This window comes from Hyla sarda, chromosome 7 (genome assembly GCF_029499605.1).
Source record: "Hyla sarda isolate aHylSar1 chromosome 7, aHylSar1.hap1, whole genome shotgun sequence".
NCBI classification, from domain to species: domain Eukaryota; kingdom Metazoa; phylum Chordata; class Amphibia; order Anura; family Hylidae; genus Hyla; species Hyla sarda.
Window position 1 is genome coordinate 42878976 of NC_079195.1, and position 144179 is coordinate 43023154.

The window sequence follows — 144179 nt, forward strand, 5'->3', positions numbered from 1 at the left end:
CCTTTGTGAAAAAGCCACCACAATACAATGGTATATGAAATGGACAGCCAAGACTGTGTCCGAGCTGACAGAGACCGAGAGCCTTGGCTATGGAGAAGCCTTACTTATGAGACTGATGACTGGGCCGTAGAAAGAGAGTAGAGTGTGATTCCTGACAGTAACAGTGGTTGTGATCAATGACTACATTAGTGCAGCCAGAGCGACCACTAGGCCAGAAGACCTGTTTGAATTCAGCTGCAAGAATGTGACTGTTAGAGGGGTATTCCAAGTTAAAACACATTGCCTATCCACAAAATAGGGTAATTTGTTTATTATTATTAAAAAGTGGGATACGTACTCCAGCCAGTGGCATATATGCTCTAAAGTTGTACGTTTTTTTCTTATTGAAAATATTCAAAAGGAACATATAACAAAAATATAAACATTGCAGTTGCACATCCAATGGTACAGTCATGAATGCAATATAAACAATCAACACATCAAATCAATCACAGTAAAAAAAGCAACAAAAAAAATAAAATAAATGTACGCATGGAGCCATACAAGCTAATATACCGGCTGAGGGCATAGAAAAGGAATGGTTCCTCACGTCGTGAACCTCACAGTATAAAAATACAAATGTGAACCAATAGCCTAAACTAAGTACAGAACCAAAAAAAGAAGAGACATCAAAATAAATACAGACTTTTCATGCCAATTATGCCATTAAAATTAATCACTATGTTTAATATGTTTCATAGCATAATAGCATGATGTTGGCCATTTTGTGTACAATCTAAGTGGGCCACAATTCTGAAGTTTCATCTCTAAAAGTGCCAGTCTGGGAGAAGAATGCTTCTTAGATATTTATGGCTGTTTAGATAAGAGGTCTTGTGAATGTTATTCTGACTAACAGTAAATTACCCATTTGACTGGACCCATAGACATTCACACATCTGTGTTGGAGAATCATTCATTGTATTATTATCTTTCCCATAAATTTGATAGTGTTGAGAATGTCTGTCTAGTAGGCTCCAAGACGTCTATGAGAATCCAGGTTTTGATTACTTATAGATGTAAAAAATAATCCCTGTTTGTTAATTATGGCTCCATACGTCAAGTGTGGAATTTAAGACCAGTTATTGACACTTAACCCTTAATGGTAATGATGCTAATTGCTAATGCAATAGCACCCCCTACCATATGTATTCTAACTAATTAAAAAGTCTGGTAAACCGGATGTTAGAGACTGTAGACTCTGGACTGTAGGCTGAAAGGACAGACACAGACAAAGAGGTCTTCCACTGAAAGAGGTCCACAAGATGGAAGCCATGAAAGCCATGTGAGATCCCAGAAGGCGGACTGATCACACGGTACCAGAGAAATGGCTATCCATGATGATGATGAAATGGACCGTTCAGTGTTCCTAAGAGCCGAAGCGAGGTTCTTACATAGATTGGTAAGAGACACAAAAATGGTATTCCAATTAATTATGACTAATTGGGATAATGGGGATGGAATTATACCATTTAGATTGGCAAATAATTAATTATTTTATTTAATTAATTTATCTCCATATTGAGATTATAGTTTTAGGATATTGTGAGACTTCATTCTACCTGCAGAAGAATCAGGACTCATAATCTATCAAAGCATTAAATAATTGCTTATACAAATTGATAGAATTCCTACTCTCCAAGCTAAGTGTTCTAAGTATATGTCCCACACAGGAAACTTGTTTCAAGTTCTTCCTCCTAAAATATAGTCTAGCAAGATCATATATCATTGCTATTTAATTGTCTTAATAATCTTGCCAAAATCATGTATAGAAAATAGTCCAGAATGGGGTGGAAGTACATCATAGTTCTTCCATATTTATTTCCTTAGAGGGATTTCCGCATTCATGGAGTCATGTGAATTGTATTGATTTGCTTTGTCTACAATTCACCAGGTCATAATTTTTATATTTTTAGTAATTGTAATAATTTTTCATAATTAATAATTTTTATGACCATAATTCATAATTGAGTTATTACCGCATGCCAACCTAAGAGATAACACAAAAACACAAAGGACAGAGAAACACAAAGGACCAACAAAAAACAGGGAAGCAAAGGAGGGGTGAAGAAAAAGACAGAGGGGAGGGAGGGAATAGACCCAAAGAAAGTCAAGGGGCCACTGGGTTCCCAGAGGCCAACAGAGCTCGGTACTCAGGTGTCGATTGAAAAGACAGCCAATCGAACCACGTTTTGGTATAGCGATCATTATCTGCAGGGATCAAAGCAATCAATTCCTCCATACACTGGAAGTAGTTGACTTCCGCGAGCCATTCTCTAAAGTTGCACATTTTTGCGCAGAAGTGGCAATATTGGAGACACGGCCACTTCCATCTTGATAACCCAGGCTTAGACTTACCCACAGTAGAGCATATGAATCTCCCAGCAGGCACCTGGGCTAGAGTGGCTCCCTCTTGTCTAGTTTTTAGAGAGATATAAGGAAACTGTCTCTTTATAGTAATGTTTTGTAGCATTGGTCACCATCAAAGACCGCTTGGAGAAATGGAGCAATATTTGGGCTTTCTACCACACTACACTATTAGCCACAGCCAGCACATGAGGCTTTGAGCTGCAGTAGTAACCTAGACTTGCCAATTTAAACAGTGGCAAGTCCAGGTGCAGCCTGTAATGATCAGTGAATCATGACTTTATGGCCATTATTATCACTTATGATTCACTGATCATTGAGGGCTGCACCTGGACTTGCAATTGGCACGTCTAGATGACACCTACAGGTCACAATGGCATGAACTTTAATGGCTGCTAGCTCAGTGTCAGGTACACTTGTTTGGGAGTGACAGACAGTTGAGCTAGTTTTTGAAGGGGTTATCCACCATAAGGTGGTTTTAGTACGTGCCTGGCAGCCAGTAATGGACATGCTTAGGAAGGATTTGCGCTTGTCTTGGGGCTAAATGGCTATGTTGGGAGATTACCATAACACTGTGGCTAGCTTTTTGTGAACTGGCATTTTCTTCCCTCCCACATATTAGCCACCCCACCCACTGAAATACAAATGAGCTGCATCCATTCAAAAGACCTCTGGTTTTCAATCAGGGTACCTACAGCTGTTGCATTAGTTGCATATTGATCTCTCTCCCACAAAGCGATCGCTCCACCCATTGAAGCAGACAGGCTCGCTGTCATCAGCTGACTAGTGAGTCAGGTCTCGGCCACATTGCAAACTGGGAAAAATCTGAGAAAACCGTCATTTTGTATGCTGTTAAAAATAAATAATGGGGTGAAAATCACATAAGAATTATGAGAAAACCGTCACACACAGGTACAGACACTATATTATGAACTACACTAACTTTACAACCCCTGTAGCATAGTCAATAAAAAAAAAATTCCTGGAATACCCCTTTAATTTTGGAGGGGAATGGTATTTAAAGGGGGTACTCCACCCTTAGACATCTTATCCTCTATGCAAGGGATAGGGGATAAGATTACTGATCGCGGGGGTCCCATCACTGGGGACCCCTGTAATCTCGGCTGTGGAACCCCAGACATCCGGCGCACGAGCTAACTTCGTGCCGTGTCGGATGACTGGCAATAAGGGGCGGAGGCTCGTGACATCATGGCCAGGCCCTGCTCATGATGTCACAGCCATGTCCCCTCAATGCAAATCTATGGGAGGGTGTGTGGCTTCGTTCCGTGCGGGATGACGGGCAATGCGGGGCGGAGGCTCTTGATGTCACAGCCACACCCCCTCAATGCAATTCTATGGGAGGGGGTGTGACTTTGTTCCATGCCGGATGACTGGCGATGCGGGGCGGAGGCTCGTGAAGTCACAGCCATGCCCCCTCAATGAAAGTCTATGGGAGGGGGCGTGGTGGTCATCACGTCCCCTCCCATAGACTTGCATTGAGGGGGCGTGGCCGTGACATCACGAGCCTCTGGCACTGCACCCGATGCTCTAAACAAATGCCGGGTGCAGCAGGGAGATTGCGGGGTTCCCCAGCGGCGGGACCCCCGCAATCAGACATCTTATCCCCTTGAATAAGGGATAAGATGTCTAGGGGCGGAGTACCCCTTCAATATCTAAATTAATATTGCTGATTTCTAAATTGTTTAACAACAGAAATCAATAAAAACTTATAAAACAAAAAAAAAGAAAATGTCCCCAGAATTGAGATTACAAACTAGTTTAGATGCAGGTGAAAGTGTGCAGCCTGTAAACTAGCTACGTATGATGAGATAAGCGCGATTACCTCCCCTAATAATTAACAGATCAATGACTTGTCTCCTAGAATATTTGTACATTGAACCCCAAAGTCCGGCCTCCTGTTCATGTATCTACACAGTGAATACTTACCTGACAAAGAATGACAGTGCAGATTTATTGATATAAGTGCTAACTCATCTTACGTATTTTGGGCTAGTAATGTTGCAATCTATATTGAAACTGGTAGAAATAAGGGTCTAGGCTAGACATGAAATATTATGAGAATGAAATTAGTGCCCATATTCCAAATAAATGTCCCTTTGTTACAAATAGTGGGGATCATCCTGATTGTTTGGGGCAGTTTCCATACAGCTTCTTCACAGCTGACCGATTGTGTGGATCTCTTATCATGACTGATGAGTGCCATTGTTTCCAATTGGTCAGCTTTTCTCTAAAGATCCCTGGCTTTTGCAGTATAGTGCGGATTATAGCATATGGTCTGTGTGTTTTTTTTCCACAGTCCCTTGTGTTTTTATAGCCTTGTTCTGTTAATTTTTTTCCCCTAGTTTTTTCCATTTGGTTCTTGGCTTATTGTTGTCATTGTATCTGTATTTTGAAGTTTATTTGTACCCAGATTACTTTGAGATTAGTTCCCTTGATGTAATTTTTTCTCAGCATTGCTTTGGCCTCTGGATCCTTGTGCTTGCTTCTTGTTCTGTTAGGGTTCATTTGCATATCCGGGTTATCATGGGAATATTTGCAAGGGGAGTGAGGCTCATTGGTATCTGGTGTTAAGTCTTCAGGGCTAGATTTAGTTTTTTTTGTAGTTTGCTCCTATTTATCCTTATTAACTTCAATTCCTGACTGCCATCTTCATCATTGGTTTGTGTAATCATCCATTTTATTGTCATTTAGGCCCTCTCATCTGTTACTGAGCTACTATTCTTGATATGTGTTATCCTCTTGCATTGATATGTACTTTTGCAAATTTTCTCTTTTTACTGTCTGCTTTTCATACAGTTCAACACTACTGTAAGTCTTGGGGGTCTTTGAGTACTGAGAGCCACAGTTGGGGGCCTGGGAAAGGCAACTGCAATAGGTAAAATACAGTTCTGCTGTCTTGTGACAAGCCAACATTGTTGCACCGTACTGATTTTTAGTATTTATGGGGTCCTTCATAGGATAGATTATAAATATATGATCACTCAGAGGGCTTCAACTATAAGACACCACCAATCACTGAAATGAGGGCCCTAAGTCTCCCGATTCTTCTCACTACATGACTGAGGTGCTCACTGCCATACTATTCATAGTCTATAGGGCTGATGGAAGCCTTGTAGTCATTGTGTTGGCCCCTGCAGTGGAGACCCCAGAAGGCATACATTCATTATGGAACAGTCTACCTCAGGAACTGGTCACAGCAGGAAAAAATAACAGCTTTAAAACAGGATTAGATACATTCCTGGAACAAAATAACATTAATACTTATGAAGAAATATAAAATCCCATCCCTTCCCCAATATCGCGCCACACCCCTACCCTTCAATTCCCTGTTTGAACTTGATGGACGTATGTCTTTTTTCAACCATACTAACTATGTAACTATTACCTATCCTATAGAAAGTGTCCTCAATAAAAAAACATGAACATATTATCTAATTTATAGCTATTTGATCAGAATGTGTGATGTTCAATGGAAACAACCCATGTCTATATGTCCTATCAGGGTAAATGGGCTTTGTAGAAGGGCAGCTGTCATTCGGCACCTCCCTCTATGAGCCTAAATAGATAGCCACTATATAAAAGTGATTTCTGTCCTGGAGGACTCAAGCTTTCCAGACTTAAAGGGGTACTCCGGTGGAAAAAAGTTTTTTCAAATCAACTGGTGCCAAAAAGTTAAACAGATTTTGTAAATTACTTCTGTTTCAGAATCTTAATCATTCCAGTACTTATCAGCTGCTGTATGCTCCAGAAAAAGTTGTAAAGTTCTTTTCTGTCTGACCACAGTGCTCTCTGCTGACAACTCTGTCCATGTCAGGAACTGTCCAGAGTAGGAGCAAATGCCCATACAAAACCTCTACTGCTCTGCACAGTTCCTGACATGGACAGAGGTGTCAGCAGAGAGCACTGTGGTCAGACTGAAAAGAACTACACAGCTTCCTATGTAGTATACAGCAGCTAATAAGTACTAGAAGGATTAATATTTTTACATAGAAGTAATTTACAAATCTGTTTAACTTTCTGTCACCAGTTGATTTGATATATTTTTTTTGCACCCCAAATTACTACCTGTGCCAAATAGCATAAAAACAGTTTTCAACATTTTAGAGTATTGTCCTGTGATCTATTGTTACGCCTAGTGCTCCGGGTCCCCGCTCCTCCCCGGAGCGCTCACGGCGTCTTTCTCCCTGCAGCGCCCCGGTCAGTCCCGCTGACCGGGAGCGCTGCACTGTCATGGCCGTTGGGGATGCGATTCGCACAGCGGGACACGCCCGCTCGCGAATCGCATCCCAGGTCACTTACCCGTCCCGGTCCCCTGCTGTCATGTGCTGGCGCGCGCGGCTCCGCTCTCTAGGGCGCGCGCGCGCCAGCTCTCTGAGACTTAAAGGGCCAGTGCACCAATGATTGGTGCCTGGCCCAATTAGCTTAATTGGCTTCCATCTGCTCCCTGCCTTTATCTGACCTCCTCCCATGCACTCCCTGGCCGGATCTTGTTGCCTTGTGCCAGTGAAAGCGTTTAGTGTGTCCAAAGCCTGTGTACCTGAACTTCTGCTACCCATCCTGACTACGAACCTTGCCGCCTGCCCCCGACCTTCTGCTACGTCTGACCTTGCCTCTGCCTAGTCCTTCTGTCCCACGCCTTCTCAGCAGTCAGCGAGGTAGAGCCGTTGCTAGTGGATACGACCTGGTTGCTACTGCCGCAGCAAGACCATCCCGCTTTGCGGCGGGCTCTGGTGAAAACCAGTAGCCTCTTAGAACCGGTCCACTAGCACGGTCCACGCCAATCCCTCGCTGACACAGAGGATCCACTACCTGGAAGCCGAATCGTGACAGTAGATCCGGCCATGGATCCCGCTGAGGTGCCGCTGCCAAGTCTCGCTGATCTTCCCACGGTGGTCGCTCAGCAATCGCAGCAGATTGCCCAACAAGGACAGCAGCTGTCGCAGGTGACCGCCATGTTACAGCAACTTCTGCCTCTGCTACAGCAGCAACCATCTCCTCCGCCAGCTCCTGCACCTCCTCCGCAGCGAGTGGCCGCTCCTAACCTCCGCTTGTCCCTGCCGGACAAATTTGATGGGGACTCTAAACTCTGCCGTGGATTTTTGTCTGTGTTCCCTGCATATGGAGATGTTGTCGGACTTGTTTCCTTCAGAACGGTCTAAGGTGGCGTTCGTAGTAAGCCTTCTTTCAGGAAAGGCCTTGTCTTGGGCCACACCGCTCTGGGACCGCAATGATCCTGCCACAGCCACAGTCCAGGCCTTCTTCGCTGAACTCCGGAGTGTCTTCGAGGAGCCAGCCCGAGCTTCTTCTGCCGAGACTGCCCTGTTGAACCTGGTCCAGGGTAATTCTTCCGTTGGCGAGTACGCCATACAATTCCGTACTTTTGCTTCTGAACTATCCTGGAATAATGAGGCTCTCTGCGCGACCTTTAAAAAAGGCCTATCCAGTCGCATCAAGGATGTGCTGGCCGCACGAGAGATTCCTGCCAACCTCCAAGAACTCATCCATTTGGCTACCCGCATTGACATGCGTTTTTCTGAGCGACACCAAGAGCTCCGCCAGGAAAAAGACTTAGATCTCTGGGCACCTCTCCCACAGCATCCTTTGCAGTCTTCGCCTGGGCCTCCCGCCGAGGAGGCCATGCAAGTGGATCGGTCTCGCCTGACCCAGGAAGAGAGGAATCGCCGTAGAGAAGAAAATCTCTGTCTTTACTGTGCCAGTACCGAGCATTTCTTGGTGGATTGCCCTATCCGTCCTCCACGCCTGGGAAACGCACGCACGCACCCAGCTCACGTGGGTGTGGCGTCTCTTGGTTCCAAGTCTGCTCCTCCACGTCTCACGGTACCCGTGCGGATTTCTTCTTCAGCCAACTCCTCCCTCTCAGCCGTGGCCTGCTTGGAATCCGGTGCCTCTGGAAATTTTATTTTGGAGTTGTTTGTTAATAAATTCAGCATCCCGGTGACCCGTCTCGTCAAGCCGCTCTACATTTCCGCGGTCAACGGAGCCAGATTGGACTGCACCGTGCGTTACCGCACAGAGCCCCTCCTCATGTCTATTGGACCCCACCTTGAGAGGATTGAGTTCTTCATTCTCCCCAACTGTACCTCTGAGGTCCTCCTCGGTCTGCCTTGGCTCCGGCTTCATTCCCCCACCATTGATTGGACCACCGGGGAGATCAGGAACTGGGACTCTGCCTGCCACAGGAAGTGCCTCTCCCCCCCTCCCAGTCCCGTCAGGCAAGCCTCTGTGCCTCCCCATGGCCCCCGTCCTGGTGTCACACTGCCCCGTGCCAGGCCTAGCCCTCTGCCCTCCCTCCCCATCCCCACTCCTGCTGTACTGCCTTCCGTTGAGGAAACCCTCCATTCTTTCCCGTTGTCCTCATCCCAGGGGAGGCAGTTACCGGACAAACAGAAGGGGAGACCTAAGGGGGGGGGTACTGTTACGCCTAGCGCTCCGGGTCCCCGCTCCTCCCCGGAGCGCTCACGGCGTCTTTCTCCCTGCAGCGCCCCGGTCAGTCCCGCTGACCGGGAGCGCTGCACTGTCATGGCCGTTGGGGATGCGATTCGCACAGCGGGACGCGCCCGCTCGCGAATCGCATCCCAGGTCACTTACCCGTCCCGGTCCCCTGCTGTCATGTGCTGGCGCGCGCGGCTCCGCTCTCTAGGGCGCGCGCGCGCCAGCTCTCTGAGACTTAAAGGGCCAGTGCACCAATGATTGGTGCCTGGCCCAATTAGCTTAATTGGCTTCCATCTGCTCCCTGCCTTTATCTGACCTCCTCCCATGCACTCCCTGGCCGGATCTTGTTGCCTTGTGCCAGTGAAAGCGTTTAGTGTGTCCAAAGCCTGTGTACCTGAACTTCTGCTACCCATCCTGACTACGAACCTTGCCGCCTGCCCCCGACCTTCTGCTACGTCTGACCTTGCCTCTGCCTAGTCCTTCTGTCCCACGCCTTCTCAGCAGTCAGCGAGGTAGAGCCGTTGCTAGTGGATACGACCTGGTTGCTACTGCCGCAGCAAGACCATCCCGCTTTGCGGCGGGCTCTGGTGAAAACCAGTAGCCTCTTAGAACCGGTCCACTAGCACGGTCCACGCCAATCCCTCGCTGACACAGAGGATCCACTACCTGGAAGCCGAATCGTGACATCTATCATACAAGTTAAGTAGCACCTTGATAATCCTAACTTGTAGGCTTGGATTGGCCCACCAGAGGACCAGAAGATCCACCATCATACCTAATTTAAATGATATTTAACCCACAACTGCCCATAAGGTCATAGGGCAAGCCTATTTGAGTATTTTCTCTCGTGGCCTAGTATACTTTAGTGTCACATTGTTTTGTACAATAGGTTCGTCATCTTGGAGTTTATACTTCATTAAAATTGCGTACTTGAGCAAGAGAAAGACCGAGAGGCATCTATGGGCCTAATGAGAAATTAAGTAAATTACTTAAAATTACACTCAACTGCACGGAATACAAAGAGCACAAAACCGTAGACAACAAGATGCCTCTTGGTGTGTATGATTTTGTATGGATAGTCAATGTATGCAGTTTCCGATACAGTGGCATATGGTTTTCATATACAAAGCCCTATACAGGAACCGTAGGACAAAATCATGATGTGAATGCACCCGAACAAACAGGAGCATTTAAAACATAAGAAGAATAATTGTGATCAGGTGAGTAGAAAAACAAAAGATTAAAACTACCTTTTTAATCTTTTGTTTTTCTACTTACCTGTTTTAAATATCATAAGTTAAATTTTATTCTACGATAGACATATGATACTTGAGGATTTTTTGGAACTCTTCTGGGGGTTCTTTGTTTTAATTGTAGTGGCCTCCTCATGTGTCTTAGGGCAAAAATGGATTGTGTTGTCTTTAGGGACATTAGAGCACAAAAAGTAAATGCCTTATAAGACTCTTCAGGACAAACTTTGCAGTTATGAAAATGGTTAACATTTAACCCAACTATAGTCCAATAGGTCTACTGAGTGAACTGAGATGTCCCTTCAGTTATATAGAGATTGCAGTGGATGGGATGGGACTTTTACCTGCGTAATCACATAACAGTTCTCTGGCATAAGCCATGAGGAATATATAGAGATCAGACAGTCCTGAGGCTCAGTATTGTGCCAGGAATACACTAGAAGACAGAAGGGGCTGCTATCCCTAGAAGGAACAATGTCTAAGGCTTTGGATGACTACTGTGGCTCTGTTTTCTGGGTAAGTTTGTACAGTATTTGTTACATTTGTTGGGTATAGATATGCAGCTTTCCCAATGCCCAAGGTGTGAATGCCTAAGAAACTAAGCTGTCCGAAACATCTCTGTGTGTATATTAAGCATTACTCCATTGAACCTTAAATACTCAAAGCACTGACTTATTTTCTTAATTAAAAAAAGAAGGAAAGAAAGTACCTAATTGCATATTACTATGTCTATGATTAAGAACCTGGAGAGGCTGGAAACGCGTCAGCGTTAAGGCGGCATTATTTCATCGTGTGATTAGTCAACTGACTTTTTCTTAATCAATAAATCAATAAATGTGAATTTTTATTATAGTGCTGGTTCACTTTTCCATGGACTATTTATCCTCGCACTATCTGCTAATATAGTTGTTTTGTGGGTGAGTGGTGTGAGGCTGATGAAAAGAAACGTGTTAGATTATGCAGTTAATCCTGTAACACATCTCTTGTTACGTTATCATTATTGGAGATGCTAGTGCCAGTTACATAACTCCAGTAGTTGTTATGGCTTTTTTTTATACAAACAAATTACAATAACTCTATAGATTTTAACCAATAAAAACACCACACACAGTTAGGAGCCAACAGAAAGCCTAGAAAACACAATAACCCCAGATTGCGGTCATAAATCCTAAGGAATATAGTACCGTTTTCTTAGAAATTTCAATTTGGAATAAAAAAATTGACAGCTCAGTCTAAGGGGTTGAAAATGGTGGGGCACCAGTAAAGTGTCTCATAGCACTTTCAGGGGGTAAATAAAGTCATATGGCTATAGACTTTAAATAGATTTTTGCCAAACAACTGTTTAGCTGATCTGTATTTGGCCCAACTGTCCCATTAGTATGGCCACGTTATTTCTGTTAAAATGGTTACACCATTTATTGTCAACAAGAGATTGGATGGCACTGAGCACTGTCATCTATGTATGTGGCCATCTTTCCACCTGCCACGACCATTGTATTATAAATTAATATCAACCAGGAGTTCTTGGTTTTCATGGTCTTTAATGATTTACTCCAAAAATTTGCAAAGTTTTGCAGGTCAGATTAAGCGTGTTGCCTAATAGTTGCAACAAGGAAGGTTAAAAGTGTTTTCTGCAAATTTGCTATTTTTTGGATAGGACATTGCTATCAGATTGGTGGCGATCCAAATTCCAGTGCCCCACCAATCAGCTGGTTGAAGCAGTCCTGGTTACTGTTCTCATAGGCTAAGTTCACACGGCCAATGTGATGCGTTCGGCTTTTTAGTTGCACAGCATGAACCAAAACTGACACCACTGGGTCCCAAAGGATCCCATTGACTTGAATGGTGTTTGTCGGGGATCCGGTATTTTACCAGAGTTGAGCAGAGAAAAAAAATAGGTCATACACTTTTTTTTCTTCGCTTAACTCCAGTCATTCCGAAGGGGCTTCATTTAACGGGCACAATGACAGTGTGAAGAAGCCCTTACCGTTTTATTGTTTACCAGTCATAGCCCTGTACATTTTGAAGGCTGTGTCTGGTATTACAGCTCAGTCAAGTGAAAGGGGTCTGAGCTGCAGTACCAGGTGGAGCCACTACAAGATGTATGGAGCTGTGCCTGGTAAACAAAGAAGAGAAAGTTGTGGTTGCCACAGCACCGTTGCCTTTTACATTAGCTGATTCGTAGAGATGCTGGGAGTTGGAGTTCCACCTATCTGATATTAAAGGGGTTTTCCAGCCAAAAATAAACCCCAAAAGTATTCACAATCCAGTGCCGTCAGCAGCTCTATGCAGCTGGAAGAGCCTGTTCTGGAGATTTCGGGGGTCTCAATGGTCCTAAGGATAGGGGATGGGGATAAGTGTCTGATCGCAGGGAGGTCTGATGGCTGGGATAGGGGATAAGTTGTTTTTTTGCTGGACTACCCCTTTAAGATGTTTAAATAGATGTAATTTACAAATCTGTATAACTTTCTGGCACCAGTTGATCTGAAAATATTTTGTTTTCCTCCGGAGTACCCCTTTAAACAAAAGGTCATTTTCTGATGATTACACAAGTGTCAGTATAAAAATCTCTTTTTATACTGCGCAAAAGTAGACATGTACAGTATGTTTATATATATATGTACATTAAAGATCGTAAATCACTTCTACCTCACACAGCCTGGAACCCTGACTATTTTTTTCTCCATAGAATTCTTCTCTGCTGGAAAGACCGGATCCAGATTTGCCGATATGTTTTGAACAGACAGTTCTGGTTTGGATCCCTCTGCTTTTCTTTTGGATTTGTGCTCCTTGGCAGCTATTAAACCTGTGTGAATCAGAGAAACAGAAATCCCCAATTACTAAGTTATATATCGCCAAGCAGGTGAGTGACCCAAACATTAAAAATCCCTAACAAACAATGGAGCAGATTTATTATTAAAAGTGCACCAGAATTTGGGCACTGTGCACTACATTTAGATGGTCTAAAGATGGTCTGAAAGGCATGCCAAATCAAACAGCATGATGGGAAAAGATCCTCCCGTGTAGATCTGGGCTGATTTCTCACCGTTCTCATGATCATTGAAATTCCACGAGGTGAGATCTTACATGAAGCCCCCGACCGACGGAGATTGATGGTTAATTTGTATTTCTTCCATTTGGGAATAATTACACCAACTCTTGTAAACTTCTCACCAAGCTGCTCGGAGATGGTCTCGTAGCCCATTCGAGCCTTGTGTAGGTCTACAATCTTGTCCCTGACATCCTTGGAAGGCTCTTTGGTCTTGGTCATGGTGGAGAGTTTGGAATCTGATTGATCGCTTCTGTGGACAGGTGACTTTAATACAGGTAACAAGATGAGATTAGGAGTGTTCCCTTTAAGAGAGTGCTCCTAATATCAGCTATTTTTCTGTATGAAAGACACATGGAAGCCATAAATCTTGCTGATCAAATACTTTAATTTCATTAAATACATTTAATGAAAATTAATTCATAACTTGTTTTAAATGCATTTTGCAGTTTTTTTTTGTTATTCTGTCTCTCACTGTTCAAATAAACCGACCATTAAAATGATTTCTTTGTCAGTGGGCAAATGTACAAAACTATTTTTATCCCTCCTAAAATCGGATGTTTTTGAGCTGTATTCTTTTGTGTCCTGTGTTACTGAGTACAGCAGGTCAATGCCAGGGTCACTTTCTTTGAAATACATGGTTATTGATCAAACCAGAGAACATACCATATGACACTGCAGATCTTTGTAACATGTGTCTAGATGTTCTGTTAATTGAAAAAAAGTCAATGGTATTATCAGATGAGTTGTGTAAGGTATTGTAGCTCTTATTTGGGTTAAGTTTAATAGTTTATAGTCTGGTGGAGACACCAGGCACCTATGTAGGAAAATGTATCCCCTATCCAAAGTGACCCCCACGATCTCCTGTATCTCCTCCATTCATCTCTATGGGAGAGCTGGAGATACACATTACAGCGCTCATGTATATCTCCTATAGAGATGAATAGAGGTCGACTCCTGCTCCATGCGTGAGGAGAGCTGGAGCGCTGTACAGGATATTGTTGGGGGTCCCAGCAGTTGGACGTGCCCCGCAATCAAACACTTTGGATAGGAGATATATTACAGTGGGAGAAGTCTGACAGTGGATTAGCAGTCCCTGGAAATATTAGCCCCTTACCCCTGGGTGATTGGTCTCTAACCACTGAGTGTATTTTATGTCCTCCCAATTGCAAAGAGTTGGCCTTTGGAGGGTGTAACATCTTCTTATTGGGGGTGTTTTTATGAGCCATGACCGATTGAGAGCCTTTTATTCCATTGGTGTCTTCACTTGCGCCATGCCTTTCAAGCTGACTTGAGCCCAGAGGGGTCGATGACTATCCTGAATTTGGTGGTGGCCTGGATAGCTAAAACATCCACATCCGCCGGATCAGTTTCTGGTTTGTACTTTTCTCTTTTGGACGCTGCTCTGCGTAACTACCCCGACAATAGCAATGAAAATAGGAGAGGTATATTGGCCCTATTGAAGGGGGATGGTTCTCCTTGTTGGAGAACCCGTTTTTGCCTCTGTTGTTTATTCAAAAATTGTTCAATAGAAATATTTAATAAATAATATTTATATTTGATTTAAAAATGTATTGTATCTTATTCCCAGTCAAGTAAATACATAGTGTAAAACTTTCTTGGAATATGTTTCCTCTTTTTCAGTTCCTGACTCTATTACTTTTATGTGCATCAATTGCGGAAATAGGCGTCACAGTAGCAGAACATGTGGAAGGACAATCAAGCACCAACAAAATGCTTCCTACTGTCCTCTACGTGAATCCGTCACTCTATGCTGTGACATGGGTAAGAACTGTATGGATATTTTCTTTTCAATTTAAAAAAAATTACATATATATAAGGGATCGACCGATATAGATTTTTTAGGGCCGACACCGATAATCTGTGAACTTTGAGACCCATAGCAGATAACTTATACTGATATTCCGGTATAAGTCATAGGCTATTTCTCTCTAACCAACCCCCCCCCCCCCCCCAGCCCCGCAGAAACTGCTGCAGATCAATGATTTAACGCGGGCACTTTAAATCAATGAACTGCAGAGGCCTTTGCGGGGCCAGAGACCGCCGCCGCCACCCGCTTCTTTCCCCCTGCCTGTCCTGGGGTCCTCCTGAGTCCAACCACCACCGCCGCCCCCACCCCATCCTCTGGCCAGAGACCGCCGCCGCCCGCTTCTCTCCCCTTGCCGGTCCTGAGTCCAACCACCGCCGCGGCCCCATTGCCTCCCCCATCCCCGGTTTTATAATTACCTGTTCCAGGGATCCGCGCTACTTCTGGCTCCGGAAGCGTCCTGAGCTGTCACTGTGCGCACTGACGGTAACGTCGCATTGAGGACGTCACTCATCATTGCGCAGCACACAGCAACAGCGCAGGACGCCGCAGGAGCCAGAAGTAGCGCGGACCCTGGGAACAAGTAATTATAAAACCACGGATGGGGGAGGCAATGGGGCAGCAGCGGCGGTGATCTCTGGCCGGGGGGCGGGGCATTATCGGCATATGGGCAAGGTAATTGCTCATACCAATAATGTCCAAAATCGTGAATATCGGCCGATAATATCGGCCAAACCAATAATCGGTCGATCCCTAATATATATATATATATATATATATATAGAAAAAATATATATACAAAATAGAAAAAATCTGCAGCACTCCAAGATACGGTGCAAAGAAGGTGGTAGATTTATTAGCCTAAGGTCATAGCAACGTTTCGGCTGCCCACTTGCAGCCTTTCTCAAGCTTGATATATATATATATATTCGCCTCCTCCATGCTTTTCGCTGCAGCACTGCTTGTTCAGATTAGCCGTTGTGTTGTACGTGCAAACCCCAGGGTAATACAGACAATGAATTGGATTCTAATAAAAATATTTTACTGTTCACTTAGATCTTGGTGTTAATAATCCACCATAGCCGAAGGTACTGTGTCCGGAAAGACACCGGAGCGCTCTTCATCTTCTGGACTCTCTTAGTTGTTTGTGGAATTTTTCCATTTCAGTCTCTTGTCCGGTATGCACTGAACGTAAGTAGTCATACTAAGTCATCTCGGTCTTCAGTGACACATTTCCCATTTCCATATATATTGGTCTTTTTCCGCAACAAATTTGTGTGGTTGACTGAAAGTATTTGGCTATGACCACCATGACGTGTGCGTATTCTATACAAATATGTCTCTTTCTTTCATTTGCAGGAAGATATTCAGGACCTTCCTCGCTTCTGTTTGTTTTTCATCTCCTTTGGTCTTCAGGTTGTTATTCTGATCCTTTCTGCCATCTCAGAAAAGACCGAACTCACAAAGAAGGTAAGAAATGTGACTGGTGTGACATGGGGAGGACTGGTGTTGGGGGACTGGTGCTGCAGAATCAGGTGCAGTTAGACATATGAGACAACTGACCAGGGACTATCATCCAGCGTCCTCCGGCCTGTCCTACATATGACCTGAAAAGTTTTAACATGATGCTGAATTAGAAGGATTTTTAATAGGTATATAGATTGACTTTATACTTTAAACAATACAAGACCATGTCTTCCCGTATACATACAGTGATAACGCTATTCATGACTGTGGCCCCCATGACTACAGAATGTCATGTGACCTTAGGGTAGTCGTTAGGGGAGTTTATGGAACAGGACAGTGGTGCAGAATATATTATTGTAAATAAACACATTAGGGAATATTTGTACAGATATTTTAACTATAAACAAAGGTATGGGTGTATATCAGCACTTGGGTGCGACGTAGTGCATCGGAGTTTCCACAGCTTCTCAGTATCACACAGTACAGTAAGAATTGCGCTCGTACAACGGGACTTCAGAAATTAACACTTTTACTTCAACCGTATGTCTTCATACAAAATACTTTAAATACGGGAACAGTGTATAAGAACACAACATATTCACCCGATGATTCGATCTACGGCATAGGATCAACTTCTTCTGCTCCCTCTGGAGCTCCGTGCTGGAGTGTCCATATTAGCCGTGCACCTTGCCAAAGGATAGGGGATAAGATGCTTGATCGTGGGGGTCCCGCCGCTGGGAACCCCCGTGATCTTGCACACAGCACCCCGTTAGAATCAGTCCCCGGAGCGTCTTCGCTCCGGGTCCGATTACCGGCGATCATGGGGACGGAGCATTGTGACATCACGGTTCCGCCCCGTGTGATGTCATGCTCCGCCCCCGTGTGACGTCACGCTCCGCACCCTCAATGCAAGCCTATGGGAGGGGGCGTGACAGCCGTCACGCCCCCTCCCATAGGCTTGCATTGAGGGGGCGGAGAGTGATGTCACAGGGGGGTGGAGCCGTGACGTCGCAATGCTCCGTCCCCATGATTGTCAGTAATCAGACCCGGAGCGAAGACGCTCCGGGGACTGATTTTAACGGGGTGCTGCGTGCAAGATCACGGGGGTCCCCAGCAGGGGGACCCCCACGATCAGGCATCTTATCCCCTATACTTTGGATAGGGGATAAGATGTCTTAGCGCCGGAGTACCCCTTTAACTCTGTAGACAGCGATTAGAAGCTCACTCACAGGTGAGCGTGATTGGCGACTTTTCAGGATCTCTCCCTTTCTCAAGCCTAACGTGCGTAACCTACCACCACTACTTATGGACCGTAGTCTCGCGAGAATTCCCATATATGAATTAAAATCACATATAAAATAATCAATGGTAGATGGTTTTTCCATTTACTAATACATCAGAACAGCATAAGATGGTTCATAAAAACACGTTGAAATTACAGTTTTCATTAATACCTTTCGGGGACATAGCATTTAATTTCATGATCCAATAGACCTCCCGTCTTAATTGTTTCTTTTTTATTTCTTCACCCCTTGTCCCATCTATCTCCTCCAACACCATCCATTTGAGATCACATACTTGGTGGGGATTTGGTACAAAATGTCTTGCTACACTCGTCTCCCAATGTTTAGTGTTCTCAACTTCTTTCTCCTGTACTTTCTTCCTAGCCATATGTTGTGTTCTTATACACTGTTCCCGTATGTAAAGTTTTTTGTATAAAGACATACGGTTTAAGTAAAAGTGTTCATTTCTGAACGCAAGTCCTGTTGTACGAGCGCAATTCTTACTGTACTCATATTTTAAAACAGCCTAAAGGGGTACTCCAACGTCAGGTAAAAAAAATGCTGCAGAAGCATGTTGCATTGCTTTCCTGTCTGCCCCAGTACTAAACTTACCGGGTATGTAATCCTCTCACTACTTCCTGGTTAAGTAGTTGCTCAGTACTACAATTCCCAGAATGCATTGCTTTTCATTACAGTCCTCCCACCCTGCCTACTACCCTCCCACAGCCCTCATGCCAGTTCCATACAAAGAGCCACTGCAGAACATTGCATAACACAGCAGAACCTGCTGTATTTATTCCTTGTCTGCTCCTTTGACATTATTCCGCACAAGGGAGTATGCACACCTTATACTTCTCTTGGTGTCCTAAAAATATATGTATATGTATATGACAGTGAGATGGTGATGTAGGCTTAAAGGCCTGGTCAACCTTTGGTGCTTGCACGAGATCCAGCCACACCTCCTGTAGTATATGATGCTTTGTTTTGAGAGAGGGGGAGAAGCCTGGAGAATGAAAGGACAAAACAACTTCCTGTCAGGGGTATTTACACAAACAAAAGCATGAAGCCAGTACAATTTGTGATAACACTATATTAGTAATGTATATATGTTGGGATGATAGTTTTATTTAAATAACATTTTCTGATACCTGAATACCCCTTTAAAGGGAACCAATCATCAGATTTTACCCTATATAATGCTTGGCAAAGCGTTATATAGGGAAAAATGTTTATCCTTACCATCCCCAGGGGATGCTCCTGCCCCCAAGGAAGGTGAGGATATGAGCTTATAAACTAGTCCCTGCCGGCCCCGTAATTAGTCCCCTGGACGGGGAGCTCCTCTCACCTAGTCCTTTACTTCGGCCGACAGTGACGCCCCTCGGCTTGATTGACAGGCTGCGTCATCGCTCTGCTCACTGAACAAACGGAGCAGAGCGATGACGCAGCACATCAATCAAGCCAAGCGGGTGTCGCTGCCAGCCAAAGTAAAGGACTAGTTAAGGGGAGCTCTCCGGGCAGGGGACTACTTACGAGGCCGGCGGGGACTAGTTTATAACTTCATATCTTCACCATCCCTGGGGACAGGAGCGGATAAAGATTTTACCCTATATAACGCTTTGCCAAGCATTATATAGGGTAAAATCTGATGATTGGTTCCCTTTAACACCTTAGAATCACAGGGGATACATGACATGTATACCAGCACATATTGAGCCAGAAATCCAGAGCATTTAGCGTAGCAAATCTCCTGTAAATTAACATTTTTATCGAATTTTTGGTCTACAATTTGTATTATTATTATTTTTTTTACTAACTTCCAGTATGTGTTTGTATTCATTTTAGAATCCCGAATTAACAGCTTCTTTTCTAAGCAGAATCACCTTCACCTGGTATGACAGGTATGTTTCCTGCATTTATGACCTGTTTGGGTAGAAAGGTCAAAAATACGTGGCAGTGCCTACAAGAATACTTTATTGATCTGATTTTAAAAGCACCAGTAGAAAAAGGAATGCCCCACAAAAAAAAAAAAAAAATATTAACAGCCCAATTTACAAAACAATTCCTATATACAGTATTGCTACCATTCAGTAGCCAGAAAATTGTCCTAAAAAATGTTTACACACAAAAAGGCTCCCAACTGTACAACTACCCAGATACACATTGGTAGTTTGTAGGGATGTGCACAGACATTTTGGAAGGTAGGCACTCATGAAAAATTAAAAGGGCACTTCACTATATGTAGTACTCCTGTACTGTGACATCACTGTGCTTATTATCCCTGTACTGTGACATCACTGTGTATATTATCCCTGTACTGTGACATCACTGTGTATTATTCCTGTACTGTGACATCACTGTGCTCATTATCCCTGTACTGTGACATCACTGTGTATTATCCCTGTACTGTGACATCACTGTGTATATTATCCCTGTACTGTGACATCACTGTGTATTATCCCTGTACTGTGACATCACTGTGTGTATTATCCCTGTACTGTGACATCACGGTATAATTATCCCTGTACTGTGACATCACTGTGTGTATTATCCCTGTACTGGGACATCACTGTGTGTATTGTCCCTGTACTGTGACATCACTGTGTGTATTATCCCTGTACTGTGACATCACTGTGTTTATTATCCCTGTACTGTGACATCACTGTTCTCATTATCTCTGTACTGTGACATCACTGTGTATATTATCCCTGTACTGTGACATCACTGTGTATATTATCCCTGTACTGTGACATCACTGTGTATTATCCCTGCACTGTGACATCATTGTGTATATTATCCCTGTACTGTGACATCACTGTGTATTATCCCTGTACTGTGACATCACTGTGTATTATCCCTGTACTGTGACATCACTGTGTATATTTGTGTACTGTGACATCACTGTGCTCATTATCCCTGTACTGTGACATCACTGTGTATTATCCCTGTACTGTGACATCACTGTGTGTATTATCCCTGTACTGTGACATCACTGTGTATTATCCCTGTACTGTGACATCACTGTGTATATTATCCCTGCACTGTGACATCACTGTGTGTATTATCCCTGTACTGTGACATAATTGTGTATATTATCCCTGTACTGTGACATCACTGTGTATATTATCCCTGTACTGTGACATCATTGTGTATATTATCCCTGTACTGTGACATCACTGTGTATTATCAATGTACTGTGACATCACTGTGCTCATTATCTCTGTACTGTGACATCACTGTGTATATTATCCCTGTACTGTGACATCACAGTGTGTATTATCCCTGTACTGTGACATCATTGTGTATATTATCCCTGTACTGTGACATCATTGTGTATATTATCCCTGTACTGTGACATCACTGTGTATTATCAATGTACTGTGACATCACTGTGCTCATTATCCCTGTACTGTGACATCACTGTGTATATTATCCCTGCACTGTGACATCACTGTGTGTATTATCCCTGTACTGTGACATCATTGTGTATATTATCCCTGTACTGTGACATCATTGTGTATATTATCCCTGTACTGTGACATCACTGTGTATTATCCCTGTACTGTGACATCACTGTGTATATTTGTGTACTGTGACATCACTGTGTGTATTTTCCCTGTACTGTGACATCACTGTGTATTATCCCTGTACTGTGACATCACTGTGTGTATTATCCCTGTACTGTGACATCACTGTGTGTATTATCCCTGTACTGTGACATCATTGTGTATATTATCCCTGTACTGTGACATCACTGTGTATATTATCCCTGTACTGTCACATCATTGTGTATATTATCCCTGTACTGGGACATCACTGTGTATTATCCCAGTACTGTGACATCACTGTGTATATTTGTGTACTGTGACATCACTGTGGGTATTATCCCTGTACTGTGACATCATTGTGTGTATTATCTCTGTACTGTGACATCACTTTGTATATTATCCTTATACTGTGACATCACTGTGGGTATTATCCCTGTACTGTGACATCACTGTATATATTGTCCCTGCACTGTGACATCACTGTGTATATTATCCCTGTACTGTGACATCATTGATTGCATTTTTGTCTCAATTTTGTCTCTAATTACTGCCTGTCAACAGGGCATCAAAGGGCAGGTGTAGAGAAAGGGCAGGGGCTCGAGCCCCCTTTTATGTCTGTGTGTGCTGTCTCTGGTTGTTTGAGAGGGAAAAGATATAGCTGTCTAAATAATGTACTACTGGACCCAGCAAAATAACCAGATCAGCTTTCTTTATAGGGGAAAAATACTTTTTTCTCTCAAGGCTACATAACATGACAATCATAATGTAGTCAATGTGGTTGCCCCGGAATCTCAAATTTGCCCCAGATTCTCTAATTTGATGGAATTTTAGATGCAGGTAACATGTCATAGTTTTAACCTACTTGCGTGTTTTGCAGTTTTTTAAAAATATTTTTACAGTCAAAACTGTAACTATATCAAAGTCGTTCAACAACAAAATCATTTGGATATTTTTGTGTGGCCCTAGCCTTACTGTCTTCTATTTGGTAATTCTTCTTGTTAACCCCTTTAGGACCAAGCCCATTTTGGCCTTAAGGACCAGAGCGTTTTTTGCACATCTGACCACTGTCACTTTAAACATTAATAACTCTGGAATGCTTTTAGTTATCATTCTGATTCCGAGATTGTTTTTTCGTGACATATTCTACTTTAACATGGTAGTAAATTTTTGTGGTAACTTGCATCCTTTCCTTGTGAAAAATCCTAAAATTTGATGAAAAATTTGAAAATTTTGCATTTTTCTAACTTTGAAGCTCTCTGCTTGTAAGGAAAATGTATATTACAAATAAAAAAAAATTTTTATTCACATATACAATATGTCTACTTTATGTTTGCATCATAAAAGTGACGAGTTTTTACTTTTGGAAGACACCAGAGGGCTTCAAAGTTCAGCAGCAATTTTCCAATTTTTCACAAAATTTTCAAACTCACTATTTTTCAGGGACCAGTTCAGGTTTGAAGTGGATTTGAAGGGTCTTCTTATTAGAAATACCCCACAAAAGACCCCATTATAAAAACTGCACCCCCCAAAGTATTCAAAATGACATTCAGTCATCATTTTAACCCTTTAGGTGTTTCACAGGAATAGAAGCAAAGTGAAGGAGAAAATTCACAATCTTCATTTTTTACACTCGCATGTTCTTGTAGACCCAATTTTTAAATTTTTACAAGGGGTAAAAGGAGAAAATGTATACTTATATTTGTAGCCCAATTTCTCTCGAGTAAGCACATACCTCATATGTCTATGTAAAGTGTTCGGCGGGCGCAGTAGAGGGCTCAGAAGGGAAAGAGCGACAAGGGGATTTTGGAGAGTACGTTTTTCTGAAATGGTTTTTGGGGGCATGTTGCATTTAGGAAGCCCTTATGGTGCCAGAACAGCAAAAAACCCTCACATGGCATACCATTTTGGAAACTAGACCCCTTGAGGTACGTAACAAGGAATAAAGTGAGCCTTAATACCCCACAGGTGTTTCACGACTTTTGCATATGTAAAAAAAAATATTTTTTTTTCACTAAAATGTGTGTTTCCCCCCAAATTTCACATTTTTCCAAGGGTTAATAGCAGGAAATACCCCCCAATATTTGTAACCCCTTCTCTTCTGAGTATGGAGGTACCCCATAAGTTGACCTGAAGTGCACTATGGGTGAACTACAATGCTCAGAAGAGAAGGAGTCATATTTGGCTTTTTGAGAGCAAATTTTGCTCGGGGGGCATGTCGCATTTAGGAAGCCCCTATGGTGCCAGAACAGCAAAAAATACCCACATGGCATACCATTTTGGAAACTAGACCCCTTGAGGAATGTAATAAGGAATAAAGTGAGCCTTATTACCCCACAGGTGTTTCATGACTTTTTCATATGTAAAAAAAAATAATAATAATTTCCACTAAAATGTGTGTTTCCCCCCTAATTTCACCTTTTTGCAAGGGTTAATAGCAGAAAATACTCCCCAAAATTTGTAACCCCATCTCTTCTGAGTATGTAGGTACCCCATAAGTTGACCTGAAGTGCACTATGGGCGAACTACAATGCTCAGAAGAGAAGGAGTCATATTTGGCTTTTTGAGAGCAAATTTTGCTCGGGGAGCATGTCGCATTTAGGAAGCCCCTAAGGTGCCAGAACAGCAAAAAAAAAAACACATGGCATACCATTTTGGAAACTAGACCCCTTGAGGAACGTAACAAGGGGTACGGTGAGCATTTACCCCCCACTGGTGTCTGACAGATCTTTGGAACAGTGGGCTGTACAAGTTTTCATTTTATGGACCACTGTTCCAAAGATCCGTCAGACACCTGTGGGGTGTAAATTCTCACTGCACCCCTCATTACATTCCGTGAGAGGTGTCGTTTCCGAAATGGGGTCACATGTGGGGTTTTGTTTTTTTTGCGTTTGTCAAAACCGCTGTAACAATCAGCCACCCCTGTGCAAATCACCTCAAATGTACATGGTGCACTCTCCCTTCTGGGCCGTGTTGTGCGCCCCCAGAGCACTTTGCGCTCACATATGGGGTATCTCTGTAGTCGGGAGAAATTGCGTTACAAATTTTGGGGGGCTTTTTTCCCTTTTACCTCTTGTGAAAATTTAAAGTATAGGGCAACATCAGCATGTTAGTGTAAAAAATAAAAAATGTTTACACTAACATTCTGGTGTAGACCCCAACATTTCCTTTTCATGAAGGGTTAAAGAAGAAAAAGCCCCCCACACCATGTAACGCAATTTCTCCCGAGTACAGCGATACCCCATATGTCGCCCTAAACTGTTGCCCTGAAATACGACAGGGCTCCAAAGTGAGAGCGCCATGTGCATTTGAGGCCTAAATTAGGGATTTGCATAGGGGTGGACATAGGGGTATTCTACGCCAGTGATTCCCAAACAGGGTGCCTCCAGCTGTTGCAAAACTCCCAGCATGCCTGGACAGTCAACGGCTGTCCGACAATACTGGGAGTTGTTGTTTTTCAACAGCTGGAGGCTCTGCTTTGGAAACAGTGGCGTACCGGACGTTCTTATTGGGGGAGGGGGGCTGTGTAGGGGTATGTGTATATGTAGTGTTTTTAACTTTTTATTTTATTTTGTGTTAGTGTAGTGTAGTGTTTTTAGGGTACAGTCACATGGGCGGGGGATTACAGCGAGTTTCCCAGCGCAAAATTTGCTGCATCTCAAGATGCGAGAAACCCACTGTAAAAGCCTCGCCCATGTGAATGTACCCTGTACATTCACGGGGGTGGCGGGGCGGGGGGGGCTTGCATCAGCTGTTGCAAAACCACAACTCCCAGCATGCATGGTCTGTTAGTGCATGCTGGGAGTCATAGTTTTGCAACAGCTGGAGGCACACAGGTTAGGAAACACTGAGTTAGAAACAGACAATGTTTCCCAACCAGTGTGTCTCCAGTTGTTGCAAAACTACAACTCCCAGCATGCCCAGACAGCTGAAGGGCATGCTGGGAGTTGTAGTACGGCAACATCTGAAGGGCCAGATGTTGCTGAACTAAAACTCCCAGCATGCCTGGACAGTCAGTGCATACTGGGAGTTGTAGTTTTGCAACAGCTGGAAGAGCACAGATTGGAGACCATTATACAATGGTCTCCAAACTGGGGCCCTCCAGATGTTGCAAAACTACAACTCCCAGCATGCATGGTCTTTAGTGCATGCTGGGAGTTATAGTTTTGCAACAGCTGGAGGCACACAGGTTAGGAAACACTGAGTTAGAAACAATGTTTCCCAACCAGTGTGTCTCCAGCTGTTGCAAAACTACAACTCCCAGCATGCCCAGACAGCTGAAGGGCATGCTGGGAGTTGTAGTTCGGCAACATCTGAAGGGCCAGATGTTGCTTAACTAAAACTCCCAGCATGCCTGGACAGTCAGTGCATGCTGGGAGTTGTAGTTTTGCAACAGCTGGAAGAGCACAGATTGGAGACCATTATACAATGGTCTCCAAACTGAGGCCCTCCAGATGTTGCAAAACTACAACTCCCAGCATGCCCAGACAGCCAAAGGCTGTCTAGGCATGCTGGGAGTTGTAGTTTTCAGACTCCTAGAAGCAGCAGTGAAGATCTTCACTGCTGCTTCTGAGGACCATATACTCACCCGTCGCTGCTCGTCCACGTGGCCGGTCCCGCGCTGCTCCTCGGTCCCGCCGCTGGATCAGGTAAGTCCGCCGGTCCCCTCCTGTTCCCCCCCGTGTGCCGCAGGTCCCCGCGAGCCCCCGCAGCCTTCGTCCCCCGTTCTGCCCGACTTCCAGGGGCGGGCAGTGCGGGGGATCTGAACTTTCACCCCAGATCACTGTGATTGGTCCACAGGGACCAATCACAGTGATCGCTGACCAGGACCATCAATTGATGGTCCTGGGGGTGAAGCAGAAGTTGTCCCCTGCTGGAAACAGCGGGACTTCTGCCAGTTAACCCGTGCGATGCTGCGCATCGCCGGGTTAACTGCATGTCATTTATAAACGCCGGGATGCGCGAACGCACTGCACAACCCGGCGTTTATATATGACATTCTGCGGGAAGGGGTTAAAGGGGTTATCCGGGAAAAAACTTTTTTTTTTATATATCAAGTGGCTCCAGAAAGTTAAACAGATTTGTAAATTACTTCTATTAAAAAATCTTAATCCTTTCAGTACTTATGAGCTGCTGAAGTTGAGTTGTCCTTTTCTGTCTAAGTGCTCTCTGATGACACGTGTCTTGGGAAATGCCCAGTTTAGAAGCAAATCCCCATAGCAAACCTCTTCTACTCTGTGCAGTTCCCGAGACAAGCAGAGATGTCAGCAGAGAGCACTGTTGCCAGACAGAAAACAACAACTCAACTTCAGCAGCTGATAATTATTGAAAGGATTAAGATTTTTTAATAGAAGTAATTTACAAATCTGTTTAACTTTCTGGAGCCAGTTGATATATATATATATAAAAAAAAAAAGTATTTTCCTGGAATACCCCTTTAACCCCTAAACCAGTGTTTCTCTACCAGGGTTCCTCCAGCTGTTGAAAAACTACAACTCCCAGCATGCACGGACAGCCTTCGGCTGTCCGTGCACGCTGGTAGTTGTAGTTTTTCAACAGCTGGAGGCACCTTGGTTAAAAATGCTTTTCTAAACAGTAGAATAAGGCGTAGATCGATGATAGTAACACATGACTGCAGGATCAGACTACACGCAGGCTTTGCTTGCAGTGCCCTGGAGACACATAAGGGGCAATTTATTACTGAATTTGTTTTGCATGTAATTTTTCAAGTCACTTTTGTTGTGTTTTTTTTTTGGGTTAAAGTGCCCATAGTTAATCATATAGCTTCATGATGTGTGATAGATAATAAGCAAGTCCGCCAAAACGAACAAAACTACCATTTCTCACATTGTAAAGAAGACTTCTAAAGCACCACTGAGGGTTGCTGTTTATTTCCACGCTTTGCGGTGTAAACTGACCACTGCATCCAAAAATGTCTACCAAGACCTGTTTGAAAAAAGCACTTAAAGGGGTACTCCCGTGGAAAACGTTTTTTTTTTTTAAATCAACTGGTGCCAGAAAGTTAAACAGATTTGTAAATCACTTCTATTAAAAAATCTTAATCCTTCCAGTACTTTTTAGGGGCTGTATACTAAAGAGAAATCCAAAAAAGAAATGCATTTCCTCTGATTTCCTGACCACAGTGCTCTCTGCTGTCATCTCTATTCATCTTAGGAACTGTGCAGAGCAGCATATGTTTACTCTGGGGATTTTCTTCTGCTCTGGACAGTTCCTAAAATGGACAGCAGAGGTCAGCAGAGAGCACTGTGGTCATGACATTAGAGGAAATGCATTTCTTTTTTGGATTTCTCTTTAGTTTACAGCCCCTAAAAAGTACTGGAAGGATTAAGATTTTTTAATAGAAGTGATTTACAAATCTGTTTAACTTTCTGGCACCAGTTGATTAAAAAAAAAAAAAAAAAAGTTTTCCACGGGAGTAACCCTTTAACTTGTAGAACAAAACAATAAAAACAAACATGCAAAAGAAGCATTGCGCAAAAAAAAAATAAAAAGGAACACGCAACATAGTCAAAAAGAAATTATAATTTCGCCCCCATAGATCTGCATAAGAGCTGTATACAATTATTATTACTATTATTATTATTATTATTATTATTGCTTCCGCTCTTCAATATCCTGTTTTATCTGGCAGGATGGTCTTTAACGGATACCGAAGGCCTTTAGTCATGGAGGATCTCTGGGAATTGAATGATACCGATAAGACCAAACACATCTATGAGACTTTCGACAAATCAATGAAGGCCGAAGTGGCTGAAGCGAGGAAAAAGCTGGAGAAACGCAGAAATAAGAGGAAACAGAAGGACAGCGCCATTGAAATGAATGGGCTGAGCAAAGCGCAGAGTCATGACATATTGGTCTTGGTAAATACGTCCTTTACTTATGTGGCGGTTATACACCTTTAATAGAGATTTAATACCCATTGGGATCTATGTACTTAAAGGGGTACTCCGGTGGAAAACTTTTTTTTTTTTTTCAAATCAACTGGTGCCAGGAAGTTAAACAGATTTGTAAATGACTTCTATTAAAAAATCTTTACCCTTCCAGTACTTTTTAGCATTCTTTTCTTTTTGAATTTCTTTTTTTTCTTGTTCACAGTGCTCTCTGCTGACACCTCTGTCCGTGTCAGGAACTGTCCAGAGCAGCATAGGTTTTCAGTGGGGGTTTTCTCCTGCTCTGGACAGTTCCTGATAAGGGCATCAGGTGTCATCAGAGAGCACTGTGGACAAGACAAAAAAGAAATTCAAAAAGAAAAGAATTTCCTCTGTAGCAAACAGCTGCTAAAAAGTACTGGAAGGGTAAAGATTTTTAATAGAAGTACTTTACAAATCTGTTTAACTCTCTGACACCAGTTGATTGAAAAAATGTTTTCCACCGGAGTACCCCTTTAAAGCATACCTGTCATATCGTAGAAAAGAATAATGCTTCTATATGTTCCTCCCTAGGTCATGCAGATGCTTTACATGTCTGTTTTATGTGCCTTGCTTCTGTATTTGGCTCACAAATCCCTCTGTTCTGCTGCTCACTCATTCTGACATCCACTGGTCAGGAAGGGGCGTGCCCGAGGCAAGCACTGACTCTGCCCTCACTTACTATGCATTCACTTCCTCCCTGAGTCTGCTGTGCTGGGTCTCTTCATCCAATCACTACAGCCCACTCTGTAACCCCCTTCCTGTTCCAGTCTATGCTTCAGCTGGACAGAATTATGTTCTGGATGGTATGAGGACCCCTAGTGCTTTTTCTTATAAGCCATGAATTCTATAAAAAGGAGATAACATTTTATGAAATATATTAGAAAGGTTAATGTTTTGCCAAGATGTACAACATATAAAGAGTTTTTGATTCTGATAGCGCCAATTTAACCCATCCAATATAGTCAAAACTATGTAAACAGCACATCCCCCACCCCTGCAGCTATTATACCTACTCTAACAATATGTTCTCATGGCAGAATGTTCCTGCGGCATTCCACCAGAATATTATACACAGACATTCCGCAGCAGCAGATGTTTCTTCCATGGAAATTCTGATTCCAGCCACAGCAAATAAAATAGATATGTATATTCTTTTCACGTATTTTGCTCGGAAATGCATTGCCGCCTTTGAGACGGCACATTTGCGAGCAGTCCTAGCGCCCACCAGATTATTCAAATGTTTCCATATTTACAGTCCGCTCATTTTAGGTGTGTGACCATGGCCTAAAAGTACCTTAGGATTAGAGAAACATGATCGCTCCCTTCCAGAACAGTGCCACACCTGTCCACTGGTTGTGTCTGGTATTGCAGCTTGGCTCTATTGAAGTGAATGGGGGCTTAGCAATCATCCCAGAGAAAACCCCTGGACAGGTGTTGCACTGTTTTGGGATATAGTAACCTTGTTTTTTTTTTTTTGTTTTGTTTTTTAGAGAACCTCTTTAATTTTCATCTTCCTTAACATCATTATCTAAATTCTTTTCTTTGTTCCTCTATAGGAAGAAAAGAAGAAAAAAAAGAAAGAGTCTATATCTGGAACATCTAAAGATTACCCCAAGTCCTGGCTGTTTAAGACCCTGATAAGGACGTTCTCCAATATTCTCCTAAAATCGGCTTTCTTCAAGCTTGTCCATGACCTCCTTGTGTTTGTCAGCCCCCAGATCTTGAAGTAAGTTTTGCTTTCACTTTCACTTATTTTAGGGAAAATGTCTCCCTTTTTTTTTTTTATACCAGGAATAGCACCAATCTTGTCCATTGACTGTGTCTGGTACTGCAGTTCAGCCCAAGTCAATTGAATGGGCTTCTTCAGTGTTTCCGAACCAGGGTGCCTCCAGCTGTTGCAAAACTACAACTCCCCGCATGCCCGGACAACCGTTGGTGTGCTGAGAGTTGTAGTTTTGCAACAGCTGGAGGCCTCCCGGTTGGAAAACACTGGGCTACTTTGTAATACTCTATAATATCAATGGACAAGAGTTAAAGGGAAACTGACAGCGAGTTCACGCACACTAAAACTAATACACAGGGCTATAGTGCGGGTGAACCAGATTACAATGTGGTATCACTTACCCGGTTCCGGGGTCTGGTTCTGGAGATACCATTGTACTAGCCCCCATTGCTGATCTGGAAATGGCTCTGCACAATGGAGACAGGACCAGACATACGCAGCATCCCTGCCTCCATCCCCTCTTATCCCATGGGCAAGAGAGTCTCATGAATATTCATGAGGTGGGCGGGCATATGGGAGCACAGGGTAGAGAAGCAGGGATGCTGGGTATGCCTGCTCCCGCCTCCCTTGTGCAAAGACAGTCATTTCCAGATTAGCAATTGTGGCTAGTACAGTGGGTATCTCCGGCAACAGACCGTGGAATCAAGTAATGATACCTCTGTGGTGTCTCGGTACCGTATTGCATACCGTACCTTGTATGGTAGTCCCTAAAGTCAGAGTAACTACGCTCAGGTAGGGTCCCCCAGGTGGGACAGCCCCTAGTCGCCTCTTCTCTATTCTAACTCTGTAATGTTTATATATGTATATATTTAATAATAATGTATAATTAATAATAATGTATAGTATACTTACCTTGTCTAGCGTTGCAGGACCTTCAGTCATGTGGCCATGTTGAATCCTCTATGGTATGTTAGAGGACCTTTGAAGGTCCTTGGGTCACATGTTTACCCATAATCCTCTGTGAAGGTGATTGACATCAGTTTTGGACCAATTAGCTCTAGTCCAGCCCCTTCCCATATAAGGGAGCTGTAGCAAATTATCGCTCTCTTGGGTTGCTGCTCTCGTGGATGCCGGACTTGCAGGACGGATCTGCGCAACTTTCAAAGACAAGCTAGGCCAGAAGCCTGCCTGCCTGCATTGCAGAGGAGCCCTCACGTCACGAATAGCGTCACGAATAGCAAGGGTTAACCAGACACCCTTTAGTCACCGCACATCTACACCCCATATACCCTACTCCCCCAGGCTCATTGTAATGGGGTTCACCTGCACTATAACCCCATGTATAGGGTTTAGTGTGGGTGAACCTGCTATCAGTTTCTTTTTTTATTTCCTTTCTGTCTGACCACAGTGCTCTCTGCTGACACCTCTGTCCATGTCAGGAACTGTCCGAGCAGGAGAGGTTTGCTATGGGGAATTGCTCCTACTTTGGACAGTTCCTAAAATGGACAGAGGTGTCGGCAGAGAGCACTGTGGTCAGACATAAAGGAAATTCAAAAAGAAAAGAACTTCCTGTGGAGCATACAGCAGCTGATAAGTACTAGAAGGTTTAAGATTTTTAAATAGAAGTGATTTACAAATCTGTTTAACTGTCTGGCACCAGTTCATTTAAAAACAAAATGTTTTCCAGCGGAGTACCCCTTTAAGCATTTCCTGGAAAATAAGCAGATCCACTTTTTTAAACCCATTTTACAATTCCAGAATCCTTCATATTAATATCAAAATGGCTTATGATGTCACGGGCTAGTTCTAACAACAATAATATTGTATTGTTACTTTAGCAGCTCTGTTATAAAAAAAAGAAATACATCCCACAAGGCACATAAAGAACACTAGTTTTAAATGGCACGTGACAGAGGGGCCTTGTTGTAGATTTTGCATTGAGACCTGGTATGCTACTGACAGGGTTTCCCTGGGACTACAACATTGAGAGTCTATCCTTAGGTTGGTCCAGTGAGCACTACACTCCTTCTTTTGTTTACCAGGCACAGCTCCATACATTTAGTACTGGTAGTGCCTGGTACTGTAGCTCAGACCCATTCACAAGTGTACCTATCCAAATATAAAAAAAAAAAAAATGCTCCAGGCTTACTCTTTAACCCCTTCCCGACCCATGACATACAGGTACGTCATGAACATTACTGCCGCTACTCGCGGCATCCCGCAGCGCCCGGAAAGATGGTGGCTATCACTGATAGCCAGCCATCTTACCTTGCGACCACGGGGGGGTTTCATCCCCCCCCCAGCGATCGCTGCTATCAGCTGGTCAAATCTGACTAGCTGATAGCAGCGTTTCGCTATGAGAATACTTAGCAGCGCGGTGTGTGAGTTCCGATCACGGGGATCGGGACACACACCGCTCTGCTAAGTGTCCCTGACCCGTCCCCCGGCGTCACTTACCCGTCCGAGCGGTGTCCCGAGCGTTCCCGGCGGTCCCGGCGTCCTCCATGCGGTCCGGCTGCGCTGCGTCCCGGAGGTGAGTTTCCGGCAGCAGTGCGGCATCTTCATTGGCAGCAGTGAGATCGCCGTAAAGCGATCTCACTGCTGCCTCTGGGAGTTTCAAAACTGCAACTCCCAGCATGCCCAGACAGCCTTTGGCTTTCTGGGCATGCTGGGAGTTGTAGTTTTGCAACATCTGGAGGTCCACAGTTTGGAGACCACTGTATAATGGTCTCCAATCTGTGCTCTTCCAGATGTTGCAAAACTACTACTCTAAGCATGCTCAGTCTGTCCAGGCATGCTGGGAGTTGTAGTTCTCTAACATCTGGAAGAGCACAGATTGGAGACCATTATACAGTGGTCTCCAAACTGTGGACCTCCAGATGTTGCAAAACTACAACTCCCAGCATGCCCAGACTGCCCAAGCATGCTGGAAGTTGTAGTTCGGCAACATATGATCCTTCAGATATTGCCGAACTACAACTTCCAGCATGCCTGGGCAGTCTGGGCATGCTGGGAGTTGTAGTTTTGCAACAACTGGAGGCACACTAGTTGGGAAACATTGTCCGTTTCCTACCTCAGTGCCTCCAGCTGTTGCAATTGTTGCAAAACTATATCTCCCAGCATGCACTGACAGACCATGCATGCTGGGAGTTGTAGTTTTGCAACAGCTGGAGGCACACTGGTTTGGAAACACTAAGTTTGGTTGCAAAACACTTGAAAGTTTATTACTTAACTTAGTGTTTCCAAACCAGTGTTCCTCCAGCTGTTGCAAAACTACAACTCCCAGCATGCACGGACAGCCAAAGGGCATGCTCGGAGTTTGCAACAGCTGGATGTTTGCCCCCTCCCCCCAATGTGAATGTACAGGGTACACTCACATGGGCGGAGGTTTACAGTGAGTGCTGCAAATTTTGCACTGCAGCTCAAACTTCCAGCGGCAAACTTGCTGTGAACCTCTGCCCATGTGACTGTACCCTAAAAACACTACACTACACTAACCTAAAATAAAAAGTAAAAAACACTACATATACACATACCCCTACACAGCCCCCCTCCCCCCAAAAAATGAAAAACGTCTGGTACGCTACTGTTTCCAAAACGGAGCCTCCAGCTGTTGCAAAATAATAACTCCCAGTATTGCCGGACAGCCATTGACTGTCCAGGCATGCTGGGAGTTTTTCAACAGCTGGAGGCACCCTGTTTGGGAATCATTGGCATAGAATACCCCTATGTCCACCCCTATGCAAATCTCTAATTTAGGCCTCAAATGCGCATGGCGCTCTCTCACTTTGGAGCCCTGTCGTATTTCAGGGCAACAGTTTAGGGTCACATATGGGGTATCGCCGTACTCGGGAGAAATTGCCTTACAAATTTTGGGGGGCTTTTTCTTCTTTAACCCCTTATGAAAAGGTGAAGTTGGGGTCTACACCAGCATGTTAGTATAAAAAAATAAATTTTTTACACTGACATGCTGGTGTTGCCCTATGCTTTTCATTTTCACAAGAGGTAAAAGGGAAAAAATTTGTAACGCAATTTCTCCCGACTACGGAGATACCCCATATGTGGGCGCAAAGTGCTCTGGGGGCGCACAACAAGGCCCAGAAGGGAGAGTGCGCCATGTACATTTGAAGCGATTTGCACAGGGGTGGCTGATTGTTACAGCAGTTCTGACAAACGCAAAACAATAAATATCCATATGTGACCCCATTTTGGAAACTACACCCCTAACGGAATTTAATAAGGGGTGCAGTGAGCATTTACACCCCACTGGTGTATGACAGATTTTTGGAACAGTGGTCTGTGAAAATGAAAAATAAAATTTTTGATTTGCACAGTCCACTGTTTCAAATATCTGTCAAACGCCAGTGGGGTGTAAATGCTCACTGCACCCCTTATTAAATTCCATGAGGGGTATAGTTTCCAAAATGGGGTCACATGTGGGGGGGGGTCCACTGTTCTGGCACCATAGGGGCTTCCTAAATGGGACATGCCCCCCAAAAACCCTTTCAGAAAAACTCACTCTCCAAAATCCCCTTGTCGCTCCTTCCCTTCTGAGCCCTCTACTGCGCCCGCCGAACACTTTACATACGCATATGAGGTATTTCCTTACTCGAGAGAAATTGGGTTACAAATTTTAGGGTGATTTCTCTCCTTTTACCCCTTGTAAAAATTAAAAAATTGGGTCTACAAGAAAATGCGAGTGTAAAAAATGAAGATTTAGAATTTTCTCCTTCACTTTGCTGCTATTCCTGTGAAACACCTAAAGGGTTAAAACACTTACTGAATGTCATTTTGAATACTTTGGGGGGTGCAGTTTTTATAATGGGGTCATTTATGGGGTATTTCTAATATGAAGACCCTTAAAATCCACTTCCAACCTGAACTGGGCCCTGAAAAATTACGATTTTGAAAATCTTGAGAAAAATTGGAAAATTGCTGCGGAACTTTGAAGCCCTCTGGTGTCTTTCAAAAGTAAAAACTTGTCAATTTTTTAATGCAAACACAAAGTAGACATATTGTATATGTGAATCAATATGTAATTTATTTGGAATATCCATTTTCCTTTCAAGCAGAGACTTTCAAAGTTAGAAAAATGCTAAATTTTCAAAATTTTCATGAAATTTTTTGATTTTTTACCAAGAAAGGATGCAAATATCAGTGAAATTTTACCAATAACATAAAGTAGAATATGTCACGAAAAAATAATCTCGGAATCAGAATGATAAGTAAAAGCATTCCAGAGTTATTAATGTTTAAAGTGACAGTGGTCAGATTTTCAAAAAATGCCCAGGTCCTGAAGGTGAAAATGGGATGGGTCATGAAGGGGTTAACTGGTGCTGATCCTGCTCAAATCTTTGTTTTAATTTGTTCGGACTATATGCAGTTCACTAAGGAGGAGGGGGTGTTCCCATGCTTGCTTTAACAGCTCACGTGAGAACTTCTTCCCTCACTCCTCAGAGTTGAAAACGGACTTCTCTTTGCATTGAGACTCTGTGACAAGCCCCCAGCTCACAGGCTATTTAACATACCGGGAGCTTGTACAGAGTGCTGCTTTTCCCAAACCCACTTCCTGTATTGTGTCTCTGCAGAGAGACACACAGGAAATAGCTACAGGGACTAGACAGCATTCTGGACAGTGGAGGCACCCCTAGTGGTTTAAAGGAGTACTCCGGTATGTAAAACTTGTGTCCCAGACTGCCGGCAGTAACGAAATAAAGGGATACCTACCTGCTGCCGCTCCCCTGGTGCCTCCGGTAACTCGTTTCGGCCTCCACCTCGATCCTCTTCCTGGTTGCCGACGGTCCGTGAGTCATACTACACTCAGCCAATCACCGGTCGCAGCGAAATCCCGCCTCGGCTAGTGACTGGCTGAGTGCAGTATGACTCACCGACCACCGGCAACCAGGAAGAGGATCGAGGTGGAGGCCGAATTGGGTTACCGGAGGCACTGGGGGAGCGGCGGTAGGTATGTATCCCTTTACTTTTTTTACCGCCGGCATTTTTTCACCGAAAAAAAATCCACATTTTAACCAATTTATACAACTAACATACATCTGATGTTATTATCTACATTATATAAAATGATTTGGCATATTACAGAGCCCATTTAAACAGGACTGAGCTGCTAATATCAGAGCATTGCCCTGATAAGGGTTTGTGATAAACAATGAGGGGGACATGTACTTGATTGAGCACTATGGCCCCTTCAATCAGCTGGAGCCAGATCCCCACCAATCAGATAGTGATGCAGTGTTTCCTAACCAGGGTGCCTCCAGATGTTGCAAAACTACAACTCCCAGCATGCCTGGACAGCCAAAGGCTGTCCAGTCATACTGGGAGTTGTAGTTTTGCAACATCTGGAGGCACCCTGGTTGGGAAACACTGGCCTATGCGTAGGATCCATTTTTTAGCCCCAGAGAACTTCCATGTCTATGTACAGTGACCCCTCGACCTGCGATGGCCCCGACATACGATCATTTCAGCATGCGATGGTCTCTCAGAGGCCATCGCATGTTGAAGGCAGCATCAACATACGATGCTTTTTCATGTCGGGGCCATCGCATAAACGGCTATCCGGCAGCGCAGACTGCTTCCGCTGCCGCCGGATAGCTGTTTACGGTGCCCCGTGAGCTCCGGTTATGTCTCTTACCTGTCCTCGGGGCTCCAGCGCGTCCTCTTCGGAATCCCCTGCATCGTCGGCGCTCTCCATCGTCGTCATCACGTTGCTGCGCACGCCATCCCGTCATCCAATAGGAGCGGCCTGCGTAACAACGTGATGGCGGTGACGGAGCGCGCGGATGCCGGGGAAGAAGAGGCCTTGCCGGAGCGTTGGGGACACCTCAGGGACGCGGCGACAGCTATGGACGGCGACATCCAGGGCAGCGGTGACGAGCGGTGACAGTCCGGAGCGGCGGGGACAGGTGAGTACAACTTCCTCTAACAGTGGTCTTCAACCTGCGGACCTCCAGATGTTGCAAAACTACAACTCCCAGCATGCCGGACAGCCGTTGGCTGTCCGGGCATGCTGGGTGTTGCAGTTTTGCAACATCTGGAGGTCCGCAGGTTGTAGACCACTGTCCTATACTTTACATTGCACGGAACCCTCAACATGCGATGGTTTCAACAAACGATGGACCGTTTGGAACGGATTACCATTGTATGTTGAGGGACCACTGTATATGTTTGGAGAAGGACAAAAAACACAGGGGGCGCTCCCTGATGAGGGGTATCTGCTGGTGTGTGCCCTTCACCACACCAAAGGGAGATACCCACCTTGTATAACCGTTAGTTGGTTGGTGCAATGGTTGGCACGAGATGGGTCAATAACGATGGTTGGCTGCTGCGCTCCTACCGGTATCGGACCCCAATATTGGGGACCGATAATAATTGAGTCCTCATGTCTATGTATATATCGTTCTTGTTGCTGTTTTACAGAGCGATGGTCTCGTTTACATCCAACCCTGCCGAGTATCAATGGAAGGGCTTTTTTTACGCCATCTTGCTGCTCGTTACAGCTTTAATCCAGTCGCTCTGCCTGCAGCAGTATTTCCAGGGCTGCTTCGTTTTGGGAATGAGAGTCCGCACAGTACTGACTGCTGCGGTGTACAAAAAAGTGAGTATACATGGTGAATAGTTTACAATGTCTACCTGAGTCGTAAACCATAATGTTTTCTCATGAAAAATTAAAAAGGCTGAAAAAATTAACAAAAGATGTTCTATACATGTTTCCTATAAGGTAATACTGAGGTTGAGTTGCGCTCATGGTAATCCTATGTACAACCAAATGTCTGGCCCTCGCCTTTATCTTCATATATACACATGAAAACCGAAATCTGATTGGTTTATTTCTGTATTTCTGTACTTATTTTTGAGTCACAATATAACATTTGTCAAATAGAAAGTTTATCTAGATTAAATAGATTTTGGATTCTGCTATGTGGTGCCGGGGTGTTGTAATGGTGTAGCAGGGTCTAGTGGTATTAACCCTGTGGGGTAGGGTGTTATTAACCCCTGATTAGTCGTGACGCCAGGATGTGGTTGTTTCGGTATAAGGCCCTGCCGACAACCAACCCAGAAACGGCAGGTAAATAAAGGAATGTCCACAGCAGATATTGTGAATGTGGTGTCCCGGTACCGTATTGCATACCGTACCTAGTGTTGGGGTCCCTAAAGTCAGAGTAACTACGCTCAGGTAGGGTCCCCCAGGTGGGACAGCCCCTAGTCGCCTTTTCTCTACTCTAATTCTATAGTGTTAATATATGTATATATTTTGTAATAATGTATATTTAATATAATGTATAGTACTTAGCGTCGCAGGTCCTTCGGTCATGTGACCATGTTAATATCCTCTATGGTATGTTGGAGGACCTTTGGAGGTCCTTGGGTCACGTGTTGTGGGGATTGACGCAAGTATTGGACCAATTAGCACTAGTCCAGCCCCTGCCCATATAAGGGAGCTGTAGCCAATTATCGCTCTCTTGGGTTGCTGCTTTCGTGGATTCCGGACTAGCAGGATGGATCTGCGCAACTTGCAAAGACACGCTAGGCCTCAGCGGAACTTAAACTGTGAGTTCTAAATTACCCCCGCTAAAACTAGCGTGACTAGTGGACCGCAACTAAATCCCCTAAATCCAGTGAAACAGTGCATATTATCTTCAAGACTCTAAACTGCTAAAGTCCCAACCTTTGTCAATCTCCAAAGAAAGCTTGCATGTATAGCAACTGTTCTGATTATGAAGCTTGCATAAAATCTTCAGTAAAAGTTACAACTGTTTCAGAAAACTCTCCGGTTGTGGACGTTCCATTATTATCTACCTCCCTATCGCTCTTGGGAAGGGTGGCGGTAGGACAAGCATAACTGAGGAGCCCTCACCCTGGCGTCATGAATAGCAAGGGTTAACAAGCACCCTTTAGTCACCGCACAGCTACACTCCCTACACCCTACTCCCCCAGGCTATCACATGAAAATAACTGGAACTTTTACTTGGAATTCTTATTAAACAGTCTTTACAAATATGCAGTTTCTCTAGAGGCAACCGGGATGCAGGATACCTCACAGGCTTGCGGGGACTTGTAGTATAGAGATGATTTATGCAGGCCACTGTTCTACTAATACTATTCTTGAGTTGAATAGTAGTTACTAGAATTGTAGATAGAGCTTGATAACTCACATTAGATAGTACAGGTATTGTGCCTTCTTATGAATCCAGGAACCAAGAGAGAGAGAGAGTTTAGAGACTACAGACCCTTATATACTAAGGAGGCTGGACTAAAGCCCATTGGTTGCAAAGCCTGTGGTTCCTGTGCCCATGGCACTCTGGGTAGTGTCACATGACAGTGGTTCACATGACTAACCTCTATACATTTGTACAACTTTATGTATAATGAACACTATGTACACATTTACAATGCATTAACAGAAGGTGAGCAAGGGGTGAGCTCTGCAGGAGAGCCTTATGGACTGCAGGGAATCTTCCGGAGGGGACCATGTCCTGTACTGGGACACCACAAACCCCCTTAACAAAAGTTGTCCCCGACGTATGTCCCCTTAAGGAGAGGTACGGAATGGCCATCGGGCTGGATGCAGTCCTGAAGCATTAATCCAAATATCCTGGTTCAGGCTGAAGATGGCAGCTCGTTTTGGTTACCATTGTAGTGCCCATAGTGGTTATCATTCGGCTTTTCACATAACCCTATACTTGTGTTTTTTTTTACTTTTGTTTCCGCTTTTATACTTCCCTACCTGTATGTGTAGGACTTGGCTTCATATTTATGTTACTGATCTAGAATCAAGATAAATCAAAGGGGTATTCCAGGAAGAAACTGGCTTCAGAAAGTTAAACAGATTTGTAAATTACTTCTATTAAAAAATCTTAATCCTTCCAATAATTATCAGCTCCTGAAGTTGAGTTGTTGTTTTCTGTCTGGCAACAGTGCTCTCTGCTGACATCTCTGCTTGTCTTGGGAACTGCACAGAGTAGAAAAGGTTTGCTATGGGGATTTGCTTCTACTCTGGACAGTTCCCGAGACAGGTGTCATCAGAGAGCACTTAGACAGAAAAGAACAACTCAACTTCAGCAGCTCATAAGTACTGAAAGGATTAAGATTTTTTAATAGAAGTCATTTACAAATCTGTTTAACTTTCTGGAGCCAGTTGATATATATATATATATATATATATATACTTTTTTTGGATAACCCCTTTAACCCCTTAACGACCACAGATGTAAATGTATGTCCACGTTTAGCGGGACTTCCCGCAACAGGACGTACATTTATGTCCTGTGTATGACCGCGAACATCGGAACGGTGCTCGCGTCATACACGGCAGGTTCGGGTGCTGGGGACCTGCCCGTAATGGCCGACATCCGCGATCGCGCGGATGTCCGCCATTAACCCCTCAGATGCCGTGATCAATACAGATCACAGCATCTGTGGCAGTGCGGTTCTTTGAATGGACGATCGGATCGCCCGCAGCGCTGCCACGGCAATCTGATCATCCAGCATGGCAGCCGGAGGTCCCCTCACCTGGCTCCGGTCGTCTCCCGGGGTCTTCTGCTCTGGTCTGAGATTGAGCAGACCAGAGCAGAAGATAACCGATAATACTGAGCAGTGCTGTGTCCTATACATAGCACTGCACAGTATTAGCAATCAAAGGATTGCTATAGATAGTCCCCTATGGGGACATAAAAAGTGTAAAATAAAAGTTCAAAAATGTAAATCCCCTCCCCCAATAAAAATGAAAATTGTCAGTTTTTCCCATTTTACCCCCAAAAAGCGTAATTTTTTTAAATAAACATATTTGGTATTGCCGCGTATGTAAATATCCGTACTAGCAAAATATAATGTTAATTATACCGTACGGTGAATGGCGTAAACGTAAAAAATTTAAAAAGCCCAAAAATGCTGCTTTTTTGTAACACTTTATAAAAAAAATTATAAAAAATGATCAAAAAGTTTTATATATGCAAATGGTGTATCAATAAAAAGTGCAGATGACGGTGCAAAAAATTAGCCCTCATACCGCCCTATATATGGAAAAATGAAAAAGTTATAGGTGGTCAAAATTGGGCGATTTTAGATTACTGATTTTGTACAAAAAGTTTTAGATTTTTTTTAAGCGGTACAAAAATATAAAAGTATCTAGCCATGGGTATCATTTTAATCGTATTGACCCACAGAATAAAGAACACATGTCATTTTTACTGTAAAGTGTACAGCGTGAAAACGAACCCCTCCAAAATTAGCAAAATTGTGATTTTCATTTAAATTTCCTCCCTAAAATTTTTTTGGGGGGGTTCGCCGTACATTTCATGGTAAAATGAGAGGTTTAATTACAAAGTAAAATTGGTCATGCAAAAAACAAGCCCTTATATGGGTCTGTAGATGGAAATATAAAAGAGTTATGGATTTTAGAAGGTGAGGAGGAAAAAACAAAAATGCAAAAATAAAATTGGCCTGGTCCTTAAGGTGAAAATGGGCTTGGTCCTTAAGGGGATATCTAGGACATATCTATGGACTCTCTTGTTGATCACTGTATTGTTATGGTTTTCTATATTCCTTTAGGCACTGACTGTCTCCAATGCCATCCGTAAGGAGTCAACAGTGGGAGAAACTGTAAACCTGATGTCAGCGGATGCACAGAAATTCATGGATCTAACAAATTTCATTCATCTCATCTGGTCATCACCGCTGCAGATCGCTATTTCTGTGGTATTCCTTTGGACAGAGCTGGGACCATCCGTCCTGGCAGGACTTGGAGTGATGATCCTCTTGATACCAATCAATGCCGTCCTGGCTACTAAATCAAAGTCATTCCAGGTGAGACTCTCAGCTTCTGCCAATCTACATTGATGCAAAAGTCTATTGGACATGAACCAATTGCACAAAATTGGTGCCATGTAAAATGGTATGATCCACTGTCTGCTAATGTTTCACTACCTGTGGCATACATGCCCAATCTACCAGAATGTCTACAAAACACCCAAAAAAGGTGGAACTTCTCTGGAAGTGTAGGCTTTTCTACCAATTGTGGCAGCTAGCACTTTAAAATTGGTGCTGTGGCCTTCGCAAGATTCGGAGGCACCGTAGCTGTCCATGTTATGGGGTATTGCGGTTGCTATTGTTAGATAGGGACACTTTGGCTGGTACTTGTATTAAGGCATTAGTTAAAGGGGTACTCCGCTGCAGGAGCCGGCGCTGGGAGCTAGTGATGTCATAACCCCGCCCCCTCATGACATCACGCCCGCCCCCTCAATTCAGGTCTATGGGAGGGGGCGTGACGGCTGTCACGCCCCCTCCCATAGACTTGAATTGAGGGGGTGGGCGTGATGTCAGGAGGGGTCGGGGCTAAGATGTCACGAGATCCCGGCTCCGGCATTCAGAACAGTTTGTTTCAAACGCTGAGCAGCGGAGTACCCCTTTAAGAACTTCTCACAACCTACATATAAGGAGATCACTTCTCACAAGTAAGTTGTCCTTGCCTTGAGAAGGAGACCAGTAGTTGGTTCTTAGGCTTCTTCTACGGCACTTGCACGTGAAACCCAAATATACTCTTGTGTTTTTGCAGATGAAAAACATGAAAAACAAGGATAAAAGGCTGAAAATTATGAATGAAATTCTGAACGGCATAAAGGTAAGGATTGGGCTATATATTTTGCTGCTTTATGTCAGTATTTGCCCTCCTCCATCATATTTACTTTACACCACGGAGGACATTTATTAAAACCTATCTAGGGGAAAAGTTGCTGAGTTGCCCATAGCAACCAATCAGACCGCTTCTTTCATTTTTGAAAAGGCCTGTGAAAAATGAAAGAAGCGATCTGATTGGTTGCTATGGGCAACTCAGCAACTTTTCGTCTGGACAGGTTTTGATAAATCTCCCCCACGTGTCTTGTTCTAGATCTTGAAGTTGTACGCGTGGGAACCTTCATTTGAGAAACAGGTGCAGGAAATCCGTGAGAAGGAGCTGAAGGACATGCTACACTTTGCCTATCTGTTCTCGGTGTCCCTGTTCATATTCACTTGTGCCCCATTCCTGGTAAGAATCAGACGCTCTTTGCCCAATTGTAATGTTGGAGACACTTTGATTCAGAACAATAATTATTTTCCTTATGCAGAGGCACAACAAGCTGAAAGGGGTACTCCGGTGAAAAACTATTTGTTTTTTAAATCAACTGGTGCCAGAAAGTTAGAGATTTGAAAATGACTTCTATTAAAAAATCTTAATCCTTCCAGTACTTATCAGCTGCTGTATACTACAGAGGACGTTCTTTTCTTTTTAAATTTATTTTCTGTCTGAGCACAGTGCTCTCTGCTGACACCTCTGTCCATGTCAGGAACTGTCCAGAGCAGTAGAGGTTTGCTATGGGGATTTGCTCCTACTTTTGACAGTTCCTGAGACAGACAGAGGTGTCAGCAGAGAGCACTGTGGTCAGACAGAAAAGAAATTTAAAAAGAAAAACAACGTATTGTGGAGCATACAGCAGCTGATAAGGATTAAGATTTTTAAAGTAGTTTACAAATCTGTTTAACTTTCTGGCACCTGTTGATTTAAAAAAAATTGTTTTTCACCTGAGTACCCCTTTCAGGGTATGTGTATATTGGCAAAATCTCTGGTTTTGGCTGTGTTATGCAATTTCGCCCATTAATTTCAATGGGCGAAATTGCATAACACAGCCAACTCATCCTCGTTAGCCGCAAAAAGACTGGAGGTGACCGGGCTTAAAGTTGTACTCCGGCGCTTAGACATCTTATCCCCTATCACGGGGCCGAAGCATTGTGACGTCGCGGCCCCGCCCTAGTGTGATGTCACTCTCTGCCCCCTCAATGCAAGCCTATGGGAGGGGGCGTGACAGCTGTCACGCCCCTCCCATAGGCTTGCATTGAGGGGGCGGAGCGTGACATCACACTAGGGTGGGTCGTGACATCACAATGCTCCGGCCCCGTGATCGACAGTAATCAGACCCGGAGCGAACACGCTCCGGGGACTGATTTTAACGGGGTGTGGTGTGCAAGATCAGGGGGATCCCCAGCAGAGGGACCACCACGATCAGGCATCTTATCCCCTATTCTTTGGATAGGGGATAAAATGTCTAAGATGTACCCTTTTGGGTGAAGTGCCATCTGGAGGTCTTCCTAGCTTCTCTTTGCTTGACTTAGCTGCAACTAATTTTAAGTACACTGATTTGTTTTGGGTCGAAAACACACTGTACATTTTCCGCAACTGATCTGCAGCATGTGAACAAACCCTCAAGCAGAATGTTTTTAGAACCAGCACCAACCACTATAAATGTATTTGTTATTCTTGCAGGTATCGGTTGCAAGCTTTGCTGTCTATGTGGTGGTTGATCCAAAGAATATTCTGAATGCAGAGAACACCTTCACATCCATCTCTCTGTTTAATGTCCTCCGATTCCCCCTCTCCATGCTTCCTATGCTTATTTCCAACATGGTGCAAGTATGTAATAAAACCTCTTATATTAATCTACCGTCTTATGTGCAGAATATACAGTATATAAGGATAGGGCTGGATCCTGTGTATCACTTGGCTCTGCCAAGGGCCTTGGGCTCTTGGGCACTGCTCGAGTGGTAAGTACGCTCTGGATTAGGTTCTTTTTTTAGCCTTAGGCTGCATTCACACCACAATCTGACCTTCCGATGCACAGATACGATTTTGGAAGCTCAAATTACCTGAAATCGTATCTGTGCACGGATAGGTATGGACAGATACGGAGCCATTAACTATTATGGGGCTGTGGACCTGATGGTAGTCAGCTAGTGACTACCATCTGGTCATTTTCTCAGGGGAATCCGATTTTTGACTTGGACTTAAATCGTGGATACGATTTAAGGCGATTTGAGCTTCCCAAATCGTATCTGTGCATCGGAAGGTCAGATAGTGGTGTGAATTCAGCCTTACTGACTAGGTAACTACATAGACCCTGGACTTGTATGATTGTCTTATTATTCTTTCTAATGTCCAGGCTAAAGTATCTGCTGCCCGGTTGGAGAAATACTTGGGAGGAGATGACTTGGATAACTCTGCTATACGCAATGATCCTTCCATTGGTAAGAATTAAGCATCAGTGCCTTACCATATTCATACCTTAGGTCTATTATTATTACTATTATTTAGTTATTTAATTTATTTATTTATATAAAGCTCTTGGTTCTAGGGCACTTTACATTTGTTAAGGGTTAAAGTGCATAATACAAATGCAGGTACAGTGCATATGACACACACAGTAAATGACAGACTGATATAGAGGGAGTAAGGGCCCTAAGGGCTCCCTGAGGGATTACAATGTACAAGGGGAGGGGTGGGAAATAGTAGGCGATGGAGCAAGATTGGAGAAAAATGATGAATTCCGTCTTCTTCATGTTGAGTTTAAGTAAACAGGAGGAGAAGAAGGAAGATATAGCTGATAGACAATCTGGGATTTTGGATACAAGAGAGGTGACATCTGGACCAGAGAGGTAGATTTAAGTGTCATCAGGGTAGAGGTGGTACTTGAAGCCATGGGACTCTATATTCTGTCTCAGGTGGAGGGTGTAGATAGAGAAGAGTAGGAGCCAAAGCCTTGGGGGACTCCAACAGTGAGAGGGGGAGGTAAGGAGGTGCTGTGTGAGTGGTAGACACTGAATGTGCAGTTGCTGAGGTATGAGGAGTGCTAAATTTGTGAACCCCCCAGGAATGAAAGAGTTTGTAGCAAGAGGGACTGGTTGAATATGATAAAGGCAGAGTAGAGGTCAAGGAGAAGGAGCGCAGAATATTAGTGTGAGGCCTTGATGGTCATAAGATCTTTGGCCACTTTGGTTAGGGGGGTTTGGGTAGAGTGGTGGGGACAGAAACCAGATTACAGGTGGTCTAAGAGTGAGTTGGTTAAAAGGTGGGACAGTTCAAGGTAGACATGTTGTTCATGAAGTGTTGAGGAAAAGGGGAGAAGCAAGATAGAGGAATAGCTGGGCAAAGGGGTTGGGCCGAGGGATGTTTTTTTGAGAATGGGTGTGATGGCTGCATGTTTAAATGATGAAGGAATAGTACCGGTTTAGTGATAGATTGAAAAGATGGATTAGGGCTTGGATGAATACTGCAGTAAGGTTGGGGATGAGGTAGGATAGGATTGGGTCAAGTGCACAGGTGATTAGGTTAAAGGCAAAAATTGGTTTTGATAGCTCGTCTTCAGTAACTGTGGAGAAATGAGATATGGGAGAAGAGAATTGCATGGGTGAGAAGATGGGTTGTGGGGACTCCAAGTTGAAGCTTTCTCTCATGGTGTTGATTTTGTTTTTGAAGTAAGCAGCAGTCGTCTGCAGAGATGAGAGATGTTTAATTCCTTTAATCCAACATCAGATATTCCAGTATTTATTTTTCAGCAGAGCCAAACACAAACATCATAGACCTCCCCCCATAGCCAAATTTAGCATGGGCCTCAACCCCATTGAGAAATGTGGGGCATATAACAGATATGTGCCCAGAACCTCTGATGAAGCTCATTTGAGCGAAACATGTCAGGGGGGGCTGTGTCTGTCTATATCTTAAAGTTTTTTATTGAACTCTGCCAATACATCATGGCCTGAGGACTGCAGCCTTAGGCTATATTCACGAATACTTGGAGATAATATTTGATGTGCATTTATCAACTAGGATAGAGGAGCATACATCGCTCTATATGGATTAGCACCAGATCTATCCCAGCTACTGCAGGCTAGTGTGTCATTATTGGTGTGTCAATATAATAATCACGTCACTTTTACTGATTTGAATAAAAATTAAAGGGGTACTCCGGCCCTAAGACATCTTATCCCCTATCCAAAGGATAGGGAATAAGATGTCTGACCGCAGGGGGTCCCGCTGCTGGGGACCCCCGCAATCTTGCATTCAGTACCCACCTCAGGGAGCTACACTCCGTGCTGCCAGCTCAGAATCTGCCATGTGACGACCACGAGGCCGGAGTATTGTGATATCACGACTCCGCCCCCTTGTGACGTCACGCCCCGCCCCCGCTATGCAAGTCTATGGGATGGGGCGTGACGGCCGTCACGCCCCCTCCCATAGACTTGCATAGCGGGGGCGGGCTGTGACGTCACACGGGGCGGAATGGTGACGTCCCGATACTCCGGCCCCGTGGTCGTAACACAATAGATTCTGAGCTGGCAGCACGGAGTGCAGCTTCCCGAGGTGGGTGCTGAATGCAAGATTGCCCCGCAAACAGATTGTGGGACCCCCGCAAACAGACATCTTATCCTCTATCCATAATTTGGCTGTAAAATTCCGTGACTCGCGTTTTGCCCCTCTCACCACAATTCTCATAGTAGATGCACCAGTATGGTCTAATAGTAATAAATAATAATAAATCATTATCAATCTCAGATTCTGCTATCCAGTTTTCTGATGCCACGTTTACTTGGGAGGAGGGCACATCTCCAGCTGTGAAAAAGTAAGTCAGGATTGTATGTTGCCATCATGTGTCCTGTAACAAAAGCAAAACAATGGGGGAGATTTATTAAAACCTATCTAGAGGAAAATTTGCTGAGTTGCCCATAGCAACCAATCAGATCGCTTCTTTCATTTTTGAAAAGGCCTCTGAAAAATGAAAGAAGCGATCTGATTGGTTGCTATGGGCAACTCAGTAACTTTTCCTCTGGACAGGTTTTGATAAATCTCCCCCAATGAGTTGTATATTATTCTGCCTACAAATCGAATAAAAAAAATAAAAAAAGCCTAGCACAACAACATGGGGTTCGGAAACAAAAACCCAGTAGAAATTAGCTGGATATCTGATATGTAGACCAGCAAGGTCATCTTCACCAGTATAGACCAGTATAGACAGTGGAAATCTGGTTTCAATCATCCACTGTATCCATAGGATTGTGTAGCCAAGATGGCAAAGAGGTGTAGCTTTGGGCTTTCTGTTAGACAGGTCCCCTATCATCATTATTGTGTATTTTTAGAGTGCCCTTCATTCTAGGCCGCTGCACATGTAAACAGGGTTCCAATACATAACATAAAAGCAAGCACTATAGACATGAACAAAGTATATGACAGGATATACCGGAGAAAGAGGACCATGAGGGCTTACAATCTACAAAGTGATTGGTGGGAGACAGGTTGTTGTAGGTTGTAGCCTATTCTGAACTAATGGGTCTTCAAGTTACAGTGGTCCCTCAGCATACGATGGTAATCCGTTCCAAATGAACCATCGTTTGTTGAAACCATCGTATGTTGAGGGATCCGGGCAATGTAAAGTATAGGACAGTGGTCTACAACCTGCGGACCTCCAGATGTGGCAAAACTACAACACCCAGCATGCCCGGACAGCCAACGGCTGTCCGGGCATGCTGGGAGTTGTAGTTTTGCAACATCTGGAGCTCCGCAGGTTAAAGACCACTGGTATTGGAGGTTATACTCACCTGTCCCCGCCGCTCCGGACCGTCACTGCTCATCACCGCTGTCCTGGATGTCGGCCTCCATCGCTTTTGCCGTGTCCCCGACGCTCCGGCAAGGCCTCTGCTTCCCCGGCATTCTCGCTCTCCGTCGCCACCATCACGTCGCTACGCACGCCGCTCCTATTGGATGACGGGATGGCGTGCGCAGCGACGTGATGATGACGACGGAGAGCGCTGACGATGCAGGGGATCCCGAGGAGGACGCGCCGGAGCCCCGAGGACAGGTAAGTGATCGTCAGCGGACCACATAGGGCACCGTAAACGGCTATCCGGTGGCAGCTGAAGCAGTCTGCGCTGCCGGATAGCCGTTTATGCAATGGCCCCGACATACAAAGGCACCGTATGTTGATGCTGCCTCTGAGAGGCCATCGTATCTTGAAATGATCGTATGTCGGGGCCATCGTAGGTCGGGGGGGTCACTGTACTTTTGAAGGTTGTGATAGTGGGTGAAAGACAAATTTGTTTGGGTAATGAGGTACAGAATATGGGGGATGTACAGGAGACATTTTGGAAATGGTTATGTGAGGAATGGAGAAGGGGAGAGCACACGAGGAGATTTTGTAAGGTTCGCTGATTAAATGAAGGATGGTATCACGAGATCAGGTCAGAGATGTATGGAGGGGACAGGTTGTACATTTGTATGTCATATGTCTGAGGGGGAGGTTGCAGTAGCCCAGGTGGGAGAGGATGAGGGCATGTACCAGTAGTTTTGTTGAGTCAATGTTGAGAAATGTTTGATGTGGAGCTGGCAGGAGGTGGTAAGGACCAAGATGTGCAATTTGAAAGAGCAGAATCAAAGGTTATCCCGATAAACTGTAGACATCTTCTGGGTGCCTCAGTGTAATAGAAGTAGATGTTCTTCTACACATTTATTGTAAATTATGCTTAGTAAGGGTACATTGCTTATTATCGGTCATATGTCCATACCTATACCTACCTCATAGGTCCATATGTCCTATCTTCCTCTTTAGTGTCAACCTGGAAATCAAGGAAGGTCATCTGGTTGCCGTGGTTGGGGGAGTTGGGTCTGGAAAATCTTCACTTATTTCTGCAATGCTTGGGGAAATGGACCATGTCAACGGACACATTAATATAAAGGTATTACACAACACTGTAGACTGTATCTGTATTATAGCTTCTATTGTTTATACTGTAAATACAGCACGTGGAAGAATATATGTAATTGGAAATGGGACTTCTTATTAGTAATATAAACATTCATTTTTAGGGTTCTTTGGCCTATGTTCCCCAACAAGCCTGGATCCAGAACGCCACGCTGAGAGATAACATCTTGTTTGGGGCCCCTCTAGATGAGGAGAGATATCAGCGGGTTCTAGAAGCCTGCGCCTTGCTTCCTGACTTACAGATGCTGCCTGGAGGAGATATGTCAGAAATTGGAGAAAAGGTGATCCTAGAACTCAGTAACGAAACCATGATTCAGCGAGGTGTTTCAATTGCAACCAAAATCCTATAAACATAGGAAGTGCATGCATAGGAAGTACTCTGGTGGAAAACTTTTTTTTTTTTTTTTTTTTTTTTTTTTTTTTAAATCAACTGGTGCCAGAAAGTTAAACAGATTTGTAAATTACTTCTATTAAAAAAATCTTAATCCTTCAGGTACTTATTAGCTGCTGAATACTACAGAGGAAATTCTTTTCTTTTTGGAACACAGAGCTCTCTGCTGACATCATGAGCACAGTGCTGACATCTCTGTCCATTTTAAGACCTGTCCAGAGTAGGAGAAAATCCCCATAGCAAACAGTTCCTAAAATGGACAGAGATGTCAGCAGAGAGCACTGTGTTCCAAAAATAAAAGAATTTCCTGTGTAGTATGCAGCAGCTAATAAGTACTGGAAGGATTAAGATTTTTTAATAGAAGTAATTTACAAATCTGTTTAACTTTCTGGCACCTGTTGATTTAAAAAAAAAAAAGTTTTCTAATGGAGTACCCCTTTAATCACATATGGCACACATGTCCAATGTAGCAAGATGCTATATATCATGTGTTGCTGCATTATTATTTGTGCACTGTATGGCTCTATGATTTAAAAACAATATTACATTACATTTATGTATTTAGTATATGTTACTATTATGTAGGCCCTATATATAGCAGTATTACTTAAAGTGGTACTATGGTGGAAAACTATTTTTTTTTTTTTCAAATCAACTGGTGCCAGACATATTTGTACATTTCTTCTATTAAAAAATCCTAATCCTTCCAGTACTTATCAGCTGCTGTATACAACAGAGGAAGTTACATAGTTACATAGTTAGTACGGTGGAAAAAAGACATATGTCCATCAAGTTCAACCAGGGAATTGAAGGGTAGGGGTGTGGCGCGATATTGGGGAAGGGATGGGATTTTATATTTCTTCATAAGCATTAATGTTATTTTGTTCCAGGAATGTATCTAATCCTGTTTTAAAGCTGTTAATTTTTCCTGCTGTGACCAGTTCCTGAGGTAGACTGTTCCATAAGTTCACAGTTCTCATGGTAAAGAAGGCGTGTCGCCCCTTGAGACTAAACTAAACTAAAGTTGAGTTGTTCTTTTCTGCCTGACCACAGTTGCTCTCTGCTGACATCTCTGTCCATTTCAGGAACTGTCCAGAGGAGAGGTTTGCTATGGGGATTTGCTCCTACTCTGGACAGTTCCTGACACGAATAATCAAAAAATAGCTAAAAATCTGACCTCGAGGTGCAGACAAACATTGAAATAAAGTAGATTGATAATTGACCTATATATGGTATGAAAAGAATAAAGGTGTAGCTGGTTTCTCTGTAAATTCACGTTTTATTTAAAGTAAATATATACACTGGTCCCTCAACATACGATGGTAATCTGTTCCAAATGGACCATCGTTTGTTGAAACAATCGTATGTTGAGGGATCCGTGCAATGTAATGTATAGGACAGTGGTCTACAACCTCCAGATGTAGCAAAACAACAACACCTAGCATGCCCGGACAGCTCTCACGTCGCCGCCATCACGTAGCTATGCACGCCGCTCCTATTGGATGACAGGAGGGCGTGGGCAGCAACGTGATGACGACAACGGAGAGCTTCGACAATGCAGAGGATCCCGAAGAGGACGCGCCGGAGCCCCGAGGACAGGTAAGTGATCGCCAGCGGACCACACGGGGCACCGTAAACGGCTATCCGGCGGCAGCTGAAGCAGTCTGCGCTGCCGGATAGCCGTTTATGCGATGGCCCCGACATACAAAAGCATCGTATGTTGAAATGATCGTATGTCGGGGCCATCGTAGGTCGGGGGGGGGGGGGGGGTCACTGTATATAAAAAGCTGGAATCTGAGCAGGGCCCTTGCTACAGGTTCATTATGCATACAATATCACAATAAAATATAGATATAAAATTGGTCACTATTATAGTGTCAAAATGTACAACATATGTTGATAGATCAGTATGAGATGCCACCTTATTGGACTAAGGTCTAAAATAGCCTCAAATTCTAGATTGCATAGGGATTAGTACGGACAGTATATCTGCTAAAACTGCATGGGGAATGTCTCAAATAATATCAAGTTCAAGTAGTAACAGTCTCTGTTAATAATGCGGTATATAAGCTGCATAGCAAAAAAATGAGTCCAGTAGATGAAAGTATCGCTGGGACAAACTGTTATGTCCGTGATGTAAATTCCCACAGGTTGGCACGGGTGTCTCCCGGCCTATGGAAGTATATTACCTGTGGTCCCAGGAGGTCAGCAGAGATCGTTGCTGTAAATGGTTGAGATCGGAGATCTTAACTAGCATAGGATGCGCTGACTGTAAGTGCAGCATGATAGTGCCGGCTCTCACGGCTGCTCGCTGGGACGGATCGGCATCTGGCTCGGGGTGACGGAGGTCTGGCAGCAGAGGTAGCGCTGGCACTGATGATCCAAGGCGTCCTCGTGCGGCAGTTTGATCTTTAAGCGCTCAAACACACCTGGCGGTGGTCCTGGTTAGCGAGGACTGCAGCGCTTGCGAGGAATGAACATAGAAGTATGCAGAGAAGTAAGGTGCAATACTGATCGGGTGATGGGTGAAAATCGCTAGACCCCTTTATCAATGGCTTCTTCTTTTTATACCATATATAGGTCAATTATCAATCTATTTTATTTCTTTGCTTGTCTGCACCTTGAGGTTTGATTTTTCGCTATTTTTTGATTACTTATGTTTATGGCACTATTGGGTATAGTGTAACCCAGTATCTCAAGACAGGCACTAACCACTTTTTTAGTGTGTAGCCACTCAATCTCTTTATTTTAGTTCCTGTCACGGACAGAGGTGTCAGGTGTAGGGTAGATGTTGTTACCCTAGGGGCAGATGGTATTAACCCCTTGTATTCGTGATGCCAGGGCGAGGTTTATCCTTAACCACCTGAAGGTATACCGCTGGATCCTGGGCTAGGCACGGGGGCAATACGGATACCGACGCCAAGTTATGGACAATGGTAGCTTTACTGAGGGTTGACAGTTGTTACAGTCTATGCAGTACAGCCAGGGCCATAGGAGATGACCAGTGACACAGAGACCTCGCAGTCTTGCTGCGACTTGTAGTTAGACGGGAGAATTTAGTGCAGGCCACGCTGGGTAGACAGATGACTTGACTTGACTGACTTGTGACTGACAGGACGGTGACTTTATCTTACTAGCACTTGACTTGTGGCTGCAGGACTTGACTTTCAGGCCTCCACTACTCTAGGAACGTCACTAGGAACGACTTTACTGGACCTCAGCAGAAAGCAAAGCTCAATGAGAGCAGAGCTAGCTCCACCCAGGGCTTATATGGGGGAGACTAGCAGGGAGCCCATAGGTCAACTTTGGGGTCAGCTGGTCACTGGTACCTCCTGGGTAACAATCACATGGTACATTTTATTAAAGGCATAACACATCTTTTAATATACAACATATATACAAATGGGGAAACAACTACAGGGGGCCCTGGGACACTGAGGGACACTGCCTGACAGGGCAGGAAAGGTACTGGGCAACACCATCCTGTACTGGGCCACCACACCTGTATGCCCTGGCTGTCTGGCACTTGGCTCAACAGGACGTACATGTATGTCCTAAGACCCGTCCAGAGTATAAAGTGAGCGCAGTAGCTGATATCAACCAGGGTCCCACTGGTAATGGTATGGCATCTTAAGTATTGGGGGGGCATACAGACACTCATCGGACCGCCCACGGCACAATCGCCTATGTATAGCACTGGACATTATTAGCAATCAAAAGATTGCAATAAATAGCCCCCTGTGGGGACTTAAAAAAAGTTAAAAAAAAGTTTTAATAAAAGGGAATAAGCTCCTCCCCCATTAAAAGATAAATCCCCCTCTTTTCCCATTTTGCAATGTACAAAATCTACATATTTGGTATCGCCACATATGGAAATGTCGGAACTATTAAAATATTATGTTAATGATCCCCCATGTAAACATAAAAAAAATACCAAAGTCTGAAATTGCTGATTTTTGGTCAAATCACATCCCAGAAAAAAAAAGGAATAAAAAGTGACCAAAAAGTCAGATACACCCCCGTCTAAGAAGAGAAAAAAAAAAAAAAGAAAGAAAATTATAGGGGGTCAGAATAGGCAATTATAAACATTCTTCTTTGGGTAAAAAAGTTAGATTTTTTATAATATAAGTGCAATAATAGAAAAGCGTGTAACCTTGGGTATTATTTTAATCGCATTGACCCACAACATAAAGGTTACATGTCCGTTTTATCATCAAGTACACTAGGTAAAAACGAAATCCTCCAAAATTAGCAAAATTGCCCCTTTTTTTTCTTCAATTTCTCACCTTAAATAATAATTTTTGCATACGCTGTACATTTTATGGTGAAATGAAAGAAGTCGTTATAAAGTTAAAAAAAAAATATAAATAGTGAGATTTATAAGATGAGATAATATGATAAAGAGTAGAACTAACACATGCAGGAAAATCTCAGAATATACTTACTAGATCTGTGTTACTCAACCAGGGTGCCTCCAGCTGTTGCAAAACTAACACTCCCAGCATGCCCGGACAGCCGTTGGCTGTCCGGGCATGCTGGGAGTTGTAGTTTTGCAACAGCTGGAGGGACTCTAGTTGGAAAACACTGTCGTAGAGTTTTGTTCAGAACTGTGTTTGGGTAGAGCATGTCTTGAGATTCAATGGTTAAGAAATCCCCAATAAAATCATAAAGGGGGCTCCCTACTCCAGAGCCATATATAGGGAACATGGAACATATCAAATCGAAATACAGAGCTAATTTCTTTTAAAATCTGCTCCCTGTCTGTCTCCAGGTTGTGTGTGGTATCACAACTTGGCTCCATTCACTTTAATGGAACTGAGCTGCAGAACCACACCCAACCTGGAGACAGACAGGGAGCGGTTCTTGAAAGAAATTACCACTGTTTTTCGATTCTTGGATAACCCCTTTAATGTTTTGCTTAATATTTTTCTATTGTTATTTCCTTTTTTTTTCATTTTATATAATAAAGGGAATAAACTTGAGTGGAGGCCAGAAGCAGCGTGTGAGTCTGGCCCGAGCAGTATATCACAATACAGACATCTACATCCTCGATGACCCTCTCTCTGCCGTTGACGCTCATGTGGGGAAACACATATTTGAGAAGGTGGTTGGCCCCAATGGTTTACTAAAAGACAAGGTAAAATGCAGATTATTAAGCTTTTTCTTTGATATAAACTGATATTCAAATGGAAATATTAGCTGGCATAATAAGAGTTGCCTACTTGGGATGAGTGAAGTGACAAGATGGCCGCCAACAATGTGTAAAATTATCTATGTATAATAATTGTACCTCATCTCTTCACAGACCCGAGTCCTGGTCACTCATGGTGTAAGCTTTCTAAAGCACACCGACGAGATAGTGGTATTAGTGAATGGCAGCGTTACTGAAACTGGCTCCTATAAAACATTGTTGGCAAACAATGGAGCTTTCGCAGAGTTCCTCAGGACGTACGCTAAGCAAGACCATGCCAAGGACTCAGAACCGACAGGTAGAGCCAATCTAGATTACACTGATCAGCTATAGTATGACAGCCACCTTACTAATATTGGGTAGGGTCTTCCTCATGCCACCAAAATAGTTTTGACCACTGAGACACAGACTCCCTAAGACCTCTGAAGGTGTCCTGGGGTATCTCCACCAGGACATTTGCAGCAGATTCAATCTAGATTATACTGATCAGCCATAGTACGATAATTACCTGACTAATATTGTATAGGTCCTACCTCATGCCACCAAAATAGTTTTGACCAGAAATGCATGGGAACGGAGTTCCAGCACTTTTTCCACACCAGAAACACTGTTCCCTTTAGCAGGAGTCCTGCAGGACCAGCCCTTGAGTGGAAATCTTGGGTGAGTTCTCACACTTTTTTCCTAGGATATGGACTCCACAAGACCTCTGAAGGTGTCCTGTGGTATCTTTAAAGGGGTACTCCGGTGAAAACCTTTTTTCTTTTAAATCAACTGGTGGCAGAAAGTTAAACATATTTGTAAATTACTTCTATTAAAAAATCTTAATCCTTCCTGTACTTATTAGCTGCTGAATACTACAGAGGAAATTCTTTTCTTTTTTGGAATGCTCTCTGATGACATCACGACCACAGTTCTCTCTGCTGACGTTATTATAATAATAATAACGCTTTATTTATTGTTGTCCTTATTGGGATTTGAACCCAAGTCCCCAGGACTGCAAGGCAGCAGTGCTATCGACTGAGCCACCATGCTGCCCTTAGCATACATCTGCTATGCACGGTTCCTAAAATGGACAGAGATGTCAGCAGAGAGCACTGTGTTCGTGATGTCATCAGTGTTCCAAAAAGAAAGGAATTTCCTCTGTAGCATTCAGCAGCTAATAAATACTGGAAGGATTAAGGTTTTTTAATAGAAGTAATTTACAAATATGTTTAACTTTCTGCCACCAGTTGATTTAAAAGAAAAAAGGTTTTCACCGGAGTACCCCTTTAAGACCTGCAAGTTGTGAGGTGCGGCCTCCATGGATCGAACTTGTTTCTCTAGCACAACCGAGATCTAGGGATTTGGAGGTCACGTGTCCACCTCAAACTCTTAATCATGTTCCTCATTTCTGAACAATATTTTATGGTGTGGCCAAAGCAGTATCGCAGTGAAAGAGGCCACTGCCATTAGGGAATCCCACTGCCAATAGGGGGGTACCTTGGTCTGTACAATGGTTCGGTAGGTGGTACGTGTCACTGTAACACCCACATGATGCCAGGACCCAAAGCATACCAGCAGCAAACTGCCTACACCAAAATGTCTTCAACCAGGCCACCTTCTCCTGATACTTGCTTAGCATACATTGCTATGGTATTCCTCTAGTTCTTCCATTGTCTCTTTTGTAGTGCTACTTGATGAAGATGAAGAAGATGATCCCATAGAACAAGCTGCAGAAGTAGCAGAAGACATTGTGACAACGACACTTAAGAGAGAAAACAGTCTACACAAGAGAAGGCTTGGCAGGTGAGTGTTGTTGATGAAGGACACAGACTGGAGTACCACACCCAAGGTTCTTGTAATATACATTTGTGGTGGCTAACGGGATGGCGGTGTGTGGTGTATTGTAAGGGTGTTGTGACTGAGAATAGAGTTTGTAATGCCAGGGTAGGGTTAATCTTCACACTGCAAGAATAAGCAGCTTCCTGGGCCAAGTGCTGGGGCAATAACATGCACAGTTAACAAAACTACTGTTGGTGAAAGTTTTTGCAGTCAGATGTTACAGCCCATGCAATATAATAGAAAACTTTTGTAGTGCCATAATTGTGGTAAAGTTGCAGAAACAGTCACTTTATATCACTGGGCACTCTGGGACTTGTAGTTATAGTCCAGCTGTTACAACTCAACTTGGCTTAACTTGACTTTAGACAGACTTGTAGGACTTCACGGAGCATCCACAGAACTGCTTACCGCTAGGGGTGGACTTGGACTTTCAGACTGAGGTGGCCTGAGGAACTTCACTCTAACTATCCCTGATTTGCATTATGGGGCCCTTTGGGCTCTCAGGCACATCTCCCCACAACTTCGACTTTGACTGCCTTGACCTGGACAGCCGGATGCTTGTGTTTTGCTGTAGTTGCTCGACACTTGACTTCTCAGACTCCACTGACTTGGACTCTGCACTGACTTCTCCTCTCTCCATACTATACAGACTCTCCTCCTCCTTGCCCAGGACCAGACTTCCTCTCCTCCTTCTCACACACTCGACTGACTCCTCCCTGTCTAGACAGACCAAGTAGCTTAGGGTCTATGACTTTAATTGGCCACAGTAATCACATGACCCCTTTGCAACCTTTCCCTTATAGGCACAATTCACTCTATACAACATAAACAGAATACATGTTAATAAAATAAAAAAAAAATTAAAAACAAATTAAATAACACGTTTCCTAGAGCTGTGGGTCGAAACAGACACATGAGGCAACATCTAACTGATAGGGTAGGCGGAATAGAAGGTTCTGTACTGGGTCACCACACAGTACACAGTATGGTGTTGTTTCTGGACAACATGTTATCTATGCTTTATGAATTTTTACATATCTGCCCTTCTTTCAGTATGAATGGCACTTTAAGGAGGTCTCTGAAGGAAGTAGTAAAGGACAAAGGAGAAAACGAGAAGATAATTGCAAAAGGACAACAGCTTATTGAAAAAGAAACCGTGGAGACAGGAAAGGTACATAAAACCTATATTCTGTAATAACCTCAGGTAGACATGAGAGGCAGCGTCCATTACTACATGTCAGATCCCTAAAACAACAGATAAATGGCATCTGTATACAAGGCCATGCCTGTAATCTTAGTCAGTCTTCCAGGTTTGACATTTATTTAATAATATAACTTCATAGGCACTCATCTCCAACTTTGTAAAGTAACCTTGGTTGAATAAACTTGGCTATCCACTGATTCTGAATGCTGTCACATAACCCATTCCTTGCTGTTCCAGTCTCTCTGCTGACCACGTGCTCTGCCCAGGCTTGTTCTATTCCCCAGTGTAACAAAGAAAATAAATTAGATCTAAAATTTAATGGGCTGTTATTTGCAAGTGATCTACTTTTTCCTCTGCAATAGTTTTTACTTTTGCAAATAGTTTCGCAAAATAAAATGTTTAGTCTAAGGCTGGGCTAAAAATGAAAAATAAAAATATAAATTTTACTTACCTGCCCTGATCTTCCACTTGATCTATCTCTATGGTGCCGTCTGAGCAGCACAGCACTTCCTGCTTGCATTTAAGGCAATTTACCAGGGAGATTGGGAGAGCTCAGTATACATAGAAGGAATTACACCTCTACATTCACGGGAGGATATACATAAAGACTCAAATGATGTCCTACATGAAGCAAATGATGGATCAGGCAGAAGAATGCTGAGGACTTTCTATGAGGAATTTCTGTCTATGGGTATGTTCACACTACAGAATTTCCACCATAGAGCAAGAATTGTGAAATTACTGCAAAATTGCGGTGGAATTTCTGTGTTCTTAGAACACAGAAATCAGCCAAAATTTGAGCCCCATTGATTTCATTGAGATTCCGCCACAGAAGTCCTAAAAATTTGACAGGTCTTATGCCGAAAGTAGAATTTCCGTAGCGGAATGCCCACCGCTGAACTTCTGCTGTCTGAATGAGACTGCGGAATCCCATAAAAATCAAAAGACAGTAAATTACGGCGTAATTTCCCATTGAATTCTTCCGCAGAAGTCCCACGGAAATTCCGCCATGAGAACATACCTAAAGAATTCCCCAATTTAAAAAAAAAACCCTTGTTTGTCCATCAAAAGAGTTGGGAAGGCAAAATTTGGGGTTCCAAAGACTGGAGCAGCTGGTTTATCTGTGGGTTGGAAAGGGAACCTACAGCGGAGTATATTCCGTAAATAAACCAAATTGGAGAGTGCAGGACATAAAATTGTAGGTGTGATTTTTGGGAAGAGACCATGAAAGGAGATCTACGGGAAATGTTGGCCAAGCAGCAGTCTCTATACCGACCCCTGGAGGAACTTATGCTTTTAGGAGAACCTCTGTTAGTTGTGCCAATCTGACCGCCTGGTAATATTTCTTTATGTAAGGCACCCAAGCAATAATTTTGATTACTTTCACCCATTGTATCTTCTTTTGCAGGTGAAATTCTCTCTGTATATGAAGTACCTTCGTGCGATCGGATGGTCTTACTCCACCTGGATATTGGTTACCTACATTTTACAAAACGCTGCTTTTGTTGGACAGAATATTTGGCTAAGTGAATGGACGTCGGATGCCGTGACTTATTTTAATCAGACCTATCCGACCTCTCAGAGAGACATGCGGGTCGGAGTATTTGGAGCCCTGGGGGTGGCACAAGGTAACTTTGTATAATAAACCCCCAATCATTTAAAGGGTTTGTCTGGTCTAGGTCCCTGCTCAGAACTTCCCCCATAAGTCAGAGTGTAAAGGTCCTATACTGGCATCCTCAAGTGTATTATATAAACAACCATTCACCTTTATGGCCACTGCAGAGAGAATGTCTAGCTGTGAAAACATGTTGTGTCCTGGAGGTAGTAATGAGTTGTATTTTTTCAGGTATTTTTGTGTTTCTTGGGGCTTTTCTGGTTGCGGCCGGTACAGTGCGTGCATCACGGCTACTCCATTCACAACTCCTTCAAAATACTCTGCACGTTCCTATGCAGTTCTTTGACACTACTCCGACTGGCCGTATTGTCAACAGGTTTGCCAAGGTCAGTTCCAAATATATTTATTAAAACAGTTTTTACTTAATTACTAAGTTGACAGATGTCTGGTATCGGAGACTTGGAATTGTCCGTACTTTAGACTGATTAGCATTTTAATATATACCGGTAATACCTTTGGTAAACATCTGTGTAAAGATCCAGTCACATCTAAGAAGACAGGCAGAGTTTCCTAACAATTCAGAAACCCACTGATTCCTCACAAAAAAAGTAACCGAACACCGGCCACAGCGGTGAGAGCGCAGAATCCTAGCCACTAGACCACCAGGGAAAAGTAATTGAACACTGGCTGTGGCGGTGAGAGCGCCGAATCCTAGCCACTAGACCACTAGGGAAAAGTAAATAGGGGGGCGTAGCATCACCTTTTAAACAGGCAGCCATATAAGCCAGTAGCAATATAAGTGAATGTCCACAGCTAATAGCATATTACTATAGAACTACTTAGTACTCTATAGGACTCTCACAGTGACCTTACTGAGCAACGGCTGTGTTTTTAAACAGCACACACACATTTCTTTGTCCTTATATCAGATTATTTTAATGAATGAAATAAAGCTTTGGGAATTTTAATACAATTAGGGTGATTTCTATTTTTAGGTCCAAACCCTTTTGGGGGGGGGGGGGGGGGTACCCCTAAAAGTTATTGTTTGGATTAATGCCCTGGAATCCTCACAGGGTCTAAGTGTTCAGACCTTGACTAATTGCAAGAATAAGCCAAAAATAAAGTGTGCGCGAAACAGCCTCCTAATGTCTATGGTAGCGATTGGCTAATGTGGTCATAGGGAGCTTAAGTGGGTTTGCTGATTGTTAGGAAACCCCTATAGACTAACATATTACTACATATTGATACTACTGTAAAATGTTAAAGAGGCAAGTGAGCATCTTAGAGGTGGTGAAAAGATATAAGGCCTTGGTACCACATGCCACATAAGATACTAGTATTATAAATAACACCAATACCGATCTCCACATAACTAGTCAAAAAAAAAAAAAAAAACACTAACATCTGATCATAGGATATGTATTGTGCTTCCAGGACATCTTCACTGTGGATGAAACCATTCCCATGTCATTCCGTAGCTGGATTGCCTGCATCTTGGGAGTTATTGGCACCCTTTTTGTGATCTGCTTGGCCACACCCATCTTTGCCGCTATCATTGTACCATTGGCCATTGTGTATTATTTTGTCCAGGTAAGCATTTGGTTCTGTACTAAATCTTTTGTGGTGTGTTACTCCTCTTCACAGTTGACCTAGAACATCCTGTGTCATAGTACTTCTGGTAACAATCCATTGCCAATGTTTATTTCTTTTCTGATAGGTTAACTAGCCTTGTTTTACTTACATACTTACCTCACCCCGGTCCCCCACTGGTCCCCCCCCCCCGCTCCTGTATGCCTCTGTCCATTCCCCTGATCTTCTCTCTTCTTCCTGTAACTTGAGATGAGCACTGGGTGCAGGAGCTGCTGATTCAGTCAATGACGATAGGACACTACTGGGATCAGTGATTGGCTGAACTTATATGGACTTAATAGAGCAATGGAGTGTTTCCCTCCATCTTGGAGGTCTTCTGTCTTTGGTGTCCTTAGAATCCCTGTGTCACAATCCTTCCTCTTCTGTCCCTACACTAAACATTGATACTTGACACCGATATTGACCATAAATCCCATGTTTGCCTTTTTAAATGTGGACATAGTCTAAAATGTGAAAAATAATAATTTATTGTGCTTGTGTCTTTAGAGGTTTTATGTCACCACCTCACGTCAGCTGAGACGCCTGGACTCAGTCACAAGGTCCCCCATCTATTCTCACTTTGGGGAGACAGTCTCCGGTCTATCAGTCATCCGGGCGTATGGGCATCAACAGAGATTCCTCCAGCACAATGAAGATACCTTAGACCTAAATCAAAAGAGCGTTTACTCCTGGATTGTCTCCAATAGGTAAGCTACGAGTTATGTGAAACCTTGTGATACTTATGGATAATCTAAAGCAATCTCTAGTAACCTTCTTATCGTGTGATCCTGTCTACAGGTGGCTGGCCATTCGTCTTGAATTTGTAGGGAACCTGACGGTGTTCTTTGCTGCCCTTTTTGCTGTACTAGCTCGTGGCACCGTGGACAGTGGGACTGTTGGGCTATCCATTTCCGCGGCACTCAATGTGAGTCAGATTTTGCATTAGATTCCAGAAGTCTTTGGCTGCACATCTGTATTGGTTACACATTATATATTTCATCAACAGCCATGTCTATGTTTTATACATTTTTTCCCCTTATTTCTTCAGATTACTCAGACACTAAACTGGTTAGTACGGATGACGTCTGAGCTGGAAACCAATATCGTCGCTGTTGAGCGTGTGGATGAATACATTAAAGTAGAGAATGAAGTAAGTTCTGAAGATGTTGGCTAACACTGTAGAACTGTGGATGAAGGTGTTATCCAGCTAAGTAATGTATCCCCTTTCTACAGGATAGAGGATAAGCATCTGATTGCGGGGGGGGGGGGGGGGGGGGGGGGGGTCCGACTGCTGGGAACCAGCACTATCTCCAGTACGGGGCACCGGATCTCCCTGCTGCATGAAGTGGCAGACATTAAAGGGGTACTCCGGTGAAAGCCTTTTTTCTTTTAAATCAACTGGCTCCGGAAAGTTAAACAGATTTGTAAATTACTTCTATTAAAAAATCTTAATCCTTCCTGTACTTATTAGCTACTGAATACTACAGAGGAAATTCTTTCCTTTTTGGAATGCTCTCTGATGACAACATCACAAGCACAGTGCTCTTTGCTGGCATTATTATAATAATAAGTCTTTATTTATTGTTGTCCTTAGTGGAATTTGAACCCAAGGCACCAGCACTGCAAGGCAGCAGTACTAACCACTAAGCCACCATGCTGCCCTTAGCATACATCTGCTATGCACGGTTGCTAAAATGGACAGAGATGTCAGCAGAGAGCACTGTGCTCATGATGTCATCAGTGTTCCAAAAAGAAAGGAATTTCCTCTGTAGCATTCAGCAGCTAATAAGTACTGGAATGGATTAAGATTTTTTAATAGAAGTAATTTGCAAATCTGTTTAACTTTCTGGCACCAGTTGATTTAAAAGAAAAAAGGTTTTCACCGGAGTACCCCTTTAATGGGAGTGCTGATGGTATCCGAGTACATGGGCACCACCATAGACAATGCATGCAGTGCGTGCCATCTGCCTCTCCATGCAGTGTGGACAGCTGGCAATTGAATCGGGAATCCATTTTTTTGGCTGGATAATGCCTATAAAGTCTGACTGTAACACAGATCAAGTTTAAATCTTATTTTTCTTGATATTCCATGTGTTTCTTCTGTTTCTTTCAGTCGTACCTAGGATGCCTTCTATATTTATTTCTACTAAAAGTAGAAAAGTCTTAGGCAAAGTTAGCAACCTTTTCCTTACCCTGTAACACAATTGATCTAAACTAAATGTTTTTTTGCTATGTTCACTAATCAGGCAGAGTGGGTGACTCAGCGGCGCCCCCCACAGAACTGGCCGGACAAAGGCGTTGTGCAGTTTGTGGATTACAAGGCGCGTTATCGCTCTGAGTTAGATCTTGTTCTTCATGGGATTTCCTGCACTGTTGACAGTATGGAGAAGGTAAGTAGTGATATATGACTGGACTCACGTGTAATCTGTGATGGTTAAATTAGTCCTGACATCTTCTATTATATAGGGCTGATCTTTAAATCACCATCATCCCCTCAAAGTTTACGGGTGGATAAATAGATAGACAGACAGGTAGATATATAGATAGATATGAGATAGATATATAGATAGATATGAGATAGATACATAGATAGATATGAGATAGATATATAGATAGATAGATATGAGATAAATATGTAGATATATATGAGATAGATAGATAGATATGAGATAGATAGAGATAGATAGATATGAGATAGATAGATATGGATAGATAAATAGAAAGATAGATAAATAGATAGATATGAGATAGATAGATATGAGAGATAGATATGAGATTAATAGGTAGATAGATATGAGATAGATACATAGATAGAAATGAGATAGATAGATATGAGATAGATAGAGATAGATAGATAGATATGAGATAGATAGATATAGATAAATAAATAAATAGAAAGATAGATAAATAGATATGAGATAGATAGATATGAGATAGATAGATAGATAGAAAGATAGGAGATAGATAGATAGATAGAGTATGAGATGGATAGATAGATAGATATGAGATAGATAGATAGATATATAGATATGAGATAGATAGATATATAGATAGCTATGAGATAGATAGATAGATATATAGATAGATATGAGATAGATAGATAGATGGATAGACGTATAGATAAATAGATATATATGAGATCAATAGATATTAAAATAGAAGGATATATCTAGAAAACTCTATGTAACTTCATCTTTCTCTCAGGTTGGAATAGTGGGAAGGACAGGAGCTGGGAAATCTTCACTTACGAACTGTCTCTTCCGGATCATCGAGGCGGCAGGAGGGAAGATTGTCATTGATGGTTTGGACATCTCCACCATTGGCCTCCATGACCTGCGCAACAAACTGACTATAATTCCTCAGGTAATTCACTATATAACCAAACCCATCATTTAGGGTTAAGAGAAAGTCCTGTCTCATTCTATAAGAAATCATAGTACAGACAAAATACAAGCTTTACATTCCACGTTGCAAACATTCATCACAACTGTTGTAATATATTATTATATATTATTTTACAGAGTAACAAAAAAACTTTTATTTATGACACATATATATTTATTTTGTAACAGCTGTATATATATATATATATATATATATATATATATATATATACAGTATATACATCCATTGACACTTCAGGTACACTCAGCCAACGACTGTCCGTGCATGCTGGGAGTTGTAGTTCTGCAACAGCTGGAGGCACCCTGGTTTGGAAACACTGGCCTAAGGTGTTTGATGGGGTTTATGATCTTTAGATTCACAGCAAATACCCCATGAAGGAACTAGCGCTGGCCACAGTCAGTAGTATAAAGTAATAACACACTGCTTTTTTTAATATGCATATAGCAAACATAGCACTAGATGGCAGCAGTTACACGTGTAAAGCCGTAGTGAATGGCGACCGTATAGTCATCGAAAAATTACATTTGCGTTTTTCCACTATCTTTATGTTTGGTGAGATTTCTTGGCAGGACTTCCCTTCTAAAATTAAATCACACAGACAGCTTAATAGCGTGGGGAGATCTAATATCTAAGGATTAGGTCGTTCACATGGTGCATTCATAATATTGTTAGCTGTTGGCATCTTTTCAACTTTTAGTATCTTATAAGAAATACTCTTTGTTCTGTGGGGTGAGGACTGTTCTTACCATGCCAGAAAAATCTCCTGTCTTTTATGATGGGTAGACAATGATGGCTCACACAACAATAGGTTAACTTTTTGTTACTCAGGAGAAACTGTAAGTGACCCTCACTGCTTTGGGTTTAAAGGATTTTTTAGATTATTCTCCATGTTCTAATCAGCTTCAGGAAAGTACATAATAACTAACACTGAAACCTCGAACACTTCACATTGCCAAGGCTACAATGAGAGCAAATCTACCTCTTGATCCACAAGGATGGAATGTGAGATAAAGTAAGAAGTATACGTTACAAAAAGGAATACTAGATCCACAGTAATAAAGCTCATATAGTTACACTGTTGTTATAATGAAATGTGGTACTATGTGGGTCTACAAAGCAGACAGAGGAAGTACTATCTGTGCATGCATCATTCATCTGGAGAGGCAGGGAGACAGTACTATCTGTGCATGTATCATTCATCTGGAGAGGTAGGGGGACAGTACTATCTGTGCATGCATCATTCATCGGGAGAGGCATGGAGACAGTACTATCTGTGCATGTATCATTCATCTGGAGAGGTAGGGGGACAGTACTATCTGTGCATGCATCATTCATTGGGAGAGGCAGGGAGACAGTACTATCTGTGCATGCATCATTCATATGGAGAGGCAGGGAGACAGTACTATCTGTGCATGCATCATTCATCTGGAGAGGTAGGGAGACAGTACTACCTGTGAATGCATCTTTCATCTGGAGAGGCAGGGAGACAGTACTATCTGTGAATGCATCTTTCATCTGGAGAGACAGGGAGACAGTACTATCTGTGCATGTATCATTCATCTGGAGAGGCAGGGAGACAGTACTATCTGTGCATGTATCATTCATCTGGAGAGGTAGGGGGACAGTACTATCTTTGCATGCATCATTCATCGGGAGAGGCATGCAGACAGTACTATCTGTGCATGTATCATTCATCTGGAGAGGTAGGGGGACAGTACTATCTGTGCATGCATCATTCATTGGGAGAGGCAGGGAGACAGTACTATCTGTGCATGCATCATTCATCTGGAGAGGCAGGGAGACAGTACTATCTGTGCATGCATCATTCATCTGGAGAGGTAGGGAGACTGTACTACCTGTGAATGCATCTTTCATCTGGAGAGGCATCGAGACAGTACTATCTGTGCATGCATCATTCATCGGGAGAGGCAGGGAGACAGTACTATCTGTGCATGTATTATTCATCTGGAGAGGTATGGGGACAGTACTATCTGTGCATGCATCATTCATTGGGAAAGGCAGGGAGACAGTACTATCTGTGCATGCATCATTCATCTGGGGAGGCAGGGAGACAGTACTATCTGTGAATATTTCACTGACTTGGAGATGCAGAAAGTCAGTACTATCTGTGCCTGCATTATTTTCAAGGAAAGACGGGGAGGCAGTATTATTATTGCTTGCATTATTTATAAGAAAAATCAGGGAGGCAGTATTATATGTGCCTGCAATATTTGCATTATTTACAAGAAAAAAACAGGGAGACAGTACTATCTGTATATTACATTCAGAAGGAGATACAGATAATCAGTACTGTCTGTGCCTGCATTATTTACAAGGAAAGACAGGGGGTAGTATTATCTGTGCCTGCATTATTTGCATTATTTACAAGGAAAGACAGAGAAGCAGAATGATGTGTCTGTATTATTCATAAGGAAAGATAGGGAGGCAGTATTATATGTTAATGCATTATTTATAAAAAAAAAAAAATAATTACAGGGAGGCAGTATTATCTGCGCCTGCAGAGATAGTACTATATGTGCCTTCTTCATTTTCAAGAAGAGACTAGGCAGCAGTACTTTCTGTGTTAACATCATATATTTGGAGATACCGGGAGACAGTAATATCTGTGTCAACATTATTTACAGAGATATAAAGGGGGTAATGCTATGTATACGCTTATATAATTTAGCATTTGTATTAATTTTGGGAAATTGTTATCCTGGAAACATATATTCAGGTACATGCAGAAGGGTTGGTGGTGGGTAATAAAAGTTACAATAACATTTAAGCACTTAAAGGGGTACTCCACTGCTCTGCATTTGGAACAAACTGTTCCGAACGCTGGAGCCGGCATCGGGAGCTCGTGACATCATAACCCCGCTCCCTCATGACGTCACGCCCCGCCCCCTCAATGCAAGTCTATGTGGGGGGGCATGATGGCCATCACGCCCCCTCCCATAGACTTGCATTGAGGGGGCGGGGTGTGATGCCATGAGGGGCAGGGCCATGACGTCACGAGCTCCCGGCCACCGTCTCCAGCGTTCGGAACAGTTTGTTCCAAACGCTGAGCAGCGGAGTACCCCTTTAAGCACAATATTTTCCACTACAGTTTAGCTATTGTAAACCAATATTATTTTCTGGGTATCTAGTAATCCTTTGGCCTTTTCACTTAGACTGTGTCATGTTCCCTTATAGGACCCGGTGCTGTTCTCTGGGACACTGAGGATGAATTTGGACCCATTTGATCAGTACACGGATGAGGAGGTCTGGAAAGCTCTTGAACATTCTCACCTTAAACCGTATGTAGAAGGACTGCAGGAAAAGCTTTTCTATGAAGTCAGCGAAGGAGGAGAGAACCTAAGGTAAGAGTGCAGCAGTGCAGAGAGTCTTTTATTGTGTTTAAAGGGGTATTCCAGGAAAAACTTTTTTTATATATATCAACTGGCTCCAGAAAGGTAAACAGATTTGTTCTTTTCTGTCTAAGTGCTCTCTGATAACACCTGTCTCGGGAAACGCCCAGTTTAGAATAGGTTTGCTATGGGGATTTGCTTCTAAACTGGGCGTTTCCCGAGACAGGTGTCATCAGAGAGCACTTAGACAGAAAAGAACAACCTTAACTTCAGAAGCTCATAAGTACTGAAAGGATTAAGATTTTTTAATAGAAGTAATTTACAAATCTGTTTAACTTTCTGGAGCCACTTGATATATATATATATATAAAAAAAAGTTTTTTCCTGGAATACCCCTTTAATTCCTCATGAGATTGATTATTCTGAAATAAACAACAATTTGCACAACCCCTTTGCCAAATAGCACTTATTTTTCCATGGTTAATCGAAGAGGATTTTTTAAAATTAAAGTAACACTCCACACAAGATACTGAGATACACCGTTAAATGCCTAGTGCAGGTCTTGAGGTGGCAGAGCATGACACAAGGATTCTGTATTTGGTGTTCCCACCCCTAAGTCACTGCACCATGTGTAATACAACATATCAGTTTTGCCCAGAGTGTTCCCTAAAGAGAAACTGGATAAGGAAAGGAGAGGGTGAAGCTGGGAAGTGGTGTCCGTGCTTCTAAATGTCCGGTGGAGTCGGTATAAACTCTGGAGTCAACGGTAATTGTAGATCAAACTTTATTTTGTTCACACAACGCGTTTCTGGGTGTAAACCCTTTCATCAGGCGTGATCACCCCTGATGAAAGGGTTTACACCCAGAAACGCGTTGTGTGAACGAAATAAAGTTGGATCTACAATTACCGTTGACTCCAGAGTTTATACCGACTCCACCGGACATTTGGCTGTGCGGACACCACTTCCCGGCTTCACCCTCTCCTTTCCTTATCCTGATTCTACACCGATGTTTTCGGTTTGGGAAGCCGCAGCAGCTTTATCTACTCCTACATGCCTTTGTAAGCGTTGTGCCTGAATTAGCACAACCTCACCAGGTGAGCACGTTTCCTCCCTTTACATATCTCCTTGCAACATAGTTGATCCTAGGAAGCGCCTTTTGTCCATTTGTCTTTCTAAAGAGAAACTGACAGGCTGTTCACCCGCACTAAACCCAATATAAATATATACTAACAACCTATTAGTGTTTGAATTTATGCTGACAAGCAAGTAGATCAAAATACAATTTGTGGATGTGCGGCTGTGTTCTTTTTCTCTATTTTTTATTTATTTTTTGCTAAACCCAATATACTTGGCTATAGTGCGGGTGAATAGCTTTGAAAAATAAGTCCTCACTTACATCAATCTGTTGCATATTTTTTTTTTATAGAGTTATGCCCATTTATTCTTCTTTTCCTATTGTGCAGCTCTGTGCAATGGAGGGTGGGAGTTGGCTAGCCGAGCCCCTCTACCTCCTTTATATTCCCCGTCCGGTCCCCAAAAACGATATTTTGAAGATATAAATTGCTTTGCATTTACTTTACCTTGCAGTGTCGGTCAGAGGCAGCTGGTGTGTCTGGCTCGGGCGCTGCTTCGGAAATCCAAAATCCTCATTCTGGATGAAGCCACGGCCGCCGTGGACCTGGAGACCGATGATTTAATCCAGAGGACCATCCGCAGTGAATTCGCAGATTGCACGGTGTTGACCATTGCCCATCGGTTGCACACTATCATGGACAGTAACAAGTGAGAACAATACTTTTCATTACACCTTTATCCTTAAACACTATTACAGCAGATATCGCTATGTCAGATGTTTACATCATTGACATCTATAGACCATAGTCCAGAGAGGTGTTTTCTAATCAGGGTGACAACTTATATACAGTGGTCCCTCAACATACCATGGTAATCCGTTCCAAATGGACCATCGTTTGTTGAAATGTTGAGGGATCCGTGCAATGTTAAGTATAGGACAGTGGTCTACAACCTGCGGACCTCCAGATGTTGCAAAACTACAACACCCAGCATGCCCGGACAGCCAACGGCTGTCCGGGCATGCTGGGAGTTGTAGTTTTGCAACATCTGGAGGTCCGCAGGTTGAAGACCATTGGTATTGGAGGTTATACTCACGTGTACCCGCCGCTCCGGACTGTCACCGCTCGTCACCGCTGCCTGGGATGTCGCCCTCCATCGCTGTCGCTGTGTCCCCGGGGTGTCCCCGACGCTCCGGCAAGGCCTCTGCTTCCCCGGCATCCTCGCTCTCCGTCGCCGTCATCACGTCGCTACGCACGCCGCTCCTAATGGATGACAGGACAGCGTGCGCAGTGATGTGATGACGATGATGGAGAGCGCTGAAGAGGACGCGCCGGAGGCCCGATGACAGGTAAGTGATCGCCAGTGGACCACATAGGGCACCGTAAACGGCTATCCAGTGGCAGCTGAAGCAGTCTGCGCTGCCGGATAGCCGTTTATGCGATGGCCCCGACTTACAAAAGCATCGTATGTTGATGCTGCCTTCAACATGCGATGGCCTCTGAGAGGCCATCGTATGTTGAAATGATCGTATGTTGGGGCCATCGTAGGGCGGGGGGTCACTGTATATGGAGCAGAACAATGGGAAAATAATAATACCAATGTGAACTTAGCCTACGGCTTCATATAAATCTGGTATTAAAAAGGTACTCTGGTGAAAAACTATTTATTTCAGATCAACTGTCTCAAGAAAGATAAACAGATTTGTAAATTACTTCTATTAAAAAATATTAATCCTACCAGTACTTATCAGCTGTTGAAGTTGAGTTGTTCTTTTCTGCCTGACAACAGTGCTCTCTGCTGACACCTCTGCCTGTCTCAGGAACTGTCCAGAGCAGGAGAGGTTTACAATGGGTATTCGCTGCTACTCTGGACAGTTCCTGAGACAGACAGAGGTGTCAGCAGAGAGCACTGTTGTCAGGCAGAAAAGAACAAGTCAACTTCAGCAGCTGATAAGTACTGGTAGGATTGAGATTTTTTTTAATGAAATTAATTTACAAATCTGTTTAACTTTCTGGAGCCAGTTCATATGAAATTTTTTTTTTTTCATGGAATACCCCTTTAAAGTGCTAAACTCAGTGGCAAGCATATAGATCTGAATGCAGGGAGATCACTTTAGTAGTGGCTGTAGGTAACTGCTATGAGAGTTTCACAGCAAACAGTGAAAGCAGATCAGGGTTGGTTTTTCCCCTCTAAAAGCCCCATAATAAATGTGTGTTCTGCATATCGGATAGATAGGCCATTGCCCTACAGTGTTTCCTAATTAATCAAGATATGGTGATTTAGGCAGACCCCAAAGAATGAGTGTTAAAGGGGTACTCCGGTGAAAACCTTTTTTCTTTTAAATCAACTGGCGGCAGAAAGTTAAACATATTTGTAAATTACTTCTATTAAAAAATCTTAATCCTTCCTGTACTTATTAGCTGCTGAATACTACAGAGGAAATTCTTTTCTTTTTGGAATGCTCTCTGATGACATCACGACCACAGTTCTTTCTGCTGACGTTATTATAATAATAATAACACTTTTTTTTATTGTTGTCCTTAGTGGGATTTGAACCCAAGTCCCCAGCATTGCAAGGCAGCAGTGCTAACCACTGAGCCACCATGCTGCCCTTAGCATACATCTGCTATGCATGGTTGCCAAAATGGACAGAGATGTCAGCAGAGAGCACTGTGTTCATGATGTCATCAGTGTTCCAAAAAGAAAGGAATTTTCTCTGTAGCATTCAGCAGCTAATAAGTACTGGAAGGATTAAGATTTTTTAATAGAAGTAATTTACAAATATGTTTAACTTTCTGCCACCAGTTGATTTAAAAGAAAAAAGGTTTTCACCGGAGTACCCCTTTAACCAAAAGTCCATGATATATAACATATAAACTGAGGTTCGTCAATAATATCTGACAATTCAGCTGCAGAAATTAATTACGTTCCGTCTTCTTTGCAGAGTCATGGTGTTGGACTCAGGAAGGATAGCAGAATACAATAGCCCAGAAAAACTTCTGGCAAGTCAAGGACATTTTGCCTCTATGGCCAAAGATGCTGGCATTGAGAACACGGATAGCACGTCTTTATGAGGCATGGAGGATGTAGATGTGTGATCAGACCACAGGATGGACTCTTTTAGGACTCTCTGACCATCAGCATCTGCAAACCCAGGATATAATGTGACACCATCTAAACTTTGGGGGAAAAGAATTCCCAGCAGAAGGAAAATATTAAGTGGATTATAAGCTGAGACGAACAATCTTATGTAATGCCAATGAAATTTTAGTAACAGGAAAATCATTCATGTAACTTCCTCCGACCTTCTTGGTAAGAAGACTCTTCGGAGTTTGGCAAGCTGCTGGAAATCTTTGGACGTTCCTTCTTTCCTAAAAGAACACTGAAGAAATAAAAGCTTACGGTGCTAAAATAAGCTGATGGAATATATTGAATTACTGTACATATGCTTGAGGCATGCTTGAGGAGAAGGCTTAGAGTACCTATCCAATGTCATATTATGTTAAAAGGGTACTCTGGTAGAAAACAACTTTTTTTAAACCAACTGGTGCCACAGAGTTAAACAGATTTGTAAATCCCTTTTATTTCAAAATCTTAATCCTTTCAGTACTTATCAGCTGCTGTATGCTCCACAGAAAGTTGTATTTCTTTCTAGAATTCTTTTCAGTCTGAACACAGTGCTCTCTGCTGACACCTCTGTCCATGTCAGGAACTGTTCAGAGCAGAATAGCTTTGCTATGGGGATTTGCTCCTACTCTGGATAGTTCCTGACATGGACAGAGGTGTCAGCAGAGAGCACTGTGGTCAGACAGAAAGGAAATTCAAAAAGAAAAAAACTTCCTGTAAAGCACACAACAGCTGATAAGTACTGGAAGGATAAAGATTTTTAAATAGAAGTAATTTACAAATCTGATTAACTTTCTGGCACCAGTTGATAAAAATAATAATAATAATAATAGTTTTCCACTGGAGTACCCCTTTAAGTTGTGGTGCACTTTCAACTACCCTTTATAGTTTCAACTTTTACCACAATTCATCCAGCTATGATATTTTGATAATATAGGTTGGATCTGGTACTGTTCTACTACAACTACAGCTTCCAGCAGACACTGTTATAGGGAGTGCTGGAAGATAGTTTTGCAACAGCTTGTTGGAGATCATCACCTTATATCTACCTCATGGACAATATCAGAGTTCTATATGCAAAAACAAAGCATTCCTTCTAGAAGTGACAGCTATCCTTTCATTTCTACATAGTGAATTTTAACATATCTAGCTAATAAACCTTTTGGGACAATGCATTGTCTTACTGTATAATTGTGGTTTGTATTTTGTGTATTTTAGAATTACTTTGTAACATGTGTACAAATTAAAGATTTTTTTTTAAATGTGTTGTTTTTTAAGAGGAAAGGGGGTAAGATGTTATGTGGTGTAGGGGCAGATGGTATTGCCCAGGGGCAGATGGTATTAACCACTTTGTGCTCGTGACGGTAATCCCGTTAGTCCTAGGTTAGGCAGGGGTAAATAATAGTCAAAGGCCAGGTTAAAGTTAACAATAGCTTTTACTGAAGTTGAACAGGTATAACAGTCTTTACAGGGCAGTAAGGTTCCTAGAGAGGTGACCAGTAACAGGAGGGACCTCGCAGCTTGCTGGGACTTGCAGTGACTTGACACAACTCTAGCACAGCCAAGCTGACTATAACTGAATTGACTGAAGATAGTGACAGCAGACAGAGATGACTTGACTTACTGACTTGTGGCTGCAATTTAGGTTGAGGCCTCCAGATGTGCTGGACACTGGCTCTGAGACATCTGGACTGGACCTCAGGATCTAAGAGCGGTGTAAGAGCAAAAAAAAGAGAGATTGCAGCTCCTCCCTTCCTTATAAAGGGGGGCTGTGCAATGAGCCCATAGGCTAGCTACGGGCCATCTGGTCACCTGGTGCTCTCTGGGTAACAAAACATATGACTTAAACATGTGACAACCCTTATCATGTGACTAACAACCATGTGACCATATCAAAGGTCCTTCACCCTTAGTATATAACTTATACACATTATGGGGGAACACTGCAGGTGAGCCCTGAGCACGTACAAGGACTCAACCTAACAGGTCTGTAGGAGCATATCCCGTACTGGGACATCACAGTTAGATCGCAGGGGTCCCGCTGCTGGGGACCCCCGCAATCTCTGGGCCGGCAGCGGGGGAGTCTGGAACGTGGAAGCTGTTCGGGATGTCACACCACGCCCCCTCTATTCATGTCTATGGGAGAGGACGTGACAGCTACTATGTAGCCATCACGCCCCCTCCCATAGACATTAATGGAGGGGGCGTGGTGGCTGTAGTCGCCAGACATCCGGCACAGAGTGGAGTTCACTCCGTGCACTGGATGCCTAGACATCTTAAGATATTTTCTGGCGGAGTACCCCTTTAAGGATAAAATGTGCCTATGAAGTAATTGATATGAATGCCATCTAGAGTTATTAAAATCAGTAGCACTTTGTTCTATTTAAACAGATATCTGACAACCTGTTAGTCAGGGTCTGATGCGTAAATTTCCAATAAAAACATTGGAAATAATTAAAAATCATCACAAAATAGTAAAATGGGCATCAACAGTTTTAGAACAGTTTATCATAAATGTATTTACCTGTTTTTGAAAGAAAAATTTTCTGTTTTTCGATTCCTGGATAACCCCTTTAAGTTCCCAGTCCACAACTCAACATATTGAGGGGGATGTATGAAGCTAGGACAGATGTGCTTTAGACTTTAAAAAAATTAGCAAATTTTTGCAGAAACCTCCCAAACTTTGTGCAAAAATGTGCAATTTAAAAAAAAAAGTTTTTGTCCCACTGGGCAGAGCTTGCTTTTAAATAAGCATGAAAGGGAGTGAAGCCAAATGTATTATAATGGATGTCATATATATCTAGATTTTTCCAAAGCATTTGATATGGTGCCACATAAATGATTGGTGCATAAAATGAGAGGGATTGGACTGGGGGAGAATGTGTGTAAGCGGGTAAGTAACTGGCTCAGTGATAGGAAACAGAGGGTGGTTATTAATGCTTCTTATTCTGATTGGGTGACTGTTACTAGTGGGGTACCACAGGGGTCCGCCTTGGGTCCTGTTCTATTTAATATATTTATCAATGACCTTGTAGAGGGGTTGAATAGTAAAGTAGAAATCTTTGCAGATGATACTAAACTCTGTAAAGCGGTAAACACTATAGAGGACAGTGCACTGTTACAAATGGATCTGGATAGGTTGGAGGTTTGGGCTGGGAAGTGACAGATGAGGTTCAGCACCGATAAATGTAAGGTAATGCACATGGGAAGGAAAAATCCGGGCTGGGATTATGTATTAAATGGGAGAACACTTGGGACGACTGATGTGGAAAAGGACTTGGGAGTCTTAGTTTATAGTAAATTTAGCTGTAGTGACCAGTGTCAGGCAGCTGCTGCCAAGGCAAATAAAATCATGGGGTGCATCAATAGGGGCATAGATGCCCACGACAAGGAAATAATTCTACCGCTGTACAAATCACTAGTCAGACCACACATAGAATACTGTGTACAGTACTGGGCACCAGTGTACAAGAAATATATAGTGGAGCTGGAGAGGGTTCAAAGATGGGAAAATGGGAGGACTACAGTACCCAGAAAGATTATTAGAATTAGGGTTATTTAGTTTAGAAAAAAGAAGGCTTAGGGGCGACCTAATAACAATGTATATATATATCAGGAGACCGTACAGAGATCTCTCCCATGATCTATTTATACCCAGGACTGTATCTATAACAAGGGGGCATCCTCTACGTCCAGAGGAAAGAAGGTTTCTACACCAGCACAGACGGGGGTTCTTTACTGTAAGAGCAGTGAGACTGTGGAATTCTCTCCCGGAGGAGGTGGTCATGGGGAACTCTGTAAAAGAGTTCAAAAGGGGTCTGGATGCATGTCTGGAGAGTAATAACATTGCTGGTTATGTATACTAGATGGAACATTGATCCAGGGATTTATTATTTGCAAGATTTTTAATGCTTTGGATTACAAATAAAATTTAAGTTTTATGGAATTGCTGGATCCAGAACATATTTCTTCAAACTAATACAGTATATTTTTCTGCCCACATAAGTGCATACCACACACGTACATCTAAGTAGTGTACTATTCTGTACCTGTTAATCTGTCAAGGGCCTAGATACTGTGAAAGTCCAGGCAAAAGTACTCACCGGCTGGTGTTTTTACTCAGATACTTTTTTAAGTGTACTGTAGCGCATTTTTCTGCCCTCATAAGTGCCTACCACATACCTACCTCTACGTAGTGTACTATTTTAAACCTCTTAATTTATCAATGGCCTAGATATTGTGAAAGTCCAGGCAAAAGTACACACCTGCTGCTGTTCTAGACAAATACTGTTTTAAGCGTAGTGAAGCGTATTGTACTCCCCTCATATACACACTAAGTATGTCAGGCAGGGAAGTGCCAGGATGTGTACAGAGGAGTGTCAGAGGCCTAAATTCATCAGGCAAAGGTCGCAGCAGACTAGGGGCGAGTGGCAGCAGGAGTCGCAGTGAGAGGCCTGAGCTCCCGGTATCAGCTAGCGGTCGTGTCTCGACCAGAAACCCATCTGCCGTCATTGATTGGTTAACACGGTCATCCACTTCATCACAAGTGACATCTGATAGCCCCAGTCAACAGTCGGTGGGTTCCTCAGACACAACCCTCAGTTGGCATGGCCCGGGAACAGTCCCTGTCCTCCCATTGCCTCTATCCTATGCTGTTCCCTCCCCTACAGAAGTATCTTATGCTGTGGGTTCAGCTCCACTATTCACTAAGGATGATCTAATAGAGGACAGTCAGCAGCTAGTGCCCAGCCAAGAAGTGGAGGAGACATCCGCCGCTTCCTCCACTTGGCGGGCAAGTAGTGATGAGGAGGCGGTGTTGCCAGGGTTCAGGGTCCTGAAGCAGACACTGTTGAGGAACCTGAGGAGGACATCAGTGACGTGCAGACACTTGTTGATGATGATGAATCCGATCGCTATTGGGAGCCGGGTGCAGAAGGGGCTTCATCATAATCAGAAGAAGAGAGTTGCAGGTTCCCCGTGAGGCAGCAGCTGAGACAGCAAGGTGGTAGCATGGTTGGCAGTCAGCATGGTGGCAGAAGTGGAAATTATGGAGCCAAACGTGCCCGGGGGAGACCACATGCTTCATGGCAGCCTACCTTTCCTGGAGGTAATGGAACAGGGGTTCCTGGAGACGGCAGCAGAAGCAGTCAATTAGTGTGGACTGTTGGGGGGAAAATCAGCTACTCGGTGGTGTGGCAGTTTTTCATCAAGAATCCGGAGGAGGTTCACATAGCCACATGCAAGATGTGTCGGCAGAAGGTGAAGCGTGGCCGGGGTCCCAATGTTGGCACCACGGCCCTGCGTCAACATATGCTTCGCCACCATAAAGCAGCCTGGGAGAACCATGGCTCCAATGTAGTGGTCCAGCCTGCTGCATCACCCAGTGGCCAGCTGCTCCCTCTTTCAGCCAGCCAAGGCTCCACCACCTCAGCTGAAGGAAACTGTGTGTCATACCCCCTTCTGTCGCTCCAGATGCTCCTGCTCCTCCTACTTTTAGTCAGCCATTCTGCCAACAATCCATCGGCGAAGCCTGTCCAAGAGTCAACAGTATGCGCCCACTCATCCAATGGCGCAGAAGCTGAATGTGCTCCTGTCCAAGTTGCTGGTACTGCAGTCCCTCCCTTTTCAAGTGGTGGACTCTGCACCTTTCAGAGAACTGATGGCTTGTGTCGAACCGAGGTGGAGAGTGCCAAGCCGTCATTTCTTTGCGTAGAAGGCAGCACCAGCCATGCACAATTTTGTGGAAGAGAAGGTAGTCCAGTCCTTGAGCCTATTGGTGTGAACCAAAATGCACGTCAGCACCGACGTCTGGAGCTGTAACTACGGTCAGGGACAATTCATGTCCTTTACAGCTCACTGGGTGAATGTGGTTCCTGCACAGCCACAACACCAACTTGGACAGGTCACGCCGCTTCCTCCTCCATGCTCTCAGGCCGTTGGTCCTGTGACAGTGTGTGACTCCGCCTTCTCATCCTCCACCCTGTCCTCAGTCTCCACTGCATAGACAAGTCTCAGTGGCCCTTTAGCATACCATGTGTGCAGGGCACGGCAGTGTCACGCTGTTCTTCACATGTTTTGCCTTGGCGAACGGAGTCACACAGGGGAGGAACTGCTAAAAGTAATTTGTAAGGAAATCGGAGCATGGCTTACTCCACGAAAACTGGAAAGGGGAACCATGGTGACTGACAACGGGAAGAACATCTTGTCTGCAATGCGACTGAGAAGGCTGAGCCATGTGCCCTGCATGGCACACGTGTTCAATCTGGTTGTGAAGCAGTTCCTAAAGTGTTCCCCCATTTGCAAGACATCCTAACAATGGGAAGAAAACTTTGCATGCACTGAGCGGGTATTTAGTGCAGCAGGGACCATAGTCACCCCAAGGAGAACAAAAGATGTGGAGAGACTGACCTTTGTGAAGATGAATCAGGCATGTATCAGCCAGGATTTCCAACCACCAATGCCTGATGCATGAGAGTAGATTGACCATGGTGCCACACCAACACTTCGCAAATAAGGATAGTGCCAAACAGATTTAAGGCGCTGCTCCCCAGTTACAAACATTCCTCTGCATCAGACCTTTTTTCACCCACCTTCGTCACCAGGTACTGGTATTGCCACCCACCGCACCACTCTGTCACTGGGTCACTCTCACTCCTGACGCTGCTGCTGCCACCTCCAGGCTGTCTCATTCAGCCACTATATGGTCTCTTCGCATGCTTCAGCCAACTACAGGCTGTGCCATTCAGACACTATATGGCCTCCCCATGCTGCCAGAAACTCCAGGCAGTCATACAGCCACTGTATGGTCTACTCATACTGATGCCACCTCCAGGCTGTCTCATTCAGCCACTATATGGTCTCTTCTCATGCTTCAGCTAACTCCAGGCTGTGCCATTCAGAAACTATGTGTCCTCTTCATACTGATGCAACCTCCAGGCTCTGTCACTGTGCTGCCATGTGACATGCGACTCCTTGTTAGATTTAGTCCTTTGTACCCACACGCTGGGGCCCGGGATACTAAAACTTGGGAGTTAAAATTTGAATTTCAAATTTCTCAATTTCAAGTTAAAAATCTTAAATTTCTATTTAAAAATCTTAAATTTCAATGGGCCCCCAATGCTTCTGCCAACTCCAGGCTGTGCCATTCAGACACTATATGCTCTCCTTATGCTTCAGCCAACTCCAGGCTGTGTCATTCAGACAGTATATGGTTTGCTGATGCTGCTGGGCCTGGGTCTGGACCTAAACATTTTTTTGGGTAGCACTAGCTACCCTTTCAATTAAAATTTCAAAATTAATCTTTTAATCTTAGGTATTGTGAAGCCCTAGTGTCTCCCCACCTTGCTGCCAAACTCCAGGCTGTGCCATTCAGACACTATATGGTCTCCTGATGCTTCAGCCATCTCCAGGCTGTGTCATTCAGCCAATATATGGTTAACTGATGCTGCTGGGCCTTGGTCTGGGCCTAAATTTTTTTTATGGTAGCACTAGCTACCTTCATTCTTCAATTTAAAGTTCAAAATTTGTCTTTAAATCTTAGATATTGTGAAGCCCTAGTGTCTCCTCATGCTGCTGCCAACTCCAGGCTGTGCCATTCAGACACTATATGGTATCTTGATGCTTCAGCCAACTCCAGGCTATGTCATTCAGAGAATATATGGTTTACTGATGCTGCTGGGCCTGGGTCTGGGCCTAAAAATGATTTATGGTAGCACTAGCTACCCTAAACCTTCAATTTAAATTTCAAAATTTGTCTTTTAATCTTAGGTATTGTGAAGCCCTAGTGTCTCCTCATACTGCTGCCAACTTCAGGCTGTGCCATTCAGACACTATATGGTTTCCTCATGCTGCCAACACCTCCATGCTGTGCCATGCTGCTGGGCCTGGGTCTGGGCCTAAAAATGATTTATAGTAGCACTAGCTACCCTAAACCTTCAATTTAAATTTCAAAATTCATCTTTTAATCTTAGGTATTGTGAAGCCCTAGTGTCTCTTCATACTGCTGCCAACTCCAGGCTGTGCCATTCAGACACTATATGGTCTCCTCATGCTGCCAACACCTCCACGCTGTGTCATGCTGCTGGGCCTGGGTCTTGGCCTAAAAATGAGTTATGGTAGCACTAGCTACCCTAAACCTTCAATTTAAATTTAAAAATTTGTCTTTAAATCTTAGGTATTGTGAAGCCCTAGTGTCTTATCATGCTGCTGCCAACTCCAGGCTGTGCCATTCAGACACTATATGGTCTCCTCATGCTGCCACCACCTCCACGCTGTGTCATTCAGCCAATATAAGGTTTACTGATGCTGCTGGGCCTGGGTCTGGGCATAAACATTTTTGATGGTAGCACTAGCTACCCTAAATCTTCAATTTAAATTTCAAAATTTGTCTTTTAATCTTAGGTATTGTGAAGCCCTAGAGTCTCCTCATGCTGCTGCCAACTTTAGGCTGTGCCATTCAAACACTATATGGTCTCCTCATGCTGCTAACACCTCCAGGCTGTGTCATTCAGCCAATATATGGTTTCCTCATGCTGCCAACACCTCCACGCTGTGCCATTCAGCCACTATATGGTCTCCTGATGTTTCAGTCAACTCCAGGCTGTGTCATTCAGCCCATATAAGGTTTACTGATGCTACTGGGCCTGGGTCTGGGCCTAAACATTTTTGATGGTAACACTAGCCACCCTAAATCTTCAATTTAAATTTCAAAATTTGTCTTTTAATCTTAGGTATTGTGAAGCCCTAGAGTCTCCTCATACTGCTGCCAACTCCAGGCTGTGCCATTTAGCCACTATATGGTCTCCTCATGCTGCCAACACCTCCACCCTGTGTCATTTAGCCACCATATGGTCTCCTCATACTGATGCCACCTCCAGGCTCTGTCATTGTGCAACTCTGCGGCAGTGATTCTAAAAGCGATGCCTGTAATCTGCATGTCATTGTGAATAACAGCATTATTTCACTACCCCAGCACACTCCATATGCGTGTTAGAACAAAGCAAAGTGTTCTACACCCCTATTAAGGCTCTTTGTAGTCCAGAAATAATTGTTTTTAATATAGATTCGCCACGAATAAATTCGGATCAAACTAAAAAAAAAATTCCGAAAAATTCAGCGAATCGGCCAAATCAAATTTTTCAAAAGTTCGCTCATCTCTAGTATTCATAATTGGGCTGGTTAGACGTGTGAAGTTTTTGAATCTTGCAACTGCATACACAAACACATTTGATACAGATCGGGCTGCCGGAGGCTTTCTACTAAATGTCTTAGCTGCTGGGGCCCTCCGGCAATTGCTACTTCTCCCCAGAGCACTATGCACATTTCTAGACAATATAACAATATTACAAGATTACCTATACATGGTAACACTGCCTCTATACGTGTTTCACCTATGCTTTAGGGGAACCCTCTGGCCAGTAGAGTACCCTGTACACAATGGACAGGAAAAATTGTTAGACATTTACACATTTCTGACTATGTATGGACTGGATAATATACATTTTAGCTACAGTCCTGACTAGACATGACAATTAACTAGTTTATATACAAAACACTATGTATATGACATTAGCATTATTTATGCTAGACTGACTAAATATACAAAGATACTATCACTCTCGGTACCTAGATGGTAACTGTCCCTGAGTTGACCTTTGGGATATGTGCAACACCACCTCTGGGTATTCTGGAACCCTTGGAACTTCTGGAGCTTCAGCCGGCTCTTCTTCAGCGAAGTCAGGAGCTGGAATTGGTTCAGAATTTGCTGGACTCAGGGTCGCTGGCATTTGTGCTGGAGACATTGGAGACATGGTCAGCACTCTGGAGACAGGTATATAGGCCGGAGCCAATGGTGACAGGACTGGGACATGCGTGTTGACAAACGCTGGTTGAACTAGTCCCGGCGTTGGAGAAACACAGAAGAATGCTGGCTGATTCAGAGAAAACATGGGGAAATCCATGGATGGATGAATCCCCTCGCCAGGAACATACTCCCTTGCAGGTTGGACATCTGGAGGAGATGGTGCTGGGAGCACTAGTAGATCTTCTATGAGACAGAGCTTGACAAGATTTTGGTGGACGACTTCTGGCTCATACCCAGGCTTCTGTACTTCGTATACATCGGACTCAGGATATGGTATGGCTGTCACCGTATAGGGTCCTGTCTTCCAGATGGAGTCTAACTTGTTAGTTCTCTGGAACTTCCGTAGCTAGACTTTATCGCCCACCTTGAGTGGTTTGGCAAAGGCATGGCGGTTATAGTCTTCTTGTTGTCTTTGTTGGGCCTCGCCCATTTTCTTGCTGACAATCTCCTTGGCCTTGTGAATCTTCCTCTGATGGTTGGAGACCCACTCCAGGGATGCTTGTTAAGAATTGTTGATCGGGGCCTGCAATCCAAACATTCGGTCTTTCGGCAGTTGCCCATGTCGACCCATCGTCAAGAAGAATGGGTTGTATCCGGTGGAACAGTGTACTGTATTGTTGTCGATTTCCAACAACCCGGGCAATAACCGGGCCATTCTTCTGGCCTTGATACAGAGGCTGCGCGCAGCATGTGGATGAAGACTTGGTTGATACATTCCCCTGGGGGTGATAGGCGGTGGTCCGAAGTTTTTTGCAGTTGTGGAATTGACACAGTTCTGGGAAGAGTTGGGCCTGAAAGGCCTGTTCACGGTCAGTTAAGACGGACTCCGGATACCCAAGGGTTCACACCAATTTGGAGTAGAACATCTGAGCCACTGTCTTGGTTGTGAGACCTTTGACAGGTACAATGACAACCCACTTGGAATAATGATCCACCATGGTGAGAGCATAGGTATACCCGGACCGGGTAGGAGATAATTTCACATGGTCTAGTGCGACCAACTGGAGGGGTCTGTCACTCTGAATCGAATGGAGGGGTGCTCTTGCGTCCTTGGTGATTTTACAGACAACACATTCACTGCACCATTTTTCAATGTCGCTCCACATTCCGATCCAATAGAACCTTCGCCTGACAGTGGCTTCGGTCTTGTGGACTCCAAAGTGTCCCGACTGGTCATGGTATGTGTTGAGAACCATCGCCACATCTCTTCGGGGAACCAGAATCTAATGAAGTTGATCACCAGAGAACGGATCCAAAGAATTTCGGCACAACAGTCCTTTGTGCAAAAACAGTCGCTTCCTTTTGTCACCACAGACGTTTCAATTCGTAATCACACTGGGCCCAGTGTAGATGGGTTGGCTTCTTTTTCACCAGAAAGTAATCCAACAGGCCCCCCATGACTTGACTTTCGTCCTGAAGAGTCTTCCAGGTGTATAGGTCTTCTTTAACCTTTTCAGACCTAGGTTCACAATCCTAGAGGGTGGTGACAACATTCTGGTTCACGAACTGTTGATAAAATGGGGGCATCTCCATGTCTTCCCACGCATCTTCGAAGGGTGGATCTTCACCGGGGGTCATCCAAGACAGTACATCGGAATTGACATTTGACTTGCCACTTCTGTATTTGATGGTGAAACTGTAATTGGCTAATCTTGAAGCTCAACGCTGTTCGATAGCACCCAACATGGCAGTGTTCCGGTGGGCCAACGGGTTCTTATCCGTGTAGACAGTAAAATGCGGGGCAGCCAAATAGTCTTTGAACTTTTCGGTCATGGCCCATACCAGGGCGAAAAGTTCCAACTTGAATGAGCTGTAGTTTGCATCGTTCTTCTTTATTTCTCGCAGGTTACAACTGGCATAGGCAATTACTCGCTCTTGTCCTTCCTGGACTTGGGACAGGATAGCTCCCAGACCTTCAAAACTGGCATCAGTATATAGCCGGAACGGATGACTGTAGTATGGATACGCCAAGATAAGTGGTTCTGTCAGCAGACATTTAAGAGCTCGGAACGCTGTCTCTTGCTCTTCATCCCATTCAATAGGTAGTCATCCATTGTAGTTCTCCTTTGCCGTACCCCATAGGAGAGGTTTAATGGGTTTCTGCTATTTGGGCGAAGTGTGGAATGAAGCGGCATTAGTAGCGGGCAAATCTCAGGAAGCTCCTGACATCTTTCACTGTGCGCGGGGTAGGCCAGTTCTTGACAGCTTCCACCTTTTCAGGATTGGGTTGGATCCCCTCTGCACTAACAACATGACCCAAGTAATGGACCTGAGGTTTAAGCAAGTGACACTTTGATGGTTAGATCTTCAGCCCATGCTTAATCAAGACTTGAAAGACGTCTGACAGATGACTGAGGTTCCTGGTAAGACTTGGAATACACGATGACATATTCCAGGTACAACAAGACACTTTGGAAATCTAAATGACCCAGGCACCTTTCAATCAGACGCTGGAACAAAGCAGGGGCATTGCATAGCCCAAACGGCATACTTTTAAACTCGAAAGGCGGTCTTTGCCCAGTCCTCTAAGGCCATGGGCACTTGCCAGTATCCGTTGGTTAAATATAGGGTGGAGAAGTAAGCAGCAGACCCGAGGGCTGTAAGCGACTCCTTGATCCTCGACAAAGGATAAGCGTCTTTATGTGTGACATTGTTCAGTCTCCTGTAGTCGACACAGAAGCAGATGGTTCAGTTTTTCTTCTTGACCAGGCCAAGTGGCGCCGCCCAGGGACTCTGACTTTCCTGTATCACTTCCGCCTCTTTCATGTCAGCCAGCATCTTCTTGACGGTCTGATACATGCCTGGCGCCATTCTTTGATAGGCGGACTGTCGCTTGTAAGGATACGGTGCTGGATCATTGAAGTCTTCCCAAAGTCAGTGGGGTGTTTGCTGAAAGCTTTGTGATACCTTTTGGCAACATTGATGACTCCATTGACTTGGTCTTTTGGGGTAGTGTCATCCCCAACTTGGAGCTGTGCCCACCAGGGCTGGGGGGGGGGGGGGGGGTAGCACTGGACCCCCCCGAAACTTGAGCTGCACCCTGTCGGGCCACCAAATGTTCTGTCACAATGTATTTTGGCTCTAGGAGGTACAACTGAGCTACTGGAGTGTATTTGGGTAAGACAGTAGCAGAATCAGACAGGTTCACTAATCGCACCGGGACTCTCCCGTTGGAGACAGTGATGAGACTTCTCGCTGCTCGGACAAGAGGATGATCTTCTAACTGCAGATTTCACCTTGCTTGTTGGTATACTTTTGCTCCACCTGTAGAACTTTTAAGTGGTGCTGCACAGCTCGCTGGTCTGAAGGGGACATATAGGGAAGAGAGGCATACAAAGCATCTAATATCTCAGTGAAACAATTTTTCATAATGTTCATCCCCAATATAAACTCAGCAGACCCCTTATCTGTCACATTAGTTACAATCACTCCCTGCTCTCCCAACTGAATGGTTTGCTCCCAGTATCCATGTCTGGGGACTGGTTGCCCATTACCTGCAACTACCCTGAAATTAACATCATCAGGGTCACATAATAAACTAGCATCCCAATGCTGATGGAAAACAAGTTTAGATATGGTAGACACTTGTGACCCTGTATCTTTTAATGCCTCTAAAGGTACACCTTCTACAATAACTGTTACACGGGGGCAGGAAGTGACATAAAGTGAGAGTCCTGATTTAGGTCGTTCGGGAGTTGTACCTGGTGACTGTTTTCCTGAGGGCCGGTCCTCGACCTCAGGGTGAATCCTTTTAAATCCCAGCACTGCATTTTCCAATAGCCAGGTTTATTACAGTAGGTGCAGAAAGGTCTCCGAGTCCTCGAATATCTATTAGGTGGAGGATTACAGTAATTGGGATTGCGGGGAGCAGGGGCAGGTTACCTAGGCAGGGGTGGTTCACAGTCAGGTGGAGCAGGCCGGATGGCAAGCTCTTTCACATGCCTTGGTCAATTGCTCAATGTCCTGCTTAACGCTCTGTAGATCTAAGGCTGTGTTGGCTGGCAAAGTGGGTTGCCCTGGGGCGGGGACAGGGGATGGTGATGGAATAGGCCTGGCTAAAACCCCTAGTGGCTCTTGAACAGGTGCAAGGGGAGTACAAACTTCCTTTAACTCAGTCCCGGACTCAATCACTTGGATAGCCAGTCTTTTCAAAGCAGGGAATGACATATTAGGGTTTTGGACTGCTAAAATTCTCAATTGTGCCTTGTCCCACTTGTTATGGGCTCCATCAATGAATCTGTCCATCAACACCTTGTTGCCCTGCTCGGGAGTTATACCATCTAGTTTTTGGACAGTCTCTAGGGCTACAGCATAAACTCTCAAGGTCTCACCTGGCTTTTGCCGCCTTTCATACAGCTGGAGATGTACCTCAGATGGAGAATGTGACTCAAATACCTGGTACAGTTCTTCAAAGATCTTCTCCACCGTTGCCTTTTCAGATGCTGGCCAGGTGCGGACTTCCTCTAGTGCCTGTCCCTAGAGTTGTCCTGTTAGCAATTGCACCTCTTGGTTAGGAGGGAAAGAGTAAAAGACAAACAAACTCTGGATCCTCTCATTGAAATCCCTCAGGGTAAAGGGGTCTCCATTGTAGGTAGGAAGGACAGAGTTCCCCATGAATACCGATGCAGATGCTGGAACACCAGGACTGTTGATGTTGACTGCAGGCAAGGGGGGCAGGACCCTGGCTACTGGAACAGGTGATGATCTTGCTGCTGGAGATTAGGGGGCACTGGCACCTGGTTGATCTGTGGTGGTGCTGGGTTCAGACATCCTGTTGTTTTTTGAGTGCACTGTCACTTTAAGAAGAATAAGGTACATTCCCCTTTAAGATGATTGCTGAGGACTTCCGGTTCCGGCGCGGCCGATGTAGGAGCTTCTGCAGTGAGCTCCCGCACCTCCCCAGCTTGTACCTGCCCGTGCCCGGCTCCATACGCCCTCTCGTCCCGGTGACAGGCCCCCGGAGACGCAGCTCACCGCCAGGTATGGAGCGCTTCATTCAGCGCAGTGGAGGCCCGCCCGCAACGCCGCCACCGGCCTCCGCCATGAAAACAGCCGACGGCTCACACAAAATGGCCGCGACCGCGTCTGAGAACACTGCAGTGACGCGGGCGGTCTGCGCTGCACCTCCACAGCATCTTCTGCCCTCTCCACACACAGAGGACTCTCAGGGGGAAATGGAGGTCACTTTGTCAGCCCCCTCACCTGCCAGTGCCCTACCCTCAGGACAGGTGGATAGCTCTAAATAACACCTCTGAGGGTGCATCACACACAAGCCAGCCTTCTGCCTCACAAGGATTGCCAGTCCACATTGACTACCAACTGCTGGCCACTGAAATGGCACTCCGCATTACCCCTAATGTGCAACAGATCGTTGAGGAGGTACTCAAAGCTACCTTACAGAACCTGACTCTGGAAGTGTCTGCTCATACAGGGCAAATCACTGACATCGAACAGAGGGTGTCGCACTTGGAGGATGGCGATTCTCTTATGGAACGACGATTGAAAGCGGCAGAGGTTGAACTGTCCAGAGTATCAGAGAAAATGGAGGACCTTGAAAACAGGTCCAGAAGAAATAACCTGCGCATAGTTGGTGTGCAAGAATCTATCCATCCAGCTGATCTGCAACGGTTCTGTGAGAGGGATTTACCCAAAACACTGGGCCTGTCGCACCCCTGCCAGGTGGAAAGGGCACACAGGATCGGCCCACCTCCAGATCCGCCCTCAAATGGTCCTGCAGCTTTGGCGCATCGTCCTCGGCAAGTAATTTTGAAACTCCTGGACTTCAATGATAAGGTGGAGATATTACGTGCTTACAGACAACTGTCCCAACCCCTTGTAGTCCAGGGTATGTGCCTTCTCATATTTGAAGACTTCTCTGTGGAGGTGGCTAAACGAAGACGAGCTTTCAGCTCCATCTGTACTACACTCTTTAAAGCCAAGTACAGATTCCAGTCATCTTTGGAACAAATCCTGAATTCCTCATTCAGAAGATCTGCACGCACTACACCGAGTAGGAGATCCCGCTCTTCCAGGCGAGACGACCGCTTCAGATCACCTGCCAGAGATGTAGCATGCTCTCCTGCGCTGAGAAGCCGCCGACGTAGACAACGCTCTCCAAGGAATGGACACGACGGGGAACGCACCTCCTCACCGGACTGAGACTTGTCTCCCTTTTTGCACTGCCTCGCTGACTGATCCTGCCTTTTGGACAGACCGACCGGTACCCGAGCCATTGGGAACAGGTTTTTCTTCTCCTCTCCTATTATTCTACTATGTTTGTATATTTTTCTTTTTGCGGAGGGGGCATACCATCGCAAGAGGCCAAGAATGGAGACTACTTCTCCCTGGGTTAACGGGTCTCTCGCATGTTTTCTAACGTTGATATCTCCGGGTCTCGGAGCCGATTAGTTGGGGGGAGGGGGCGGGGGGACTCATTGCCTTGCTGTTTTTGGTGCTACCTATGTCATCTGAAAAAAGGAAGTCTCTTAACCCGAACTGGTGCGACTGGTTCCATCTGTTGGCCCACTGGGTTATCATTAGCGTTTTTTTGGTTGTTTTAGTTTATGCTTTCATTATGATGACTATGTTGCATTATTCTCCACGCTGTTTTTCTTTGCAGGACATGGGATTCATACCACACACTATGGCTACATGTTATAGTCAGAACACACATTGGTTTCTTTTAGTCACTACTATGACATGCATTCTTCCGACTGCATATTCTTTAGTGTTTTCTGGTATATATCTGCCGGTCTCATTAGCAGGGTTTTGTTATGCTTAAAATAATATCCTGGAATGTGAAGGGCATTAGGTCCCCACACAAGCGAAGATTGTTTTTACGCTTCCTAAAGAGGTCTTATTCTCCAGATATTGTATTATTACAAGACACCCACCTAACAGACCAGGATTTCTTCAGGATGCGTCAACAATGGGTGGGTCAGGTTTACGGGTCCTCTGCCAAAGACGGCAAAGCGGGAGTCCTCACACTATTACACAAGTCATTTGCCTTTTCTCTTATTTCTCACAGCACTGACTCAGATGGCAGAGTATCACACCTCACCATAGAACACAATGTAGAGATCCTAAGCCTATACAATATCTACGCACCTAATGGGGAGAGTGGATCTTTTTTTAGGGAATTAGCTATTGAGATCCAATCGGATACAGTAGACAGAAAACTGATAGGGGGCGACCTGAATACCATTCTGGATGTCCGAGTAGACCGGAACAATCCTAATGTTCATAACCCACTACCGAGAGCTCGGGATTGTGTTCTCGCACCCTTCATGGACCAATTGGGCTTAGTGGATACCTGGAGACTTACTCATCCGGACGATAGAGAGTTTACGCATTTCTTCAGTGTCCACGAATCATGGTCTAGATTAGATTATTTTCTTATGAACATGGAGTTGAGCTATTAATTGTGTTCGGTGGACATTGGAGATCTGGCATTATCAGACCATGCCCCAATAATCTTGCACCTATTTCCCTCTTATCCCAAGGGAAATTATATACTTTGGAGATTTCCTTCCTATCTGACAAAAGACGAGGACTTTGTGGAGTTACTTAGGGCCTGGTGGTTGAAATTTTCGACTACTAATGACTCACACAGGCAAAACCCGGTATTGTTCTGGGAAACGGGGAAAGCAGTACTCAGGGGACGATTGATGGCCCATATCTCGGCACTAAAGCGCTAATCCCGCACACAACTTCACGCCACCAGCTCTCGCCTACAGGAAGCCTACGCTCATTTTCTTAATTCCCCGAATGAATCACATAAGGAGGCATGGAAACAGGCCAAATCTGACTATGAGATATGGCTGGACAGACATGAACGTATGAAAAGATCCCAATTTGAGGTTGATCTCTTCCGTCACGTCAATAAAGCTGGACGTCTTTTGGCTTGCCTGGCGAAAGGGAGACAGCTCCCCTCCCACATAACTACACTTAGGGACTCAACGGGTACTTTAAAACACGATCCTCATGCTATTAATAAAATATTAGAAAACTTTTATGTCACTTTATATGCAGACTCCCCTTCTAACCTACCTGCAGGGGAAACATTTTTGAGGAGTCTTGATCTCCCCTCTCTGTCGGATGATCAGAGGGAGGTGCTTAATGCTCCAGTCACGAAGGCAGAAATTCAGGCTGTCATCCGCAACTTGCATAACAATAAAGCGCCAGGCCCTGATGGGTACACTGGGGAATTCTTTAAATCACTTTTACCACAACTTTCACCGCTACTTACCGATGTATACAAGGAATTTCTATCTACGGGCAATATCCCTGATGAAGCGCTATGGCCTACATTAAAGTGTTGCCTAAAAAGGGTAAAGACTTAAGGGATCCCGGCTCATACAGGCCCATATCATTGATAAACCAGGATGTCAAAATCTTGTCCAAAATTCTAGCAGACAGACTGGCGCGGTTCATGCCGACACTAGTGGGTACTCACCAGGTAGGCTTTATCAAACAACGATCCGCAACCATGAATATCAGAACGGTCGTGACAGTCTTGGACCGGCTCCAGCATAGCCCTCAACTGGGAGATCGACCAGCGCTATTGGCTCTCGACGCCAAAAAGGCGTTCGATAATTTGAGATGGGACAGGTTGGAGATGGTGCTGGACCGGGCAGGCCTACACGGTGCATTTCGTAATTATTTAACGGGAGTAAATAGGGCGCCCGCGGTCAGGATCTACACGCCAGGGATACTGTCATCACCCATTGCGTTATTTAAAGGGACAAGACAGGGTTGCCCTCTTTCGCCCCTTCTCTTCGACCTTGCATTGGAACCTCTAGCGCAATCAGAGACTTACCATGTTCGCAGACGACATTTTGCTCTTCTTAAATGACCCAAGCACCTCGCTGCATATTATTTTAGACCACCTAACCCTCTTTGGCACCTTCTCGGGATATAAGGTCAACGTCTCCAAATCGGAACTACTTCCGCTGGGTATACACCCGCCACGATGGTTGGCTAATATAACTCAATTGGGTATACGCATAGCGAACTCCTCGGTTACATATTTGGGGATCAAAGTGGGAAAAAATCCTGATACGATTTATTCGCTTAACTTCCCCCCAATCATATCCAAAATATGCACAGAACTGACGAGATGGCTGGCCTTCCTCTAACCTTCATGGGGAGATGTAATTTAGTTAAAATGATTAGTTTCGCGTGGCTCTTATATCCACTCCAGACCTTACCGCTACTCCTTAAACATGCAGACATACGTAAATTAAATTCGGCCTTCACTAAATTTATATGGGCTGGCAAGCGTCCCCGCATTGCTCTACACAAATTAATGCTAGACAAACAGGAGGGGGGACTAAATTTCCCTAATGTGAACGGATACAATCTTTCTTGCTTGTTTCGTTTTGTGATTGATTGGATTCATGGCTCTTCCTTTCATGTGGTGGGTGATTTGGAAAGGGCACTGGCGCACCCCTGGGACCTGCGGTTCCTTTTACACACCGCTTATGCGAAAATGCCCAGCTTAATGAAATGATCTGTCCTTCTATGGAAGGAAGTTCGTAAATTATTTAAACTACCATTCCTGGTCTCTAAATATCACCCGCTAACTTGTCATCCCGAATTGCCTGTAACCATCCCTACACACACATTAACTTTGTGGGCACGCCAGGGTCTATCCCATGCATGCGATCTTATTGATAAACCCAACACACGCTGGCTATCTCCTCAAACCTTATTGAACACCTTTCACCTGCCCCCCACACATATATTCCCTTTAAATCAGATATATTCTTTTTTTCCCTCACGCCTACGCAACCCTGAGATAGAAACACATGACCATGCCTTAGACTACCTTATTGGTTCGGTTCCTCATAAACTGTCAATATCCTCCATATACGCGACACTTAAAAAGTTGTTGTTCAAGACAGACCCCTCTAAAATATTTGCATCCTGGTCCAAATGGATTCCTGATGCGGATATCTCCGATTGTGTATTACGTGGGTGGTCGATCATTCGTAGGTGTGTCATTAATGAACGCTGGTGAGAAACGTACTCTAAACTAGTTCATAGAGCGATCTATGGTTTTAACATCTTACCAACCCCCAATTTCCCGGATAGGATCACTGCCTGCCCCAAATGTTCCACTCCCCTAACTGACCTTTGGCATGGCATTTGGACTTGTTCTCACATAGTACCTTACTGGAGACAATTGCTCACTTATATTACACAAACATGGAATGTGACTCTGCCTAACTCTCCAAGAGCTCTACTGTTTCATCAATTCAGACCACCTGACCCTGACCACTCACGGCACTCCCTACCGAAAGTACCCCAATTGGTCCATATTATACTATTGGTGGCATTGAGATGTATTTTTGATTCATGGCTGTCATCCTCACCCCCTACTATTTCTATGGTGACTTCCCAAATGAAACGTCTATGTAACCTCGATAGGCTTGACTCAGAGAGACATAAGACCACACGCACTACCAAATTCTTTGATAAATGGGAAGTGTTTATTCTAGAGCATTATTGCAGAAATAGCAAGGCCCTTGAGTTCCACTGAGTGGTACTGTTTGGGAGTCATCGGGAATACCTTAGGGGCCTTGCAACTTCCACCATGTATACACCATTGATATATCCGTCAAGGGGGTACACGTTTACAATGTCTATGCACACACGTTTAAATGGGATTCTTAAATTGTGTGGCTCCATTGTTGGTGTGATGAAATACTGTTCTGACTGCATATTGTTCATGTATCAGACCATATATCTACATGTCCTAATGACCCTATTGCACGGCTCTGTATCCAAATGGCAATTATCTTGCTCTATAGTTGGATTGTTATATTGTTTTTCTCCTCTTTTTCTTGAAAATTTTCAATAAAATGTGTTTAAAAATAAAAAAAAAAGATGATTGCTGAAGTGCTGCAGCAACTCTGGTTTGGCTAATGGGGGTACTGTAGTGGATACTCCCCCTCTATTTTGCAGGTACCTGGTAATGGACAGTCTTGCGACCAGACTTGCAGACAATAACGTGGCAGTACTGACAGCTTCAGGCACCGGAGACTTGGTATTTAACAATCGTTGTTGTTTGTAGAGTTTGCGCTGCAGCGGGCATGTGGTGGCCCAGTACGGGAGGTGTTACCCCGCATCCTTGCTGCCCTGTCTGGCAGCCTCTCTTCAGAGTCACCTGGGCCCCTTGTACTTGTTTCCCCCTGTATATATGTTTTGCTATGTATTATAATATATAATGTGTTGTTGCTTTAAGAAATGTACCATGGGATTGTTACCCAGGAGGTACCAGTGACCAGGTGACCCCATGGGTGACCTATGGCTCCCTGCTAGTCACCCCCATATAAGCCCTGGGAGGAGCTAGCTTCTTTCTCTTTGAGCTCTGCTCTTCTGCTAAGCTGAGGTCCAGTGCAGTTGAGTCCTAGTGTGTGTGTCCAGAGTCATTGGAGGCCTCAAGTCAAGTCTGCAGCCACAAGCTACAAGTAAGGCTGGGTTCACATCACATTTTCTCCCATACGGGAGCGCATACGACAGGGGGGAGCTAAAACCTTGCACTCCCGTATGCCTTTCTATGTGCTCCCATATGGAATTCATTTCAATGAGCCGGCTGGAGTGAAACGTTCAGTCCGGTCGGCTCATTTTTGCGCCACATGCGCTTTTACAACCGGACCTAAAACCGTGGTTGACCACAGTTTTAGGTCCGGCGAAAAAGCGCATACAGCACAAAAATGAGCCGACAGGACCGAATGTTTCACTCCGGCCGGCTCATTGAAATGAATTACATACGAGAGCGCATACGAAGGCATAAGGAAGTGCAAGGTTTTAGCTCCCCCCTGCCGTATGCGCTCCCGTATGGGAGAAAACGTGATGTGAACCCAGCCTAAGCCAGTCACAGCATTGTCAGTCACAAGGCAGTCAAGTCAAAGTCAACTGTCTAGTCAGCGTGGCCTGCACTAAATTGTCCCATTCTACTACAAGTCCCAGTAAGCCCTTAAGGTCTCTGAGTCACTGGTCACCTCCGTGGGCCCTGGCTGAACTGTATAGACTTTACCATCTGTCTACCCTCAGTAAAACTACCGTTATCCGTAACTTGGCATCGGAGTCATTATTGCCCCCGTGCCTAGCCCAGGATCTAGCGGTATAACTTCGGGTGATATGGAGGATAAACCACGCCCTGGCATCACGAATACAAGGGGTTATTGCCATCTGCCCTTAAGGTAACAACATCTTCCCTCATCACAACTTGTTTTCACAGGTACTTGGTAGATGACAGCCGGAGACAAGCACAGCAACCGGAGCCTCCAATATGGCTGCGCCCAGGGAACTTCCTGTTTTTGTCCGGTCGGCAAAATCTTCCCCTGTGCAACACAGGGTGGCTCTTCAGTTCCTCCTCACTGTACTGAAGAGGCGTCACCGCTGGGAACTGATGGAGCGGAGCTGCCACCGCTCGCGTGCTGGAAACACCGGACAAAGTTAACCAGGTACAGACTCTATACAGTTCACAATGGCAGATGACAGTCTCTTCTTCACCTTCCCCTCTATTTCATAAGCGCCTCAGATTAAACACTTCTCACTAACAAAGTCCAGTACACTTTCTGGCGTAAACTTTGTTAGCATCGGCTTGTGAATTTTACTCTGCAATACTGGACACAGTTCAGACTTGGGGGGTACTTTAGGCATAAGGTGCACACCCATATCCTGTTCGTAGGATATCAAAAGTTGTGGTGAGGGTGTGATGCATTGCAGATGGAATTAAACTAAGGGCAGATGGCATGAAACTCTTGTGTTCGTGACACCAGGGCAGGGTTTACCCTCTACACCACCCGAAGGAATACCGCTGGATCCTGTTCTAGGCACGGGGGCAAATAATGAGTCCGATGCCAAGTTACAGAGCAACGGCAGCTGTACTGAGTCAGACAGGTGTAACAGTCTATACAGCTTGGCTAGGCCCACGGACGTGCCAGTAACTTCAGAGACCTTAGGGTTTGCTGGAACTTATAGTGGACTTGGACAATTTGGATGCAGGCCACACTGACTTGAGACAGGATGACTTGGACTGACTTGACTATGACAGAATATGACTGACTTCACCCTTTCTGTAGCTTACCAGGCTTTGACTTGACCTGTGGGGCAATGGACTTGAGAATCCATGGCTGCTTGACTGACTTTAGGCCTCCTCTGGACTCCAGACACACACCTAGGACTTGGCCTTGCTGCAACTCAGCAAAGACTTAAAGAGAGCAAGCTAGCTTCACCCAGGGCTTATATGGGGGAGACTAAGAGGGGTCCCACAGGTCACACTTAGGTCACATGGTCACTGATATCTCCCTGGGTTACAATCACATGACAACAGGTTAATCACATGACAACAGGTCTTAAAGCTATAACATTCTATGTACATCATACTGCATAACATAAGCATTTAAGGGAGTAGGTAGAACACAAGTGCAGGGGGGCCCAGGGGTCACTGTATGAAGTATGGACAGGGCAGCTAGGGTACAGGGGTGCAACTCCTGTACTGGGCCACCACAGCTGCTGATCCCGTGATCACAAAACTCCATCTTCAGTAAAATTGTGCCCAGCTCATTTGTAGTTGTAGCCCACCATCTACTGTGCATTTTTAGGCACTACAGCAGTAATCACCCATAGGGGTTACACTTGAAAAAGACTTTGGGGAGATTTATCAAAACCTGTCCAGAGGGAAAGTTGCTGAGTTGCCCATAGCAACCAATCTGATTGCTTCTTTCGTTTTTAAAAAGCCCTCTGAAAATGAAAGAAGCAATCGGATTAGTTGCTATGAGTAACTCAGCAACTTTTCCTCTGGACAGGTTTTGATAAATCTCCCCCTTTAATTTTTGCAGGTCCCTGAACAGTCCTGAACTGAATTTAGTAGGTACACTTGGTACACTGACTAGGTACATACACTTCTTTTTTTAAATGACTGGTCTTCCCAGCAGGAGCCGAGCTAGGAGACTTCCTCTAACCTTCCTGTACTCAGGCAAACTAAATTGTTTTTCGATCCAGTGCTCAAGAAAGAAGGGGTTGGACTGGGGAACTCCTCCCTCAGCCTTTTCAGAAGTTTCTACATAGAAAGTAGCTGAGGAGTGTGTATCATGTGACCAATGATCTACTCATCTTGTGCTGAATTTGTAAATGTTTAAGCCTTACACCTTTGTAATAACTCAATGTATGCTGTAATGGCAGTACATTACACGAAAAGACAGTTATGCAACATAGCTCACGATATCCCAAACACATCACATTGTTGTAGCTGGGACACAGGTTCTGGGACACAGCATCGGGTCATAAGTATTCATTTATGGTTGCACACACATAAACGTTTGTAACCTGTTATACAACCTATTCCTGAAGCGTTAAGCAGAATTACTTTCTCCTCTCTCTAATAATTAACAGATAAATGACTTGTGTTTGTACATTGGACCCCAGATGCCTGTTTATAGTGACAGCCATTCTGAATCCAGCCGGATGCTTATCTGACAAAGAATTGTGAATTTGAGTCCTGCATGTTTGGGAATATAATATTCTTACAGTCTGTGTTGAAAGTGGTTGGAATAAGAGACTGGGCTGAATAGGCATTAAACATTTTAGGGATGAAAATAATGCCCATATTGCAAATAAATGTTCTTTTTAGCATATTATTGCTTCTTGATAATGGGACTGCCTTCTCAAAGCATCCCCTTTGGGGATAAGAATGTCAGAGGGGGCTGCTAAAAAGGACACATATACATTAGATCAGTTAGAACAGCATGTCCTCTGGTTGTTGGTGGTATTACTGGTCAGTTCCATTGAAGTGAATGGAGCAAAGTTGTAATACCACACACAACCTGAGGACAGGCATGGTGCTGTTTTTGGAAGAAATTAGTTCTATTCCTTAACTTTAGCATAACCCCTTTGAAGCCTATAGCAGAGCAGATGAGGAAATCTGTCATGGCTGCCAGAGTGGTCTTCAAAAGACCCCCGACTGCCATGACAACTGATAGGGGATTAAATTGCTAGGGAGTGTAGGCTGTAATATACAGGCAACACCAGCCACATATGAAATGGGTAACAAATTTAACACCCTATTTATCATTAAAAAAAAATAATACTTTTATTAATTTTATTTTGTTGAAAATTATATAATAAAATGTAGGTAATACTATTATATGTATATTTGTAATATACATTGGTTAAAAAAATTGTATATTTTTGGGTGGAAAAATGGTGTCCCTGCAGTTATTGCCTGTGTGTCTCTATGAGGAGTCCAAACACAGGAAGTGAGGGTGGACAAGCAGGGCTCTGTTCAGGCTCCTTGCTTCTCAATCATCCTGCTGTGTTAACCCGGAGCGTGTCACAGAACCTCAGTGTACAGAGCCCTGCTTGTCCTCAGTGCACAGAGCCCTGCTTGTCCTCAGTGTACAGAGCCCTGTTTGTCCTCAGTGTACAGAGCCCTGCTTGTCTTCAGTGTACAGAGCCCTGCTTGTCCTCAGTGTACAGAGCCCTGCTTGACCTCAGTGTACAGAGCCCTGCTTGTCCTCAGTGTACAGAGCCCTGCTTGTCCTCAGTGTACAGAGCCCTGCTTGTCCTCAGTGTACAGAGCCCCGCTTGTCCTCAGTGTACAGAGCCCCGCTTGTCCTCAGTGCACAGAGCCCTGCTTGACCTCAGTGTACAGAACCCTGGTTGTCCTTAGTGTACAGAGCCCTGCTTGTCCTCAGTGCACAGAGCCCTGCTTGTCCTCAGTGTACAGAGCCCTGTTTGTCCTCAGTGTACAGAGCCCTGCTTGTCCTCAGTGTACAGAGCCCTGCTTGTCCTCAGTGTACAGAGCCCCGCTTGTCCTCAGCGTACAGAGCCATGCTTGTCCTCAGTGCACAGAGCCCTGCTTGTCCTCAGTGCACAGAGCCCTGCTTGTCCTCAGTGCACAGAGCCCTGCTTGTCCTCAGTGCAAAGAGCCCTGCTTGACCTCAGTGTACAGAACCCTGCTTGTCCTCACTGTACAGAGCCCTGCTTGTCCTCAGTGTACAGAGCCCTGCTTGTCCTCAGTGTACAGAGCCCTGCTTGTCCTCAGTGTACAGAGCCCTGCTTGTCCTCAGTGTACAGAGCCCTGCTTGTCCTCAATGTACAAAGCCCTGCTTGTCCTTAGTGTACAGAGCCCTGCTTGTTCTCAGTGCACAGAGCCCTGCTTGTCCTCAGTGTACAGAGCACTGCTTGTCCTCAGTGTGCAGAGCCCTGCTTCTCCTCAGTGTACAGAACCCTGCTTGTCCTCAGTGTACAGAGCCCTGCTTGTCCTCAGTGTACAGAACTCTGCTTGACAATAGCTGCAGAGACAAAAATTTACACATTTTTTAACCAATTTATATTACAAATATACATATATTGCTCTTTCCTACAACATCACTTGTGTATCCCTTACTTCTGGTGTGACTACTATCCCCCAGTCTCACATTGTTTTTTAGTATCCTTGTATGCACTTGTTTGGAATGGTTGGCTTGAGGATGCGATGGGCCTCTATGGAATTATTGAGAAAAGCAGTAAATTCCCGAAAAGACACTTAAGTGAGAAAAATGCAAATAGGTAAACTCTAGGAGCTGCCTTATAAGACTCTTGAGGACAAGCTCTGCAGTTGTGAAATTGGTTAACATTTAACCCAACTATAGTTCTATAGGACTCTGATGAGCTGAGATTTCCCTTCAGTAGAGAGTACTGGAGAGAGTGCAGAGGGTGGGGAAACTCCTAACTTGCTGAATCACTGGGTGATAACAGTGTACAGGTATAAACCACGAGGAATATAAAGACATTCAACTATCTCAAGGCTCAATATTGTGCCAGGTGGACTCTATGAGCAGCTCTCTGCACCACCAAACATGTCCAAGACTTTGGATGACTATTGCGGCTCCGTGTTCTGGGTATGTTTGTTTTTTATTCGCACTTGTTACTTTTGTTGGGTACTGATATGTGTATGTATATATATATATATATATATATATATATATGCATATGCCCATGCATGGAAGGTTGTGTGAGATATGCTGTATGAATTCCAATCCAGTCTGAAGGGAATTGCAGGCACAGTTATTGTTTCTCATTACACCAACACATTCCGCAGCGCTGTACGCAACTAATTCTATCTAAAGAGGGACTCTTAATCTAATGTCCTTATTCATCCACACACTGGAGGGCACATTTATGATCACTCAATTGGTATGCTTTTGAATGGTTGGACACTGTGGTTGTGCTTTAGTTCCCCCGCACACCTGTTAGCCAGAAGTGCCACTGTACTGGGAGAAAACTTTAAAGGAGATGTAGCACAGTACTTATACCCTTGGATCTAAGAGTCCCAGTGCTGACATACATTGGGCTTTACCATGGCCATTTTTGGGACTTCAGTTGCTCACAACATCATCTAGACCAGTGATCTCTGAACTGTGGACCTCCAGATATTGTAAAACTACAACTCCCAACATGCCCGGACAGCCGTTGGCTGGGTAATGCCCCTTTCCAGTCTGTAAATCTGACTGAGACTGAGAAGAAAATACAGAAAAATATCAAGGTAGAAAACTAACAAATAATAAAAATAAAGGCAGGGGGTGGTTTATAATGATTGGGGCAGTGATCTGGGAGGATTATAAAATGTAACAAGATTATGAGAGGTACTCTTTAACAATTTTGAGGGTACAAATAAAGAAAAGTATCAGACATTAAATATAACACACTAAATATTCAAACAAGAGCGGGGGCCCTGCTCGCGAGAGCTTACGGTCTGTGAGGTTTTTAAGGTTGCTGTCCATCAGCAGGGTCTCCATTCCCTGTGCATGTGGATGATAATTCCGCAGGAGGAGGTATCAGTCAGTTGTCCTAAAAGCTCTATGCTGTCACGTTGCACCATTGTGGGGTCAGGTGATGTGAGAGGCATCCGGAAGTATTTATTTGTGCGCCAGTGCCATGGTATTTGTACGGTAAGCAACAAGGCAAGTGGAGAGACCTGCTATGCCCAAGCCAGCCACCATTAAAATAAAAAAACTGTAGAAAGATAGATGTCCTGAGTGGCACCTTCCCCAATAAAACTCGTTTTGCCAAAACTAAAAGTACAAATGGTGTTTATTGGGTAAAATGCTACCCAAGGAGAGTGATGGAGGGCCCAGATCAATGGTCTCCGAACTGTAGACCTCCAGATGATGGAGTTTCTTGAGGTCCACAGTTTAGAGACCACTGACCTAGATGATGCTGTGAGCTACTAAAGTCCCAAAAACTGTCACGGTAAAGCGCAATTTATGTCAGCACTGGGATTTGTAGATCCAAGGGAATTGTAAGTGAAAGAGCTAACAGTAGAGCCCTCATAGACTTCACTGGAAGAAGCCGAAGAGCTTGTGAGTCTATGAGAGACTGAAGTGTGTGCGAGCCAGGAAGCTGAGTTGCTGAATGTAGGCCACAGCATCAAAAAATGTGGCCCCCGCATCACGGAAGGTTTGTATTTTGGAGCAGTTGCCTAGTGGCCTTATCACAGACCCACAAAGCATGCAGATCTAATGTGTGTAATAGGGTTGGAGGAAACAAGGAAATTCATGTACAGTTGGCCAAACCAGTTACTGTAATGAAACCTTCTTCTGTAGAAACCTAGAATGTTGTTATCTGTAGTTATCTTTGAAAAGAGAATTGCAATATCTATGTCAAATTTTGTTGACAAATTTGAGAATTAGGTCTAGTGGTACTACTAAAGAGGTGGTGTCTTGAATCAAACTGTGTTGGCCACGTATTGGTCCAGTTGTGCACTCTAGCTAAGAATGTCTGTCAGTGTTAGTACATTTGTGTAGATTCATAGCAATAGGTGATCAGAATGAAGGTAGTTAGCTTGCATTCATGATGAACCTTGAGGTTTCAAGCTCATCCTAAACAAAAAGTTGAAGCAATACTGACAAATATATCTAGATGTGGTAGTCTGCAGTAGAGGGTAATTTACCAGAGACACAGAGTAGCATTTGTGGTATGGGTGTGAGATGCAGGGCAGATGGAATTACCCTAGGGGCAGATGGCATTAACCCCTTGCGTTTGTGACGCCAGGGCGTGGTTTATCCTCAATACCACCCAAAGGTATACCGCTGGATCTTGGTCTAGGCACGGGGGCAATAATGACTCCAACGCCAAGTTACGGATAACGGTAGCTTTACTGAGGTTGGACAGGTGGAAAAGTCTATACAGTTCAGCCAAGCCCACGGAGTTGACCAGGGACTTCAGAGACCTTAAGGGCTTGCTGGGACTTGAAGTAGAGGTGGACAATTTTGTGCAGGCCACCTTGACTAGACAGTAGTGATGAGCGACAGGGGCCATACTCCAATTCGCGATATTTTGCAAATATATGGACGAATATTTGTCCTATGTTCGCGAAATTCACATATTTGCTATGTTTGTTCTCTTTTTTTTCCATGCAAAAATTTGTAATGAAATTCGCATAGTGCGCATGCGCAATTATACCTTTCACCTAAAAGAAGGGAGGGATCAGTGTCCAGTCTAGAAGTGCCGATATTCGCATAAATATATGCATGAATTTGCATGAATTCGCAAAAAAAAAAGAATATTCGTCATTACATATATATGTCACTATATTCTAAATATTCGCGCTCAACACTACTAGACAGATGACTTTGACTTGATTGACTTGTGACTGATGACTGACAAGACTGTGACTGTGGATTACTTGCAGGTTTGTAGATTGTGGCTGCAGACTGGACTTGAGGCCTCCTATGACTCTGGACACACACTTAGGCACGACATGACTGGACTTCAGCAAAGGTTATCCATTTGTATCCGTTTGTATCCGTTATTGTTCAGTTAATTAACGAAAAACATTTTTTTTGTTCTGAGCATGCTCAGAAGTAAAAATGGTTCAAAAAAACAGATTGAAAAAACGGATGCAAACGGATGACATTAAAGGCTCATCCATTTTATATAGACTGCAATGTTAAGTTTACTGTATACGTTTTTTCTTCCTTTTTTTGATGGGAGAAAAAATACTGCATGCACAGTCTTTTTTCCCGTAAAAAAAAACAAAAAAACAAAATGAGCGCAGACGGGTGCAAACGTATGTGAAAGGATTGTAAAAAAAATCCCAATGGCATCAATGGGATTATTTTACAATCGTTTGTAATCCGTTTACAAGCAGCAACAACGTAACCTAAATGGGGAAAAAACGGGGACAGACGGCACCCTTAAAGAGAAATAGTATAGTATAAAGCAAAGTGAAGCTCTATTCTGCAACTTTTCCTGTGTTCAAGAGTATTTACCTACCAAGTGGGAGAGAAACCATCAATGGTCCTGTACTAACTTTGTATGTCTGAAGTAAAAAAAAAGAAAGAATTGTTAGGCTAGGTTTACACGCGTTTTTTTCTGTCTTTTTTGGGAAAATCTGCCACTGCAGTATTTGAGCAAAAGCCCGAAGTGGATCCAGTAGGAAGGAGAAGTATAAGTCCTTCCTTTATATTTCCCATTCCTTTTGAATCCACTTCTGACTTTGGCTCAAACAATTACAGAAAAAAACCTGTGTGGAAACCAGTAATGTTTGAGACATTCCACTGGTGTGTCACCACCTTACACACATTCCCATAGAAATAGCGGCACATTTATCCTCTTACAGCCCACATTTACTGTATGTCCCAGGTCAGCCTTTGACTTGCTTTGACCATTATATCTTGAATTTATTTCTGCCAAGAGTCCACAGACTTCATGGTCCTAAATGGGTTTTGACAAGCAAGTAGAGCCCGGAAAACATGTGTCATTTTGTAAGTTTAGGACAATATTGGCTAGATTCTGGGTATTGGCTATTTGCTCCAACTTTATCCTGGAATCCTGACTGTCTTGTTCTTTTCACAGAATTCTTCTCTGCTGGAAAGATCGGATCCAGATTTGCCAATATGTTTCGAACAGACGGTTCTGGTTTGGATCCCCCTGATCTTTCTTTGGCTTTGTGCTCCTTGGCAGCTCTTGAACCTGTGTAAATCAGAAAAAGCGGGATCTCCTATCACTAAGCTGTATCTAGCTAAGCAGGTGAGTGACCAAGACAATGGACAGACTAGATGAGCCGAATGTTTTTTATCTGCCGAAAGAATGTTTCTTCTTGCTTTTTTTTCCTTTTCTTCCAGTTTAAGTCTATGGGACCATGTCATTTTAGTGATCGGTCGGGGTTTAAACACTCTGACCCCTAATAAAAAAAGTCCCTAGAACATACAAAAACAGGCACACCAATATTCATGCAAATAAGAATATAAAAAAAATTTAAACTATTATAAATTAATATTTATTTCATACACCAAAAAAAGATTCTTCTTGGAGCTGGGAATAATTGGTACTGTATCTATGTATCTGCATTTATTGTTACAATTTTTTTTGCTCATTAGCTTACTTATGTGACCTTTAGTACTTTTTTCTATATTTTATTTTACACTTGCACTTTAAGGTCCTTTGAAACCATGACAAACGCTTATAATCTGTTAATAAACATCACGTGGACGCCTTCACATGGACTGTACCGTGCTATACCGCACAGAACCCCTGTTGATGCAGGTCGGAGTCTCTCATAGGGAGAACTTGTCCTTCTACATACTTCCACACTGTACTTCACCACTCTTGCTTGGTCTACCTTGGTTGCAGCTCCATGCCCCACAGCTGGATTGGAAAACCGGAGAAGTCCTTCGCTGGGGTCCGCACTGCAACAATCACTGCATTCACATATGTGGGACCAAGTTGGAACCTTTGTCTAGACCTCTATCCGGTTTACCTTTATTTCTCCAGGATTTTGCTGATGTCTTCAGGGAAAAGCAAGCTGAAGTTTTGCCTCCACATCATCCATACGACTGTCCAATTGACTTGCTGCCCGGCACCACACCTCCCAGGGCCCTTATCTACCCTAAAACCCAGGCCATGTCAACCTATATCCAGGAGAACCTACCGAAAGGATTTATCGGGAAGTCCTCTTCTCCTGCAGGAGCAGGGTTCTTCTTCGTAGAAAAGAAGGATGGGTCGTTGCGTCCTTGCATCGACTACCGGGGATTGAATAAAATTACAGTTAAAAACTGTTAGACCCCTCCCTTAATCTCGGAGTTGTTTGACCGTCTGCGAGGTGCCAGGATTTTCTCCAAATTGGATCTTTGAGGTGCCTATCACTTAATTCGTATAAGAGAAGGGGACGAGTAGAAGACCGCGTTCAATACTTGAGATGGACATTTCGAATATCTTGTTGTGCCATTCGGACTATGTAATGCTCCAGCAGTCTTCCAGGAGTTTGTCAATTACATTTTTCGGGACCTTCTCTACTCCTATGTCATTGTCTATTTGGATGACATCCTGATCTATTCACCCAATCTCCACACTCATCATCTCCATCTCCGTCAAGTTTTGCAGCATCTCCGAAACAAACAACTCCACGCAAAACTAGAAAAGTGTACCTTTGAAAAGACCAGCCTTCCATTCCTGGGGTATATTGTTACCAGTCAAGGACTACGAATGGATCCTAACAAGTTATCCGCTGTACTGGAGTGGCCTCAACCAACTGTACTGAAGGCGGTTCAGCGCTTCCTTGGTTTTGCCAATGATTATCGCCAGTTTATTCCCCACTATTCCACCTTGGTTGCCCCCATCGTATCGCTAACCAAAAAAGCTGTCATTCCTAAGGTCTGGAATCCAGAGGGCGAAGAAGCCTTCAAAAAGTTACAGTCTGCCTTTGCATCTGCTCCAGTGTTGTCAAGACCTGATCTGGACACGTCATTTACTTTAGAGGTGGATGCATCTTCTGTCGGTGCAGGAGCAGTCTTGACACAAAGATCTCTCAAGGGTAAGACTTGCTGATTCTTCTTGAAGACCTTCTCTCCAGTGGAGAGAAATTATACTATAGGAGATCGAGATCTCCTGGTAATTAAGTTGGCCTTGGAAGAATGGCGTCATCTCTTAAGGGCTCTGTGCATCCAATAACCATCTTTACGGATCACAAGAACCTGCTTTATATTCAGTCAGCCCATCGTCTCAATCCTCGTCAGGCTCGCTGGTCCCTGTTCTTCTCCAGATTTAACTTTTTTATTAATTTTCGTCCAGCAGAGAAGAATCTTCGGGCTGATGCTCTATCTAGATTTTCTGAGGTACAAGACCTGGAACCCCATCTGCAACATATTGTCCCTCCGGATCATCTTATTTCCGCAGCAACGGCAAGTCTTCAGCGTCTGCCCCCTGGGAAGACTTATGTTTCTCTTTGTTTGAGACGCCGGATCTTGAAATGGGGTCATTCTTCTCTGTTGGCAGGTCCTGCTAGTATCTGTAAATCCTTCCAACTAATTTCTCGACAGTATTGGTGGCCCACTCTGAAACAGGATGTCATGGACTATGTTCGTTCTTGCTCTGTTTGTGCCCGGGACAAAACACCACGCGCTAAGCCTGCCGGTCTACTACATGCTTTTCCTGTTCCTGATCTGCCCTGGTCTAACATTGCAATGGACTTTATTACGGATCTTCCTTCTTCTAGCGGCAATACAGTTATTTGGGTTGTTGTGGACCGATTCTCTAAGATGGCTAATTTTGTGCCTTTGCCTGGGTTACCATTTGCACCTCAACTTGCCAAACTGTTCCTTTCCCATATCTTACCTCTCCATGGATTGCCGACACATATTGGCCCTTATTTACTAAGAGTTAAGTGTAGGTTTTTTTGTGGGTTTTTATTCCCTACAATTTATTTTCCACGGTATTTACTAAGGTTTCCCTACATTTTCCACTTTCCCTACACTTTGCTTTTTTTTTTTTTTTACACATGCTCTCATCTGTCTGGTTTTCCTCAGCTCAAATCCACCACATTTAATATGGAAACCTTAATAAATATGTTGTTTTTTTGTGAAAATGTCGGGAACAAGCCCGTTTTCGGAGACCACGCCCCCTTTTCCCGGCGGCCACGCCCCTTTTTCGGGTATTCTTAGCAAAATAGAGAGTTAGGCAGGGTTTTTTTTTAATTCTGTCGCAAATTCTGGTGCAAAATCTGGCACAGACAGAATTTCTGCCACAATGCAACAGAATCTGGTGCACAACCCGACAAAACATGTCAGGTTTGCAATAGTAAATGAGGGCCATTGTCTCTGACCGAGGAGTCCAGTTTGTCTCCAAATTCTTGAGGGCACTCTGCTCACAACTTCAAGTTAATCTGGATTTCTCCTCTGCCTATCACCCCCAGTCTAATGGTCAAGTTGAGAGGGTGAATCAGATTTTGGGGGATTATCTTCGCCACTTTGTCTCCGCCCGCCATGACGACTGGTCTGATCTTCTACTCTGGGCTGAGTTCTCGTACAACCATAGGGATACTGAATCCACAGGAACTTCACCCTTCTATGCAGTCTATGGACTTCATCCTCGTCCTCCTCTACCCTTACCTTCTTCCTCCGGAGTCCCTATGGCTGATGAACTAGTACGGGACTTCACCGCCATTTGGAAGAAGATTCATCTCTCACTTCTTCGTGCCATGACCAGTATGAAATCTCAAACAGACAAGAAAAGGCGTCCTACCTCACTCCGCTCCTGCAGCTTTCCCATTGCCTGTTTTGCCTACCCGTGTTTTCTGACCTTCCTGCTACGTATTTTGAATCCGAACCTTTGCCGCTTGCCTAGACCTTCTGCTACATTGACTACGCCTCTGCCTGATCCTCTGGTACCCCGCTTTGCCCAGTTACCTGTCTGGTCCAGCCGTGTCGGGGGTAGCGACCTGGGTGTCGTCTGCCGCAGCAAATCCATCCTGCTTTGCGGCGGGCTCTGGTGAAGACCAGCGGCACCTTAGACTCCGCTCCCCTATACGGTCCGAGTTATCAGCCACACAGGTAGAGGATCCACATCCAGTTTCTTGACAGCCCACATTCAGGTGCGTGACACACATCTTTTTTTTTTTAGCTATGTTTTTTGCACTGTTTTTCCTTAAAGGGGTATTCCAGGGAAAAACTTTTTTATATATATCAACGGGCTCCAGAAAGTTAAACAGTACGTATGAAGTTAAGGTTGTTCTTTTCTAAGTCCTCTCTGATGACACCTGTCTCAGGAAACGCCCAGTTTAGAAGCAAATCCCCACAGCAAACCTCTTCTAAACTGGGCATTTCCCGAGACCGGTGTCATCAGAGAGCACTTAGACAGAAAAAAACAACCTTAACTTCAGAAGCTCATAAGTACTGAAAGGATTAAGATTTTTTAATAGAAGTAATTTACAAATCTGTTTAACTTTCTGGAGCCAGTTGATATATATAAAAAAGTTTTTTCCTGGAATACCCCTTTAATGCATTATGCTTTATTTTCCCTTTAGTACATATTTTATTTTTGTGTGATCTGGGAAAACATTAAATAAATAAATAAATGTTTTTTCATTTTAAAGTTTCCGTTAGGGTCATTTACTATAGAGTATATAGATGTATATAGGGATGGTGTCAGAAGTGTTGCTTGGACCATTTTAATAAAATAAAAGAATGTTTCATATTTATTTTGTGTTATTTATTTGTTTACCTTCATATATATAACACAGTGGAGTAAAAAAAAGTATTTAGTCAGCCACCAATTGTGCAAGTTCTCCCACTTAAAAAGATGAGAGAGGCCTGTAATTTTCTTCATAGGTATACCTCAACTATGAGAGACATAATGAGAAAAAAATACATAAAAGCACATTGTCTGATTTTTAAAGATTTTTTTTTGCAAATTATGGTGGAATCTAAGTATTTGGTCAATAACAAAAGTTAATCTCAGTACTTTGTTATACACCCTTTGTTGGCAATGACAGAGATCAAATGTTTTCTGTAAGTTTTCACAAGGTTTTCACACACTGTTGCTGGTATTTTGGCCCATTCCTCCATGCAGATCTCCTCTAGAGCAGTGATGTTTTGGGGCTGCCGCTGGGCAACACAGACTTTCAACTCCCTCCAAAGGTTTTCTATGGGGTTGAGATCTGGAGACTGGCTAGGCCACTCCAGGACCTTGAAATGCTTCTTACGAAGCCATTCCTTTGTTGCCCGGATGGTGTGTTTGGGATCATCGTCATCCTGAAAGAACCAGCCACATTTCCTCTTCAATGCCCTTGCTGATGGAAGGAGGTTTTCACTCAAAATCTCACGATATATGGCCCCATTCATTCTTTCCTTTACACAGATCAGTCGTCCTGGTCCCTTAGCAGAAAAACAGCCCCAAAGCATGATGTTTCCACACCAATGCTTCACAGTAGGTATGGTGTTCTTTGGATGCAACTCAGCATTCTTTCTCCTCCAAACACGACGAGTTGAGTTTTTACCAAAAAGTTCTATTTTGATTTCATCTGACCATATGACTTTCTCCCAATACTCTTCTGGATCATCAAAATGCTCTCTAGCAAACTTCAGACAGGCCTGGACATGTACTGGCTTAAGCAGGGGGACAAGTCTGGCACTGCATGATTTTGCCGGCGTAGTGTGTTACTGATGGTAGCCTTTGTTACTTTGGTCCCTCTGCAGGTCATTCACTAGGTCCCCCTGTGTGGTTCTGGGATTTTTGCTCACCGTTCTTGTGATCATTTTGACACCACGGGGTGAGATCCTGCGTGGAGCCCCAGATCGAGGGAGATTATCAGTGGTCTTGTATGTCTTCCATTTTCTAATAATTTCTCCCATAGTTGATTTCTTCACACCAAGCTGCTTGCCTATTGCAGATTCAGTCTTCCCAGCCTGGTGCAGGTCTACAATTTTGTTTCTGGTGTCCTTCAACAGCTCTTTGGAGCCATAGTGGAGTTTGAAGTGTGACTGTTTGAGGTTGTGGACAGGTGTCTTTTATACTGATAACAAGTTCAAACAGGTGCCATTAATATAGGTAACGAGTGGAGGACAGAGGAGACTTTGAAAGAAGAAGTTACAGGTCTGTGAGAGCCAGAAATCTTGCTTGTTTGTAGGTGACCAAATACTTATTTTCCTCCATAATTTGCAAATAAATTCTTAAAAAATCAGACAATGTGATTTTATGGATTTTTTTTCATTATGTCTCTCATAGTTGAGGTGTATCTATGATGAAAATTACAGGCCTCTCTCTTTTTAAGCTGACTATATATTTATATTTATACAGTATATATATATATATATATATATATATATATATATATATATGTGTGTGTGTTTACAATATGCAAAATTTATATATATATGAAAGTGAAAAAATTTATAAAACAAAATTAATTTGACAAAATTTCAAAACAATTAAAATGGCCCAAGCAACATTTCTGCCACCGACACTATTCCATATAAACTGGCCAAAAAGGAAAGGGGAGGGAAATTAAAAAATATTTTATTTATTTATTTTTAGTTTAAAAGGACTTGTAGCCAACCCCTAAAAAATGTAACTGCGTTAAATAGCTGATTCTGATTACACACCTTTTTAACAGTTTCTTGATAAGCCCTTTGATTCCCAAGATATGAGGGTTTATAGTTTCTATGACATTTCAGCGGATCAGTCAGATGGGTGGAAACTTTATTTTGAATATAAGAAGTAACAGGTGATGGGCGGGATTTTGCAGTTGGGGTGTGTGTATAAGGCAGACAAACCCCTCAATGTACAACATACACTGATTTAGAATCCTGCCCATCACCTGATCGCCCATCACTCCCATTATTAAAATTAAGTTCCCACCCATCTGACTCATTTTCCGAATTTGTATAGAATGTAGCACAACAGGGTCTTAAAACATATCTTTATGAGTGTTCATAAAATGAAAGTCTGACACATACCAACGTAGAGGTCAGATGTACACAAATCACGACAAATCAACAATGGGCCGAACAATACACACATATATAAACCGACAACATATACATAATGATGAGCCACCACAAACGATTATTGGCATTGTTGTGCACCAAGGTGGAAGTGTACCACCTAATGCTGTCCCTTCTTGCCCTTGTCACCGTACCTATTACTGCCTATTACTCATTTTCCAAATTGTCAGACAAACTACAAACCCTAATATCTCAGAAACCGAAGGGCGTATCAATAAACTGTAAAAAGGTGTGTGATCAGGAAACCATAATTTATTTAATGATACCAAAAATCTAATTTTTGGGGGGTTGGCCACAGGTCCTCTTTAAAAACAGACCTTTATTTCTATTTTTTTTTTGTCAGAAAATAAGCAGTGTGCCCATCCGACGGGCAAGTTCTCTTAAAAGGTCTTTATTTCTATTTCCCATTCCAATTCCTTACGCACGTTTCCTCTCTTTCAGTTCCTGACTCTATTACTTTTATGTACGTCGATTGCTGGAATAGGCGTCACAGTAGCAGAACATGTGGACGGACAATCGAGCACCAACAAGATGCTTCCTACTGTCCTCTACGTGAATCCGCCACTCCATGCTGTGACATGGGTAAGAATTAAATGGAAGTTCCCTTCTTAATTTTAAATAAAATACTAGTACAGTTATCAGCCCAAAGTTCTAAAAATATATGTTTTTAAGATGCCTTTAGGATTCCCCCCCCCCCCCCCCACCATGTTTTCACTGCATCTCTGCCAGTTCAAATTAAATGGGTATTCCGGGCAAAAACATCTTATCCCCTATCGAAAGGATAGGGAATAAGATGTCTGATCGCGGGGGGGGCCGCCACTGGGACATTCTATGCGCAGCTGCATCTGAAGTTTCGTAAACAGCCTGGCTTCTGAGACGGGGACGTGAAATCACGCCACGCCACGCCCCCTCCATTCATGTCTATGGGAGGGGGCGTTGTGGCCGTAATGCCCCCTCCCATAGAAATGAATAGAGGGGGCGTGGCGTGATGTCACGTCCCCGTTTTGGAAGCCCGGCGGTTTCCAAAACTTCAGACGCAGCTACGCATAGAATGCGGGCTGCTGCAGGGAGATCGCGGAGGGTCCCAGCGGCGGGTCCCCCGCGCTCAGACATCTTATCCCCTATCCTTTTGATAGGGGATAAGATGTTTTTGCCCGGAATACCCCTTTAACCATTGTAAATATTAACAAACTAAAAGTTTAATTAACACCAACAATCAAACCATGGATTCTTACTAGACATCTTCTTGTCCACCTAGATCTTGATGTTGATCATCCACCATAGCCGAAGGCACTGCGTCCAGACGGACTCCGGAGTAATCTTCATCTTCTGGATTCTCTCCGTTGTTTGTGGCTTTTTTCCATTTCAGTCTCTAATTCGTCTTGCACTAAATGTAAGTAATAATACTCAATTGTCTATTACCATTTAATGCAAATATAATGTTTATAGCAAAATTTTCCAAACAATGTGCCTTCAGCTGTTGCAAAACTACAACTCCCAGCATGCCCGGACAGCCAAAGGCAGGGTCGGAAGACTATATGGCGTCACAATTGAAGAGATTTTTAAGAGATTAATGAGTTTAATGTGCAACCAGAAGCATGAGATCATATGGCGGCACAATGACACAGTCTGGAGGTGGCAGCAGCCTATGTAGGCCGCAGAGCGGCACAATGACAGAGTAGTGTGTCAGTTTGTCCTCCCTCTCAGTGGTGCAGGCCTGACCCGGGAGGGCTACTGGCTAGATCCTGCCAGTATCATATGCTTGTCTAAAATATTAAGCCATTCACATGCAAGTAAACAATGCTGGTACTGTGAAACTGGGTATGAAATGGCGAATGTGTCATTTAATCAGTTATGGTTTATTTTTATCGCTCCAACCTGTTTCCTTGGATTTTTATGGTACTTCCAGAGCTGATATATGAGGATGAGCAGCTGAAGGAGGGTGTGCTTTGCAGTGTACCAGTGGCTGAAGTGCATGCAAAGTTTCTTGGCCATTTTTAGGATGTCTTGCAGAGGGGTGAAAGACTTAAATGGTCACTCTCATTAAAACAACTTTTTGCTATTGCACTTCTTATGGTAAATAAAAAAATATTTCTAATATACTTTGTTAAAAAAATGAAGTTTTCTATGTTTTATTTGTGCTTAAAAAAGCTCAAGAGCACATTTTCCCCCATCTTATACACAGACTTTGGACCAAAGTCCAAACACAGAAAGTGCAGCCTGGAGTGCTGAGGGGGGTGTGTCTAGCCTTATCCAATCATAGCTCCTCTCACACTTAACTGCCATATGCTGTTGGCTGGACACACCCCCCTCGAATTCTCCAGGCTGCCCTTCCTGTGTTTGGGCTTTGGTCCAAAGTCTGTGTATGAGATGGGGGAAGATTTGCTCTTGAGCTTTTTTAAGCAATAATAAAACATAGAAAACTTCATTTTTTAAAACAAAGTATATTAGGAACATTTTTATTTACCATAAGGAGTGCAATAGCAAAAATTTGTTTAAATGAGAGTGACCATTTAAGGAACCGCTTGACAACCAGATTGAACACGTGTGCCATTCCATGGAGCCTGGATGTGGCAGCAGCCTGACGAGACCATAGGGCCTCACAATTGAAGAGATTAAAGAGATTTTTTTTAATGTTAATTGAAGATTTTGAAGAGATTAACACGTTTAATGTGTCAGCAGCAAGAGGAGATCACAAGGCAGCACAATGACACAGCCTGTAGGTGGCGGCAGCATGACTATACCATAGGGTGGCACAAGGAAAGAGCCTGGAGGTGGCAGCAGCATGACGAGACCATAGGGCAGCACCATGACAGAGCCTGGAGGCAGCAGCAGCATGAGGAGATCATATGATGGCACAACATCAGAGCCTGGAGGTGGTAGCAGCATCAGGAGTCCTGAAAGTGACCCGGTGAGAGAGTGGGGCGGTGGCTGGCAATACCAGTACCCACTGAAGAAAGTGAGTGAAAGAAGGAGCACTTGGCATCAGATGTGTGGCATCAGGCAGGTGGCAGGATCAGAATAGTAGCTGAGGCAGGTAGGTAGAAGAAACCGGTCTCTTTTGTCAAAGTGTTGATGTGGCACCATGGATAATCTAGTCTGATGAATCAGGCATTGGTGGGTGGAAATCCTGGCTGATCCAAGCCTGATTCATCTTGACAAAGGTCAGTCTCTCCCCATTTTTAATGGACAGACGAGTTCTTCTTGGGGTTACTATTCCCCCCGCCGCAGTAAACACCCGCTCTGATGGCACACTACTGGCTGGACTGGACAGCTTTTCCAGGGCAAACTCTGCTAGTTGTGGCCACAAATCCAGTTTGGCTACCCAGAAGTTCAGCAGATCTTCAATGTGGGTTGGCAAGGTCATGTGCAAGTATGCCACCACCTTCTTTGAATGGGGAGTGCTTCCTGTGATGATCTCAATTGGCAGACTTCTAAACTCTCCCTGCCTACCTGCAGTGATGCAACGGATTTCCCCTATGCTGATCTGTATTGTCAGTAACGCTGATTAGTGACCACACAGTGTCTGCTCTCTCTCTCTAGCCAGAACGAATGCTGGCTTGATGTGAATGGATTCGCAGCTGTAAAGATCTGTATTGTCAGTAACGGTGATTAGTGCGCACACACAGTCTCTGCTCTCGGAAATGCACTTCTTCGGCAATGGCTGACAAATATATACAGTAGGGCTGGGACATCACGGGGCTGGCTGGCTGCTGATAGGCTGCATGCTGTCATGTGATTCAGGGTGATCCCGCCTACCCGCCTTCCCAGACTTCCTTGCCCCATGTCCTCAAACGTGTAGCGGCCATTTTAGCCCCCCCGGGCCGCACAAAATGTAGTGAATAAAGCGTTTTGTTACCACGAAGCACGAGGAAATTCGGATTCATTCAGAATCAGATTTTTCATGAAATTTGGAACAAATTCGACTTCGCCAGCTTCGATTCCCCAATCTCTAGTTGTGATCAGTATTATGCTATGACCATGATGACATAAGCATCTCTTATAAAAGTCACTTACATGGCTCTTCCATTTATTTGCAGGATGAGATCCAGGACCTACCTCGTCTATGTTTGTTCTTCATCTCATTCGGACTTCAGCTTCTTATTCTAGTCATCTCTTCCATCTCAGAAAAAAACGAGCTAACAAAGAAGGTAAGAACAATGATTTGGTTATGATGACAATGGCGACTGATAACATGACATTTTATATTAGACAACCTTTGTTTTGTCTGGATTTGTTCTAATGTATAAAGGAGCTAACAAAGAGTCCAACCCACCAACAGGGGAAAAAACGTGGGCCGGCATTTATCTTTGTAATTGTAAGTGAAACATTTTTTTACATCTTTTTTTTGTGTGCTGGTAATGTGTAGGAACACCCAATTTATTAAATGGTCACAGAGCATTTGATAAATTTTGTGCAGGTACGCATTTTCTGAAATTTCTCTCTTCACACCAAAAAGCTAAGCTAAGTGTAGTTTCAGAGACTTTTCAGTGGCTCTGCGCCTTTTTTGCGCCTTTTCACAAAAAGGTGCAGTTCATAAAACCCTTCCATATCATGGGTATTGCCAAAATCAGTGGATTGCAACTCAAAATCAGCAGAAATGTGTAAACCAAAAGGCGCAAAAAAGGTGCAAATAACCCCTACTTGCGCCTTTTTTGCACCTTTTGTAGACACAAAAAACAGTCTAAAGACAATTATAAATGTCGGCCCTGGATTCCATTATAGGTTGGATTTTCACCTGTGAGACTCAATAGTTTTTTCTATTAAGGGGACAAGAGTGTTTTAGCAACTAGTTGTCTCTACTTTTCAATTATTTTAAGATTAACCCCTTAAGGACTCAGCGTTTTTCCATTTTTGCATTTTCATTTTTTCCTCATCACCTTCTAAAAATCATAACACTTTCAATTTTGCACATAAAATTCCATATGATGTCTTATTTTTTGCGTCACCAATTCTACTTTGCAGTGACATTAGTCATTTTACCAAAAAATCCACGTCGAAACGGAAAAAAAATTCATTGTGCGACAAAATTGAAGAAAAAATTTCATTTTGTAACTTTTGGGGGCTTCCGTTTCTACACAGTGCATTTTTCGGTAAAAATGACACCATATCTTTATTCTGTAGGTCTATACGGTTAAAATGATACTCTACTTATATAGGTTTGATTTTGTCGTACTTCTGAAAACAATCATAACTACATGCAGGAAAATTTACATGTTTAAATTGTCATTTTCTGACCCCTATAACTTTTAAATTTTTCCGCGTATGGGCCGTAATGAGGGCTCATTTTTTTTGCGCTGTGATCTGAAGTTTTTATCGGTACCATTTTTGCATTGATCAGACTTTTTGATCGCTTTTTATTAATTTTTTTATGATATAAAAAGTGACCAACAATACCCTATTTTGGACTTTGGAATTTTTTTGCACGTACACCATTGACCATGCGGTTTAATTAACAATATATTTTTATAGTTTGGACATTTACGCACGCGGCGATATTTACACAGTTTTTTTTATGGGAAAAGGGGGGTGATTCAAACTTTTATTAGGGAAGCGGTTAAAGGACCTTTATTAACTTTTTTTTCTCTCACTTTTTCTTTGCAGTGTTATAGCTCCCATAGGGGGCTATAGCACTGCACACACTGATCTTTTACCCTGATCCCTGCAAACCATAGCTTTGCATGGATCAGCGTAATAGGGGGATGACTGCTCAAGCCTGTAGCTCAGGCTTGGAGCCATCAAACGCCGATCGGACGCGACGGAGCAAGGTAAGGGGACCTCCGCTCGCGTCCTAGCTGATCGGGACATCGCGATTTTATCGAGATAGTCCCGATCAGCCCAACTGAGCTGCCGTGAAGCTTTTACTTTAGTTTTTGACAGGGCAATCTACTTTGATCGCCGCATCTGAAGGGTTAATAGCGCGCGGCACAATGATCTGTGCCGCGCGCTGTTAGCCCAGGGTCCCGGCTATCAGTAGCAGCCGGGACTGACCCGGTGTGATGCGGGGTCAAGGCGTGACCCAGATTTAAACACCGGGACAGGGCGCAGGGCGTAAGAGGTTAAAATGGCCCTGTCAATTATGAAAATGTTGACATGTCATAAGTTTTGATCGGTTGAGACCTTGGTGTTCAGATCTTCACCGATTGTTTGAACTGTCTGGTAGAAGCAGTAAGATTAGATCCCAGCAAGCCAAGGAAAGTAGTACTTGGCTGCACGCTCCTTTCTGTCAGTTCTAGATATTGGTGGGTTCTGAACACTCAGACACTGATCAATCAAATTTTCGACATGTCTACAGTTCTGTATTTTCCACTAGGCCAACAAGGCCCAGGTCTAGAGCAGCAGTTAAGGAGGGGCGGCAAAAATGATACACCACTGGTCCAAGGACCTTTTGCAATGCTTGATCCCTGGAGACGGTGACTGTGGAGGCAGGGATAGAGTATCAGTGAGGCGGCAGGGAGAGAGTATTAGGGAAGTGACTGTGCCTTCAGCATGCGATGCGATGAGAGGGGTGAGGGGGGTAGTCAAAAAGGTGCAAAATATATATTTACAAAAACATTAATTGATGAAAACCCAAGACATCACTAGTCAGGTGTTCAGTGGGAGCCTGTCTTTGCTTCAATGGGTAGAGTGACCATTGGGTGGGAGATCAGTCTGCAAGAATTGTAGTTTTGCAACAGCGCAACGCACCATGGTCAGAAAATACTGGTCCATTGCATGGAAAGGATCACAGGTGTGTTTTAATGGGTGAGGTGGCTGATGTGTGGGAAAGAGAAAAGGGACCTTACACTTACAAACAAGGAATCATGGAAATTGTAGTTTAAGGGAATGAACTCCATCAGGAAATAGCCAGTTCATAAAAAGATAGCCACAGCCTTATGGAAATCTCAACCCATAGCCATTTAGCCCCAAGACAAGGACGAATCCTTCCTAAGCATGTCCATTACTGTCTGGCAGGTACGTACTAAAATCACCAAATGGTGGATAACCCCTTTAATATTTATTGCAGAATCTTTGGCTTAGAATGAATATCGTTTTACTTTCATTTCATATTTATTTTATTTTTAGAATCCGGAATTAACAGCATCTTTTCTAAGTAGAATCACATTCAGCTGGTTTGACAGGTAGGTATTCTGTATGTTTTTATGTGTAGGGATGAGCGAAACGAATCTGACGATTCTGAATTTGTTACAAATTTCAGAAAAGTTTGCTTCGCAACTAATCCGAATATTGCCGCGATCCGATTGCACAAATTGCTTCTTTAAACTCCATTTAGTGCGGTCCAGGCTCCAGGGCATCTAAGATGGCGGCTCCACATGTCAGGACATGGGGCAAGGAACTCTGGGAAGATGGGTAGACGGGATGACCCTGAATCACATGCAGCCTATCAACTGCCAGCCACCCCTGTGATTTCAAAGCCCTATATAATCGGCAGCCATATTGTAGCCAGTCACATCAGTGTTTTATTGCAGAGAGAGAGAGGGACAGAGAGCAGTGTGTGTTGCACAGAAAAGCTTTTTTACAGCAGTGATTCACCTCAAGTTCAAATCCAGCCTAGAAGCACTGATAGGGAAGGGAGAGAGATTAAGAGAGAAAGTGCAATTTTGGGTGTACTACACAGCAACTGTGTGCTGCAGCACTGGTGTGTACAACAACTGAAAAGCTAATAGTAGTCAGCCAGTTAGGGTGAGCAGAGCACTAAAAGCCATAATCATCTGCTATTAGTGCCTAATACAGGTTGCGTAGTGGAGGGAATTGTCCTGTATTAAGTGTAACCTGTGTGTACATAGGTGATATACGATTTTGCTCCTGTTAACGTCTTAAGGGCCTAGTTACTGTGAAAGGCCAGCCAAAAGTACACACCTATTGGTGTTGTAGACAAATGCTGTTTTAAGTGTAGTAGAGCGAATTGTACTCCCCACATAAGTGCATACCACGTACGTACATCTACGTGGTGTACCATTTTGTTCCTGTTATAGTCCGAAGGGCCTAGTTACTGTGAAAGGCCAGCCAAAAGTACACACCTGCTGGTGTTGTAGACAAATACTGTTTTAAGCGTAGTGGAGCGTATTGTCCTCCCCTCATATACGCACTAATTATGTCAAGCAGAGAAGTGCCAGGACATGCACAAAGGAATGGCAGAGGCCTAAATTCATCAGGCACAGGCAGAGGTCACAGCAGACTAGTGTCGAGTGGCAGCAGAAATTGCAACGAGAGGCCTGAGCTCCCGGTATCAGCTAGCGGTCATGTCTCGACCAACAACCCATCTGCCATCATCAATTGGTTAACTCGGTTATCCACTTCATCACAAATGACATCTGACACCCCCAGTTAACAGTTGGTGGGTTCCTCAGACACAACCCTCAGTTGGCATGGCCCGGGAGCAGTCCCTGTCCTCCCATTGCCTCTGTCCTATGCTGTTCCCTCCCCCACAGAAGTATCATATACTCACTTTTTAGTGAGGACGATCTACTAGAGGACAGTCAGCAGCTACTGCCCAGCCAAGAAGTGGAGGAGAAATTGGCCTCTTCCTCCCCTAGGCGGGCAAGTAGTGATGAGGAGAGTGGCGTATGGAGGTGGTGTTGCCAGTGTTCAGGCTCCTGAAGCAGAAACTGTTGAGGAATCTGAGGAGGTTTCAGTGACGTGAAGACACAACTCGATGATGATGAAGCCGATCACACTTGGGAGCCGGGTGCAGAAGGGGCTTCATCATCATCAGGAGAAGAGAGTTGCAGGTTGCCCGTGAGGCAGCAGCTGAGCATGGTTGGAAGTCAGTATGGTGGCAGAAGTGGGAAGTCTGGAGCCAAACGTGTCCGGGGTAGACCACCTGATTCGTGGCAGCCTACCTTCCCAGGAGGTAGTGGAACAGGGGTTCCTGGAGTAGTCGGCAGTAGCAGTCAATCAGTGTGAACTGTTGGGAGCAAAATCAGCTACTGGGCGGTGTGGCAGTTTTTCATCAAGCATCTGGAGGATGTTAACCTGGCCACATGCAAGATGTGTTGGCAGAAGGTCAAGTGTGGCCAGGGTCCCAATGTTGGCCCCATGGCCCTGCATCAACACATGCAACCACACCATAAAGCGGCCTGGGAGAACCGTGGCTCAGATGCGGTGGTCCAGCCTGCCACATCACCCAGTGGCACGCCGCTCCCTGTTTCAGCAAGCCAAATCTCCACCACCTCAGCCGAAGGGAGCTGTCTGTCATACCCATCTTCAGTCGCTCCAGATGCTCCTGCTCCTCCTACTTAGAGTCAGTCATTCCGCCAGCAATCCATCGGTAAAGCCATGTCCAAGAGACAAAAGTATGCGCCCACTCATCCAATGGCCAGAAGCTGAATGTGCTCCTGTCCAAGTTGCTGGTGCTGCAGTCCCTCCCTTTTCAAGTGGTGGACTCTGCACCTTTCAGAGAACTGATGGTTTGTGCCAAGCTTTCTTTGCGAATAAAGCTGTACCAGCCCTGCACAATTTTGTGGATCAGAAGGTGGGCCAGTCCCTGAGCCTGTTAGTGTGTAACAAAGTGCACAGCAGTGCCGATGTGTGGAGCTGTAACTACGGTCAGGGACAATACTTGTCCTTTATGGCCCACTGGGTAAATGTGGTTCTCCCATAGACATGAATGGAGGGGGCGTGGCATGACGTCACGTCTCCAGTCCCAGAAACCCAGAGGTTTCCGAAACTGGAGATTCAGCACCCGCATAGAATGCGGGTACTGCAGGGAGATCGCGGAGGGAGGGGAGGGGGGGTCTCAGCAGTGGGCCCCCTGCGATCAGACATCTTATCCCCTATCCTTTGGATAGGGGATAAAATGTTTTTGCCCGGAATACACCTTTAGCTTTTCTTAGGATAAAATATATGGACCCCAAATTTTTTTATATCTAAGAAAAGGAAAGGTGTACAAAAAAACACCATGTGCTACCTACAAAGTATTGATGTGATGCAAAGGCCTCAAAAAGGTGGAAGGGAACCACGTATGGTCCATTGTAACCGGTGGAGGTAAAAACTTTCCCTGTAAGGCCCTACTCTTGCATTATTAATTCCCTTCTTGGCAAGTGTTACTTGCCCTAAAAAGAGCGGTCCCACACAGGAACTTCTCCCTATTTCCACCTACAAACACTGCCATTTCCCAGGGTTTTTAGGTGGAAATAGGGAGAGTTTCCTGTGTGGGGCTGCCCATTTTAGGGCGAGTAACACTTGCCAAGTAGGGAATTAATAGGGCGAGAGTAGGGCCTTACAGGGGAAGTTTTTACCCTCACCTGCTACAATGGACAATATGTTGTTCCCTTCCACCTTTTCAAGGAAAGTGTTACTCGTCTAAAAAAGGACGGCCCCACACAAATCTTGGAAAATGACAGTGTTTGTAGGTGGGAATACGGAGAGGTTTCTGTGTGGGCCCGCCCTTTTTAGGGCGAGCAACACTTGCTAAGAAGGGAATTAATAGTGCGAGAGTAGGGTCTTACAGGAGAAGTTTTTACCCCCACCAGTTACAATGGACCATATGTTGTTCCCTTCCACCTTTTAGAGGTCTTTGCATCACATCAATACTTGGTGGTGTAGGTGGCACATGGTGTTTTTTGCACACCTTTCCTTTTGTTAAATAAATAAAAAATTTGGGGTGCATATATTTTATCCTAAGATTATTATTAAAAGTAAATTTTTACGTAATGCATATCCTCAATACTTGTGCACACTAACACTTTTACAAAAGAGACTGTTTTCTTCTGCCTACCTGCCTCAGCTACTATTCTGATCCTGTCACCCACCTGATGCCACACATCTGATGCCAAGTTCTCCTTTTTTCACCCACCTTCATCACCGGGTACTCGTATTGCCACCCACCGCCCCACTCTATCACCGGGTCACTTTCAGTGAGTGGGAAGTCTGGAGCCAAACGTGTCCGGGGTAGACCACCTGATTCGTGGCAGCCTACCTTCCCAGGAGGTAGTGGAACAGGGGTTCCTGGAGTAGGTGGCAGTAGCAGTCAATCAGTGCGGACTGTTGGGAGGAAAATCAGCTACTCAGCGGCGTGGCAGTTTTTCATCAAGCATCTGGAGGATGTTAACCTGGCCACATGCACACTGCCGCCACCTCCAGGCTGTGTCATTCAGCCACTATATGGTCTATTCATGCTTCTGCCACCTCCAGGCTGTGTCGTTCAGTCACTATATGGTCTCCTCATACATGGGCTACTCATGCTTCTGCCACCCCCAGGCTGTGTCATTCAGCCACTATATGGTCTCCTCATGCTTCCGTCACCTCCAGGCTGTGTCATTCAGCCACTATATGGTCTCCTTATGCTGCCACCAACTCCAGGCTGTGTCATTCATCCACTATATGGTCTCCTCATGCTGCCGCCACCTCCATGCTGTGTCATTCAGCCACTATATAGTATATTCATGCTTCCGCCACCTCCAGGCTGTTTCGTTCAGTCACTATATGGTCTCCTCATGCATGGTCTACTCATGCTTCTGCCACCCCCAGGCTGTGTCATTCAGCCACAATATGGTCTCCTCTTACTGCCGCCAACTCCAGGCTGTGTCATTCAGCCACTATATGGTCTCCTCATGCTTTCGCCACCTCCAGGCTGTGTCATTCAGCCACTATATGGTCTCCTTATGCTACCGCCACCTCCAGGCTGTGTCATTCAGCCACTATATGGTCTACTCATGCATGGTCTACTCATGCTTCTGCTACCCCCAGCCTGTTTAATTCAGCCACTATATGGTCTCTTCTTGCTCCCGCCAACTCCAGGCTGTGTCATTCAGCCACTATATGGTCTCCTCGTGCTTCCACCACCTCCAGGCTGTGTCATTCATCCACTATATGGTCTACTCATGCATGGTCTACTCATGCTTCTGCCACCCCCAGGCTGTGTCATTCAGCCACTATATGGTCTCCTCTTGCTCCCGCCAACTCCTAGCTGTGTCATTCAGCCACTATATGGTCTCCTCGTGCTTCCACCACCTCCAGGCTGTGTCATTCAGCCACTATATGGTCTCCTCATGTTGCCGCCACCTCCATGCTGTGTCATTCAGCCACTATATGGTCTCCTCATGCTTCTGCCACCTCCAGGCTGTGTCATTCAGCCACTATATGGTCTCCTCATCATTCCACCACAAGTCTGTGTCATTTAGCCACTATATGGTCTCCTCTTGCTGCCGTCAACACCAGTCTGTGTCATTCAGCCACTATATGGTCTCCTCATGCAACCGCCAACTCCAGGCTGTGTCATTCAGCCACTATATGGTCTTCTCTTGATGCCGCCAACTCCAGGCTGTGTCATTCTGCCAGATTATGGTCTCCTCATGCTGCTGGCACATTAAATAAAAGTTTTTAGGTTCATCTATATGAAATCTTCAATTTAAATGTTAAAAAATATCTTAAATCTTTTCTAATGTGAGGCCCTATGATCTCATCAGGCAGTTGCCACCTCCAAGCTGGGTCATTCAGCCACTATATGGTCTCCTCATGCTGCCGCCACCTCCATACTGTGTCATTCAGGCACTACATGGTCTCCTCATACTGATGCCACCTCCAGGCTCTGTCATTGTTCCACTCTGCGACAGTGATTCTAATAGTGATGCCTCTAATCTGCATATCATACTGAATAATAGTATTATTTCACTAACACAGCACACTCCCTATGCGTGTTACGACAAGGCAAAGTGTTCTACATCCCTATTGAGGCTCTCTGTAGGCCAGAAATAGACGTTTTTAATAGCGATTTGCCGCGAATAAATTCGGACCGAACCAAATTTTGGGGGAAATTTCGGCAAATCAGCCAAATCGAATTTTTCAAAAATTCACTCATCTCTATTTATGTGCAGTACTTGCAAGATTTGTCCAATCCCACCTCTAGTATCTTCAGTAAGAAAAAAGCCATATGGAAAATAATGAGGAATAAGCTGCAATAATAGTCATAGCTAAATGATTGGAAAATACTGAAAATATTTCTTAAATGTAAATAGATGGTTTGTGTATACAGCTCATATGTGGACTGACTGCAGACTACATACCATATTACAGACTACATACCATGTTACTCTCTTTCATCTGCCCCCTCTTTTCCTCTTGTCTACAGTTAAGGTTAGCCTGAAAATGGTTGGAATTAAACCCTTTTCTACAGTTTCTTAGTATGGGGTGTAGACAGACATTTGACTCCTGTTCGCCACTCTCAATTGACCAGGCCCGGCCAGAAGCTCACAGGTCCTGGATTACAACTATGCTCTTGTATCTAGATTCTTATAGGACTGGTAATCTTTGGGTATTTAGCTATTTTTGCTGGCATTTAGGCCCCTGTGACCCAAGGCTTTGCAGTCTGTGCACAACTGGACTCCATGAGACTCACTATTCTACCGGTAACTCACAACACCCCTCTTCTCTAGACAGGACATCCTCCTCCCAGCTAGAGAGGGGATTGATGGCTGACCTATATGTTTCCATGATTACAGACTACAGACCATGTTCTCCCTTTCATCTGCTCCCCTCTTTTCCAGTTGTGGTGTTGGGGTGCAAATGCAGGGTAGATGCAGGGCAGATGTTATGGCCCAAGGGGCAGATGGTATTAACCCCTTCTTGTCATGATGCCAGGGCGTGGTTTAGCCATAACCACCCGAAGGTAATACCGCTGATCCTTGGTTAGGCACCAACGCCAGATTAAGGATAACGGCAGCTTTACTGAGGCAAGACAGGTGATCTAGTCTTTGCAGTACAGCCAAATATCCCAGGGAGGTGACCAGTGACACAGGGGGACCTCACAGCTTTGCTGGGACTTGCAGTAGTTAGACTGACTTTAGTGCAGGCCACGGTGACTTCAGATGGACTTGACAGATATGGTGACTGACAACAAGATGACTTGACTTACTGATGACCGACTTGTGGCTGCAGGACTTTAGGCTCTGGACACAGACACTGGAACAACTTGACCTTAGGAGGAGAAAGAGAGAGATTGCAGCCCCTCAGCTAGTTATATAGGGGGCTGTGCAAGGAGCACATAGGTCACTTGGGGGGTCACCTGGTCACTGGAGCCCTCTGGGTAACAATCATGTGGTACAAATATTAAAGGCATATTACACACATAATACACAACCTATATACATGGGGGGATACCTCTGCAGGGGGACCCTGAGGACATGCAGGGACTCTGCCTGACAGGGCAGAAGGACAGTACAAGGCCACATCATACCGTACTGGGACTTCACACAGTCTATAGTAGAGATTAGCCTAAAGAAGGTTTAATTGGAAAGGAGTAACACATAGTAACACAGGGTTGTATTCTAGATTAGAAGAGGAAGAAGTATTTAGCGGCACTCACAATTCCTGCTTTTCTTAAAAAAATTACAATGTATATATATATATATATATAGAGAGAGAGAGAGAGAGAGAGAGAGAGAGAGAGAGAGAGAGAGAGAGAGAGAGAGAGAGAGAGAAAGAGAGAGAGAGAGAGATTCTGGATGAGATTTATCAAAACCTGTCTAGAGCAAAAGTTGCTGAGTTTCCCATAGCAACCAATCAGATCGCTTCTTTGATTTTTCACAGGCCTTTACAAAAATGAAAGAAGTGATCTGATTGGTTGCTATGGGCTTTAGTGTGCACTCACTATGTAGTCCGCAGTGTTTAACAGAAATTTTATGACATCTAAGGGCCCTAAAAAGTAAAACACCATTTTACTAAGCATAGTGCAACATAAATCTGGGGAATAAGTCAATTTAAAAGCATCAGGTTTAGGCTGGGTTCACACTACGTTTTGTCCCATACGGGAGCGCATACGGCAGGAGGGAGCTAAAAGCTCGCGCTCCCGTATGTGACCGTATGCGCTCCCGTATGTCATTCATTTCAATGAGCCGACCGGAGTGAAACGTTCGGTCCGGTCGGCTCATTTTTGCGCCGTATGCGCTTTTACAACCGGACCTAAAACTGTGGTCAACCACGGTTTTAGGTCCGGTTGTAAAAGCGCATACGGCGCAAAAATGAGCTGACCGGACCGAACGTTTCACTCCGTTCGGCTCATTGAAATGAATGACATACGGGAGCGCATACGGTCACATACGGGAGCGCGAGTTTTTAGCTCCCTCCTGCCGTATGCGCTCCCGTATGGGACAAAACGTAGTGTGAACCCAGCCTTAGACAGACAGTGCAGACATGATTCTGGCAACATCCATTTTGCATATACAATGCTTTCTGCCTTGTTCTAATTTGTAACATATACACTGCTCAATAAATAGGGGACACTAAGATAACACATCCTAGATCTGAATGAATGAACTAATCGCATGAAATACTTTCCTCTTTACATAGTTGAATGCGCTGACAACAAAATCACACAAAAATTATCAATGGAAATCAAATGTATCAACCCATGGAGGTCTGGATATGGAGTCAAAGTCAAAATCTAAGTGGAAAACCACACTACAGGCTGATCCAACTTTGATGTAATGTCCTTAAAAAAAGTCAAAATGAGGCTCAGTAGTATGTGTGGCCTCCACGTGCCCGTATGACCTCCCTACAACACCTGGGCATGCTCCTGATGAGGTGGAGGATGGTCTCCTGAGGGATGTCCTCCCAGACCTGGACTAAAGCATCCGCCAAATCCTGGACAGGCTGGTGTTGGTGGATGGAGTGAGACATGATGTCCCAGATGTACTCAATCGGATTCAGGTCTGGGGAACGAGTGGGCCAGTCCATAGCATTAATGCCTTCCTCTTGCAGGAACTGCTGGCACACTCCAGCCACATGAGGTCTAGCAAACCGGTCTTGCTGGAGGATGTTGCAGGTAGCAGAACGTTCTCCACAGCGTCTCCAGACTCTGTCATGTCTGTCACATCTGCTCAGGGTGAACCTGCTTTAATCTGTGAAGAGCTCAGGGTGCCAGTGGCGAATTTGCCAATCTTGGTGTTCTCTGGAAAATGCCAAATGTTCTGCACGGTGTTGGGCTTTAAGCACAACCCCCACCTGTTGATGTTGGGCCCTCATACCACCCTCATGGAGTCTGTTTCTGACCATTTGAGTGGACACATGTGAATTTTTGTGGCCTGCTGGAGGTCATTTTGCAGGGCTCTGGAAGTGCTCCTCCTGCTTCTCCTTGCACAAACGCGGTGGTAGCGGCCCTGCTGCTGGGTTGTTGCCCTCCTACGGCCTCCTCCATGTCTCCTGTTGTACTGGCCTGTCTCCTGGTAGCGCCTCCATGCTCTGGACACTACGCTGACAGACACAGCAGACCTTCTTGCCACAGCTCGCATTGATGTGTCATCCTGGATGAGCTGCACTACCTGAGCCCCTTGTATGGGTTGTAGACTTCATCTCATGCTACCACTAGAGTGAAAGCACCGCCAGCATTCAAAAGTGACCAAAACATCAGCCAGGAAGCATAGGAACTGAGGAGTGGTCTGTGGTCACCACCTGCAGAACCACTCCTTTATTGGGGGTGTCTTGCAAATTGCCTATAATTTCCACCTGTTGTCTGTTTCATTTGCACAACAGCATGTGAAATTGATTGTCAATCAGTGTTGCTTCCTGAGTAGACAGTGTGATTTCACAGAAGTGTGATTGACTTGGAGTTACATTGTGTTGTTTAAGTGTTCCCTTTATTTTTTTTGAGCAGTGTAGAAGCATTTGATTGCATAAAAACTGTATACAAAAACAGTAGGAGTTTATTTTTATTAATATGTTTTGAAAATGTGCTTATCTTTTATTATAGATGCACTGGAGCCATAAAGAATAATGACAAAAGTATACAATAAATACGCTATAATGTCTACTTGGGTGCGCCCCATTATTGTTGCACCCTCACTTTATTTTGCGCTTCATCTTTCCAATAACATATTTTTTCTGGCAGCATTGTTGTTAAGGGATACAGGAGACCTTTAGTCATGGAGGATCTCTGGGAATTGAACAAAGATGATCAGACCAAAGATATCTATGAGGATTTCGAGAAAACAATGAAGACAGGAGTGGCTAAGGCAAGGAAAGAGCTGGAGAAACGCAGAAATAAGAGGAAACGGAAGGACAGCGCCATTGAAATGAATGGGCTGAGCAAAACACAAAGTCAGGACATACTAGTTGAGGTAACTGCCATGTTTTTTAAATGTACTGGATTGGTGTGAGAAATTGTTTATAAAGAGTTAATAGATGTTATGTAGCATAGGAGCAGGATGTAGCTGAACAAAACGATGGGACGCCACTTGACTTTAGTAGAATGAGACCTGCGGGCAGGCTGGGCAATGCAGAACTGTCAACAGTTCATAATGTATTGGTGTCTTGTTTGTGTTTTACTGCATCACGAGCACGAAGGGATCCCACAGGGCTCCCTGTCCTCAGTGGCGGGCTGTTTCGGGTCTGTTGCGATTGTGCAGAGTGGTGTGTAGGGTAGTAGAGTTAGAGTAAGAGTAAGCATAAAGAGAAAGCAGACAACATAAAGTTAATTGAACAATAATCTCTTTTTTTTACGTCTACTTGACCAAGTGATGATAACAACAGGTGTTTTCACAGACAATCTTAACTCTTGTACAAAATACAATCCAAATTTTAAAAGGTAACACATGACTTGTCTGACTAGAGCACAGGAACAACCCGGTGTTCATCATCCTCTTGTTCTGTCTTTGCTCGGCCACAAAGGAAAGGGTAAGGCCACTCACAGTCCTAAGAAGTTATATTCTCTCAAAGGGCACAAACTGTTTCAATGAGTAACTCTTGGTGCAATTCTTCTGTTACTTGTAGTTCCTTGACTTTTCTTCAGTTCCCAACTGTGGGGTGTAGACAGACATTTATAGTTTTCTTAGCCAAACTCAATTGACTAGGCCCGGCTAGAAGCCCACAGGTCCTGGATTGCAACTAGGCTCTTGTATCTACAATATAACCCTTGCTTACTAGTAGTAAGATTCTCATAACCACTTGGACTTGAATTATATTCTGAACAATACTTGTCATTAGAAAGCCCTTGGATAGGACTGGTAATATTTGCTGGGTTTAGGCCCATGTGTGACTCAAGGCTTTACAAACTGTGTCCTACACAACTGTACTCTACGAGTCAAACTCCTTTACCTATTTCTCACTACACCTCTGCTCTCTGAGAAGGATATCCTCCTCCCAGCTACCATTATGTACTCATTTTACATTTTAACCTCTAGAGTACAATACTAGATACAGCATTCATTGCTTTTACATAGACATTGCAGTGAAAAGCGGTATAGGAACTATAATATAATTGTAAAATGACAATAGAATGCTGGTGTTGGAGTTCCATGTCCGACAATTTAAAGCTGATTAAAAACCAAGGAGTGGGATACTACATTAACCATCAGGATCTATGTACATATATCATCATTATATACAAAATTATGTAAACAGCACATTCCCCACCCCTGCAGCTATTTATATCTACCTTTAAAGTAACCCTTAAAGAAGAAGAAAATTCTATAATGCCTGGGCTGCCTTAAAATAAAACAATAAAGAGGACTCATCTGCCTCTGCTCTCCCGGTATCTCGCTCCACTCCCCCGCTGGCGTCTTCTTCTTGTTTCGGCTGTGGTCAGCACATCACAATGCCTGTCAGTAAATTGCCGGCCACAGCGATGTCCTGCCTCGGCCAGGGATAGGCTGAGTGTCAGTGTGATGCACTGCTCCTAGATGACCAATGCCATGGCTCAATGCATTTCTGACCACAGCCGGCCCAGGAAGAAGACGCCGGTGGAGGAATGGAGCGAGATACCGGGACACCTGGGGAGTGGAGGCAGGTGAGTCCTGTTTATTGTTTTATTTTAAGGCAGCCTGGGTATTATAGAATGTTTTTTTTTGCAATGAGACTTCTCCTTTAAATTTCACTTTTCAGCATCATTATCTAAATTCTTTTTTTTTTTGTTCCTCTGTAGGAAGAAAAGAAGAAAAAGAAGGAGTCTATATCTGGAACATCTAAAGATTACCCCAAGTCCTGGCTCTATAAGACCCTAATTAAGTCAAACTCAGGTCTCCTACTACGATCGGCTTTCTTTAAGCTCATCCAAGACCTCCTACTGTTTGTCAGCCCCCAGATCTTGAAGTAAGATTTGTTTTTACTTTCACTTGTCCCATGCCAAAGAGACATATCGAAAGTTTTGATTGGTGAAAATCCCTGCGTTAAGACCCCCTTTGATCACTAGAATGAGCAGAGAGAAGCATTTTGCTAAGGACTTCTCTCCCTGACTCATTAGATCTCTGTCTAGCTACAGGAGGCGGCTCCATTGTAAGTCTAGGGAGCCTGTCTACTGAACTGAAATGGGAAGACCACCGAGCCACGGAGTGAAGCACTTAGCTGCGTGCTTCTACCACTTTGTTCTTACAATCGGTGGAGGTCTGAACACCCAGACTCCAACAATCTGCTGAAAGTTAACAACCGGCTGCAAGGGCTGAGATCTGAGCTAGCTCAGATCCTGGCAGTTTAAACCACTGCTTGTCAAGGTCAATCCTAGCGGTTAGACCAGCGTTTCCTCAACAGTGTGCTCCCAGCTGTTGCAAAACTACAACTCCTAGCATGCCCGGACAGCTGGACAGCTTTGGCTTTGGCTGTCCAGGCATGCTGGAAGTTGTAGTTTTGCAACAGCTGGAGGCAAACTAGTTTGGAAACATTGAGTTAGTCAGAAGGATACAAATTTGATATCACCACGCTGTCACGCCCCCTCCCATAGGCTTGCATTGAGGGGCGGAACGTGACGTCACACGGGGGCACAGGCGTGACGTCACACGCCGCCCGCCCTGTGATTGCCCGTAATCAGACCCGGAGCGAACACACTCCGGGGACTGATTACAAACGGGGTGCCGCATGCAAGATCCCGGGGGTCCCCAGCAGCGGGACTCCCGTGGTCAGGCATCTTATCTCCTATCCTTTGGATAAGGGATAAGATGTCTAAGCACCGGAGTACCCCTTTAAGGTTCTCAGAATATATTGATAAAGCTCACTGCAGTTCAGTTCCAAGCTGCAATACCAGACACAGCCACTATGATAAGTACAGAGCTGTGCCATGTGAACAATGAAGGGAACATGGCACTTGCTTTAAGGGTTGGTACTGTCAAAATTTTAAAAAATAAAAAAATTATATGTTGTACATCTTGGCAAAACATTAACCTTTGTAATATACTTTTTTTTTTAAATGAGCACATTTTTATTGAAATGCTGGCTTATAATAAAAACCACTAGGGGTCCCCATACCATCCAAAACATAACCCTGTCAGGCTGCAGCATCATCTTTGTCCCAGCTGCAGCACAGGTGGCAACAAAGGAAGTGAGGGCGGGACTAGCACTCCTTTATGCTCACTCCTGTCCTGTCCATCAGACTCCTGTCTGAAAACACAGAGATGGGGGTTACAGAGCAATCTGCTGTGATTTGACAAAGAGACCCAGCACAGTACAGCAGACTCAGGGAGGAACTAAATGCATGGTAAGTGAGGGGGGGCTCAGTGCTTTCCTAGGACATGCCTCTTTCTGAGCAGTGGATGTCAGAATAAGTGAGCAGTGGAACAGAGGGATTAGTGAGCCAAATACAGAAGCTAGACACATAAAAAAGACATGTAAAAAATCTGCATGATCTAGTGAGTAGCATATAGAAGCATTAGTTTCTTTTGTGATATGACAGGTACACGTTAAGCCTCTTTAATCAGCTGATCATCTTGGGTATCAATCTGATTTTAGAGCTGAGAACCTTTCTTATGTTTAGGTAAAGCTATGAATATTATGTATCTTGTTGCTGTTTTGCAGAGCGATGGTCTCGTTTACATCCAACCCTGCCGAGTATCAATGGAAGGGATTTTTTTACGCCATCTTGCTGCTCGTGACAGCTTTAATCCAGTCGCTCTGTCTGCAGAAATATTTCCAGGACTGCTTTGTTTTGGGAATGAGAGTCCGTACGGCACTGACAGCTGCGGTGTACAAAAAAGTGAGTATACATGGTGTAATGTTTACAAAGTGTACATGAATTGTGGTAAATAATTTAGTACAGTGTTTCCCAACCAGGGTGCCTCCAGCTATTGCAAAACTACAACTCCCAGCATTCCCAGACAGCCAAAGGCACCCTAGTTGTGAGACACTGACGGAGTGGGCATCCAAGGTCATCTCTAACTTTGGACGCTATATCAAATGTAACCTTTATTTATGCCATATAAAAATGTTTGGCCCCCAAAACATATATTTGTAAGACCGCCAGGACCAAAACAAATCAACCTAAATAAACCTAAAATAGACCAACCCTACTCGCGCCAAAAAGGAGGGTACCAATTGGGTGCCAGGATACCCTCAAATTGTCAGACAAATTGTAAAGTAGTGCATCATATTAAAGATAAAGAAAAACTCTTAGGCTCACCCAGTCCAGAGTTTGGCGGTGCGTTTCGGCATCGTTCCATTTCAAGTTCTGATTTCAAGTCTCATTTTATCCTGGGTTAATTGGGTCTAAGACAGGGGGTAAAAGTATGCGCAATAGGGTGCACTACAAATGGGGCCTGTGTTTTCTTTAGGAAATATTGAGGTTGTATTGTGATCACAATAAGCCCATGTGCAACGAAATGTGTACCCCCCCCCCTGCTTTAATCTTTGTATGTAATGATGAAAACAGTAATCTAAGCAGTAATAGTATTCTATCAAGGACATATCTCTTTGTTGGACACTATACAGTGGTCCCTAAGGTTACGATAGCAATTGGTTCAGGGACGACCATTGTAAGTTTAAACCATTGTATATTGGAACCATAACTCTATGAAACAATTGTAATTGGTTTTAATCACCCAAAATGTCATCCAATAAATAAAAAAGTGAGGATTAAAGTAAATAATTAAATAACTAATACACATGAAGCAAGTCCTTATATATAAAAGTAAGAACGATCTGCTGGGAGCTGTAAATCACAGTATGTGTAGAGGACAGGAGCTTCTTCAGGGTCCTGTACAGTGTCACACAGTGTCCCAAAAAAGTAACATGGAGCCGCCCTCACCTGGTGTCTAAAGGAGCAGCTAACACTGGCATAGGTGTGGTGACCTGGTACAGAACATGTTACACTGCTTGCCCTGTCAGGTAGATGTTGCCTCAGGGATCTGGTTTGACCCACAGCTCCAGGGAATTTGTTGTTTAATTTTGTATTTAATGTTTTATGCCAATGTAGGTTGTTTATTTTGTCTATATTGTGCCTTTAAGAGAAAGGTTGTAGAGGTTTCCTGTGATCACTGTGGCCATTAGAGTCATTAGTCTTAGCCCCCTGGTATGTCTAGACCGTCAGTTAGTGAGGAGTAGATAGTATAGCTCAGTCAGAGCTAGATGAAGCATCTCTGCTGTTCCCTGAAGACAGGAGTAGTGGTTGTGAGGAGAAAGAAAGAAGTTGAGTCTACTGTGTGGAGAGAGGAGAGTCTATGCAGCGCTCACGTCAGTGGAGTCTGAGAAGTCAAGTGTCAGGCAGCTACACCTAAACGCTAGCATCCTGCCATCTAGGTAAAGTCTGTCAAAGTGTAGTTGTGGGGAGAAGTCTCCATATCACCAAAAGGGCCCCATAGCGCAAGTCAAGGATAACGAGAGTGAAAGCCTCAGGAGGCTCGGGTGCAAAAGTCAAAGTTCACCACTGGCAGTAAGCAAATTCGTGGATGTAGCGGGGAGTACCCAAGTCTGTGTAAGTTGTCTCCCAAGCCAGTCTAAAGACCAGTCAAGTCAGTTAAGTCATCACAGCTGCACCACCACTCCAAGTCTCAGAGTGCCCAGTGATCTAAAGAGACATCCTTTGAAACTTTACCCCAGTTATTTCACTACAAAGATTGCTGTTATAATTGTGTGGACTGTAACATCTGCCTGCAAGAATATTCAGTAAAAAGTAGTTTCTGTGACCCTGCATTGGTGGTCTTTATTGCCTCAGTGCTTGGCCCATGATGCTGCTTATCCATGGCATGCGGAGGTTAATACTACCCTGGCGTCATTATTCCAATCACAACACCCTGTCAATTCACTCCACACCATTAGCCACCACATAGGTAAAGAGTAGTACAGAACATATAGTACCTACCTGTACTGTACAGTTGGTGCATGCATTTGAGTAATACAGATGTTTTACCTGTGAAATGCCCATTCGGATTTGTCAGATCTTCCAGCCACTGACACGTTTTGCAGATCTGGACTGTCCTTAACATTGTATGTTAAGTATGTTCACTTTACAATTATCTGGAAAAGACCATTGTATGTTGAAAATATGTATTGTTATGGTTTTCTTTATCCCTTTAGGCACTGACTGTCTCCAATGCCACCCGGAAAGAGTCAACAGTGGGAGAAACTGTAAACCTGATGTCAGCGGATGCACAGAAATTCATGGATCTGGCAAGCTACATTCATCTCATCTGGTCATCACCGCTGCAGATCGCTATTTCTGTGGTATTCCTTTGGACAGAGCTGGGACCATCCGTCCTGGCAGGACTTGGAGTGATGATCCTCTTGATACCATTCAATGCCGTCCTGGCTACTAAATCAGAGTCATTCCAGGTGAGACTCTCAGCTTCTGCCAATCTACTGGGCACGCACTAATTGCACAAAACTGGTGCCAGGTAGAGCGGTGGCATAACCTTCGATTTGGCATGTCCATTGCTAATGTTGGAGAATGTGAGCAGGCTGCTGATCAAACAATGAGGACAAACACGGATCCCTGCTGCCATCATTGGATCACTAATAGAGCCCCAGATAAAAGAAGGGTAATTGTGGCTGGCACTTCAAAGTGAATCTGTCATTAGTATCACCTGCACTAACTTGTTGGTACAGGCTTGTAGTGTTGATGATACCCATGATACTTACCACCATCAGATCTGTGGCTCCATTCGTCATTGATTGATCCTATTATTTTTTTTACGATATATGCAAATCACCAGACTTGGTGCTCAGAGGGCGTTCCCCAATTCATCCCCCCCCCCCCAACCTGTGAACGGTGATGTCATCACTGCTTCTTCCTGCATCTGCCTGGCTAATGAATGTTCATAGAACTCCATCTGTCTGCTCACTCCTATCCACTTCTGCGCATCCGCCGCATCCACAGTCTAACATGGCTGCGGTTATGATGCATGCATTGTAATGCATATTCATTAGCTGGGCAGACAGAGGATGATGCAGTGGTAACATCACCATGCACAGGGGGGCTTGGGAACACCCACCACGCACCAAGTATGGAGATTTGCATATACAGAAAAGAAGGATAATGGACAAACAGAGCCACGGATTTGGCAGTGGTAATTTAGTGCAGGTGATACTGATGACAGATCCCCTTTAAGGGTGGGGTAACATAGAGCACATTCCACAGCGTATATGTTAGTCACAAGAGCGAGTTCCCTGCCGTGGCTGGGTAGTTCTGTGTGTCCATTCTTATCAGCCGATTTTCCGACGGCAGTCACAAGCTGACACACAGAGCTACCATGCCGAAGCAGGGAGCTTGCTCTTGTGACTGTCGTTGGCGCATCCACAGCGTGAAATATGCTGCACATGCACTCCATGTAATCCTACCCTAAGGGGGCACTGTGGCTGTCAGAAGTTTGGAGGGCACTGTAGCTGTCCATTTTATGGGAGCACTATGGCTGTTACTGTCATGGGGATACTGTGGTTGGCACTGGCATACATTCAACGTCATTAGGTAAGGGGTTTATCTAAATTTTAAGAGGTAAGGCGTGTCTGAACATTCTATCCTTGAGATTACATCTCAAAAGTAGGTTGGGAGACCGGGGCCTGTTCTTGCGTTGAGAAGGAGACCAGTAGTTGGTTCTATGGCTTCTACTATGACGCATGGAGTCAAAATATTGTGTTTTGCAGATGAAAAACATGGAAAACAAAGATAAACGGCTGAAAATTATGAATGAAATTCTGAATGGCATAAAGGTAAGGATTGGGCTATATATATTTCACTGCTTTATGTCTGTATTTGCCCTCCTCCATCATAGCTGTCATATTTACTTTACACCACGTGTCTTGTTCTAGATCTTGAAGTTGTACGCGTGGGAACCTTCATTTGAGAAACAGGTGCAGGAAATCCGTGAGAAGGAGCTGAAGGACATGCTACACTTTGCCTATCTGTTCTCTGTGTCCGTGTTTGTATTCAGCTGTGCCCCATTCCTGGTAAGAACCTGGTATTTCCAGGCAGGGGCGGCTCTGCCTACAGGCAAAATAGGCAGCCGCCTAGAGCGCCCTCTTGATAGTGGCGCCGCTCTGCCTACTGCAATAATGTTAGCCAGCATCCGAAGCACTCGCCCATCCAAAGCACCTGCCCATTCAGCAAAACCTTGCCAGGCTACCCCCACCTGTACTATAATAATCGGCATCTTTCAGCCTGCTGGAGGAGCACAGCACCACCTCTGAGGCAGACAGGGGCGATCCCCAAGGTCAGGTCCGTTCAATATCCTGACATCGCGCGCGCCTCCATACATTGGGAGGAGCCAATGGGTGGGGTTAAGGGGCAGCAAAATTAGCTTTCGCCTAGGGTGGCAACATTTTTTGCACCAGGCCTGTTTCCAGGTATAACATGGCACATCCTATGTTATAGTCTTGAGTTGTCATTTCTATACATAGACAGATGAATAAAGAACTGAAGGGGTTGTATTAGAATAGAAAAGCATGTCCGCTTTCTTCCATGTAACTCTTTAGATCAGTGTTTCCAAAACAGGGTGCCACCAGCCATCCTGGTTGGGAAAAACTGCCATAGTTGTTTAAGGGGAAAGAGAGAATTTGGAAAAATATGACTTATAATGCCTTAACGATAGATTGACAATTTTCTGAAAACCATGTAAAGTCTAAACTGGACACTTGCTGTAAACATGAATAAATAGCCAACTGGGTGTTACCATCCCTGTCCTGTCTGGCATTGTCAGCTTTTATTGGATAGTGTCAGGAAGTATAGGGACACGCCCCCGACTGGTAACACCTAGTTGGCTATTTAGTCATAAATTTCTAGGAGGAATAACATAGGGACATTACAACACAAGGTTTAAGAAAAAGTTGCTCCAGAACTGCTATTTTATGGGGAATTCAAGTATTTAGGTAGGTCACAAGAAGCCAAAGGTTTTCTTTAACCCCTGCATGACACGTGTGCCCTGTTGCGCTTTGGGTGTATGAAGCATGCTCACGATCTGTCGGCAGCCGGGATTCACCGCTAATGCTAGACATCATTAACCCTTCAGATGCCACAATCAAAGTCTATCATGGCATCTAAAAGTGCTAAAATACACGTGCTGGTTGGTTAGGGAACTGAGGTAGCCAAAGGTCTCTTACACTCCTCTGTACCATCCACTCGTCGCTCTGATTATAGAGTCTGTCTCGGCAGGCTTTATAAGCAGAGCGCCGATAATACTATTCAATGCTGTAATGTCGCATATCATTGAACAGTGTTAGCAATCGACAGACTGCATGTAGTAGTACTCTATGGAGACCTAAAAAATGTGTAAATATTTTAAAAGTATAAATAATAAAACAAGTTTAAAAAATATATTTAAATAAGCCCCTCTCCTAATAAAAATTTTAATCAACCCAATTTTTCATTTTACATATTTGATATCTCTGCATGCAGAATTTTATGAACTATTGAAATATAATGCTTATGTATATAAATATATCAGGGGACAGTACAGAGATCTCTCCCATGATCTTTTTATATCCAGGACTGCATCTATAACAAGGGGGCATCCCCTACGTCTTGAGTAGTGATGAGTGGCAGGGTCATATTCAAATTTGCCAAATTTCGCAAATATATGGATAAATGTTCGTCCTATGTTCGTGAAATTCGCATTCGCTATGTTGGTTCACTCTTTTTTTTTTTTTACCATGCAAAAATTCGTAATGAAATTCGCATAGTGCGCATGCGCAATTATAGCTTTCACCTAAAAGAAGGGAGGGATCAGTGTCCAGTCTGGAAGTGCTGATATTCGCATAAATCCGCATAAAAAAAAAGAACATTCGTTATTACAAATATATATATTACTATATTCTAAATATTTGCAAAATCGTGAATAGCTGATATTTGTGGTAAAAATTAGCATTTAAAATATTCGCGCTCCACACTAGTCTTGAGGAAAGAAGGTTTCTACACCAGCACAGACAGGATTCTTTACTGTAAGAGCAGTGAGACTGTGGGATTTTCTTCCTGAGGAGGTGTCATGGTGAACTCTGTAAAAGAGTCCAAAAGGGGTCTGGATGCATTTTTGGAGAGTAATAACATTGCTGGTTATGTATTCTAGATTTATAGGGACAGAAGGTTGATCCAGGGATTTATTCTGATGCCATATTCGGAGTCGGGAAGGAATTTTTACCTCTAGTATGAGGGTTTTTTGCCTTCCTCTGGATCAACTCAGTAGGGACTCATTAGGGTTATAGGTTGAACTTGATGGACTCTGGTGTTTTCTCAACCTTATGAACTATGTTACTATGTTATGACCCTGCACGGTAAACATCGGGAACTTTAAAAAACACCAAATGCCAGAATTGCTCATATTTAGTCCCTTCATCAAAAAAAATAAATGAATAAAAAGCTATCACAACGTACTATCTAAACAAAAATTTTAGGGGTCAGAATAGGTAAATTTTAAGCATATTCATTTTACATTTATTGAAAGAAAAACTTGCATTTTTTTCCCCCACAGATATTTTTTTCTTGGCTTTGCTGTAGATTTTGTGGTAAAATGAGGGATGTTATTACAAAGTAGAATTGGTCCTGCATGAAACAAGCCTCATATGGTGGAAAATTCTAAGAGTTATGGCTATTAAAGAGATTAAAGGGGAAATGTCCAGAGCAGCACATGTTTGCTATGGGGATTTTCTCCTACTCTGGACAGTTCTTAAAATGGACAGAGATGTCAGCAGAGAGCACTGTGGTCATGATGTCAGCAGAGAGCACTGTGGTCATGATGTCAGCAGAGAGCACTGTGGTCATGATGTCAGCAGACAGCTCTGTGCTCCAAAAAGAAAAGAAATTCCTCTGTAGTATTCAGCAGCTAATAAGTACTGGAAGGATTAAGATTTTTTAACAGAGGCAATTTACAAATCTGTTTAACTTTCTGGCACCAGTTGATTAAAGAAAAGAAAAAAGTTTTCCACCGGAGCACCCCTTTAAATGTCAAGTTTATACTTTCACAAGTGTAATGGTATCACTCAAGATTATATGAGGGTAGAATGAAAAGTTTGGTTGTAAAGATTTGTTAAAAACTGATGAAATATTTCATTCTGAATGTCCCTCCCATGATGCCTTGAGCTGAATCACAGATTCCAGTTCCACCTTGGTGTAATGCAGACTACTTTTGTATCTATACTCTTCCAAATCTGACCCTGGATCTAATAATCAAACTAACATCACCATATGGATCTAATACATATTCATGTCATATACACATCAAGAGTAGTGCAGTATATATATAAAAGAGAGGGCCCCATGGCAAACATTAAAATGGTCTCTGATTATGGTGCTTGGTATTTCATCCCCCATCCCAGCCTTCTTGTTGGATAACAGTGCAGTTCTTATTCTTCCAGGTGTCGGTTGCAAGTTTTGCTGTCTATGTTGTGGTTGATCCAAACAATGTGCTGAATGCAGAAATAGCCTTCACTTCCATCTCTCTGTTTAACAACCTGAGCTTCCCCCTCTCCATGCTGCCCATGCTTATTTCTTATATGGTCCAGGTAAGTAAAAGAGCTCCGATATGCATCTACCTTCTAAGGCTATGTTTACACAGCAGAATTTACTAACGGAATCTGCTGGGAAAAATTCCACTAGAAAAGTCTTCAAAATTTACTGCACATTGGGGGAGATTTATCAAAATCTGTGCAAAGGAAAAGTTGCCTAGTTGCCCATAGCAACCAATCAGATCGCTTCTTAAATTTTGCAGAGGCCTTTTTAAAAAACGAAAGAAGCGATCTGATTGGTTGCTATGGGCAAGTGGGCAACTTTCCTCTGGGCAGGTTTTGATAAATCTATAAATTCTGCAAAAACATTGAACCTGTCTTTAAATTTTGCAGAATTCCCAGCGGAATCCCATTAGAGTCAACAGGGCTTTGAATTTTGTTAGAATTCTGTGTTCTGCCAAAATTCCACTCAAATTCGGTAAAACTGGAAAAATTCAGCAGCAAGCTATGCAGAACGGAATCACTAAATTTGAGCAAAATCAGTAAATTTCCCCCATGTGAACATAGCCCTATGCAGAATATGCAGTATACATATCACTTCACTAATTGACTATGGGCACCCCCTGGATTTGGGTTGTTAAAGGGGTACTCCAGTGAAAAACATCCCGTATCCAAAGGATAGGGGGGGGATAAGATATCTGATCGCAGGGGTCCCGCCGCTGGGGACCCCCACGATCTCAGAGTTGGCAGCGGTATGTCTGGAATACAGAAGCTTGGAGCTTCCACGTTCGTGACGTCACACCATGCCCCCTCCATTCATGTCTATGGGAGGGGGCGTGACAGCTGGTGCGTAGCCGTGACGCCTCCTCCCATAGACATGAATGGAGGGTCGTCAGTGGTCAGTCATCCGGCATGGAGCAGAGTTCGTTCCGTGCACAGATGACCAGGGTGCCGCATCGGGGATCATGGGAGGCTCCAGCAGCAGGACCCCCGTGATTAGACATCTTATCCCCTATCCTTTGGATAGGGAAAAAGTTGTTTTTTGCCGTAGTACCCCTTTAAGTGCTGCTCAACACTAACAACATGACTATAGATGTAATATGTCAAACTGCTATATGTATAATTGTCTTCTATTATCCCTTAATAATATCCAGACAAATGTATCTTGTGCCCGGCTGGAGAAATACTTGGGAGGGGAAGACTTAGATACCTCTGCTATACACACTGATTCTAGTGTTGGTAAGCATACATCAATGATCCACCATATACCCTTATTCCAATCATATGGAATATATAATAGCAGCCCAACTCTTGATTATTCAGACCTTATGCCATGACTAAAAGTCATTAAGACCCGAAACACGTCAGTGTGTATGCTCTGTTACATTGGATATTGAAATAATAAAGAAACATCCTTTTAACTGAAAATCCTACTGCTGGACATATAGGAGCCCATTACTTGCAAACGAAGTTCCCACTGTTTTGATCTTATACTATTTCTGTAGATCTGACTAACGTAATTGCCGTAAAATTCCTTTAATTGAGCATCATTTATTTGCTACAATAATACTGCATGATACTGGTTTAGTTTATTTTATAATGCATTAGTTGGCAATATAAGTGAGAAGTAGTAGTAATAATAATAATAATAATAATAATACATTATGATTCACAGATGCTGCTATCCAGTTTTCTAATGCCACGTTTACCTGGGAGCAGGGCACATCTCCAGCAGTGAAGAAGTAAGTTGAGATTGCATATTGCCCTAATGCAGTGGTCTCAAACTGTGGCCCTCCAGATGTTGCAAAACTTCAACTCCCAGCATGCCCGGACAGCCAACGGCTGTCCGGGCATGCTGGGAGTTGAAGTTTTGCAACATCTGGAGGGCCACAGTTTGAGACCACTGCCCTTATGTGTCCGGTAGCAAGTAAGACAGGTCTGTTGTTGTGGGCACCGCCATGGGCACGTTGTCAGTCCACACCTCTGAGGTCCACATATCTTATCTTCTTTACGTAGCATCAACCTGGATATCAAGGAAGGTCATCTGGTTGCAGTAGTCGGTGCTGTTGGGTCTGGGAAATCATCTCTTGTTTCTGCAATGCTTGGAGAAATGGACCATGTTGAGGGACACATCAATATAAAGGTACATTGTATTTAGTGATTTACATCTCCTGTCTATTATACTGTATACAATTATGAGAAAAAGAACATATACACTCTTTGAATTCTATCGTTTTATATATCAGGACAAAATAATAATAATAATAAAAAAAAAAACATTTGGTGGGGAGTATTTATGAAGCCTTTTACTCAGGTTTTCCTGGGTAAATTTGTTGCAATATTTTGGTGCAGTGCAATTTTTGTAACTTTTTGTGCTTCTTTTCATTTACGTGCTTTTTTTTTTTTGCTGCGGTAGTCGTGTTTTGAGTTGAGTTTTTGCAGTGGTCAGGGATTCAGGAAACTGCAACTTTTTGTAAAAGTTGCATACTTTGGCACAGCTCAGACTTGGAGCAATCAAATGCCAATTGGACGCGATGGAATAAGTTAAGCCGCCGGGACCGAGCCAGTATGATGCGGGACCGGGCGCATGGCCTACAGGTACGCTCTGCGTCCTTAAATGGGTACTCCCGTGTAAACCTTTTTTTTTTTTTTTTTTTTTTTTAAACAACTGGTGCCCGAAAGTTAAACAGATTTGTAAATCACTTCTATTAAAAAATCTTAATCCTTTTTAGGGGCTGTAAACTAAAGAGACATCCAAAAAAGAAATGCATTTCCTGTGATGTCCTGACCACAGTGCTCTCTGCTGACCAAAACAGGAGAAAATCCCCATAGCAAATATATGCTGCTCTGGACAGTTCCTAAAATGGACATCAGAGGTCAGCAGAGAGCACTGTGGTCATGACATCAGAGGAAATGCATTTCTTTTGTATTTGTCTTTAGTATACTGCCCCTAAAAAGTACTGGAAGGATTAAGATTTCTTAATAGAAGTGATTTACAAACTTTCTTGATTTAAAAAAAAAAAAGTTTTCCACGGGAGTACCCTTTTAAGAGGTTAACCCCTTAACGACGCATTTCGTATATTTACGTCTTGCACCGGCTCCCGCGAACCCCCCCCCCCCATCTTCATGCAGCACCCTGCGTTCTGAAAGTTATTTCCAGAACGCTGGGTTTGGGTTGCCGTGGTTTTGACATCACAACACGCCCCCACGATCCCTGTGATCAGACTTCTTATCCCCCATCCTTTTTATAAGGGTATCTGATTTCCTGTTTTTTCTTTAACTGGGTACCTAAAGGTTTATTTTTATTTTCGCCTTGCTGTATTTGAGAATATATGTATAAAGTAATAGGAAATAGAACCTTTTCTTAGTAATATAAACATTCATTTTTAGGGTTCTTTGGCCTATGTTCCCCAACAAGCCTGGATCCAGAACGCCACGCTGAGAGATAACATCTTGTTTGGGGCCCCTCTAGATGAGGAGAGATATCAGCGGGTTCTAGAAGCCTGCGCCTTGCTTCCTGACTTACAGATGCTGCCTGGAGGAGATATGTCAGAAATTGGAGAAAAGGTGATCCTAGAACTCAGTAACGAAACCATGATTCAGCGAGGAGCCTCAACTCCAATCAGATTCCTAAGCCTGAGAGACGAGCATGCAGTCTTGCTACTATGCACTGTATGAATGTTATATTTGGGGCCGTTACAATAAGGCTGTATGATTTGTTATTAATTTACTATATCGCACGGTATTTATAGTGCTGGGCAAACGTTTTAGGCAGATGTGGACAAAAATGTAATATTGCTTTCAAAAATAGAAATGCTGAAATTTTTTTCCCATCAATTTACAAATTGCAAAGTAAATGAACAGAAGACAACCAGGATCTTGAATGGTATGTACCGGGCAGTCCAGCTATGTGTAGGGGTGAATCAGGTGAACCGGTGTAGGTGGTGCTCAATCTCAAGCATGAAAATGCAGATACGCGTTGTAGCAAACAAGTAAAGAAGGATGAGCGGCCACTCACCAAATCCGTGTTCCAAAGCTTTATTCTTGTGTATTCAATGCATAAAAATTCGCCAGCAAGACGGGGTCAGACGCCTGGGTGGCGCTGCAGGCGCCACCCAGGCGTCTGACCCAGTCTTGCTGCCGAATTTTTATGCATTGAATACACAAGGATAAAGCTTTGGAACTCGGATTTGGTGAGTGGCCGCTCATCCTTCTTGTTAAATAAAATCAATATTTGCTGAGATCACCCTTATTTGCTGAGATCACAAGAACGAACATAGCGAATATGCAAATTTCACAAACATAGGACACATATTCGTCCATATATTCCCAAAATATTGCAAATTTTAATATAGCCCTGCCGATCATCACTAATTTCACATAGATTTCTCTACCATTATTGAACTTTGCATTTTGTTAATTGATAAAGATGACCTATTATTGAAAGCATTCTTATTCAGCAGCATTTTTTCCTAACCGGTCTAAAACTTTTCCACAGTACTCTATTCAGTGTATAGTACTAGTACTTTTATATAGACACTGTATGGCAATATTATTTGAGCCTGGAATTTCAATGGTACCGTAACACTGTAAAGATTAGATGTTATAAGCACTGTGAATTATTATTATTATGGCCATTCTATGACACTTGTGTTTAGTATGACAGTATTATGGAGGCACTGTATGGCACTGTTATTTGAGCACTGCATAGCCGTACCATCTAGACACAATATGGCAATATTCTAGAGATGAGCGAACTTACAGTAAATTTGATTCGTCCCGTAAATTTGTTCAGCTTTCAGGTGCTCCGGTAGGCTGGAAAAGGTGGATACAGTCCTAGGAGACTCTTTCCTAGGACTGTATCCACCTTTTCCAGCCCACCGGAGCACCTGAAAGCTGAACTAATTTATGCAGGATAAGTCATCAACTGCCGAGCCGAGAAGTTTGTGACAAATCGAATTTACTGTAAGTTCGCTCATCTCTACAATATTCTTTTAGCACATTACAGCAATACTGTATTGTATACGGCACTATTCTGTGTTCTCTCTTTATGGCACTTTATGCAGGCACTGTATGGTACTGTTGTTTCAACACTATATTGTTCACTCAGGGCAAACTGGGGCACTAAGGGCAAACTGATTATAGGTGCCGTATTAGGACATTTTAGAAACTATAGAAGGAGCTGTAAAAAAAATGGCAATGACTATATACTGTCTAGTTAAACGTTTTCTCAATATTTTATCCTTATTTGATATAATATAGGGAATAAACTTGAGTGGAGGCCAGAAGCAGCGTGTGAGTCTGGCCCGAGCAGTATATCACAATACAGACGTCTACATCCTCGATGACCCTCTCTCTGCCGTTGACGCTCATGTGGGGAAACACATATTTGAGAAGGTGGTTGGCCCCAACGGTTTACTAAAAGACAAGGTAAAATGCAGATTATACAGCCAAGTTCTGTGATATCATATTAATATGGAAAGCAATCCACAAAAATAAGATGACATCAACAAAAATCGCTCTGTTGTGGTCATTGAGGTAACAAAATGGCCGTCATCAGTCTATTCAACTCTCATAAGAAAATTTTTAAATATGGTCTGGTGGTATTGCTCTGGTTTAGCACAAATTTCTATATATTCCATGTTTGT

General features: G+C 43.8%; 2 protein-coding genes across 2 annotated transcripts in view; both read left to right on the forward strand.

Annotated features, from left to right (window-relative positions):
* The first annotated feature begins 10495 nt into the window (after positions 1–10495).
* Positions 10496–72783, forward strand: ABCC2 (ATP binding cassette subfamily C member 2). The gene is made up of 32 exons (XM_056528917.1): positions 10496–10643; positions 12817–12990; positions 14821–14961; positions 16061–16195; positions 16364–16474; positions 19597–19652; positions 27949–28177; positions 29785–29954; positions 37386–37563; positions 41517–41771; positions 42520–42585; positions 42853–42990; positions 44263–44409; positions 44936–45020; positions 47326–47392; positions 49373–49499; positions 49630–49806; positions 54886–55053; positions 55222–55405; positions 56775–56892; positions 57982–58099; positions 59541–59760; positions 59979–60133; positions 61182–61337; positions 61884–62083; positions 62175–62301; positions 62425–62526; positions 63623–63766; positions 64581–64739; positions 67977–68143; positions 69721–69915; positions 72152–72783. The coding sequence occupies exons 1-32, from the start codon at positions 10602–10604 to the stop codon at positions 72279–72281; spliced, it is 4641 nt and encodes a 1546-aa protein (XP_056384892.1). The 5' UTR covers positions 10496–10601; the 3' UTR covers positions 72282–72783.
* Positions 72784–98960: 26177 nt separating this feature from the next.
* The window catches only part of LOC130281575 (ATP-binding cassette sub-family C member 2-like), a 68385-nt gene continuing 23166 nt past the window's right edge, over positions 98961–144179 (forward strand). Inside the window, exons 1-18 of the mRNA XM_056528918.1 lie at positions 98961–99090; positions 103049–103222; positions 110413–110553; positions 111230–111364; positions 114012–114122; positions 117037–117092; positions 126797–127025; positions 128828–128994; positions 130687–130864; positions 133180–133434; positions 134743–134808; positions 134908–135045; positions 138442–138588; positions 139686–139770; positions 140207–140273; positions 140548–140674; positions 141922–142098; positions 143794–143961. Coding sequence (XP_056384893.1) covers positions 99049–99090; positions 103049–103222; positions 110413–110553; positions 111230–111364; positions 114012–114122; positions 117037–117092; positions 126797–127025; positions 128828–128994; positions 130687–130864; positions 133180–133434; positions 134743–134808; positions 134908–135045; positions 138442–138588; positions 139686–139770; positions 140207–140273; positions 140548–140674; positions 141922–142098; positions 143794–143961 — 2463 coding nt within the window. The 5' untranslated portion in view covers positions 98961–99048. The remainder of the gene's footprint in view (positions 99091–103048; positions 103223–110412; positions 110554–111229; positions 111365–114011; positions 114123–117036; positions 117093–126796; positions 127026–128827; positions 128995–130686; positions 130865–133179; positions 133435–134742; positions 134809–134907; positions 135046–138441; positions 138589–139685; positions 139771–140206; positions 140274–140547; positions 140675–141921; positions 142099–143793; positions 143962–144179) is intronic.

Bases quoted from the DNA above. Each gene is read 5' to 3' on its own strand.
- ABCC2 (XM_056528917.1), top strand. From the start codon at position 10,602: ATGTCTAAGGCTTTGGATGACTACTGTGGCTCTGTTTTCTGG. The intron at 62,302-62,424 runs GTGAGTCAGATT...TTATTTCTTCAG, and splicing joins CCATTTCCGCGGCACTCAAT to ATTACTCAGACACTAAACTG. The intron at 63,767-64,580 runs GTAAGTAGTGAT...TCTTTCTCTCAG, and splicing joins CTGTTGACAGTATGGAGAAG to GTTGGAATAGTGGGAAGGAC.